The sequence below is a fragment of the Lacerta agilis genome, chromosome 1 (genome assembly GCF_009819535.1).
Source record: "Lacerta agilis isolate rLacAgi1 chromosome 1, rLacAgi1.pri, whole genome shotgun sequence".
Taxonomy (NCBI): Eukaryota; Metazoa; Chordata; class Lepidosauria; order Squamata; family Lacertidae; genus Lacerta; species Lacerta agilis.
In genome coordinates this window covers 106,381,593-106,501,064 of record NC_046312.1, presented here as the reverse complement: position 1 = coordinate 106,501,064, position 119,472 = coordinate 106,381,593, and the positions used below count along the sequence as shown (strand labels likewise).

At 41.7% G+C, this 119,472-nt stretch overlaps 1 protein-coding gene across 3 annotated transcripts; it reads left to right on the top strand.

Moving 5' to 3' along the window:
- The first annotated feature begins 36,151 nt into the window (after nt 1–36,151).
- On the top strand, nt 36,152–117,300 carry COBLL1 (cordon-bleu WH2 repeat protein like 1). 3 transcript variants are annotated; one of them, XM_033166188.1, is made up of 15 exons: nt 36,152–36,227; nt 90,617–90,802; nt 94,236–94,437; nt 95,385–95,613; nt 97,655–97,693; nt 98,872–98,969; nt 99,742–99,981; nt 105,351–105,501; nt 105,866–105,940; nt 107,075–107,233; nt 108,463–108,703; nt 109,802–109,887; nt 110,424–111,988; nt 112,177–112,356; nt 115,261–117,300. In XM_033166188.1, exons 1-15 carry the CDS (start codon nt 36,181–36,183, stop codon nt 115,348–115,350), a joined length of 3,588 nt encoding a protein of 1,195 aa, XP_033022079.1. In that variant the 5' UTR covers nt 36,152–36,180; the 3' UTR covers nt 115,351–117,300. The 3 variants fall into 3 exon arrangements, with proteins under 3 accessions (XP_033022079.1, XP_033022099.1, XP_033022088.1); XM_033166197.1 differs by lacking the exon at nt 36,152–36,227 and adding an exon at nt 76,871–77,042; XM_033166208.1 differs by lacking the exon at nt 107,075–107,233.
- Nucleotides 117,301–119,472: the final 2,172 nt, after the last annotated feature.

Sequence of the window (119,472 nt, the reverse complement as noted above, 5' to 3'; positions counted from 1 at the left end):
TTAAGGGTTGATTGAGTAAAAATCTGGGAAACTGAGGAGATCTCTTAGCAGATCAAAGGAACTTTCAATCCTTCATACTCAAATGGCTTTGGGTTCCCATCTTTAATTTGATTGATTCTCCTCAAATTCTCCAAAAGATATTGAGACCTTTCATTTTTATGTTATAAAACAAGTAATTATTGTATTATGTCCAGGAGGCTAACAAGTAAATAACAGTGCAATAAAATAAGTACGATTATTTAGGACTCAATGGGAGTTCTGAGCAGAAATAGATAGGATTGCACAGTAAGTGTATTTATCTGTAATTCACTTTTTATCCTCACAAACTTGGGACACTGAGCTCTGTTTTTATTGAAATCATTTCTCCTTGTATAGCTTTAGTTTGAAGCACAACCCCCCCCCCCCTGAGCTGGTACCATAGATGGTAATGTGGAGCATTTCAGATATCATGGACTTCAGTTCCCATCAGCCCCAGCAAGCATGGCTGGTGGCCAGGAATTATGGGAGTTTTAGTCCAGCAATGTCAGGAAGGCACCAGGTTGGGTATCCTTACTGTATCATGTGAGAGTCAAAACTTTTTAAAAACAAAAACAAAAGCCTATTGCCTGTCTCCAGCATATGCTGACTTCAAAGTAAGCCCCAATTATTTCAAAGCAAGTGATATCAAAGCAAGTATGCAGAGGGTAGCAGCTCTTCTCTGATTTGTTTTTCTCTTCAGAATACTAAAGAGGACCGGGGGGGGGAAGGGGGGGAGAGAAAATGTGGCAGGAGGGGATCTAAAATGCAGGATATAGCCTAAAGTAATATATTCAGGTTCATTTAATACAGAAGCAAAGGCTGGCAGTGAAACACAAAGAAAACCGAAACACAGGAAATTTTGTCTGAAACACTGTCAATGTTTCTAATCAGCCTCCAAACTCAAGCCAAATGTTAACCATTTATGGGAACAGCTTCCATATTGTAAATTGGAATCAGGCACGGACTCCGGCAGCGTTTAGTGAATGTCTAAAGCAAAGAGTTTCGGGGGAGTGGGGTTTCTCCCTCCTCTTTTGCCTAGTGGAATTGTACTGCAAAAAAAAAATTAGATTAGTTTGTGGACCACTTTTCCATTTATGACAAGTGGTTACCTCCACCACACTGACAAGGCAATTCAATAATATAAAAAAAACCCTGCGAGGCAGCTTCCTTATACCACAAAGATCTGTTAAGGGAATTTAGAACACATTTCTGTTGCGTTTAATAGGATTTAACTGGTGGAAACATGGTAGAGAAGCCAAGATGAAATGGCAAGAGCTGTCCTTGGAGAACCATTGGCAAATGAGCTGGAGACTGTTGACGGTCCATGGAATACGAATTGCAAACCCCTCAGGAAGCAACATTTTGCCAAGTTACGAATAGCTGTGCTTCCCATTACAAATACATTCCCTTTATTTGCATTTTGGAAAAGTCACATCCAATTTAATATGTTAACGGAGAAGGCATGCTTCCCTATAGTTTGGTCTTAGTTCAAGGGTAGAGAGCCTTAAGCCTAGTCCCAGGCTCGGGATTCTCCCCAGGCTGCAGACCTCCTTTCTCCAGGTGACATCCCCATCCGATTCCAATCTGCGTCCACCTCAAGTGCTGTTACCTGGCTGGAATGTGATAATGCCTCTTGCTTGGGAGTTGTAGTTCAACAACATCTGTAGGCCCAAAGGGTTCTCCACACACGCACTAGGCCAGAATTTCCCAAACTTGGGTCTCCAGCTGTTTTTGGGAACTACAGCTCCTATCATCCCTAGCTAGCAGGACCAGTGGTCAGGGATGATGGGGATTGTCGTCCAAAAACAGATGGAGACCCCAGTTTGGGAAACCCTGTACTAGGCCGTTTCAGTAGTGTCTGAATTATATAGTTTCAAAATAAGCAAGAACATAACAAGGGCCATTGCAGAACATAAATATTGAGGCCGAGCTTTGCTCAAATTTAGTAGGGCACATGGCTTCTACAAACATCAGAAGCCTCCTGCTGCTTTTTGGACCAGTGTACAGACCAATATAATGTTGCATGCCACCCCAATCTCCGAGCAGGGCAAGATTCCAGGCGCTTACCCAAGGTTTGGTTTCCTTCAGAATGAGGCACAGTGAAGACTCTGGTGTCTTTATGATATATGGTTTATTTTACACCTATATACAACCTAAGCCTAAGATGGAGAGGCTCACAGCATTAACACCCCAAGAGGGTCTTCTCCCATAGCTCCAGTCAACAGGTTTTCCACACCTATCAGCCAATCACCCATTCCCGCTACCCTTCTGAGTAATACCCCTCCCCACTCTCTCACTATATATAAGGGTCTGGTGGCTTCTGTTTCAGTGTATCTGAAGAAGTGTGCATGCACACGAAAGCTCATACCTAGAGCAAACTTAGTTGGTCTCTAAGGTGCTACTGGAAGGAATTTTTTAAAATTTTTGTTTCTCCCATATCCACAGCCTTGGATCCCAACAGAAATCGGGCATAGCATGTGTCCCTTGGCCGCTTCTAGCTTGCACACACAACTCCCAACTCTGGCCTTTGTCTTTCTCACTACCAGGGGGGTGCACCCATTTGCTGGCACAGAGGCACTTCGTTCGTTACCTTAATGTCCCATACTTTAGAGGACCATTACCTCACCAGGCAGGAAGCTAGCCTGGCCGTTCCAGGAATGGAATCCACACTGGATCCAGGACTTTGAAAGGTCTCAGACATGCAGCCTACACCTGCCCCACTCCTAACAATGTTATATTTAGGGCTGTAAAGTAGACATCACTTGCCTTCCAGCCTTTTACAATTGCGGCTCACTAAAATGCACCACACCGTTGTATGAAAGCTTGTAAAATGACTATAGCGGCTTAGAGCACATTTTTAAAACAACCACCATGGTTGAAATGTTTTAGTGCAGAGCAGATGTGGGGAACCTGACCTCCCCCCGCCCCACCACCCTGGATTCTTAATCTAGCCATACATACCCTCCCCACTATTTCACATGCTGCTCCTCTGTTCCATAGAAATATAGCCATGTAGTCAGGATCAACTGTGTCTTTGATTTGTGTGTTCAGGGCGTGTAAATGTTTGGACTTGTCCACTGCCAATATGCAGACCCCAGCCACATTCCCCCTAGGCAGGCATGGCCAAACTTGGCCCTCCAGATGTTTTGGGACTACAATTCCCATCATCATTGACCACGGGTCCTGTTAGCTAGGGGTGATGGGAGTTGTAGTCCCAAAACAATCTAAAGGGCCATGTTTGGCCATGCCTGCCCTAGGGCCTTTGGTCTTCAGGCAGCCTAATATGAGAAATGTCGCCACAGACCTTACTGAAGTGTGCTCATGGTGAGTGACAAAACGTATTTAAAATATCTTTTCCTTCAGCTCTAAATTGGCAGCCCATTACTATTAATAATGTGGGTTCTGTGTGGGGGTGCTAATAATGGGATCTATCCACTGTCGGCTGAAACGAGTGAAAAAAATAGTATTTCCCCTCCCCCCAAAAATGACACTCTGAAGAAAACCAGGCACCCAAATTTCAACACCAGCCTCTACCTAATCTTCAGCTCCAGGGGACAGAATTGCACGTAAACATGAAGCCAGCAGACGAGTCCTGCAAGGGCCCAGCAGCGGTAACCATGGCTACAAACTCACATATAGACATTGGAGCGGTTGTGGCACAGGCCCCAGGCTCCTTAGAATGATGTACATCAAAGAGTCAGCCAAAGCTCCCTCTTCTCTTCTCTTTCCCACTTCCTTGGCAGGCTACCAGCACCAGAGAGAACCTCACATAGAACATTAAATGCTGCGTCCAAGCTCCAGCAAAAGGAGGTGTCTGGAAGGGCTCAGAGGCCAGGAGGAAAGGGATACACAAACATTCATAAACACACACACACACAATCATATACATACACACACAGACACCCTTTCACAAAACGTTGTTTAGTCATTTAGTCGTGTCCGACTCTTTGTGACCCCATGGACCAGAGCACGCCAGGCACTCCTGTCTTCCACTGCCTCCTGCAGTTTGGTCAGACTCATGTTGGTAGCTTCGAGATCACTGTCAACATAAAAACATTTGAACACAAAACAAACAAGCATACCCAGAGGCGTAGGAAGGTCAGGTGGTACCCGGTGCGGAAAATTTCTTGTCCCCCCCCATTGATTTCCCCCCCCCTGCAAAAATGGTTTTACGTTATTTCATATTTTCTTACAAAGAAATAATAAGTAACAATAATATAAAACTTTTATTTATATCCCGCCCTCCCTGGCCAAAGTCGGGCTCAGGGTGGCTAACATCAGATACATAACATTGGTATAAAATCAAAACTTCTCAAAATCAAATTAAAGTAATTAGATGGCTTTCCACAGGGTTAGGGTTGGGAACAGTAAGTGTTCCACTGAACTGAAATTTCAGCCTTCACGACATAGGAAAACAGCCAAGTAAACAGCTATTTTGGTGGAGGAGGGTCAAGATAACCAATATGCATGAAATTTCATATATAGCTATATAATCCCTAGTATAGTAAGATAAGACCTTTGGAGCAGGCATTTTTTTAAAAAAGTTTTTTTTATGAACCACCCTAGTAGGGCAGTAATTGTTCCTTGATAATTTGTCACCCCCTCCATTATGGAACATGGGGCGGATCGTCCCCTATGCCCCCCCTTGCTACGCCCCTGAGCATACCTACATTAAAACCAGCATTTTATTTTATTTTTTAAAAAGAACAACATTAAAACATCCCACCCATGCCAAAAGGCCACAGATAATTAAAAGCCCAAGGCCTCATGAAAAAGGCTTCGTTTTGGTAGTCTTGACATGAGGACTAGGGTCTTTGCACCAGCCTTTGCATTTAAGCCCATGGGCATGCCTCTGCAATTTGTCGTTGCTTTCTTTAAAACCATGTGACTGGAGCTATTGGTACACATTTGTATTTATAAGACAGCCACAGGCATGCTGAAAAGCAGGAACTGCCTGAGCATACCAGAGTCCTTTTTTGTGAGCAGCTGTGAAGAAGAAGAAAAGCAACCCCTTTTCTTCCCATGTTACAATCTCCACCCATGCTGCTATTTTAGACACAGGTGTACCCAACCTGGGAGAGAGAACCCAAAAATACTGCATATCTGGTGTTCTCTGCCAACTCACCCCCCTCTTACTTGCTGTATTAATATATTACATTTCTAAAAGTTTTTTTTTAATTAGCTCTTAGTAGATTTGGAGGATTAACCCTGTTTGAAACTAACCTACTTAGTCTGTGAGAAATGTTCAAAAAAAAGTAATTAATATAGATTAACTGGGCATAATAACCAAATACTTTTACAGAGAGGAAGAGAGGGAAAAACATGCATAGATAATTCTGTATTTGTAATATTATTTTAATGCTTTGGAATGATTTGAGGCCAAGGAAAGTACACAGAAAGAGCAATTCAGAGCCTAAGAAGGTACGAACTGCCTTGCTAGATTAGGGTCTCATCCACTCCTTACATTTAAAGAACATGGCCTCATCCAAATAACCCTGGGAACTATAATTTGTTATGGGTCCTAGGAGTTGTGAGGGGTAAGCCAGAGCCAGTATCACATACTTTCCCAACATTCCTCAGGTGAAAATAGGGACATTTCTCACTCCCCCCCCTCAACTGATCCTCCTCGACTCCCCCCCCCCCATTTTGTGTCCCTCTGCAGAGCATTTCCTATCAGAAGATGGACGAGTGTCACCACAACCACACCAATGGGACACAGTACATATGCCCTCCTCTTTCCTGAGAAAAACCATTAATCCCAATTTTATTTTAATTTTTCTTTGGTAGATTTACAAAATAACAACAACACACCAATAAATAAATTTTCGAAAGAGGCAAGATTAGATGCAAACGCACAAAGCAATTTTTTAAAAAAATTAAAAAACACCACAAGAATCCTGCGCTTCCCCCTTTCTTCCCGCCCAGGGAGGCCCTGCCCTCTGCCTGCCCCTCAGAGCCGGAGTGTCACGCAAGGCTGGGCCTCAGTGGTGGTGGCTCCTCCTCGCCTGCTTTCCAGCAGCCACTACGAGCTGCCCAAGGGAGGAGGCTGGCAGCAGCAGCCATGGAGAAGCAACAGGATGCTTTCTCACTGCTGCTGCCGCCGCTAGGAACAAACACCGGCTCCCCCCCCCCCAAGATAGACAGTGGCAGCAGCGGCAGGGGAAATAGGGACATACCTTGATCAAATCAGAAGCCAGGATGAGTTTCGTAATTCCAGGACTGGCCCTCGAAAATTGGGACACTTGGAGGGTATGGTATCAGCCAGTGGGCTGGTGGTGTTCACCTGGCTTCCCAACTCTCTGTGTCTCTTGCTGGTTACCCAGAGCGGTGAGCAAGATGTGGACACAGCAGCAGAGCCAATCCGTTGTCCCCACCACTGTGCCTGCATTGTGCTGAGCTATCTGCTACCCATCCCCTCATGGTGACCAGCACAATGTTGGGAAGCTAGATGAGCAACACTGCCCTGCTTATTGCCACCCTGCTGGCTACAGTTCCCAAGATTCTTTGAGGGGAGCAATTTGCTTTAAATGCATGCGTGGATGTGACCTAGAACAAAGCCACATCCGATCCAGAGATGCATCTCCTGCATCAGTTAGCCAGGTGTCATGGAAAGGATGCTCCTAGCAAAGGCATGATGGCCCTAGGCTTTCAATTTTGCTTGTTCATTACCAACAACTTGCAATGATTTTGTTTGTCTGCTGGGGTATCACCTTAAGGAAAATGGGGGCCGCCAGCTTTCCTGTTGCATTCCAAACCACATGAATGTAGAGGAGCGGGTGGCTGAAACTGGGAATATCACCGATCGAATGGAGGGAAGAAAGAGGCAGAATTAGGGTGGCAAAAGAGAACAGGGCTCGTGCACCTTTAATAGTCCTGTAAAAGAGGGATTTTCAGCAGGGGTTGCTTGATTAAAAGTGCAGGAGTGCTTTTTGCACATTATCTCCTGGGATTGGGAATTCTGGTATAAGGATTGCCTGTGGAAATAGGACTTCACCAAAAGGACTTGCAGGTAACATATGCCTTCAGCCTCTGAGGAGACAAGTTGAAACAAACTTTGCTACTAAAACCATTTCCTTTTGTGGTCTTAGAGTAGTTGTGATGCTGCTGCTGCTGCTGCTGTATCGGGTGTGTTCAAATGCTGCGTTGACTGTAATGAGCTTCAGGGATACCTAATTAGTTAATTTAAAGGGGCATGTTTGCAGATTATATGGTGCTGGATGAAAAGCAGACTGTCTAGTTTCTGGCCTTTTTTCTTTTTGCTCATCACACACCATTTCACTCAAAACTATAATTTCCCCTGACAAACTGGCAAAAGGCTTCAGTCATAATGAGCTGAAGCTTACAGGCTGGATGAGATTAGGAAAATGTAGAAATGGCTTCAGCAAGAGTGTGGGGCACCTGAAATAGTCAGCAAATGACAGATTAGAAACATTTTCTTTGTTGTGCATTATATCACTATGGGTTAGTGGGGGAACAGGGATCCCCCAGATCCCTGGGTGCCAGATTTCCCCCTTCTTAAGTTCATGGGTGCTGGGGTTTAATCAGAGCTGACAGGAAGTGGCGGAGCTTCATGCTCTGGCACTTGGCGGGGCTGGCACGCATCCCAGGGGCATGGCGCGCATCCTGGGGGTGTGGCACACCACCTACATGGGTGTGGCACCCAGCGCAGGTGGGGGGACAGCCACAATGGCACCCCACCAGGATCGTGCTACCAGGGGCGAGGCGCTCCTCCCGCATTCCTCTTCCTCCGCCAGTGCTGACAGGCCGAGCATCTAGAGGGCTCTTCATAAAGATATACAGTAGATGCTTAAATTCATGTTCCTCTTCTCCTCTGCCATGAAACCCAAGGCAGCATACATGCGGTTCCCATGTGGTCATTGACCCAGGCACTGACCACCAGCCCCAGATCTGCTTAGTGTCAGCAAAGTGGTGCTTTCAGACTACACCCTGGTAAATGGTGTGCAGTCATAATCCTGACCTGCTTTAAGCTGCTCCTGGTCTGTCTGCATCACCATCCGTAGACATCGTTCTTCACATTCTTCTTTGTTCGGCGATGCCTTTCTGTATCTTGGAGTGCTCCTTTTAATGACTTCCTGTACAGATGCACTTCCTCCTCCCAAGGTTATCAGGACTTCCTGCCAGGGGCTTCCCAGAAACATCTGTCTGTCCATTGTTTTGGAACAGGATGGTGTGTTTTACTCTCGGACTGATCCAGTGAGGTTGTCTTCTTGAGACCTGCACTTTGGGGTAGTGTAAGCACTGCCTCTGTTACTGGTGGAAGACTGTAGTTCAGTGGGAGAGAGTTCTGTGTATGTGTGGAAATTCCCAGGTTCAACCTGCAGCATCTCTAGGTAGGGCTGGGAATGTCCCTTTCCTGGGACCCTGGAGAACCACTGCTAATCAGTGTATACAAAAACGAGCTAGACAGACCAGTGGTTCTGTGTATGTTCCTATGAGAAACTGAGTGACCTTGGAGCATAATCAAAACAAAATAAAAAATAAAAAATTCCTTCCAGTAGCACCTTAGAGACCAACTAAGTTTGTTCTTAGTATGAGGTTTCGTGTGCATTGACACTTCTTCAGATACACTGAAACAGAAGTCACCAGACCCTTATATATAGTGAGTGCATGCACACACATGAAAGCTCATACCAAGAACAAACTTAGTTGGTCTCTAAGGTGCTACTGGAAGGATTTTTTATTATTATTTTTTTTTTTTACTATGGCAGACCAACACGGCTACCTACCTGTAACTTGGAGCATAAATTAGAGAATAGGACAAGGTAGGAGAGGTAGGGGCTTCCTTCCCTTGCATAAAAGTATGAGAGATTTGGAAACAGACTTTGCCTTCTGGGAACTGTAGCTTACCCCTCGCAGAGCTATAATTCCCAGCACCCTTAATAAACTGCAGTTACTAGGATGCTTTGGGGAAAGCTATGTGCTTTAAATATAAACTTCTCTCCTCCTTAAGCTCTTTAGCTCAGGGGGGCACAGCAGCTAAGCCACGCCTTGGTTTAGAGCAGTGTTTCCCAAACTTGGTCCTCCAGCTGTTTTTGGACTACAGTTCCCATCACCCCTGACCACTGGCCCTGCTAGCTAGGGATGATGGGAGTTGTAGTCCAACAACAGCTGGAGACCCAAGTTTGGGAAACGCTGGTTTAGAGTGTCATCCAAACCTGGGATCATGGCTAAGGTCTCTCTCCTTCACCATGATCTGCAGTCAAAGCTTTTCATATGGTTACAGCTCATAGTTAAGGAAATACCTTAATCAGGATTCTGAATTCAGATGATATGCCAAGCCAAACCTTGGCTTACTTGTTATGCACTGATAAGGAAAACAGCCACAAACTCCTCTCCAGGGGCCAGCATATTCACTCGGTCCTGATAAACCATACTTTGGTTTTCATGAGATGCGAACCAGGTCAATACTGAACAACTAGAAAAAATCCCATCACGCGTCACATTGGAGCAATTTAAGAGATAAGGAGACCCAATGTGGAATGGTTTAATCCTAAAAACAGGTCATGTAGAACAGTTGTAATAATCACACTTACACTATTGTTATCATTACTGTTAAATTCTTCTAAAGAAGCTCGCATTTGTTGGTATATGAGTGGTTCTGCAGTGTGTAAGGACATGTGCAATACACGTTGCCAGATCTTTGTAACTTTCTGCAGCGAACAGTGGTCTTCACCCTGGAAGACACTGTCTGCAGCTTTCTCAATTATCGCCCATTGAAACCATTTCATTTAACAAACATTCTTAGTAACTCTGGGTTAGATCATCAAAATGCCTCTGTTGGATAGACTCCCAGGTTCGGAGTGTTTGTCTAATTTACTCACCACAATAAGAGTGATGTCAAATAATAATAATTGTGCCTTGGCAGGGTGATGTAATGGCCCTGTAAATACATTTCGGAGCAAACTTTTCCAAGTTAATTGGAGATTTCTGCCAGGGCCATTGTAACTAAAAACATGGTGGTCAATGCCACGGGACACTTGACAATATTATTTAATGGTGGTTTCCCGTCACTTGTGATCTCATCTGTCCTGAGGAACCACAATCCACCCAGCTGCCAATGTGGATCTGATCATTTGGATTCAGGTGCTACAAGCTGTGTTGAAGTTCTAGGTTTTTATCTCTCTCCCACCCCCCTCATGCACACATGCATGCGACTCTAATTTAGACAAGACAGGATTAAGGTGACATGAGTTTCCAGTCAGCCAAGGAAACGTTCATTGTATCAAGGCATAACCGGCCATATGTTGTTTCATCAGCAAACTGTATTGTGGGCCCATTTCTCAAAGAGGCTAGGGATAAGCTCTGGGATAAGCGGATTCCGGAGCTTATGAAATCAAATAAACTTGGACGCTGGGCAGCTTTTAAAAGATGAGGCAGAGGTGAGAGAGGGTTGTGAAAATCGCATTGTGGGGGGGAAAGGAGAAGAATGAAGTAGTGCAGTAGGCTGTTTTCGTTTGATCTCATTAACCCTCTCTGGCCCACCTAGGGATTAAGGCAGGCATAGCCAACATGGTGCCGTCTGGAAGTTTAGATCCCATCACTCCCATCCATCATGACCAACTGTCAAGGACGATGGGAGTTGTAGTGTGATAACATCTAGAGGGCAACTGCATGGACTACCGTTACCCGAAAGCCGAGGTTCTCAACTTTTCTCAGTCCACATGTCATGGGACTGGATGGATGCAGAGGTGGGGTGGGAGGCACCAGCTGGAGAACCCGCTAGGGAACCCCCAGGAGAAGAAGGCTCCTAGCCAGGGAACTGGCGGTGGGACGACAATGAGTGGTCCGAGGGAGAAGGTGGAGCAGACCGGGAGGTGGAGGTGTCAGCAGAAGTGGTGACAGGGTTTAGTGAGCAGGAAGAGGCTGTGGCAGAGAGCAGTTCAGACTCTGGAGTCTGAAGGGGAGGCTGGCCAAGAGGCAGAGCGAAGGTAGTCTTTCTGAAGAATCCAGGGAACCCGACCCCCTCCTGCTGCGATCAGATCTCCCCGTCCCCTGGTCTCCTAGAACTTGCAGATAAATGAAAAGGGCACTGCAGATGGAAGTTGGCCACAGACACAGCCTGAGACTGCACAAGAAAGACCCTGGAGAGGAGGATTCCTAGTGGGCGCTGGGAAGGCGGGGGCCTTCAGTCCTCTCAACTGCTTCATCAGGGCATGAAAGAGTTGCTGAGACCACTAGGCCAAGAGCTGTGGTTTGTTTCCTTGAATAAAGAGTTGATTTCCCTAACTTCGGTTGATTTATTGTTGCTGACCTATGCCTGACCCCAGCCCTGACACCACAGCAAACTTGACCCAAGCAGGCAGCTATGCATGTGGAAAGGGCATTGATAATCATTGATAATCATCAGAGGAGGGAGGAAGAGAGGGAGATGTGTGCCCCCACCCACAGCCCCCCTGATTATTGTTCAAGGCACCCCAGCAGCCGCCGCTCACCAGTTGAGAACTACTGCCCTAAAGAATCTGTAAGATAACTTTTGAAGCAGTTACAAGAGAGAAGTGAAAGCCAGATTTTGACTGTGGTGGTAACTTACTAATTTTTAAGGAATTATATTGGATAAAATATGCTTACTTGAGATTTCACTTGAAAGCAATACATTAGTGGGGAATATGTTTCAGAGATCCAGCATGTTAGAGGTTTTGGTATGTTATAATTAGGCCTTGAGGGGCTGTATATTTAATTTCTGTAATAGCTTGGTATTGAATTGATGAAACATTGAGCTAAATCTGTAAATGTGGCAAATGTCGACTGTCTCGGATGGACGGGCAGATGCACCCAAGTGGTGACACTTTTAACTTTGAATCACCTTGTGAAATTAGCAGCAGTTCTGGCTGCTATTGGGACAGAAACTAACCACCAGGTGGCGCTCTGTACTTAAACACAGAGCAAATGGGTTGCTACCAACAATTTGGTATCCACACTTGAAAACAGACTTTTCGGTTTGCAAGGCTGCTATCTACCACATTGGGCCATTGCTACATAGATATCACGAATGTCGTCAAACAAATCCAATATTAATGTAATCAGGAATCAAACATTTTAAGACAGAAATATTAAAACCCTCACTCAAAGAATGAATGAACACACACACATATATATATTGCAAGCTGCTTAAAATTCACCCAATATTGTATATAAAACACCACCAAGTAAGCAAAGAAATTTGTTTCCAGGTAGAAGTCGTAAGGTTACAGCCTGACTTGGGTTGTGTATAGACATGTACAGGGTTGGGGTGCATGTCTCGCCTCTGGTCCCAACGCAGAGAGAATTAGCTGCACTTCTTATTCTTGTGGTTCTGGCAGCAGCCTGTGTTTATGCCCTTGGGTTGCATCTGTGTGCTCAGTTCTGTTGAAATAACCAAGATGATTTCTTTTTCCTGGTTTAATGTATTCCAGAGCCAGAGTGCCTTAGACAGGCTTGGTGGGGGCAGTTTAGCTTCTGTTAAGTGTTGAATGTCCTGGGTCAGATTTTTTAAATATATATATTTTGAGCTTTATCTTGTGGGAGGGTGTTGTGCAGAGAGGTGTGTTGCCCAGCATATGCCTCTGGGCAAATAAAGATGGTGGGTGAATGAGTCCAAACAACACACTGCTTTGTGGTGCCCAAATATTAGCAAAGTTTCCTGAAAACAAAAAGTAAGTTTGCAATGGCAGCAGGGCAGAGAGATCTGGCACCTGGCACAAAAGTTACAGGTAGTAACGTGACAACTGATAATGTGATGTTCGCCCAAGCTTCTGTCCACATCTAATTCTTAGGATTTGAATTTATTATCAGTCATAAGCTTCTTGCTCCTGTTTCTGCATTAGTTTCATTGCAATGTTCCAAAAATTTGTTTCTATACTCTTCTGTTGTTTCCAATAAATAGCTGCAATCTGCTTTGGGGACCAGTTTGCTGTGGAAGTGAGATACAAATACCGTATTTCACTGCATGCCGGTTGCCACCACTTAATAGTCACACACCCCTTTTTCTCATCCTAAAATCGGTCCCAGAGCATTCCCCACCTAACAGTTGCAGAAGTAATTCTGAGGTGAGCTGGGGGTCGGCATGGGGGCTCCTGGCAGCTCCTGAGGCAGTGAGAGCTCATTGGCTTGCCAGCCCAAGCGGACGTACAGTAGGTGGAGGAGGCAAGGCAAAGCCAGGCCCATTGGGCTCATTGGCTTGCCAGCCCAAGCGGACGTACAATAGGTAGAGGAGGCAAGTACGGTATCTCATAGAATCATAGAGTTGGAAGAGACCCCGAGGGTCACCCAGTCCAACCTCCTGCAATGCAGGAGTCTCAGCTAAAGCACCCATGACAGATGGCCATCCAATCTCTACTTAAAAACCTCTCCAATGAAGGAGAGACCACAACCTCCCAAGGAAGTCCTCTCCCCTTAATCTAGAACAGGCTTCCTCAACCTCACCCTCCAGATGTTTTGAGACTACAATTCCCACCATCCCTGAACACTGGTCCTGCTAGCTAGGGATCATGGGAGTTGTAGGCCAAAAACATCTGGAGGGCCGAGTTTGAAGAAGCCTGATCTAGAATGTAAATTGATACTGGACATTGTGTTCCCCTTAGTAAATGTACAGTTCAAGCTCCCTTCCATCCAAGCAGCTATTTTGTTTTTGCAATAAGCATGTTTTTTTAATGTCTGGAAAAAACAGTTGTTTCCTAATTTTCTTTGCAAGTATGGGTGAGATCCGTTGACCTCTGCACATTGTGAGCAGCTACCAAGAGTCCTTTTCCCTTTAAAAACAGGGCAGTTGCTCAAAATAAAACTATTACAGCATTAGACTTTAAAAACAATTTGTCCTTATCTCACCCTTGTGGTTACAACACTGCTATCACAGAGCTTGATGTAGTGCAGTGCAGGATGGCTAGCACAATAGAAGAATGTCAGTCGCCAATAGGTAGGCCACACACACACACACACACAAAGGAGCCGGATTGTCAGGATTATTTTATTTTTATTTTTACTCCTTGCTTTCAAATAAAAATTATCCATGGTGGCTTCCACAAGATTCATCAAAAGAAATAGATATAGGAATGTAAGCTAAAGCAGGCTGAGAGAGACTTGTTCTGACATCCTTTACCTTTTCTGACAGAAGTGTCTCTCTGGGAGTTTTTCTCCTCCTCAGGCAACAGTCCACAAACTTCACAAATAGTGTTGCCACTGTTGCTTTTATGTTGGTTGACAGCAGGGCTTCTTCTTTCTTCAGCTGGAACTCGGTTCTAGAACTTCTCAGGTGGGCGCCTGAGGTTGTTCATGGTGAGTTCCGACACCTCTTTTTCTAGAAAAATAGCACTGGTTGACAGTACATGCAGCCTGAGCTGTGAACCAAGAAGGAATGGGGATAGCCCTAGCCATTTTGCTGCCCTCCCTTCCCAGATCAAGGCTCATTGTACCCATGACTGGCCAAGTTATTTTGACACCTGAGGCAGTATATCCCGCAAATGCCTCTTCCCTTCTGTGGCAGTCAAAATATAATAATAATAATAATAATAATAATAATAATAATAATAATAATAATAATTTAAGCAGCAATTTTCTGCCGTTTAGGGCATCCTAAATCAGCTGCCTGAGGCAACTGCTTTGCTCTGTCTAATGGTAGGGCCTGCCCTAAGAGGAATACGTTTCAGTTGGTCTGATAGCCTTAAGAGCTGGAGGCACATTATTGTCTTCTGTCAAAAAGTCATCTACCTTTAGCATGTAACAATCTCACCCTCTGATTTTACAAGTTCTGACATTGTTTTTATAATCTATTGTTATTGTGTGTGGCATGTTTGTATTTTAGTATTGTTATTCGCCGCCACTGTGGAAAGGCAGAATATAATTCTGAATGACGTAGAAATAAGCCAGTAAATCTTGCCAGCTGCCTTTTGAAAAAGTTCACCAAAGTTCTCCGGCACATCGGATTTGAGCATGTCAGAGGGAAGGGAGGGGAAGAGGTGAAACGTAAGAGTCAACCATCTGTTACATTCTTGTGCATATAATAATCAGGCATATCATGGGAGTGGCACATTTCTGCATTCCACCTACAGAATGTCTCACAGCTTCTCCACTGCAGATACATTTCTGGAATCTATTCTTTCAGAGCTGTTGCTAAATTGCTTGAACAACAGTCTTCCCTTCAGTTGCCTCACAAAAAGTTATCGATGGCTTCTCGGTTGGGAAACTGAACGTCGTAAATGTTTGGAGGCAATTCCTGAAGATCATTCTCTTTGATGTCATTCAGGGGACCTGCTAATTATTCACCCTTCCAAAAAAGAAATGCTGCTGTTAGGCAGCGAGACCCTGGAAAGGGTGTCCAGGGTGGGGGTGAGGGAGGAGAAATTTCACCCCGTTCATATTTTAAAGGGAGCTTACCCAATTTGCTCCCCCCCAAAAAACAAGATGCAAAATGAAACACAGCCCTCTGCTGAAATTCGCATTTATCCAATTTTTGCAATTCTTCAGCCAAGTAATGGGTACAAAATTGCACATATTATGCATATATACTGACAGGGCTGGGGCTCGGCAGCCACAGTCTCCTCCTTCTCACCCACCCTCCAGCAGCCACTACAAGCTGCCCAAGGGAGGAAGCCAGCAGTGGCGGCCATGGAGAGGTAATGTGATGTTCCCTTGCAGCAACTGCAGCTGCATCCACCGTTGCTCAGGACAGGCGCTGCCTCCTCCTCCTCCTCCTCCCTGAGCTTGGCAGCGGCGTCACTGGTGAGGGAAAGGTGACATTCCATTTTCAAAACAGAAGATGGGATGACTTTTGTAATTCTGGGACGGTCCCTGGAAAATTGCCGCACTTGAAGGGAATGTAATATATGTGTAGGGGGGGACACACCTTAATTTCTTACGCTCACCACTCGTTCTAACTGGAGCATGCATTTATGAAAGTCTAGCTGCTTGGACACAAAACACCTTTCACCCAGCATGTTATAACTGAGGGGTTTTTCTTTCTATCTTTGGAATGCAACTTCCCCACCAACAGCACATGAAAAGATAGGAGTTTTACCACATCCTGTAGAACTGCTGTTTTAATGATGCTCTGGTCTCCATATATCTCCACGGACAAGTGGCTGTGTTATCTCTAATGTCACCGCTTAATGGAAGTGGTTTCAAACAGTTAATTCGGAGAAAGGGAGTTGGGGAGATAGATGGAAATAGCTCTGGGTTGTTTTCTGTAACTTCATTTGAAAGGAGTTACAGCTGCTTGGTGTGATTTAGGATACGGCTGTTTTAAGCATCTGGCTCCTGTCTCTGCTTGGGGCTTCAAGTCTAGGAAGAAGCAGAAGCTGGTCTGATTCATCATATCTTCTGTTTCTCCCATGTTTGATGCTGGCTGTGAGTCAGGCTTTCTAAGAAGTGCCTCTCAGACAGATGATCATAGCATCTTTTACTGCCTTATGGGAGATGCCTGGTATTCTGATGCCATGCCTGGGTAGAGTTAGCTTTGTCTGCCCCAGGCACCTGAAACATAGAAGGATCGGTGCAGACATAGAGATGTTTATAAATCCACATACGCAGCATTAAACGAAAGCAATTGGGGGTGCAGAAATAAAGAAAGAAAGAAAGGCAGGCACTGGGTGTGGAATGAACTGCAGACCCTCCAAGTGTCCCTCTTTTCCAGGAACAGTCTCAGATTTACAGAAGCCTTCCTGATTTCTGATTTCAACCTGCTTTCCCTTAGGATGTCCCTGTTTTCATATGAGAAATGTTGGAGTTATCCAACCGCTGAGCCATCTGAAGGTAGCCCTGTATAGGGAAGTCTTAAAATGTTTAATGCTTTATTCTGTTTTTAAATATGTTGTAAGCTGCCCAGAGTGGCTGGAGCAACCCAGTCAGATGAGTGGAGTATAAACAGTAAATTTACTGTTATTATTATTATCATGGAATAGGAAGTCCCTATTTTCACTGGAGAAATGTTGGCGGGTATGGGGCTGCACTGTTAAGAATCTTTCACCAGTGCTGAACTGAATTAATAATTACAACAGGCCTAATTTATGACCTACTATGTTGAACACAGGCCACCAGACAACAATCCCCCAGGCACTAAAACTAAGAGGCTCCTTTTCAGTCTTTAGTGGGCTGCCATAGATGGCTGATGGACTGCTTTTCACTTGTCAAATGACAAGTCATGCAGGCCTTGGTCAGAATGCAAAACCAGTTGCCAAAGCAGCAATGAATCCCAAATGAATCTGACTCTCAACTTTAGTGTGATGAATTCAGGAAAAAGATGCAGTGTAAATTCTGACTATCTTTGTATAACAGCTAAGGTTAAGCACCTGATGCATGAGTCCCTATGTTTTTGTTGTTGTTGATGATGATGTGTATGTATATGTATATATATATTTCAGCATCTCAATTCAATACAAATTGAATTAGTGCGCATTTTCTAATTGGAGATAAATAACTGAATTCACTAGCAGCAAGAACAATGTAGACTTTGTTTCTAGAGAGAGAAAACAGTACAATTAGCATATGAATACTTTTTTTTCTTACTCCATAATAAACAGAGCAAAAAGTAGGATTTATTTATCATGTTCCTCCCCCTCCCCCAATAATTTATGACAAGGATAAAATCACTTGCTTCTGAACACTTTTACATAATAGGAGGATATTTTATTATGCTGTTAATGTCATAATTTGGATAGCTACTAACAAGTGACAATTTGGATGTCAAGATGGGTGCCTGGGGCTGCGGTTTACTGGCACAACCTGTTGCTGAATAAATGGAAATCAGAAGATCTATAAGTAATGCTCTTTCACTTTTGCAAACTTTGTCAACAATATAGGCATTTGAATTAGGTTCACAAATACGAACAAGCTAGACTGGACTGAAGCACCCTAATCCGGCAATTTGTTATGGAAATGGTGCCTTCAGGGGAAGGAACGAAGGTTGGAAATTAAACATTTTTTTAAAAAGTAATATTTGTTTAAATTATTATTTTAAAAATGTTGTGCATGATTTATAGAAATTGCAATTGATAGCTCAGGGAGTCCAGCATGAGATTCTTAATATCAGGGTCATGGGTTTGTGCCCCACCTTGGGCAAAAGGCTGCTGCATTGCAGGCAGTTGGACTAGAAAAGGCACTAGGAAAAAAGGGTGCCGGTACACTTGCGCTCCTTATGGAGAAGGACTCATGTGCTCCAGACAGCCCTGGGGTGTGGTGACAGCAGCGGCCAACCCCAGAGGGGCTTTCCTCATGCTATGGCTCCCCATAAGGCTGAGCGTCTCTGGGCGGGACAGGGGGAGGAAGGTGCCAGTATTGCGTACCAGTGAGTACCACCAGAAAAAAGCACTGGGTAAGACAATGTTGCGTTAAGAGAGTGTCACGCGTATTTTGCAGTGCATTCTCTCATCACTTTCCTTAACACAGAAAGTCTGACCTTTGAGGGAGAAGCAGGTTTGTTGTATAAGAGCACCAAATCAATTTTAATTCTGCAACCTGAATTTCCCAAAATAAAAAAATAAAAAAATTCCTTCCAGTAGCACCTTAGAGACCAACTAAGATTGTTCTTGGTATGAGCTTCCGTGTGCATGCACACGTCTTCAGATACGTATCTGAAGACGTGTGCATGCACACGGAAGCTCATACCAAGAACAAACTTAGTTGGTCTCTAAGGTGCTACTGGAAGGAATTTTTTTATTTTGTTTTGACTATGGCAGACCAACACGGCTACCTACCTGTAACTGAATTTCCCAGTTTGTGACCTCCGAAAATAGTAATAATCTGGAGGCACCCTAGTACTTTTCCTGTGGAATTGGCGTCTTCTATACATTATCTATTTGTGGTGCTGTGGTCTAAACCACTGAGCCTAGGGTTTGCCGATCAGAAAGGCGGCGGCTCGAATCCCCATGACGGGGTGAGCTCCTGTTCTTCAGTTCCAGCTCCTGTCCACCTAGTAGTTCGAAACCATGTCAAAGTGCAAGTAGGTAAATAGGTAACACTGTGGTGGGAAGGTAAACGGTGTTTCCGTTCTCTGCTCTGGTTCGCCAGAAACGGCTTAGTCATGCTGGCCACATGACCTGGAAGCTGTCTGCAGACAAACGCCAGCTCCCTCGGCCTATAGAGCGAGATGAGCGCCTCAGCCCCAGAGTCATCCGCGACTGGACCTAACGGTCAGGGGTACCTTTACCTTTATACATTATCTTATTTTAGAGAATCCAGACGACATCTTTTTGAAACTGGATAAGACTTATTTCTGAGTAGACATGTTTAGACAATTCACTTTGACTTGCAAGCAAGAAGCTTTTTGGTAAGACTGGAAGAGACTTTTGCTGAATGGGGCCTCTCAGCCACGTGGAAGACAATGCTGGATAATTTTATTCTACTCCAGCTGTTCTGGTGTGGAAGCAACTGTGTTTTCCCTTTCAGAGTCATTTAGTGGTGTGAGACATTGTTTTTGCACAATTAGCTGGAATACAAAAGATTAATTGAAATAATGTATCTTGAGAACAGAGGAGTTAATCTCCACTATACCAACTAGTGTGGTTCAGTGGTTAGAGTGGGGAGACCCGAGTTCAAATCCTCATGCCACCACAAAGCTTAATTGGACAACATGGGACTGATTACTATTTCTCAGCCTAATTTACCTTGCATAATTGTTGTGAAGGGCATAAAGGCAGGGACAGTGTACACTGCCCTGAGCAACTTTAGTGAAGGATAATAATTACTAGTCTTGGTATAGCTCAGCAGAACAAGTGAGTTTTGTGGAGCAATTTACATGTGGCAGAAGCTGTTCCCGGGATAGGGTGTGACATCTGAGTAGGAATGATGACAGTGGGGGAAAGGGAGCAAAGCTTATGTGTAATAACAATCATTGCCCAATAGACTTGGGCATTGTGTAGTCCAGTGGGAACCCACTGGTAGTTTTCCCCCTCAAACATTTTGATTTGAAATCAACAATTTATGTCCAAATTTGAAAATAGCAGAGGAGAGTTAATGTGGGTATTTGTGTCTGGGTTCATGGCAGTTACCCAGAATGGTGAATTCAGTATAGCTCTGTTTATAGAACTGAGGTCACAAAGGATTATCTGTCATATAGGACGTGGCTGCCTTTGACATACAAGTGGTTGCGACAATCTGCTATCCTTATTTCACTTCTGAAGCACATACAAAACGTTTACAGAAACAATTATCGTTGTAGTTGGTTACTCCAGGGCATAGCCTTTCCTGATTTGCAAATCACTCACCACTTTTTTTACAACTCACCAAAGCTTTTTTTTTTTATGTTCCTCAGCAAAGGCCTTTCTCTAATATCTCCGCAACTGTTTTTTCAACTTACACTTAAGCCTACAGGTAATCTGCAGTGGTAGCAATTATAATTTAATGGTTAACAAAAGCCCCATTAATCATCATGGCATTCATTGCACTGATCCTGACCGTGTCTCAACAAGATAACAGGCAAAACATATAAACGTCTCCAATGTTTCTGAGTCGATTTGTTCACTGTTGACTTCTTAGGAAGACGGAATAACAAAAAGACATTACTAAGCATGTTTACTTAAAGCAACTGCACATGCTACCTTGCTACTAGGATGCTGCAGAAAATTGTATTATCGTGGGAGCTTCACACCCCCTGCTGAGACCTTAACAAATCTTTACGTTTTAGAGTGTCTTCATCATGTTGCAAGTTGTCAAGCCACTAGTTCTATACTCTTAGGGATTGAAGGCAGCACCAGGGTGACTCAGAGTGTGATAAAGTTGATCAGCAGAATAAGGTTGATTAATTTTTACTGGGGTGTGTGTGTGTAACTCAGCACAGGGATGCTGGGAAAACTTGAGTGCAGTCGGACATGCACTCTGGACTTTAAGAAAGCTGATTTCAAAAGGGTGAGCAACTATAAGGAACTACTGGGTGAAATCCCATGATCAGAAATACTCAAAGAGAAGGGAGTTCATGATGGACGGGAGTTTCTTAAAGGTCACAATCACAAATAGTTCCAACATGAAAGAAAATTTGTTGGCATCTGTCCATCTCGGGAGACCATGGAGGAGTGCACATTTGAAGGCATCTAAAGAAACTGGCATGGCTGCATAAGGAGCTTTCAAATGAGCTGAGATTTAAAAGGGACATGTTTAAGAAATGGAAAAAGTGGGAAATCATGAAGGAACAATATAAAGGGGTAGCTAGAGAGAGAGAGAAGGTCAGGTGGGCTAATGTTCAGAATGAATACAGGCTTGCAAGAGAAGTTAAAAATAATAAAAAGGGGATTTTCGGGAGGCTATGTTCAAAGATGAGGAAGAACAAGGAATTTGTAGGTCATCTTTGTGAAGAAGACAGAGCACTGCTATCGGGTGACAGAGAGAAGTCAGAACTGCTCAACACCTATTTTGCCTCTGTTTTCTCCCAAAAGGAAAACAGTGCCCAACCTGTTGATAATAGAATAATACAAAGAGGGAACTGCAGCTCAAGATAGGAAAGGAGGTGGTAAGGGAACACATAGCTACTTCAAATGAATTCAGATCTCCAGGGCTGGGTAAACTGCATCCAAGGGTACTAAAGAAACTTGCAGATGTAATCTCAGAGGCTCTGTCTATAATTTTTGAGATTTTTGGGGGAACAGGTGAGGTCCCTATGGACTGGAGGCAGGAAAAAGTTGACATTTCTTCAAAGCGGGGGGCGGGGGAGGATCCAGGTAACTACCGACTGGTCAACTTGTCTTTGATACCAGGAAAGGTCCTGGAATAGGAAGTGCCTGTGAGCAATTAGAAAAGGATGCCTTGTTTACTAAGAGTTAGCATGGGTTTCTCAAAAACAAGTCATGGCCGTCAAATCATACTTCTTACTTTTTATGGAGTTACAAGCTTGGTAGATGGAGATAATGTCATGGATGTAGCATATCTTGGTTTCAGGAAGGCTTTCAATGACATTCTTGTGGAGAAACTTGTAAAATGCAAGACAGACCATAGTGGAATCTGCACACACACACACACACACACACACACACACATAAAACCACTGTGAAAATGCTTTTTTAAAAAACATTTTGAAAAAAGCATTGAATTTTGCATAGCTCAGTCTCGCCATCTAGTGTCACATTTGTATATTGCACTTTACAACACATTTGGAATGTTTTAATTGCAGCTGTATAGCTGAGTCCTGTTACGGTTTACATGGATTTGTAACTGGTTGATGGACCAAACCCAGGGTGCTCACCAAGGGTTCTTTGTCATCCTAGAAAAAAGTGGGAAGTGGGGTGCTACAGGGTTTTGTCCCTGTCTTCCTGTAGAAGTAGTTTTCTCTACGCTTTGAGCTGTTTTGCAGTGGTTTGTCGCATGGAAAAGCCTCGCTAGTGAAATGGAATATATAGATATATAATTCCAAGGTGAGGTGAGTAAAAGGAAGAGCTCACCACACAGGTTAGCTGCCGCCATGGGGAGCAATTTGGGAGTCCTTGGTCCTGCTTATTCTCTTTCATCGCTTTTTCCTTTGCAAAGTGCACCTTGAGTAAGAGTACATGAAGTAATAAGGAGGAGCGTCCCACCGCCACAAAGTACTTTTGAGGCTTAATTAAATGGGTAGATTGCAAATGGGTGAATGATTAAAATGAAGAAACAACTATTGGCTCATAGCAATACTTCATGTGGCGTGTACCTGCCCCTACTTGTTCCCTGAGAGAGATACTTGGAGGCTAACATGATGGAACACACTGATTGAACCGAATGCTACAAAAACTATCTGAAAATAATAATAACAATAATGCAAAGCTATTTGGGAGAGGAAGATCCTAGAAGATCTCGATTCATTGTCCTGTGTTTCATCATTGCGCTGCAACAGCAAAATTGTAATGCTTTCTATCTGTACTTTATTAATAGAATAAGGCACCTCTATTTTCCACCTAATTAGCTGAGTGAGTCATAATATGAATCTAACAAGGAAAACACCCTTCTCTTTTATAATCCACACCCAGCTTGCACAATGCTATTCCAAAGTCCATTGTACTAAATTTTAAAACATAGAATGTGTTTTAAAGACAACGTTGCAAATGATGCATGCAAACACATGCAGACAGACAGACAGACAGACAGACACACACACACAACTGTTCATCTTTAAGAGACCGTGGGACTTATGGCTGGGTTTGCTCGAAAAGACTAATATGGCAACTCTTCTGGGGTTTGATTAATATAAATTGTAACACGCTGTCCCTGGTACCTGCAAGTTATGCTAACATAGGATAGAATTTGATAAACCTTAAGCGTTCTGCACCACTCACCACAGTGAAATTTGAAGGTGGCAATGAGTACATTAACTCAATAAAGTGGGCCAAGATACAAGCTGTGGGTAAGTACTTTGGGTAAATGATTGACTACATCACCGTTGAGAGTGCTGCAGAAGATAGCACAACTATTAGGTTATGCCTGGTGTTATGTTGAAGCCTGATTTCTTTTCTCAGGAACAAAACAACTTCCAGATCATTTTTGAAAACCTGAGAGGAAACTTGCCATTTTATCCCTCTTCTCCCAACACACTGGTCCTCTAAGATTTTTTCATTAGAACTGAAGATCCACCTGCTGTTCCTAAAAAACACAGCACCTTAACTGCCCCAACATCCAGTTCCAAAAATTAAGCCCCCTCTGCAACATCTGGGATGCAATCATCATTTAGGAACGGTGGCTTTTTTACTGGAAGGAAATGAAAAATTCACAGTACTTTAGGATAAGTGGCATGAACAACCCCAGAGTTGCAGTGCTTAAAACGTAATATGACAACACAAATTTGTGGACAGGGGAGCTCTTTATCAAATGGCTTGTGTAGATTTATTGTGCACACACATTTCTGGGATGAACCCAGCTGAAGTGTCCTGTCTGTTTGTAATAACAACTCTGGAAAGACAGGAAATCCCACCCCATCTCTGCTAAACCTATGGAGTAGTTTGTGCTGCCTCCACAATTCCTGCTCATCCTTCAATACAATTGTTGCCTCACATTTCAACATGGCTTCCTGTTCTCCCACTCAAAGCTTAGGCCACAAATGGGTAACCCTGTGGCCCTCCAGATCATGCTCATTTCCAACTCCCATCAGCCCCAGTCAACATGGCGAGTGATGATGGGATTTGTAGTCCAGCAATATCTGGAGGCTCTCCTTAATAGAAGGCAGTTCTCCTTCTGACATGTTTGTATACATGGGACAAATCAGCCAAAGTGAAGAGTACAGACCCATAACATCTCAGACCCTCCAACTATCCCTGTTTTCCAGGGATGTCCCTGATTTAGAGAAGCCGTCCCGGTTTCTTATTTGATCCCAGAATTTCCCACTTTTCCTTAGGACGTCCCTATTTTCATTGGAGAATTGTTGGCGGGTATGGAGTTATCTGACCCCCAAGCCGCATGAAGTCAATCCTGTATAAGGAAGGTTTTTTATATTTAATGTTTTATTATGTTTTTATATATGTTGGAAGCTGCCCAGAGTGGCTGGGGCAACCCAGTAAGATGTATGGGGTATAAATAGTAAAATTATCATTATGGAATGGGACGTCCCTATTTTAATCGGAGAGATGTTGGAGGGTATGACACCTGCAACGAATGAATTCTGGGCAGAGGTACAGAATTCAACTCCTTTCTTTTCCTGAATGTGCTAGTTAGTTACCCAAAGAAGACACAGAACACCTTCTGCACAATCTGATCAGTAAATGGCTCAATAGTTGGTGTCTTATTCAACTCTGAAATAGCCTGTAGCAGAGCCCTAGCATAGTGCTACGGGAAGCAAGCCATCCCTTTGGAAACATGAACAAGAGAGGGGGCCTCTGTTCTCTACAAATCCTGTGACTTTTTGCCATTGGAAAGATCATGGGAGGAACTTTTATAACACCAGAGATGTTAGAAATTCCCTTCAAAGCATTTGCTTTAAATTAATATGCATTTGGAATAAAACACTTGCCATCATACTCTACACTGTATTTCTAAAATACGTACCTCTCACCAGCAAATTAAATCCTGAAAGAACTATGCAGTACATTTGGCTTCTACTCAAGAAGTGGCAACTGAATGACCAAATAATGTTGTATGTGGAGATGCCATCAGGGGATAACTGAAATATGGCCCCTGTATTTCAGACCACACATGACTATTCCTCAGGAGCAGGGATTACATATCAGATTATTGTGAGGCATAAAAATGAACTGATTGCAACAAATGGTCTGAAATTCACTGATTTTTTGGGTGGTCAATGTAATCCTGAGATCAAAACAAACACTGAGGAGGCAATACAGGCATTGAAGAAAGTGATGTATTATCAGAAGAAGCAATTTTGTAGAATCAAGTGACAGGCTAAAGAGGACCTATTTAGAGCCGAAAATAACTGAACATTTCCTAATAGGCACAAGTATGTGTACACATGCACACTGCACACACAGAAAGACAAATGCAAAGGATTTAAGGAGTAATTTCATGGGAAATTACTTTCACTCTGCACTTGAAATCTGCCACAGCACAAAGGGTGTGATAATTCAGCTGTTCATTGTCAGCATCCTATAAACATTTCCCCAGCAATGCTCAAGGTATTAAAAACAAAAAAACAAAAACCAGATGGCCTATGCCTATTGAACATAAAATTTTAAATGACTTGAATTGGGCACTCAGTTTAGGATTCACTTTTTCCCCCATTGCTACCCTGCATTAGAGAATTGGTCATATGCGCCCCCACAAACAACATGAAAAACCACTAATCCTTTTTACGAAAATTGAATTAATAGAATATTAGTGGAATAAAAGTTGATTTAATAGAAATGGTCTCTGCCTGCAGCCCCAAACTGCAAGTGGATGGGGCTTGGGAAAACAAGCACACAAAGACTTTTCACTTGCGTATAGCTGACACAGTTGTACTCTCCTGGTTGCAGCTGTGGCTGATGTGTGTTTTGCATTTCCTCACAGCTGGGAATATGGGCACTGCTCCATTAACATGTGATAAAGGAATAATGCCAATGTGTCCCATGCTTCAGGGAACTGTAGCTTAGAGAGCAGTCTAAGTTCATTCACAGTAGTGGAAATTTCCCACTAGTCCCTCCTCTGTCTTCATTTTCCCCTGAGAAAGAGGCGCCCAGGCAGGCACAGGTAGTATAATTCCACTCAGTGTCAAGTCCTTTTGATTTCAATACAGCCAGTGTTCATCAATATAGCCACCAGTCAGGTCCAGGACTGTTCACCTTACATGGACTTAACAGAGACTGTTTTCTTTTTAGGAGCTCAGGCGACAGAGCACCACTGGAAATTCAGCTGATTCTCTAGCAGTTTTTGTCTTGGGCTGGGAACTAGGACACCTTAGCAGGGTGTTTTCAGAAACAACATGTGATCAGGATGTAGATACCTGGTAAGCAAGCAAGGAGCAAAATGGAGCATCCATGCCAAAAAAAAAAAAGCTCATTCAGTCTTTGAATAATCTGAAAATTCCAGAGAAAGCACATTCATTTCATAAGGGGAAGCACGACATGTCAATTTTTCTTATGCCATCGTTACTTTAAGCTATTCTGCACAGCAGTAGATTCCGGTGCGTTTGTGTTTTACCAAAGGAGCAGGCTGAAAAATCAACAAAAGATATAAAAACCATTGTTTGCCCGTTTCCTTTTATTATGCAACTTGCATTATGTGGTACGCACTGTAAACGTAACGAGAACAAAGGCTTACTTATCCATATATGTAATGTGCTGTGCTTTTGATGTGAGATTAGGTACTGTTAAGATCTCTTGAAAGGACAGTTATGTAATACGTAGACAACCAGTCACATTTATGATCTTCTTGCCAGCTTTAAGGAGACCAAAAAACAAGTCCAACACTAAGCCAGTTTTGGTTATCTGCATTTGTCAGATAAACAGCAATCATATGATGCCAACTGAACATATGAAAAGCCCAGCTGGATCTCAAAAAATGCCCATCTATCCCCCCCCCCCAGTATCCTGTTCTCACAGTGGGCAACCAGATGTCTAACAGAAGCCCACAAGAAGGAAGTTTATTTACAAATGTGCAGAGGGCCTGGCTTCTCCATAGGATTGGGGCGCCCTGATGTCACACGATGTCCTGATGTCCTGAGGAGCCAGGGGGCAGAGTCAAACGCCCTCTGAAAATTTAGGGAGCCTGGCCCCCTAAAAAATACATTTGGGGCATCTGAAACTGTCTTGGCCCCTCAGAGTCAGTGTCAGGTGCAAATATGTAAGCCATGCTTTCATTATAAAGCACTTGTTGTTGTTCAGTCGTTCAGTCGTGTCCAACTCTTCGTGACCCCATGGACCAGAGCACGCCAGGCACCCCTATCCTCCACTGCCTCCCGCAGTTTGGCCAAACTCATGTTAGTAGCTTCGAGAACACTGTCCAACCATCTCATCCTCTGTCGTCCCCTTCTCCTTGTGTCCTCCATCTTTCCCAACATCAGGGTCTTTTCTAGGGAGTCTTCTCTTCTCATGAGGTGGCCAAAGTACTGGAGCCTCAACTTCAGGATCTGAAGTTATAAAGCACACCCACAATATAAAAAGGCAGAATGCAACACATAAAAACAAAAGCAACAAAGATCCATAAAAGCGTAATTAAAAACATTGTTAGATACTGACTGGATTAAAAAGAGAATTCATGTTGCAAAGGCCTGTCAAACAAGAAAGTCTTCAAGAGGCATTGGAATGAAGGAATGGTTCCTACTGAATCACTACAGTATGGAGTTGCACAGGGCTTGGCCTGCCACATGAAAAAAAGCTCAGATTCTGGTGATGGCCCCAGGGGCTTGGGGAACCAACAGATGTGCCCCATCAGAGGATCTCTGTGATCGAGGTGGAACATAAGGAATCAGGTAGTCTTTGTGGCATGAGCACAACAGCAATCTCCCCATCTGTGTTCCCCACAACTGGTATTAGGAGGCATGTCACTTCCAATACATCTTCAAATCCCTGCATAGTCAGAAAGCTCACTGAATGACCCTGGGCTAGTTCTCAGCCTAAGCTTCCTCACTGGGTTGTTGTGAGGACAAGGGGAGGAAAATCAATGTATCCATTTTAAGGAAAGGTGGAACATAATGTTGTTGTTGTTGTTCAGTCGTTCAGTCATGTCCGACTCTTCGTGACCCCATGGACCAGAGCACGCCAGGCACGCCTATCCTTCACTGCCTATTATTACATAATATAAATGTAATAATAACTAAATGCCACTTCCGGTTAGGTGCCGGGTAATGGCGGACGGGAGTTGAGAAGCTCCGGTTCCCCGGTGGGCTATAGGGGTTCCCGTGCCTGCGCCACGGACCCCTTAAAACCACGGGAAGAGCGTCCCGTGGACTCCGGACTCGTGGGTCCCAGACGTGTCATCTCCGCTCCCGATCGACCCTCGTAAGGGGGGAGAACGGGTGAACGGAGCGCTGACACGGGACTGAAGAGTCGGCTGCCCCTGAGGAACGAAGCAGCGATTTCGCCTTTCCTGAGCATCTGGCACTTCCTAACTTGGACTACAGTAGAGACTCTGTAAGTAAACTTGCTTTTCTTGCTGGAATTAAGACTCTTGAAAACTTACAGAGAAACTTCAAAAGGAAGCCCGCTCCCTTTGAACTGCTGATAGAGCGAGGTAGCGGCAAGAGCGCTAAGCCGCGGCTAACGGGAAAAAGTTTTGCTAACTCTGCTGAACTTCGTAAAAGTGATTTTAAAGTTGTTTAAATTGTTTATAAAGACTTAAAACTGAGAATGGTAACTGAAGAAGACACTGCTTCACCCTCTGGATAGGATTCCGGGTCAGTAAGCAGGCAGCGTAATTTAGTTGCCATTTCCTACCCTTGGATTGTTATTTTTTGCAACTGTTTCCAGAGAGAGACTGAATAAACTTTTTTGTGGCTGTCTGCAGCCCAGGAAACATTGTGGACTTGGTGGATACACTATATAAAATTTTATTGTTGCCTTGGACTGTTGGAAATTAACTTCTTCTTGACTTTTGAGAGACTTTAGAACTTTAAACTTTAAGGATCTTTGCCTATTTTTTTTGGAGGGTTAGAACTGGTTGAAACTGCCTGGGTTGCCTGGGACTTTTGGCTTTGCTCTGTTGCCTCTTTGTTATCTGGATAGAAGTGCTGGCCACCTGGTGTTGACTTTTGGGACTGTTGGCTTTCTACTGTGAATGTCTGGGACAATTACTAAAACTGGTGTGACCTTGAGATTGCAGCTGCAAAGTGAACAAGATATGCAAGAAAGCACAAGAGCTAAAACACAACAAAGAAAGAGCTCCTTTTCTTTAACTACACAAGAACAAATGGCCCAGGCTATTGAGAAACTAACTTCAAGTATTGCAGAAATTACAGAAGGACTGAAAAAAGTTTCTGAGGATGTGAAACAGACACAATCCTCAGTAAACTCTGTTAATTCAACAGTAAACTCTGCAACGGAGAAACTACAAGCAGAAATAAAAGAATCCTCTCAAAGACTTGAAGCATCTATTGGTCAAATTGAGCAAAACGTGAGGAAAAACAGAGAAGAAATTAATAAAGTTGCTCAGGAAGTAACTGTCTTAAAAAAGGAGACAGAGGAAATTAAGGTAGTAAAAGAGAAAATTCGGACAGTGGAGCAGAAGTTAGATAATATTGACCTGGAGAATATAGAAAAAATTGGATCCAGGCAGAGAAGTGTGGAAGAGTCTCTCGCGTTTCTGCAACTACAACAGAGGGAAGGAAACATCCGTCTCAGGGCCTTACCAGAATTGGAGGAAGGAAGCCTAAAGGACTATATCGTAACTCAATTCTCAACATTTTGGCATCTGAAAGAAGAAGACGTCTCAGCACTCATAGTGAAGGCCTTCAGATTTGGCACAAAAGGAAAGAAAAGCTCCAAGACGGTGAGCGACTGTCTTATTGTGTTGAACAACAGATACCAAAGAGATTACATCTTGGACCTGCACTACAAGAACAATCTAGTGGTACAGCAGAACAGAGTTGTGCTTTTTAAAGACATCCCCAAATTTTTCCTGGATAAAAGAGCATCCTACAACGACCTAACAACTGAGCTAAGAAGAAGGAATATCTCCTTTAGCTGGGAATTTCCAGAAGGACTGACTTTTATGTTCAAAGAAAAAAGAATCAGGATAAGATCTCCGGCTGATAAGCAAAAGTTTCTAGACAAACATTTGGAAGATTTCAAGGGCTCTGCTTTGGACCCAGCGTATATGTACCGACTACCTGGGGTGTTTCCACCTCCAGGGATACCAGGAGAGCTTCCACCACCAGGAACAGGAGACCCAAGAGATTCAGAAAAAGATAAGAAAGACCTAGCTACAGGAGGATCAGATTAAAGACTCAAAATGGCTCTAAAATTGATGACATGGAATGTTCGGGGATTAAACCAGAGACCAAAGAGACACAGAGTGTTTCATAGTTTGGAAAAAAAGAATCTAGACATAATATGTCTACAGGAGACCCATGTGGTTCGACGACATAGAAGAATTCTACAAAACAAAAAACTAGGCCAAGAATTTATATCATCGGATAAAGTCAAGAAGAGAGGAGTGGTAATATACGTAAAAGAGAAATACAGCCCAAGACAGCTATTTAAAGATGAAGAAGGGAGGTACATTGCAATTGAAATTAAAGTACAAGGCGAAAAATTCCTGATTCTGGGACTTTATGCACCCAATGATAGTAAGTCAATTTTTTATAAAAAGATCCATGATCTGCTGTTGGAATATTTGGACTACAAAATAATATGCCTTGGAGATTTTAATGGGGCAGTTTCCACATTAATGGATAGATCCCAGAGGACTAAATTAACAAACGAAGGGAAACTGCCAAAGACTTTTTTCGAAATGGTTGATAATTTAAATTTGGTGGATGCTTGGAGGCTAAGAAACCCTATGGAAACAGAGGCAACTTTTTTTAGTGAACCTCAGCAGTCATGGTCGAGAATAGATTACATTTGGATATCGAATGAATTGACACCGAAATTATGTAAAGCAGAAATTGGCCCTAAAACATATTCAGACCATAACCCTGTACAAGCAAATCTAAAACTAATTTCCAAGGACTCTTTTAGATGGAGAATGGATGATACCTTGATGAGAGATACCAAGCTAGTAGAAAGGGCAGAAAAAAAGATGAAGGAGTATTTCCAATTTAATTTAAATTCGGAGGTGGAAAAGAGGACTGTTTGGGATGCAAGCAAGGCAGTAATGAGAGGGTTCCTGATAAGTGAAAAGGCAAAAAAGAAGAGACAACAAAACGCAGAAATGGAAAGACTTTTGAAATTAATTCAAGGGAAAGAGAAAGAACTAAGAGGACACCCTAAGAGCCAAAAAATACAAAAAGAAATAAAATACTTGCAATCCCAATATGCTAAAATCATAAATCAAGATATCGAATGGAAGATTAAAATGATGAAACAGAGATCCTTCGAGTCAGCAAATAAATGTGGAAAACTACTAGCTTGGCAACTAAAGAAAAGACAAAAAGCAAATATCATCAACAATTTGGTAGTAAATGGAAAGATGGTGGAGAATCCAGAGGAAATTAGATGGCATTTTCAAAGGTTTTACAAACAACTGTACAAGGAGGAGAAGATAGATGAAATAGAGATTGACCAATTCCTGGAGAAAAATGGATTGCAAAAAGTCCCAGAAGATAAATCAAGAATACTCAACCACCCTATTTCGACACAAGAGATTGAAGAAGCAATTAATAATATGCAGATAGGAAAGGCCCCAGGACCAGATGGTCTGACTGCAAAATACTACAAATGTTTGAAAGATTGGCTATCACAGCCTTTAAAAGAAGTTTGCAATAAAATACTAGAAGGAGATAGGGCACCAGAGACATGGAAAGAGGCCTTTATCACACTGATTCCGAAACCAGATACAGATAAGTCTAATATGAAAAATTACCGTCCAATTTCTCTGTTAAACGTGGACTATAAGATTTTTGCGAATGTCATGGCTACAAGATTAAAAAGAGTGCTTAAGGAATATATACATAAAGATCAAGCAGGTTTTTTACCAGGTAGACAACTAAATAACAATACTAGAATTGTCGTGGACATCTTAGAGAAGCTGGAAAAAAACATAAATATAGATGCAGCACTGATGTTTATAGATGCAGAAAAAGCCTTTGACAATATTTCTTGGACATTTATGAAGAAAAATCTGGAAAGAATGGCAGTTGGACAACGATTTTTGAATGGCATCAACGCTATTTACACAGAACAAAAAGCAAAAATTATAATCAACAGTGTGATATCGGAGGAGATTAGAGTGGAAAAAGGAACAAGACAAGGGTGCCCTATCTCCCCTTTATTATTCATTACGGTCCTGGAGGTTCTTCTAAATATGTTACGAAAAGAGAACCAGATTAAAGGAATAAGGGTGGGAGAGAAGGAATACAAGGTACGTGCCTTTGCAGATGACTTAATGTTATCCCTACAAGACCCTGAAAGTAGTGTCCCCAAAGCATTGGAATTAATTGAGAAGTATGGGCAGGTAGCCGGCTTCAAACTTAACAAACAGAAGACCAAAGTGTTGACTAAAAATATGAAAACAGAACAAATACAAGAGCTACAAGAATCTACTGGCCTCAATTTTGCTAAGAAAGTAAAATATCTAGGGATCAATCTCACTGCAAAAAACCTGAACCTGTATAAGGACAATTATGAGAAGCTGTGGACCGACATAAAAAAGGATTTAGAGATATGGACAAGACTGAAACTCTCACTGATGGGCAGAATAGCTGCGGTGAAGATGAATGTCTTACCAAGGATGCTGTTTTTATTTCAAGCCATTCCAATTTTAGATAAGCTGGACTGCTTTAAAACATGGCAAAAGGACCTATCAAAATTTATATGGCAGGGAAAAAAGCCTAGAATTAAATTTAAGATCTTAACGGACTCTAAAGAGAGAGGAGGCTTTGCTCTGCCGGACTTAAGGATTTACTTCGAAGCGGCGGCCTTTTGCTGGTTGAAAGATTGGTTTAAATTGGAAAATACAGACGTTTTAGATTTGGAAGGCTTTGATAACATGTTTGGCTGGCACGCATATCTTTGGTATGACAAGGCTAAGGTCCACAAGACTTTTAAAAATCATATTGTTAGAAAAGCCTTGTACCAGGTTTGGGTGAGATATAAAGACTTGTTAGAGAGAAAGACTCCTAGATGGATTTCACCGGTGGAGGCCAAGGCTTATAAGAGACCTAATATGTCTGCAAGATGGTTAAGATATGCAGATATATTGCAGCAAGAAGGTGAATCGTTTAAATTGAAAGGTTATGATCAGGTAAAAAGCGAGGTCACCGACTGGCTGCAATATCATCAAATTTATGAGATTTTTAAAGCAGACAAGAAGATTGGTTTTCAAGTCGAAAAATCAAAACTGGAAACAGAGCTAATAGAATCGAACTCAAAAAATCTTTCCAAAATGTATAATTTGTTGCTAGAGTGGCATACGAAGGATGAAATGGTTAAATCAACAATGATAGACTGGGCAAAGGATGTGGGACATAATATCATGTTAGAGGACTGGGAAAGACTGTGGAAGGAAGGTATCAAATTTACAGCTTGTAATAACTTAAGAGAAAATATTATGAAAATGTTGTATAGATGGTACTTAACACCAGTTAAGATTGCTAAGATGAACCCGTCAATGACCAATTTGTGTTGGAAGTGCAAATCAGTGGAAGGTACCTTTTATCATATGTGGTGGACATGCCCAAGGGTCAAAGTCTTCTGGGATAAGATTTACAATGAACTCAAAAAGGTAATGAAAATTACCTTTAGTAAGAAACCAGAGGCTTTCCTTTTGAGCATGACCAACGAACAGATACCCAGTCGAGACAGAGTATTTTTTATGTATGCCACAACAGCAGCTAGAATTTTACTGGCAAGAAATTGGAAGGGTGAAGAGATTCCAACGGTGGAAGAATGGCAGATGAAGTTAATGGACTTTATGGAGCTTGCTGAACTGACCGCGAGAATCCGAGACCAGAGGGAGGAGAAGGTGTCGAAGGATTGGAAGAAATTTAAGGATTATTTAGTTAATGGTGTAAAACTGAATATCTGAGCAGAATTAGCTATCGAACAGGCTTTAGCTAGATAAATTCAAGTTGAAGATCTGGTAAGAATTTTATAATATAAGATATAAATAAGAATGTCTGAAGATTTGGAGAATGGATTAAGAACTATGTTTTTTAGTAAAGGAATCTAAGGACAAATAAGATGGTTAATAGTTATGAAAGTAGATATATAGCTACCTAAAGTATATTGGAATAACAATGCAGTGGAGGGGGTGGGGGAAGTCCCACCTATGCTTAGAAGATAAAATAAGAATGAGATAAAGATTAGTGTTTAGACAGGTTTGTATGTGTTTTTCTTATGTTTATTGTGTTATTGTTTGATTTGTTTATTGTTTATTGTATTTTGTATTTTTAGTGTATTGGTGTATGTTTAGTCTTTTTTATATATGCATATGGAAAAATAATAAAATCTTTAAAAAAAAAAAAAAGTAATAATAACTAAATGCCGCCTGGGCTTTTATGGGCTGGAGCAGCAGTTCTCAAAGGTGCGGCAGGAAAAGATGGCAAGTGTGAAGATTGAAGGACGGTCAAAGAAACATTTAAACATTTCAGTGTAGTATAGTATAGTATCAAATGATTATTATTTATTTGCAGAATATAGGTATTTAGGAGCATCGGCTATTCTACCGTTCTCCACTACATATTGTTGTGAATGGGGATTTTCAACTCCCAACAAATGTGAAAGATCAGAAAAGAGAAAAGCTTTTTTGTGTCTATGAGATGAGAATCTGTATCAAATTGAACCTAAATAAATAAGATTTCCTGGCAATAGCAAGCTCACACCTCTCATCAAGTTTTTAATATTTGGTTGGAAGCCGCCCAAAGTGGCTGGGGAAACCCTGACAGATGAACGGGGTATAAAAGATAAAGAGTAATAATAATAATTATTATTATTTAGACATTCTTAAGGTACATATGTAAGTGGCTCACTTATCATATTTTGGGAATGATTCATGCATTGTAGCTGCATTGTTTTATACTTTCTGCACATTCCATGATCACATTATAAAAGTGTTGTGTTCTGCGTTCGAAATCAAGCACTGCTGAGAGTTCTTCTTTTCGTTTCTCAGCGTATTTCTTATCAATAACAAATTGGTCAGTGGCGCGAGCAATTTCTTATTCCCAAAGTGTGGCGCAGAGAAAAAAAAAGTTCGAGAACCGCTGGTTCATCGGGCTGCTCGAAGCGCGTTCTCCTCCAGCAGAAGAGGCGGGAAAAGAGCAGGAGAGGTCCGAACGAGGAGCGCAGGGCGAGACGCTGCAGGATCAGTCCCTCCCACTCTCCCACACCTGCAAGGGGCTCTCGGCCCGCTTGGCTTTCCCGCCCTAGCGGCCGGAATGGGGGACGGCAGCTTGGAGCAGCCCGTTAACGGGAACAGCTGCTGCTGCTCCGGCACTCGGCAGTTCGCTGGGCGAAGAGAGAGGGGGGAATTCCAGCGCCGAGGCTGAGCCCGGGAAAACGCGCGGAGGGACGGCGGCGCGCGCGCGCGCGCGGCTGCTGGTGAGGCCAGTGCGCGCCAAGGCGGGAAGCCGCGGCGAGGGCTGCCGAAGCGGGGGGAGGAGAAGGAGGAGGAGACGGCGGCCACAGCCAGCAGCAGCAGCAGCAGCAGCAGCGCGGAGGAACAGGGAAGCTCTGTTTCCCTCTGGCGTTTGCGTCCGGGAAGGCTCCTCGCTGCCAGTTCCCCGCTCCCTGGCGAAGTTTTCCAAGGTGTGGTTTCAAAGGGCAGCCTCCCATCCCTCTGGCGCTCCGTGCCGGGCTCCCGCTGAGCCCCAGGGGAAGCAGCAGGAGGAGGAGGAGGAGGGAAGGAAGGAAGGAAGGAAGGAAGGAGAGAGAGAGAGAGAGGAAGGGAGGTTCAGAGCGGACTGTCTGGGCGCGCGCGGGCAGCCGGAGAAGGAGGCGAAGAATGCGGGGCTGCTGCCTCCTAGGGCGGCGGGACGGCGCGCTCCGTCAGCAGGGGGACGACAGCCCTTGCCGCCTCCTCTGAGCGCGCTCTGCACTGCCCCTCCGCCGCCGCCGCCGCCGCCACAGGTGAGACGGGCGGGCGGCTGCCTTTGCCTGCGTGCCTCGGCGGGGGCGCTTTCCTTTACGCGCCGCCGGAAAAGACCTCTAATCATCTCCTCCACCTGGAGCCTGCAGCCTCCAGCCTCAGCCGCCTCGGAGTGGAATGGACGGCCAGACGTGCGCGGTACCGGCTCGCCTCCCTCCTTCCGGGTAAGCAGCACCCGCAGCCTTTGCCGTGTGCTTCAACGCGCGCGGAAGCAACGCACCCCCCCCCCGCAAGCCTCTGCACATTGATCGAGCAACTTGGCTAAGTTGCAACAAGTTGCCTTTCTGGCGCGCTCCGCCTCCTTTTCTTCTTCCCTGGCCAAGAGGTCGAGAGTTTCGATAGAGGTGGAGGGGGGTGGGTTAGGTGGGGCGTTTGTGTTTAGGGGTGGTGGTTTTGACTCAGCAGAGACCTCAACACATGAAGAACGTGGTCTGTAGAGTTGCTGTGATCGTAGAATCAATGAAATGTAGAGTTGGGAGGGATCCCCAGGGTCATCTAGTCCAACCCCGTGTAATGCAAGAATCTCAGCCGAAGAATCCCCGACAGGTGGTCATCCGATCTCCAAGGAAGGAGAGACCGCCATGTCCCAAGGGAAACCCGTTCGGCTGTCGAACAGCTCTTAGTCGAACAGGGCATTTCCTCTTTGGATTTAGTTTCTGATTCTTCCTGACAGTTGTTGGTGTTCTGTTTGTGGATTGCAGTTAAGACTCGCCGGAGTACTTCTGAGTAAGCATGCTTGCTTAGACTCGCACTGTAAGAAACACGTATTTCATACTCATGTTATGTATCTGTCTTATCTATCTGGATGTGTGTGTGTATCTCTTAAGCTGTGTATAGTATAAACACTTGCTTGGGACTGGGAGCAAGCTGCCTTGCAGGCTGTGGGGCATTTACTTTGGAGTAAACAGATAAATAGATTTGGGCTTAAGGAGTCAATGAAAATGCATAAAATCCGAATACCCATGGTGCACATTTCCACATAAGTGTGCACAGGATTGCAGCCTGTTGTTTTTTTGCGAGAGGGGTTCTATGATATAATGGATAGCCAGTCTGCTATAAAATGCTGAGTTTTTTTCCTGTTACTGTATATTTATAAAAAGTTTGTGTGTGGGAGAAACCCATCCTTAGAAGTAAAATACACAGTGGAAACACTTGGAGAGGGAAAAGGGAGGGGATGTGGACAGAGTGTTCTGGTGAAGAAATAATGCACCTTACAAGTCACCCTGTTCAGATTCAGTAAATACACCCATGGAGGTCAGGTCAACTTGGCTTCATAAAAGGCAATTGTTGGGCTCAAGCGTTTGAAAGGCAATACTGTACCTGGGAATGCTTAGGAATCTGCACAGAGTTTGAAAATCTCCTTGGGCTATGTAGCAAACCATCTTTAGCATGTATGTGACTGTGATGTAGAGTTGAAGGGAAATCTCTCTCTCCGAACAGAAAAGTACGGTATGTGGGGTGTTAGTGGAGGGAACAGCTGTGCTTCTAATAAAGAAAACCTTAAAACAAAAACAAAAATGCAGTTTCTGGCTTGTTATAATCCAGTAGTGCAGGGAAGGCACCACGTGAATAAGTGTGCTTATCATCCTTTGGTTACTGAAAAGAAAAAGCCACTAAACTGAAAAGTTGAAAGTTGCCTCCAGTCCATCGGAATGGTTCGGTTCAGTCATGCTTCCAAGGGGAATTAAGAGTGAATGTTACTCCTGTGTCTCCAGTTCTTTTCACTTCCTTCCTCCTCAGGGGCTGCATCTGAAGAGTTAACAAGTGTGCTGACTGTACTTAGCGTTTGTGTACACAAAATAAAAGAACAGGTAGTTCAGCACATGGCAGCTAGACAATCTGAAAATATTGTTGGACGAACTCAGGTGCTGGCCTTGTCCAAAGAAATTAGGAGTAACGTAGCCAGGCTAAGTAACACTCTGGTCTCTTCCCCAAGGCATTTCATTGTTCGTTTTGTGCAGGTATAAACGAGGGTGTGTGAAATAAGAGTACGCCGCTCTGAAAATAATCTAATCTGTCTTTTGTGTCGGGTTTGTGTGCAAGTATAGTGGAAGCACAAAAGTGCAGATTTCATTTTTCCCTGTAGATTATGATAGGAATTTACTTTAGCGACAGGCCAGAACCTGTTCTTTCATATCATTGTACGTTAATATGTCTTGGTTATAGGCAGGAAATCTGTTGGGACACCAAGCCTATTTTAAAAGCTTAATTATGTGGAAGAAATATTTCTTAGTAGTCTGGATTAGCTGACAGTGTTGCAGGGAGTACTCGCCATGTCTGCGAGCCAGAAAGAGAAGTTGGAAAGAGAAGAATGGGTCTGCTTCTTGTCTGTTGTCCATGCTGAAGCATAGCAAGTAGGGAAACTGTAACGGAAGAAGAACTAATCAGACCTCAAGTGCTGCTTGTTTTAATAATGCGAACAAAGGCTGTTAAATAAAAATAAGATAATAATGCAAAACGCATGTGCTGTGGTTTTGGGATCAGGGCCAAAGGATGTAATGAACACTCCGAAGGGACATGAAGTGGTTCCACAAAGTGAAAAGGCATCTGCCCCAGAACGGTTCCTGGTTGGTAGGCCACCTGCGAACCATATGTAAGGCTGCTCTGAGCTCCATGGAGGGAAGACTAGGGTATAAATAGTACAGATAAGTGGCTGATGGGGTGTTTTTTTTTGTTTCAGGGCACCTGGTGCCTCCTAGCAAATTTCATTTAGGTTGAAGGCCCTCTGCTTTGTCTGTGCCCCTTACTTTGATTCAGAATGGTGGGATATCCTTTGGCTTTTCATAGGACTCTTAAATTTATACCTCTGGGGTTATGGTTTAGGCTGCCTACAGTCTGAATTGTTTTGAATTGTTTTTAATATGTTTGTATTTTTTATTGTTTTATTTTTTATGTTTGCTGTCCTGGGAGGAAGGCCAGGATAGAAATTTAATAGAATAAATACAGTACACAGAAAAGTCAGCTATAAACCAAGTGACCTTTGTTATGCCCCAGTTCATATATTTCACTTAAAACATACGTGCATTTCTACTCCACTTACTCATAAAATGTCTTAGACATGTCATTTTTTTGGGGAAGTGCAAACAGATTGTTATTCCATTTAGGATATGACCAAGTAGCACTCTTCCAGGTTTTGTTTTGCACACTGAAGGTCTCAAATTCATTTACCAGCTTCTCAGGGTAGGGCTGCGTGAGATGCCTGTCTAAAACTTGGGGGAAAGCTGTTTCCAGCCAGAGTGCAATCCTATACAAGTTTCCTCAGAAGCAAGTCCCACTTTGTTCAGTTAAGCTTCCTTCTAGGTAAGTGTGAATAGGATTATATTGTCAAAGGCGTTTCAGGAACAATACCAAAGAAAATACCAAAGAAAACACCATTGTCTCTCTTCCTTGCACGTGGGAGAGTTGTGGGAGAGTTGTAGAGACCTTGCAGAGAAGTTTGCTTATAAAGGCCACGTGCACAGAAGCAAAACCAAGGTAGCTTTGCTTTAGGGAAGGGCTGTCACACAACATAGAGCATAGGTTCTGCGTGAAGAAGGTCCCATTCAGGTTGGGGCTGGGAAGGATTGCTGGCTGAAACCCTGGGAAACTCCTGTCAGGTTAATGAGCTAGATGGACCCATGTATAAGGTGGACTTGGTATAAGGTAGTTTTTTATATGTTCAGACGTAGTATACAAACAGGTACTGTATTGAACTCAGAGGAAATGGTGCACAAGAATGTACTAGGATCTCTGGACTGTGCAACTCTCTCTTGTCCCTTGCCAGTGGATGTCAGCTGTGGGGACTAGGGAGGAAATGATGTGAGCTGAAGCACCCTCGAGTTAGGAATGTCCTTTAGCTGCAGTACATTTAGTCCCCTAAATTAGTGTTTTCTCAGATGTGCTGTTAGGGAGGTATGCTTTGAACAAGATGAGAAAACCATTGTTGAGGTCACCTATAGCCTTCCGGTGACTATATGTGTTTTTAAGATTTCCGCCTCCCCTCCTTCCATTCTCTAAAATGTGGTGTTGAAAAGGAAATATTTGCTAACTTTCATATCCACGTGGTCCTCAACTCAGTGTTGTGTTTTCATTTGTTTGGGGCTGCCATAGTGACTATAGGAAATACTGTAGATATGGCGGCGGGGGGAAGAGACCCATCCGTATACAAGATCAAGTGACTCAGCTAAGTTCCTTTGCTGAGTCATAAATGAGTAACATGCTGTGTATTTCTGGTGTAAGGTTCAGTCCTGGTTTGTAGTAGCTTGGTATCCACTAATCTTTATTTCCCATAATTCTTATTTTTTTAACTGATGGAATTTAACTGGTAAACACGATCCACTGAAACATTTCATTGCAGCACAGCCGTTCCCACGCCTCCGTATCTGAACGAGGTTACTGGAAAGATTGTGTAATCCCCCGAAGGGGACAGTGTTTGTAATAGTAATTTCCTATGAATGAATGAATGAGTGAATGAACAACACAGTTAAGGCAGTCTCTTCCATGAACTGATGTTCATATGTTCTTAGAATGGATGTGGCAGTTAAACCCCACGCTAGCTGAAAGCAATTGATTTTTGAATGAAATATGCATGTGCATTCCTTTATTGTAACATCAAAATGCAGATGCTCCGGCTGTAAACATCATCTGGAGGCTGGAATGAGAAACAGTAGAGATCATATGACTGCTGACAGGAGCAGCAGCTGAAATGCATGATGCGATGCCATTACATTTCTCATATCCACTTTTTTAGCTTCTGTTTCTGGGGGTGGGGGAAATTCATGGTGTGATGAAGTCCTATCGCACGGTTTAGTTTCTTGGATATTATTGGGGAGAGAAGGGGAGGAAAGAGATACGGGGAAGCTGCTTTAGAGGTGGCCACATGACTTCTGTTGCATTCGTTTTTTGTGATTAAGTTGCAGAAGTACACTCCCCACATAGCCCAAGTAACTTCATGTTTCTTAGCAGCTTGTTCATCCTACCAGAAGGCTTTTTTAAACTGAAGCAGCAACTCTCCTGGAGTTGGAGAGAACATAGGGAACAAATACGTGTTGCACTTAAATCATCCTAGTTTCTCTAAGTAGCGAAAAATAAAACAGTTTTAAGGGCAGTGTGTTAAGGTCAGTGTTGCGTGTAGAGGTCCTCAAGCCCACCCCAAGTGATTCACACCGGACACAGAAATTTTGTTAAGGTTAAGACCCTCCCTCTCCCTTAATGTTCCCAGGGGCCCTAGCGTGGCCCTAACCCATGACCAAGGGACGGACAAGCATGGAGAGCCCCTGGATTCCTTTAACGGAATTCCCTGCGCAGCAGCAGCATTGGAGAGGCAGGCACGGCCAACCACTTCCCCTCCACCATCCAAATTAAATAACCAATGCCTAACCGCCAACCTTACAGTTGTGACTAATTGCTACGCAGTAGGCAAAACCCAATGGCCACAGCCAATCTGCCAATTGGGAAAATTCCTACCAGGCCCCTGCCACAAAGCAGACGACCCCATGACAGGCATAGCAAGGTCAAAGCACACACCTATACCGAGGGGGGGACGGGTGGGAGATCCGATGCACGCAGCAAAGAGGGGCAGTTGCTGCGAACGCCCCAAAATATATAACCCCTGAGCTGTCTATCAAACTTTGCAACATGCTATTCTCCCCAACAACCCCAACAGCCCCTATCAGCATCCTAGCTAGCTAATTAAAACCCGCCCCACAACTCCAGCAGGGTGTCTTGCTAGGCCCCAACCGCAACACGTGCTCTCTAGGAAGGAGAACACGCTTTCTAATCACCTCTTCCTCCTTTAGCTCATCCTTGACTCCCTCGCCATCTCAAGGTACGGTTACCCCCCTAGTTCGTTTGCTGCTTCTAGCGTTTGAAGGTTTATTATTATGATTGCTGTGTTGGTCTTTTTAGTAGTGTTGTATCACTTTTTAGTAGCGATAGGCTCCTCTCTTTTTTTTGTATCTCTTATTATCTGTGTGCATTTCTTTCCCCAAAGTTTCTGTTCTTTGCAAAAAGCCGTATCTTTATGATGAAAACAATATTGTATAGATAACTACAAATCGATTCAAAGCTGAATAAAATGCACAGAAAAGCACACTTAGGTAAATATGTGATCTGTTTTGCAAGAGAAGTCGGGATAAGATCAGTATAATTGCTTGGGAAGATTGGCATTTCTCAAGAGAAGTGGGAGGTTGGACAGAGGATCGCATGGCTCTTGCTTACACATTTTACCATACTGTATTGGAATTCCATTCTGCTTTCATTAAGGTTCAGGTTTTGTTATTTTGCTCATGTTACCCACCCTGAGCCTTTCAGATGGGACAGGTTATAAATGATAATTAAGCAGGAACGCTATTGGCTTAACCCCGGCTACAAAAACCCCAGTCCAAAGGAAAATGTGCTAAAATGGCTTGAGCTTTGGCCTGCCCCCATGAGGACGGGAAGTGAACAGTCTGTGAGGCAGACACTAGTCATCTTTTTTTTTTTTTTTTTAGGGAAACCCTGCTCTGAAAAACATATACAAAGAGAAGATATTGGGGTGTATGACGTCAGCTGCCCTTGTAGCATAGTGGTGAGGCAGGGTTTCCCCAAAGTTGTTGGGAGGACTACAATTCCCATCATCCCTAGTTAGCAGGACCAGAGGTCAGGGATGATGGCAGTTGTAGTCCAGAAACAGCTGGAGACCCAAGTTTGGGGAAACGCTGGGTAAGAGTGTCAGACTTGGACCCAGACCCCCAGGTTCAAAAATCCTGTAAGTCGTGAACTCCATTGGAAGCCCTTTGGTGATTTACTCTCTTTCAGCCTACCATACAAGGTTGCAGTGTGGGTAAAAAAGGAGGGCGATAACCTTTTATACTACTTTGGAATTTATCGAAGAAGGAACAAGATAAAAATGTAGTAGTAATAACTATAACAAGGGTTAGAGAAGTTTGTGTGACAAACATTGAGAATGGAGAGGAAGAATGATCAATGAAATTCTGTAAACCGGTCCTTTCTGCTGCAGCTAAATAATATACAAAAATATATGTATATACATAAAATACAATAAATACTTTTGCCTTTAAGCCACTTAATGCTCATCCCCACTTCACCCCCCCCCAAATTTCACTATTTATTTACCTGAAGAGAGGCTAGCGAACATCACATTGCAAAATAAAAAAAACCATCAGTCCGACCTGAAAGCATACAATTACCTATACATTTACCGGTAAGTTGGCTGCTCAGAATCAGGTTTAAGCACTTCCCTTTCTCCTGCAAACTTGTTATGCACTGCAGCCAGTTGAAATTTGGAAGATGACGGTAAGCTGCAGTGTGTGAACGTTTCCTTTGAAAATATCTGTAGACATACCGGTAATTCCAAGCAGGCAGTTTCAAAACCCAGTGTTTAATTTTCTTTTATTGCTTTATTATGGAAGGTGCTAAGATGACCTTGTGGCAAGGAGTGTGGAAAGTGATTCTGGTAGTTGTAGTACCTCTTCTCTGTTCTGAAACGAAGCTGGCGCCAAGTAGGCCTATGACGCAGGGCTGTAGTGTTTTTAATCCTGCTGTGTCCAGGAATTGGTGTGGTTCCTAGTATAGCTTGCCAGAAATCCTCATTGCGTGTTTGAAATATCTTCAGTGCTGATGTTGTAGTCTTTCACCACTGGAGAGTGTTGCTGTGGGAAGCAGATCAAGGGAGCTTTTGGGGGTTGGGGAATGTAGCTACCAGGGTGGGGAAAAAAAGATGTGTGGGAAGATAATGTGCACATATGGAGCAGAAGCAATGGTGTGCAAGCAGAATTTAGCTCAAGATGAATGCTGTCCTGTCAGAAGTCTATAAACAAATGATAGGGCTTATGGATGACTGTGTTGAAGGTATATTTTAAGAGAGAAAAGAGAAAAGAACTTGAGAATATTACTGAATATGTTATTGTGTATATGTGTGTTCTGCAGGAAAATATACCGTATTTTCTGGCGTATAAGACAACTGGGCGTATAAGACGACCCCCAACTTTCCCAGTTAAAATATAGAGTTTGAGATATACTCGACCGCAGATTCTCCACCCGGCGTATAAGACGACCCCTGACTTTTGAGAAGATTTTCCTGGATTAAAAAGTAGTCTTATACACCAGAATATACAGTAAATGCATTTGGGTGCTTTCTATAATAGTATGGTGCTTTTATTCTTAAGTTTGAAAACAGCTCTTATTGCTAAGCATTTTCATACTTGGAAAAACTGTTTTGACAATTCCGTGTTGTGATTTTGTTTTAGGTGTGAAAACAGTTAGGAAATGGAATCGGTAAAGAGCAAGAACACCATACTATTACAGAAGGCATATTAAATGCATAAATATACAATAAAGCAGTTAGCAATATGTAAATCTGGTGTGCTAGTATGGCACCCATAGGCAAAACAATGCCCCTGAACAGCACAGTGCTCTTAGACACCCTCAGTCTCAATATTTTGACCCTTACCCAGCCTACCACTGCATCCAGTCACCGGCTTAAAACAGTCTTTAGGTTTGATACAGCAAGGTTCTTCTTATTCTGAGTTCGAAACCATACCGGACCTTGCTAACAGCTTTATTGCTAGGAGGCAGTCCGCCTCAAAACAATATTTCCAGTGAAAACTAAGCCTGTTGAGGCCTAAACAACATTTTGGATAAAGCCGGCGGCCATTTTGCGTGGGGGTTCCGTTCCCGGCCACCATATGCGTTGGTGCAACGTGTATAAACGGGCCCCCCTGCCTTGTTCTGCTCTTCTCCTGTTCTACTGTACCTTCTTCCAGATCCAAAAGGACCTGTTCATTGGCGATCACACGTCAGTGGGACACGTCTAAAATGGTCGCCGCCTGTACCTACTTGTAGCATAAATCTGCATCTTGAAGGCCTATGTCTTGCATGGCAAAATATATGCCAGCTTTTAAAAGAAAAAGGAACAACTGCTACACTAATGCATGAGGAAGCATGCCTGGTAGGCGTTGCGGGTTAAAGTATTTAGCGCATAAGTAGTTTTATGTCATATAGATAACAGTGGCTATATGCCAGTTGTTTATATATAAACACTGTTATATTGTGTTTTTTTCTTTAAGAATGATCTGAGGGTTCTGCGGTGATTAAGGGAAGAATCTTCATCTATCTGGGAGGTGTTGCCCTAGGGAGCCTGAATGTTTGTCAGCTGCTGAATATGATGAAAAATTGTTTTCTTTTGTTGATTTGGCTGAGTGCAGCAGGACTCTCATGAACTCTTAAAAAAATATATATACTGAGAACTATGAGAGAGAGAACGCCTTCTTCAGCAAATTCTTAAGACTTGTAGAAGATTGCTGAGTAATATCTGCATTATTCTTTCTTATTCATAAACACAATTAAAATGCAGTGGACAAGAGTTTGCAAATAACACTGGGGCATGTTTGGCATTTGTGGAAAGATTTGTGGCATCGCGAAGGAGGTTGAAACCTGGCAGAAGGCGAGGCCTTTGACAGGGACTTTTGCATCCCACAGCAGTTTCAATCCAACTCTAGTCCCTGTAACCTCACTTCTTGCAGTGAGGAAACTGCCAGGAGGTCCTCAGAGCTGGATCTGTTTCCAGAATGAATGATGGGCTGAAGCAGTTTAGGGCTTTAAAGGTCAGCACTTTGAATTGCACTTGGAAATTTACTGGGAGCCAATGTAGATCTTTTAGGACCGGTGTTATATATGGTCCGGTGGCCGCTCCCAGTCACCAGTCTGGCAGCCGCATTCTGGATTAGTTGTAGTTTCCAAGACACCTTCAAAGGGTAGCCCCATGTAGAGCGCATCGCAGTAGTCCAAGGAGGAGATAACGAGAGCATGTACCATTATGGCGAGACAGTGTGCAGGTGTACCAGAAGAGCCTGCTGGATCAGGCCCGTGGTCAACCCAGTCCCAACATTGTGTTCTCACAGTGGCCAATCAAGAAGCCCAAAAGCAGGACCTGAGCACAACAGAACTCTTCCCTCCTGTGGTTTCTAGCAACTGGTATATTCAGAGGCATAGTACCTTTGACAGTGGAGGTAGTATAGAGAAATCAGAAAAGTCTCTATAGTATCTCATTATGTAGAATATAAATCGCAATAAGGCAGGGATTAAATATCAAAGTAATGGATAAAAACAATACATGAAACAATCCAACCACAGAAAAGACAAATCACCAAATGTCAATTCATAATTGCACAATAACAAGGGCAGTTCAAAACAACCCAGAAGCCTAAAATAAAACAGTATCTTCCAACAGGCTGTACAAGAAACACCCAATTAATTCATATTGCAATAAAACCCAAGAACCATTAGTATTATCCATAAGCTTAAAAACTGCTCGATTTAACAGCCTGTAAGACAAGAGGTGGTGGCAAATCTTTGGAAGCCCAAAATGTGCTGGATGTTAAGTAATCTACTTTGTTAGTATGGGAAACGTGGCTCAGTCTTATTTAAAAGGCGTCTTGGAACAGCCCACAGAGCAGTGTGAACAATGCTTGTTCTGTGTTAGTCTAACAGAAGCCGTGCTCTGACATTCCTTAAAATACCAGTGGCCGAAAGAATTTCTGATGTGGCCTGATGACTTTCCCAAATTCTGCCTCGATTAAATTAGAAACCTAAACAGTGTTGCTTTAAGATGCAGTGCCGTTTTGTTTGTGTGCTTCTGAGGAAGACTTTGTGACTTTTCCTTTTCTGTTAATAGTAGTTCATCTGAAGAACACTTGGAATTGTAACAAGAGGGCACTGAAGGGTCTGGAACTCTCAACTCTCTTAGCCATTTCAGTCCTGAGTTTCGCCTTTTAAGTACAAAGAGATTTTGATTTCCGATGTCTTTCTCTCTCACTCTCTGTTAAATGAAACATTAACTCATCCTATAGAATAAGGCAGCTTCTCCCAACCTGGTTTGATCCAGGCGTTTTGAACTACAATTCCCATCACCCCCAGACCATTAGCCATGTCTGGCTGGAGCTGATTATAGTCCAAAGCACTTGGGAAAGTTTAGAAAGACTAGAAGAAGGCAGCTGAAGCTGAATTTAGTTAATGCATGCATGCCTTTTGCTTGGTAACCTATGTGACCAAAGAAACCAGTGCAGATCACCCAAACTGTTGGAGTTTCTATACCACATCATCTCCAGTACATCCCCCTACTCCCAATAGAGATAGTTCACATGTTCAGCATTCACATGAGTCCCTGAGTGGTGTAGGATAAACCATGTACATGCACATCTGAATTAGCACATAGACCAAAAAGAAATCAGAAGATGAACGTAGAAGTGGATCACAAGAGTTTCCATGGTTTCAGTCTAAATAGCTGTATTGCTTAGTTTCAAATATTCCCTGCAAATAGTCTTGTGTCATCTGTCCCTTTCTAACTTTTTAAAATCAGAGTACTTTCCCTAACTTTCGAACATAAAAATTGCATCCCTTTTGGAAAATAATCATATGCTCCTCACAAAACCTATTAGAAATATACTTCCTGTTTGTGTGCCCATTGAGTAAGTAAGCAAAACATTAAGCAAGCTTTGGGAATCGTTTGCCATAATAGGTTCAGGTTCAGCCACTAATCTTACCAGAAATGTGGTGGGAAGCTTGCAACAGGCTCTTCCTGTTGTACAGATAACAATGAATATTGTTTTCTTTGTTGTCATTGCACTGACTTTCACATGCTTCCAATTTAAATTGTTTGCAGCTGTTTTTCAATCAGAGTTAAATCAGACAATTAAAGAAGGGAGAGGAATACCTGAGTACCTCCCTATTGTTTAGCAAAGCGTTGCAAGTTTACCAACTTTTCCAAAAGCCACTTAATATGTTTAATGTTTAGGTAGACAGGCAGAACAGATCTGATATTGCAGAATGATGCAGATTGTGTCTTCGCTTAGCTATGTTGTGTAATAATAGGAGGTGTGTGGGTGCTTTTTATTTTTAAAGTATTAGGTGGGTTAACATTTGCGGCCTAGGGAACATACAAAAGTTAAGTGTGTAGTATCTCGGCCAATTCAGGAAAGTGATTTTAAAATATCCCTTGCTCCCTTGGTTTGCTGCAGACTTACGTGCTTTCCTTGCTCCAACCCCTGTGTGGCTGAGAGAAGATTGAGAATCTTCTGCTTCCACTTCATATTGGCTGCAGTTTAGTGTGTTGTCTGAAATGCAAACAGTAGTTAATCTTAACTGGATGGGTTTTTTTTAAACTAGCCAACTTCATATCCTACAGTTTGAAATTGGTTTGTTTTGACAAACCACAGTTGTGATTAACCTCAGTTTGTCTGGGTGTGGCTATGAAGAACAAACCATGGCTACTCTAAAATGGAAGCCAGAGCTTCTAAACCTCCTCCTCTTGGAGAAGAACAAGGCAGGTAGGGTGCATGAGTCTCATTCTTGCTGTGACTTGTCCTCATAACACTAAACTATGGTTCAAATTTCAGCTTTATGTGTGAATGAGACCACTGAGTTAGACCATTGACTGTTTAGCTGTGTACTGACTACAGTGCCTGGGTTTGAGACAAAGAGTGCTATTAGGAGATGGCAGGGATTGTACCTTGGACCTCTTGCTTTTAAAGCATATACTGTACCACTGATGAAATCATTGTTGTGAATTCATTGACAATTGTCGACATTGGTGTCACACATCTAGGCCGCATCAGCTCACCATCATACGTATTGATTTACTCATGAGAATTGGTGATCGTTATAAAAGATGAGTCAAAATGTGTGTTACAGAGGACCAGACTTGTGGTTCTTCTGTTTCTCTCGTTTCCAAGTGGTATTGGAATGGAAATAGTTGCCGCCACGGTAACTAAGATGTGTCTTTTGTCTGTCCAGCTTTAGTTCAAATGGATTGATATGCAAAATTGTAAAAAGAGGTGGACATGAGATTTGGAGATCAAATGCTGCAGCTTTATTAAAATAACTGAAATTAGAAATAAACAGTAGGGTGAGCAAAGATGGGAGTAATTAAGCCACCTGCACCTGCCAGGGGAACTGGTATGACTGTGCAGCCACAAACAGCCAGGGCTCAAGCCTGAGCCACCTAAATAGCATCCGTGGGCTAATCTGTAAGGAGGTGAGTAGCAGATAAACACATAGAAGCTGGCTGGCTCTGCTGTGTAATGCCTGCCCAGACCCTAGCCCAGAGCCACAGAGCACCATGTAATCCTTACAGTAGTTACAGAAGCAGGAGTTGCCACCACGATAATATATCTAGAATACAGAAATCAGACAACCAAGTTCCTAACAGTATACTGTTTTTATTTCCTAGACCTGGACAGTAGCACAAATATGGTGCTGATAACTATCCTTGACTGCAAGTAAATACAAAAGCAGGATCCTATTCCTGTCCCAAGAGAGTTGTCTCTTAGAATTAATTAGAAACACAAAGACTATGCTTTCTAAGTTTACTTGTGTTTCTAAATTCTGCTCTCTCTTTATCAGAATGGCCAAACACTATGAAGGCGAGGTTTTTATTGGAATATTAAGAAACCTTAACGTTCTCTTCCCTTCTGGTTGTGCAAGTATTAAAAATCATTCTCCTGATACTGCTCTTCCAGTCCTTAATAGTGCAGATGCCTTACTGTGCCTGTGAATAAATATTGCAAATCACAGGAACATTGCAAGCTTGAGAAATACTCTTCTTTTTCTTGGGATGAAAAGGAACACACCCAAAAATTACCTGGCATAAAAAACCCACTCTGGTCTGTCTCTCTATTTATAGTGGTGTAGTCCTTGGTTTTAATTCTTTTCCATCCTCCAAACAGCCAGCTCTTCATTCTGCAGTTCCTTACGCTGAAAAGCAGCCAAAAAAAGCACAGAAGAGGGAGGTGGTTGTGGTTGTGGAAGGATTTCCAGCTTGCCAAAACTCAACCCAGAGCAAATTTGTTTATGGCATAGTTGTGTAAACCTTTGGGAATCACGTTCATGGAACAGCTGAAAGAATCACCCTTTGCAGTATTGCCGGCTGGTAAAGGATAGGCTTTGTGTAGTGTACAGGCAGGGCTTGAATAGTTTACTCAACACCAACAGGTTGGGTTCCCAGAAGAAAGTGCACTTTTGTCATGACAGCTCGGAGGCTTCCCTCCTCCCTCCTTCTCATTATACAAGTAGTCATTACTCTGATGCAGTCATAGAAACTCTGCTTGCTTTCAGAAGGTAAGTAGCTGGGATTTTGTTGGTGTAGTCAGTGCTATCCTTTCAGAGTGAAGACTACAATAACAATTATACTTTTAATTTATGCCCTGTCCCCTGATGAAGTTTTGTTGCATATTCATCAAAGATGCCACTTTGAGTTGCAGTTTGGTGTATAATTCCTTTTTTCTTAAAGTTAGCTTTTATCAACAAGTTTCAAATATAAAAAAGCAAAGTAACTATAATAACAAACATTATCTAACTCAGACCTTGAATTTCAAACAGAGTTAAGTTCTCTGTAACATGCTGGCATCCCTTGCCCCCATTTTTACTCTCAGCAGATTTTAATTATGGAATTAAAGGAGAGATTTTGATGACAGAATATTGCAGTACTAGTTCTGGTGAGCAAGAAGTGGCAAATGTGAACCGAATTTGCCACGGCATTTCCCCTCCGGAATATTGAGGTTTCTTCTCTTTCTCTAGTACAGGTTTATAAAGTCTCAGATCAGAAGAAACCATTCATTCAGTGTTCATGTCGCCATCATAATTTTGAAATTCACAAAGGTGAATCAATAGGTTGTCCATACTTAGACATTTAGGTATTCACATCTAACTAATAAATGAACTTGGGGTGTGGGAATCTGGGTAAGCATATATTTAAAATGAATATTAATATATATTAAAATCTATATTGCAAAGCATATATCAAAAATAATTTTTCAAATATTTTATATTAATTGATGAATCGGGAACCTAAAGAATAATAGCTTCATGAGCCATCAGTTTGATTACCAGATCTTTAAAACGTGTAAATTGCCTTATATTGATCATTCCCAAAGCATCTTGAGAGTTTGCATTTTTCTTCCTGCTTTTAGGAAACGGAGATATTACTTCAGTGGGCACAAATTTAATACAGTAATGTACATTTGGGTATGCACTGTATTTAAATATTTTATACTGTACCTGATTGGCTGCTTCAGTTCAATTGTGGCCTTTTGTTTAAGATATTGCTTGCCTCTGATTTGGTGATTGAAAACTGATGTGGAAACATGTGAAATACTTGCTGTTGGGTAAGCAAAGGTTAATGTAGTCCTGAAATTACCGGTATTTCCTAGAATCATAGAATGGTAGAATTGAAGGTGCCACAAGAGTCATCTAGTCCCAACAACCCGCAGTGCAGGAATTTTTTGCTCAATGTGGGGCTCGAACCCACAACCCTCAGATTAAGAGTATCGTGCTCTACCAACTTATTGGACTTTCTCTGCATACTGATTTAACAGTGAGCTTCTTCAGCCAGTGAAAATGAAAGTAGTTGTTAAACAAACATTTAAAATGCATCGGTAAAATTAGTAGCTGACGTATTCTGTAAACAGCCTTAGGGGTCAATATACTGGCACCGCGTCAGATACTGGTTTGCTAATTGCGCTTTTGGTGTTAGTTACGCAGCTAACACCATTCGTTGTAACCTGGTTTCTGGTATGTCAAAAGTTCGCATTCTGGAAAATTTTACACTCATGTATGAGTTTTTAAATATTTAATTTGGATAAAGCCCTTTTACATTTTTTAAACCAGACATCTGAACTTATGATGCGAAACAGATGGCTTTATTTCAACATTTTGTTGTCACATTGCATCCACTTAGATTGTTTAGCTATGTCCTGATTTCTTTCTTTCCTTTTTTTTTTTTGCAAAAGATTGAAGATAAAATCCAGATGCTTCTCAGATAATGCCAATGGATGTTTCTTTCACTGGTATTTTAGAGCAGCCCATCTTTTAGGGTTTGGTGTATTGAAAACAGTGCAGCAGACTGGCGTGATCCAGAGATTGTGAAGAAGCCAAAACATTAGCTAAAATATTTGCATTAACAAGCCACTCATTTGGATGACATATCAAATTATTCCCATGGATACAAATGCAAATGTCTAATTATTGAAACATGTTTAGAAATGGTCCTGTTTGCTGAATTTGATTTTTTTTAAGAAAGAAAATTGACTTGACTTATGGGATTGTACAGTATTTGGAAACAGTGGCATGGATTTACTTGCTCCAACAAAACGTATTTGTTCACATGAATCAATCCTGTGTCAGTAATCAATCGCCATACTGTTCTTTGCTGCTGTCAACAGGATGATGTGGGTCAAACTAGAACCTGGTTTAGAAAAAAAACCACCCCTGTCACAGTTAGGTAAAGATTGTGTTTCATTGAACCTGTATATCAGTGACAACTGTGGAATGTTACTAAGAGTTTAGGAGTGGTTTTTGTTGGGTAAGCTAACATGCCCTGCTCGCCTGATTGCCAAATCATTGGCATTGCTACAGTTGCTGCTTATCATAGCTGGCTCTCAGAACAGAGATTAAAATCATGACCCAGTTTCAGTCTGTGGTCTGAGAGCAAACTATGGTCTGTTTTGCATGTCTCGTTAAATAATAGTTAACAACAAACCATGGTTAAATGTTGAATGCACAGGCTGTTGGTGCATACTGTTAAAAGGTTTCTTACTCCAAGTGGCCCCTCTTTATGCTGTGGGCAAGTTGCCAGGAAACAAACTAGAGTCTCGCTTGCTGCGATGTCTCTCTAAAGAAACCATGTCAACCATGCACCAGCACATTGCTTGTTCATACGAAACAATAGTTTGTTTTTTAACTGTGGCCTAATGCCATTTGGAAACTGAGTTGGTGTGGGCTGTCAGCAGTTATTCCATATCTGGAGTGGATGGATAGAAGAATACTTTGTGGATTTTTCTTTTTCTTTTTTTTCTTTTCTTTTTTTCCAAGCACGGATTTTTCTTTTTCTTAAAACAGGACAGCATAAGAATGGTATGCGTCCATAAATGGCTGTACAGTGACACACATAATACTTCGGTTCCATGTGTATAATATGACCCACTCTTTGGCTTTGCGTTTTGCAGCGGGGGAGTAGCCGAGATGCAGAAATAGCAGAGAACCATTTTTTAAAAGTGGAATTATTGGTGGACTGAGCCAAGAGAGAGGGTGATGTTGGGACACATGTGTGTCATGTCTTCTTTCCAGAAAATAGTTGGAAGAGAGTTGCATAGGTCCTTCTCACTGTCTAGCATTTTAATAAAAAAAGAAAGAAACTCTCTTATTAGTGAAATGGCAACTCGTTATATTTTTTACAAAATAGTATATTGGTTGCTTTATATGTAATGAAATTAATACTACCTACATGCACACAAATGCAGACATACATTATTTTTAACTCTGGTTAGACAGCGTCTTTGGGGGGCAAAATGTTCATAAATATAGTCATACCTCTGGATTCGTTAGCTGCGGGTTGCGTTCGTCACAGGATACGAATGCGCCAAACCAGGAAGTACTGGAATGGGTTACTTCTGGGTTCAGCGATTCATGCATGCGCAGAAGTGCCAAATTGCACTGCACACATGTGCAGACGCAACGCTTCATGATGCGTTCTTCTCCTTTTGCGAACGGGGCTCCGGAACGGATCCCGTTTGCAACCTGAGGTACCAGTGTAAATTTATTCATCCTAATTCTTAACTATGTGAGATAGGCAAAGCTGCTGACATGCCTAAAGCATGTACATTCTGAGCAGGCTGTCAAACTACACTGTCCATTGTGCACACTGCCCCCTTCTTCGTTCCATTAATGTTTTTACCTGTTCGTTTCATTTCAGCTTATCCTTTGTTACCTTAGTGCTGATACCTTCTACGCACATGTATTGCTTTCTTGCAAGACTTTAGGTTTGGCTTCTTCTTCTTCTTCTTTTTGCCTTGAAGGATGGATGTTTCAGTGTTAAGATGAGGTTGTTGTTTAGTCGTTTAGTCATGTCCGACTCTTCATGACCCCATGGACCAGAGCACACCAAGCACTCCTGTCTTCCACTGCCTCCTGCAGTTTGGTCAAACTCAAGTTAGTCGCTTTGAGAACACTGTCCAACCATCTCATCCTCTGTCGTCCCCTTCTCCTTGTGCCCTCAGTCTTTCCCAGCATCAGGATCTTTTTCAGGGAGTCCTCTCTTCTCATGAGGTGGCCAAAGTATTGGAGCCTCAGCTTCAGGATCTGTCCTTCTAGTGAGCACTCAGGCCTGATTTCCTTAAGAATGGATAGGTTTGATCTTGCAGTCCATGGGACTCTCAAGAGTCTCCTCCAGCACCATAATTCAAAAGCATCCATCAATTCTTCGGCGATCAGCCTTCTTTATGGTCCAGCTCTCACTTCTATACATCACTACTGGGAAAACCATAGCTTTAACTATACGGACCTTTTGTCGGCAAGGTGATGTCTCTGCTTTTTAAGATGCTGTCTATGTTTGTTGTTGCTTTTCTCCCAAGAAGCAGGCGCTTTTTAATTTCGTGACTGCTGTCACCATCTGCAGTGATCATGGAGCCCAAGAAAGTAAAATATCTCACTGCCTCCATTTCTTCCCCTTCTATTTGCCAGGAGGTGATGGGACCAGTGGCCATGATCTTAGTTTTTTTGATGTTGAAAGATGAGGTTATGAAGCGATAAAATTTGTGCAAGGTCAGCAACACTGTCTTCTTTCCTCCCAAAATAAATTAGGATAATGAATTACTGAGATATATGTAGTGGATGGAAGTGCACTTCAATCTCTCATTCACCACCCAGGCCTAATCAGAGGGTTTTGTTTTGTTTTGTTTTGTTTAATGGCAAAACATAGGAGAAGGGGAGCAGATTAGATGGTGTGGTGTGGACTTCCCTACCTCCACAGATCTTGTGATTTTTAGAAGGTATGGACATACCATCACATTAAAAGGGGGGGGGAATTGTGTGTTTAGGGGCGGCGGGGTGGGGGGAGTACATTCCACATAAGTAAAACTGGAATTAGCAGCTCAGCAACTAACACTCCCCAAAATAAAATACTTGCCATGTTGGAGGGTGAAGACTGGAAAGGATTTGTGGAAACAGTGATACACAAAGCATGCATACTAATTACATAGCTGCATTTACAGGAGGAAAACAGGATGCTGGTTCTTTTTTTTTTTTTTTAAATAAACCCTTACAGTATAAATGAAAGGATGTGTTTCTATTTATAGAAGGAAGTGTTAGACCTTTTAGTCAACTGTATTGCATTGAGTAATAGTAAGTCACCATATTTATTGAGGACATGTTCCTCCTTAGGTTTTTTTTTAAGTGTGGTCTGCTGAGTTTTTCCATAGTATCTTACTTTCCCACCTTTTAAAAGGTGACTTGCTCCTGTAATTCCTTATAACTGAAAAGATTTGTCTAATAATGTATGTATAGGAGTTTGCTATATACATAGTCTTAAGACTTAAAATCTCACCGAGAATGATTTTAAAACTTCGCTGTATTTTCTTTTAAAATGTTTTCAGCAGGCTTTCTATTATAAAAGACACAAAAAAGATTTACAATTATTAGTATCATATTTAAAAGTCACAATGGTAAAAAGCAAAAAACACACTCCAACCCTGTGATATTGAGGATTAGGGATTGGGGAGAAATTAGGTTCAGTTTACATTTAAAAGTACCCCCCCCCCAAATTCTCCCTTCCTAAAATGATATGCAAACACAGCCATCCTTTGACATTCCATTCACACTCCTCCGGATTTTGCAATGAAATTCTCCAACCAAATCATGTGTACACAAATGCTTATACCAGGGGGGAGTGTGCACAAATGTGTATACTTGAAAAATGAGTGTACTGTGGGAAGTAGCATATACTGTAATAATGTATCGGGAGACATATGCACTGAAGGGTTGATGATTTTTGCACACCAGAACTTTTTTTTATTAAAAAAAAAAACCCAACACACCTCAGACTGGTGTGCAAATGTGGGGAACTGAATTTAAGATTGGAATAATGAGAAATCGTGGGAATCTGAAATTACTATATTAAGGACAACCTGTAGAATATTTACCGTATTTTCCAGCGTATAAGACGACCCCCAACTTTTCCAGTTAAAATACAGAGTTTGAGGTATACTCGACCGCAGATTCTCCACCCGGCGTATATGACGACCCCCGACTTTTGAGAAGATTTTCCTGATTAAAAAGTAGTCTTATACGCCAGAATATACATATGTAGAGGGAACAAACTCCCATTACTTTCAGAACAATAAAAAGTGCTGGTTATTTAATCATCTCCCCTACCAGCTACAATTCTTTTCTTTTTTTAAAAAAAAGAGAACTTTGTCATAATGTTTAGTCTGGTCCTTATACTAGATCAATACATGCAGCAAAAGATGGACAAGTACGCACATATTCATTGTTCCTTTTTTTTTTAACTCCTTGCAGGTAGAAAAGAGCACAGTCAAGTGTAGTGATGGTGGAATTTGTACTACTACCTGTTTCTTTTCTGTACTAGTTTTTTGCTTGCAAAGTTTTTTTATTATTATTAAATGGGGGAATATCACATCATGAGGTTCTTCCTCCTCCAGTTTGAAGTGGGGGTGTCCATTTTGTATTAGGGTTGCTAACCAACCAGGGGAGGGGGGAAATCCCCGTCCAGCAGGTTTTGTTAGCCTCTAGGCTAGTTGCCAACATTTTTACTGCATAATAAGGCAGAATTTTGGGCTTCTTTCCATAATTCTTTGAGTGCTCTGTGTGTGTTTTGAGTGGAAGACAGCTGCAGGATTTCCATTTTAATTTGCTCCAATCTCTGCTCATTATTTCTTTTCTTTTTTTTTACATGTTTCTCCATGACAGACTGCAGAACACGTCTGTCTGGGGCATCGGAAGCTGCCTTATACTGCCCCATACCATTGGTCCATCTAGCTCAGCAGAGTCTGTACTGACCACCAGCAGCTCACCAGGGTTCCAGAAAGGGAACATTCCCAGCCCTGCCTGGAGATGCCTAGGATTTTACCTGGTCCCTTCTGCATGCAAGACACGTGGTCTATCATTGAACTGTGGTCTTTCCCGTCAAGGCTGTGGGCTTCCTCCATAACTTTTCCTCCCTTGCCAATCTGTGCTAGGCAAAGTAGTTCATGTAACACTGCGGGGAGCTGAGGTACCTCTGTGGTAGCTCGCATGCTGTCCATGCAGAAGACCCCATGTTTAATCCAGCGAACAAAGGGCTTGGTTTGCAGGCGATGTGGAAGAACCTCTTGCAGTTAGAGTAGACCCAGGTTTCCCAAACTTGGGTCTCCAGCTGTTGTCGGACTACAACTCCATCATCCCTAGCTAGCAGGGCTGGTGGTCAGGGAGGATGGGAATTGTAGTCCAAAAGCAACTCAAGTCTGGGAAACCCTAGAGAAGACAATGCTAAGCTAGATGAACAAACAGTCCGACCTGGTACAAAAGCAGCTTCCTATGTTCCCAACACAGTAATGCAACTAGGAACAGCACAGTTTGCTCTTGTTATTTAACCCTTGGCATCTTCAGTGGCAAGGATCAGGTGGCGAGCGGTGAGAAGGCTCTCTGCCTAAGAACTTGAAGTGCGCCTAACAGTTAGAATGGATAATACAGGACTAGGTGGACCAACACTTTCTGTGTGCACATATGTACATGGAAATAGCCCATTGCATTCTGCCAAAAAGCACCGTCGTTTTGGTTCTCGAGACTCCCTGATTGATAACTGCACTTGTGCAGACTGTCCAGTGGTGGTGACGATGGGGGCATTGCCATATTTTCCGCTGTGGCCTGAGATGGGTCTTCATCCTGTTGGATCAGGAAATCAGGATGCTAAGGATGCTGATCAGGAACTGTAGCTACTCTAGGAGAACACACTTGTGTTCATATTTCCTTCCTGTCAGGGGAGGAAGTCCTAGGATGGTCCTTGGCCACCACTTCCCTTTGCTAAAGTTGCTCATGTCACCTCTGCCCAGAGCCGTACACCAACCACAAGATTGGATTTGGGCCCCAGTCTAGTGCTACAAAAAACACGTTTTCTTGGTCTCAAGCCCTTTGTAGCCTGACCAGTTTGGCTCATGGCTCATCTGAGTCTGCTTCATAAACCTGCCCTCCTCGCCCTCCATTGCTATTGGGAATTTTAAAAAATGGTTATAACTTTCTTTAGAGATGAAAGTAGATGAAATCTTCAAAGTACAATAGTCCTTGTGGATAAAACCTGCCACATTATAGATATCTGGGGCATTTGTGCTGGACACATTATTAATAATATTAATATTAATTATTATTTTAAGGAAACATATAACTTTTAAAAAACATTTTTTGAGGCAGACATGAAAATTGCAGGCAGGATCACATAGTTTACATCACTTACAGATTTCAAAAATGCTAAGTGATTTAGAAATGCTTTTAAGCAAATAAGCAAGCTATTCTAAATGTTTATTTTAAGGGTAGTTCACTCAGGCCATGCAATAACTTTAACCAAACCAAACAAAAACAAAAAACAACCACGTGCAACTGAACCACGTTGTTAACAAGGCCAATCTTGTGATTGCAAAATTATAATGATTTTAACTTAATATCTGCCTGTCACTTTGTGGGCTCAGGTGGGTTACAACAATTCAGAATTCAGCATTGAAAACAGTTTTCAAAACTTAACAATTACAAAAAAATTCAATGATTAAAAATAGGCTTGGTCCTGAAAATATGCATCTCTGTTTTCAAAGATCAGGGTAAAGAGCCTTGCAGTTGGAAACCGTGGTTGGCAATTTAATTAATTTCCCTATTAATTTTCAAAATCTAAAACTGTATGTGCTATGGGCAAATAATCTGTGGGAAACACCCTTTTGGCATGGACATTCAGTGGACAGAGTTTTCCACTTGAAACATCTGTGTGAGTCAGCTTTAAATAGGCATTAGGAAGAATCCTTATTCCTTTTATGATCACGCTATATTTGCATAATTTGAAGCTGCTCCTTGTCAGACATTTGGTTTGCATTTATCTGCTGTTCATCTTCAAAAACAGCATCTGCTTTAGAATACAACAGCATACCGCATATTTAGCTTCTGGATAATGTGGCCTGAATAGCCTTTCACCATGGTGTTTAAAAATAAAAGAAAACCATATGTCCATTTAAAGTGCCATTAAAAATAAGATTTTACATTTTTTTCTTTCTGTGACAGAAAATTAATGCTCATGATTTTCTGCATATAAAATGCCACCTCCTGGCTCAAATCTTGCTCTTGAACAGCTTACCAATCATTAGTTCTGCATAAAATTTATCTTAGTTCTGGTTACAGAATAAGTGTTGTGTGTTCTTCAAAAGAACACAAGAGTTTACAACTGGGTTCAGTCTGTTATTTCTGTTCCTTCTCACCCATTTGTTATTTGCTGCAACATTTGCCAGCCTCTCCATAGGCTATGTCACCAGGGAAATGAGAGGGGCCACTATATTCTTAACTTGGTAAAATGGCTGCGGATGAGCATAGAGCTCGGTAGGGATAGCTCTTTGTGTGTGAGATTGCAGGTGTAATTCCTGATAATTTGCCTGTTAAATAGGGTCAGGTAACATGGCTGAAAGAGACCCTGGAGAGCTTGGGCCAACCTGAATAGAACTGGGACAGGCGTCCTATGGCTGTCCAAAAGTTATTGAACTCCATTTCCCATCAGCCTCAGCCAGTATAGCCAATGGACAAGGATAATGGTGGTTGTAGTGTAACAACATCTGGAGGGTCACAGGTTTCCCATCTTGGAATAGACAATACTAATGGTCTATCTCAAAACAAGTAAGTAGTTATTTCTTGTTTCTTTGATGTTTAAGAAGTTCTGGGAATATCCATAGGTATTTGTATACAGAGGGTGGGGTTTGAATGAGTTTGTTTTCGGATTATAGATGTTCCCCAGGATATCAGCAGAACTCTGGGCAAATATTTAGTGAAACATTATCTGTTGTGTATAATTTCTTTAATTCCTCAGGGTTAAAGTGGAAAGAGGACTTAATCAGTGAGAAACAAAAGGAATTGCACAAGATCCCAAACAATGGCTGTATTTACATATTATGTTAAGCCATAAGTTTCGGTTGTTTGTTTGAAGGATTTACTTGCTGTCCATCAGCACAGATACCAACCTGGGTGGGACCCAGCATAAAACAAAATATAGATACACAACTGTAGAACCAGCTAATCAAAAACAGGCAGCTAAAAACAACGTCAAGCTTACGAACATGTAAAATTCACAGGCAAACAAGTTTGGTTGCATCTGACTAAGCCATTCTCTGAGTTGGGCCCATTGACTTTTTGTTAGTCAAGTCACTGGTTTCAGTACGTCTACCCCGAGTGTAACTTAATTAACACAACCAACAAATTTTGACTTGGTGCTGAAATGATAACAATGTTGGCACTTATTGTGCTTGTAAGGAGAGGGCATTCTGCAAGTGGGGCACCACCATGGAGAAAGCTCCATCCCTTATCGCAGTGTTTTTCAACCTTTTTTGGGCAAAGGCACACTTGTTTCATGAAAAAAATCACGAGGCACACCACCATTAGAAAATGTTAAAAAAATTAACTATGTGCCTATATTGACTATATATAAAGTAATTCTCTTGAATTTTTCCATTTTTCCCACGGCACACCAGGCAACACCTCGCGGCACACTAGTGTGCCGCGGAACAGTGGTTGAAAAACACTGCCTTATCGCTACCTAACAACATTCCCCTAATAGTGCAGTGTAGAAGAGATTTTCATATGTTCACTACGATGTACACAAGCAGGAATGAGCCACTTTGAACCTTCGGCTCACATTCCTTTGTCCATTTCTAGTGCAGTCAAGAGGATGAGTTTTGTTCTGTGAACCGCCCTGAGACCTCCGGGTATAGGACAGTATATAAGTTCATTAAATACAGTAAATAAAACAAATTTGGAAGCTTCTATTTCTGCTTCATCACAGCTTGCTGTGTTGTCTGTACAAGGGGTTGTGTTGAATCTTTAAGACAGCATTAGTACCTAGATTTAGAAGCTGGCTTGTTTGAAACTTGCTGTAGTGAAACTGTGGGGTTGTTTAAAATTGTTTTTGAATGTTATACGTTACTTTGTAGTTTGTATTTGTGGGCTGGGGTGGTATTGTTTAGGGACTTGTCGGAGAATGTATTTTTTATTAGTTTGTGTTCATTTGTGTTGTTAACCGTTTTTATTATTTTTTGTTATGCAATTTGTGCTTTTTATATTGTAGCTTTTTGTTGTAACCTACCCGGTATACAAATTTAATAAATAAATAAAATAAAACAAATATGAGAATTTATCACCTGACAAACTACTGTGAGGGAGCTTTCATCTGTGTTGCTTTTTGCGGTTTTGTTTGCCATGTCACAAAGCCCAGAAGCAGTTTAGTGGTGATAATTTTGGGAGCAATCATTAGTTAGTCTTTAAGATGTCCTGGGTTCCCCTTCTCATGGGAATCCCCTTCCAAACCAGGCAGGAAAAAATTCTATGTGATGCACCCACACAGAGTATTAATGCCTACTGGAAATTCCACATTATTGCCAAGGGAATATGACACACACTTAACTGTTAAAACTTTCTATTGCATGTTTTTAGTTTCTGAGCTTTCTTTCATAGGAAAGTAGTCAAACTTACAGTTTGAAAGGAGGGTAACACAGATCCCGGAGAAAATAAGTATTCCTTTAAGGAAACATTTAACGACAGCTATAGAACAAAATCATGAATTGGTGGGCTTGGTATACTTATAGTTGTCATGCAGGAATCTGATGCAATTGTCATGCAGGAAGCTCTATTTTTAGTAAGAGTCAATGTGCTTCTGCCAAAAATAGAAATAATGCCTCAAGATTGTCCAGCATCTGGGATGGTCTTAATTGAAACAAATGGTACTCTAAAAGTGGCAAATGGCAACGAGTCACTGACAACTTCGCCTGGTGTGTCTCAAGTCAAAATATCAAGTGAACCTACAGCCTTTTTCTGCATTGCTTGCTTGCTTGTTTTTACAATGGGAAGAATGGGAGCATGATAAAGGAGATTTGCCAGTAATGGTGTGATACAGGTAGGTAGCCGTGTTGGCCTGCCATAGTCAAAACAAATTTTTAAAAAATCCTTCCAGTAGCACCTTAGAGACCAACTAAGTTTGTTATTTGTGTGAGCTTTCGTGTGCATGCACACTTCTTCAGAAAGCTCATACCAATAACAAACTTAGTTGGTCTCTAAGGTGCTACTGGAAGGAATTTTTTTATGGTGTGATACGGTTAGTCTTGTAACACTACTTCTGAAGATTTTCACTGTACTGATTTATCAAATGCTATTAACAATGCAAATGAGCACAGGTTGGTTGCTAGGGGTGGAATTGCTGTTGCTTGTTGGCATCTTGGGAGACAATGTGCACCTTTGGGGGAGAGGGCAAGCTGTTGGAAGGTTGCACCGCTTGCTGTGGCTGTAGAGACAGATGCAGGAGAGACATATTTTGTTGCAGCTGGGGCAGATGAAGTTATCCAGTTGCACTGATGCAGATGTGCAATAGTGTTTCTTATCCCAGCGGCCATCCCTCCTCTGGTCACTGCTATGGATACACAACTTGACTGCTTGTCTCCAGGTACTGGAGTCATCTGCAAGGGATGCCTACATGGCAGAGTTGATGTTGCCAGGCTTCATGTCATGCTTGCAGCCATCTTGGTAACACAGAGTTGGTCTGCCACCAACGGGCCTGGTGCCTGAAACTAGCTCCCCATACAGCTATTGATTACAAATTCAAGTACAGTACTGAATTGTTTATAAATCCCATATAGTAGTTGAAGCTGGGGAGAATGCTGTGTTGCTCTTTTGGTTTGAAAACAATTCCTAGAGTAGCACATAAAAGATTATTCCTTCACCCCTGTGTTTGCCTCTTTTCTGGGTGGTTTGTTTTGAGAATATTCCTCACAGTCTGGGAATATATAATACATTCTATTGTTTTCAGGTTCTGTGTATACTGGAGACTAATTTTCCTCTTTAGGAGATATGCAGATGCGTGTGGGCAACTGTATTTCAGAGGTACCAAGTACTCATTCATTAATAGCATTCCAAATATTTCTTTTCGTCCTTTTTGTATTTATCTGATCTTGTGCAAATAAAAAGCATTTTATTTTAAAAGGAAGATGTTTCTGTTCTAGAAACAATAAACAGAGAGCAGATGTACAGCTAAGCTCCCAAGTTCCCATGATTGTTTGTGTGCCTGCATGTGATGGAGATCAAAATTTGTGTACTGTCCAGTATTTCAGTTGGGCATGACGCAAGTAAAAATATGCGGTGGGTATTTAGTTTTATGGTCTCCAGGGGATGTGAGAACAAGTCTTTCAGGTTCTGTCTTCTGTTATAATAGGAAAGCTTTTTTAATCTTTGGGGACGGATGGACACATAACCACATTGTTCATTAAAACAGCTTCGTAATATCCTAGATGTTATATTTGATAATTGTAGGCATGAACAAGATGCTAAGTTAAACACAAAACAAAATGTGGCTTTGCAGAGAATAGTATACTGTGTGAAGAGATTCTGTGATGTGTGTATTCTGATTTCCTAATATCCTAGCAAAATATAGAAGCTGTTATGTAGAAGACTTTGTATGCTCTAAGAAGCAGCAACAAAGAGAAGCCTTGGGCAGCCCTTGGACTTAACTGGTCAGCAGTTCCACTTCTGAACTATTCACTGAAGGTGAAAGCTGACTTTGTACCTCACCCCCGTTTCATGTGTGTGAAGAATTCTTGGTTAATAGTCTTTAGAGAACAAGGATATGGGAAAGTTGGGGAACCAGCATTGCCCCAGGTGTTGTGGCCACGTTTGAAAAATAAAAAACAATAAGTCATGTAAAGGTGCCATATGTAAGTTAGTTTCTGTGCTGCAAGTCCCTTCGACGGGTCTTTTTACAAAAGAAGCACCACCCATGTTAGGCAGTTTGGCAAAATAGGACTGATCATCTTTAGGGAAGTTGTCAAATACAGCAATCTGTTAGCTTCTTCAGCAGGCGAAGGGATATTCATATTCTCTCTCTCTCTCTCTCTCTCTCTCTCTCTCTCACACACACACACACACACACACACACACATTTTCCCATATTCCAATTCTATGAAATAAATATTAGGGCCGGTGCAAAATCTTTGCCCAGTTTGGAATTGTCTATGAGTAGCTATCTGCCACTCCTTGGGATAGAAATTCCCACCCTGATAGAAATTCCATACATAAATAAAATGACATTGTTTGCCTCGTGGCCCTACCTTTTGAATTTCCCTCTACTGTATGTTCTCTACCTGAGTTTGGTAGGACACCCCTAAAACCCACTGGTTAATTTCAGCTCATTCAGCCTAGGTTTAGAAGCATATCCATATTAATTTTATCCTAGGGTGGTGATAGGAACACAGAACACCATAATACAGTAGTTGAAGGAATTTTCAGGAAAACTTGAGGGCACAGCAAGAGGACATGGGCACATGAATGCACCTGGAATTTCAGTTTAGTGCAATTTTTAAGGTCAGTCCTTGTAAGTTTTTCTTTCGTTTTCCTGTGCTATGTTTACAGTATTTAAAAATACATTTCGTAAGATTGTCCAGCCCCATTTCATTGAGTTACCCTGGAAAATAATATTTTCTTTAGCATATGTATAAATGGAATTAGATCTGATATAGCATCCCTGAAGTTAGCTGGTTTTCCCCTTGACTTCACTTAGATTTGAATCAGGCCTTTAAAATCCTGGCACCAGTGATTAGGAGCTCCTGTTATTAATTTACCAGCTGATCATTGCTTTCTTAAGATGTTCTTTCCAAAAGACCTCAATTAGTAGCTGGCTGTGCAGTTTAGTCATAATGTAATCTTATAGGGTGTGTGTGTGTGTGTGTGTGTGTTTGGGTTTGGGGTTGTTTTTGTTTTGTTGTTTTTTTTGCCCAAGCTTTTTATTTCAACAACCTTTTTACTGGAGAGACTGAAGTTTAGTTGTGAGTTGGCAAGGCAGTACAGTTAACACTGAGCTTTGGAATTTTTTGTTTGACAAAGTAGATTCTGCTTCTCAGAACGACTGCCCCCCTGGGGTAGGAAAAACTAGAAATAGTTTGCAGCTTGGTTGATGCCCTGACACATTTTAGCTCAATTACCTCATTTTTATGAAGCTTTAACAGTTTAAGTAATATGCTAAAGCAAGTGTGCTCTGGTTTGTATGTGTGTGTTGGGAGCAGTTGCATTCCTCTATAATTTGGAAATATTTTGGCAAGGCAAAGTGCAAAGAGTACTAAAAAACAAAACAAAAAAACCTCCAAACCTAAGTTAAAAGTATGCTGTTACATTTTCAGGTGACTCTTTAAAAGAGTTATGAGTATATAATAACGTGGGGGTTTGGAATAACTCCATGAGGTTTATTTTACTTCTTTTTTTGCCTTTAAAAAATACTCCTTTTCAAGTGAGTGTGGTGATTGCATCTTTTTGTGAAGCCAGTGCAAAGGAACTATTGCTGTAATATTTATGGTGTTACCCATATTGTGGCCCATTTGAAAGCAAGTTTGGTGTAGTGGTGTCTGGCTAGGACTGAGAAGACCCAGGTTCAAATGTGTGCTTAGCCACAAAGCTGCTTGGGTGATCTTGAACAAGTCAATTACTTTTAACTTAACGTAACTGACAGAGCTGTTCTGGGAATAAAATAGGCACAGGGGAGCATGTGCACTACCTTGGAGCTCTCCAATGAAAACAGGGACATCCTTATTATTATTATTATTATTATTGATATTGATATTGATACCCCAACCATCTGACTGGGTTGGCCCAGTCACTGGGCAGCTACACACACAAAAACACAAAAAATCCCTATTCAGGGCTGCCTTCAGATATCTTCTAAAGGTTGTATAATTACTTGGCTCGGGCTTCGGTTAACTCCTTACCCTCCAACATGAAAATAGGGATGTCCAAAGGAAAAGCAGGATATTCCGGGATCAAATAATAAACCAGGGCAGCTTCTATAAATCTGGGACTGGCTCTGAAAAATAGGGGCAGTTGGAGGGCCTTATATAAGTGTGAAAAACCTGCAGCTTAGAAAGAGGAAAGAAAGTTAAGGCCTGAGGTAGGCCAGGGACAGCCCTCTTAGGATTAGCTCCTGCGAAAGTGCTTGGAGTTGCATAGGTAAAGACAATTTCTCCAGCTGTGGCTTTTCTGACCACAATGTGTCAGAAGGCAGAAACAACTCCTGGTGGGAGTTATCCTTCTTGAAACAACAGAAGTCAGAAGTGACAACTCTGGTCACAGTTATACATGCCTAGGCATTATTATTTGCTTATGAATCACTTTCCACGTGAGTGAAACAGGGTATTATTATCCATAACCCACTAGGTGGCAGCATAGCTAGATGCTGGTTTGAATATACCGGTATTTGTTTCTTTTTTTAAACAAATCTGTATTAAGTTTCTGTATACTGTAGTTTTATTTGGCCAGCAAGATGTATTGTATGCAGGTTTAATTTTGTGGTTCTAGGTGTTCCGAGCCACCTTTGGGGTTATTTTAGCCAATTGAAATATTAACTAACATGGAGGGTGTGTATGGAATCCCTAAAATTGGCCTAAATTAAATTTAAACCTTGTTGATACATTTCTTTGAAAGCTTGATAAACTCAGGAGTTTCGGTCAGTTATTTGTGATCTCACATAAGCCCACTATATAAAGAATCTAGCTCGTCCTCTTTTTCAGGGGTCCTTATGGAGGGATTCTTTGGTTTAATTGTGAGCTCTCACGTTAAACAAGAGATTTTGTACCAGAATCTCAAGAAATAAATATGCCCAATTAGGTAAAGGCACTGAGTTAGTTTACTGATATGTAACATGTAGTCTGTGACTTTGGATGTGGTTTGCTTTGTTGTTGTTCTGTTAAAATTTTAATAATAGTTGCTATAATAAGAATAATATCTGATGATGATGTCTAGCTTGTGGTCACCATATACACCAAAACTGAAGGTCCAACACCTCATTTAGTCATGAAGCTAAGTCACTCCTCTATATAAGCTACCTCACAGGGTCGTTGTGAGGAACAAATGAGGTTGAAAGTGGGAACCATGCATACAGCTTGCAGGGTGAGGGAAAAGTAGGATAAAAATGTATACTAGAAATACTAATTGATAGACTTTCTACCCATCAGAAATATATGGATTAGGAGCAACTGAGCAACCTCTAAATGCCTGTCCTCAGGGGGACAACAGCAGGAGAGTGCTGTTATGCTCATGCCCACAGGATGAGCTGTGAAAACAGGATGCTTTGACGAGACAGACCTTTGGTCTGATTCAGCAGAGCTCCTCTTATGGGGTGCAGAGACAGAATTGACAAAAACCTTGTTTGCTGATGTGTGTGAATATGCTCACAACTGAATACAAAGTCATAACTGTGTATCTTTCGGGCTTGTGGTGAAAATTCTTCAGGCATCTAAAGATGATTTTTGGTCTACAAGAATCTGGGCCACGAGACACCCGGGAGCAAGGAAGCGGCATTCACCAGAGCTTGCTTGCCCTTCAGTGTTTAATTTGTCTCTTTGCCATGCCACTAGGAGGCCAAACGAGATGAAAGAAGCAAGACGGTGCCTTACCCATACCTGAGGCAGTTTAATGAGGCAAAGAAAAGGTGTTTGTCCAAAATACCTTTTGGTTGCTGAGTATCATAATCTCAGTGGATTGCTCCGAACTTCCAAAAACCAGGCATTTGTGTAATGAAAAACATTAGGCGGCGTCTAAGATTACCAAGCTGTCAACTATACTAACTCTTCCTGTAATGGGCAGCAATTGTTAAAACAATTTTGCTGAGGTTTTGCTGAGTTCTGGGATTTTTAAGTTGGTATGGCCTCACTTGTAATGTTAGTACAGTGGTACCTTGGGTTACGGACGCTTCAGGTTACAGACACTTCAGGTTACAGACTCTGCTAACCCAGAAATATTACCTCGGGTTAAGAACTTTGCTTCAGGATGAGAACAGAAATCGTGTGGCGGCATTGGGGTGCCCCATTAGCTAAAGTGGTACCTCAGGTTAAGAACAGTTTCAGGTTAAGAACAGATCTCCAGAACAAATTAAGTTCTTAACCCGTGGTACCACTGTATTTTGAAAAAGACTGTATGAGCATGCCAGTGAATTCAGGCTGTCAGTTAATGTGGGTCTCTAGCAATATCAACCAATCAAACACCAACCTGTCAATTATTGTCCCTCCTTTCTTACACAGCTACTGCTGCTGCTCTCCTCCAACTGGGAAACAAAACACCACAATTGGATGCCTGAGGTTGCTTGCCTTCTGTCCCAGGCACCTATCTGTGGGGTGCTTTGTTTCTCAGCCGAAGGAGATGGATGCTGGGCAGGCAAGCTGCCAAGTCAAGAGAAGAATTAGGAAGATTTTTGGGAGTCCAACTTGCCACATGTCCTTTCTGTGTTTAAACTCTTTCATTTCCTTCTGGTCATCTGTGCTGTGACGCTGGGGGGTCCAGAAACAAATCTTTTGCAGTGCTTTCCCATCCCCCCCTTCGAAAGGTTTAAATTTTACACTTGCCCTTCTGCATTTCACAATATCCTGCTTGGAGCCAACTCTTTCTGCTAAGGCTCTGGTACCTTTTCAAAGGACTATGTCAGGTCGCGCAGAGAACCCCTCTTCCACATAGGAAATGCACAGTGTACTATGTGATAGTTAAGGATGTTATTTTTTCCCCTCCATAAAAATTCTAGCACCTTGAGCTGAGTGCCTTTTGAGCATGTGCTGTTGGCTCTGTTTTGTGGCACTAATGTAGTGTGTACAGTACTGTACTGTACACTAGCGGGAGCTGAGTAACCCTCCTGGAGTATTCCTGGTAAGCTGTCTTTTGGTTACCAAGAGTTAGTGATGATATCTTCTGTATCTTTCCTTACAATGCATACTGAGCTGAGACCTGGAAACTTGCATGAGTGAAATTTCCTTACACAATCAGAGCTAAAATAAAGATTTCATTCAATTCCAAATTGTCCAAGTGACATCCAATTCAATAAACTCCAAGCTTTCTGCTAAATTTTAGAGAAGTAACAAACGTGGATTAGTATACACACAGGTCCCGCTTTTACCAGGAAATTGTTCGTTAGACGAGCATTCATATAACAAGCTGCAGATTTCCATTATTTCCTACAGGAATATTTCTGATCTGCAGTCGCAGTATAGTTTCTTCCTAAAATGGCATTGGCCCAACCAGCAAAAGAGAAATGGGGGGGGGGGGGAGGAACTGATTTGTCTAATCTCTCTCCACAGTTCCTTCCTGAAAGTGACTGCTGTTGACCAGCAAACCACAAAAAAGTAAGGAAGTGGGCAATCTCTGGCTGTTAGGATATCAGAATCAGCTGTGTAGTGAGGTTTGGTCATAATTCTTTGTTTGGATAACTGAATTTGTGGATAACAAGTGTCTTATTATGAAAACTTTTTATATCAGTTGTTCACTAACTGCAGCCACTGGCATTGGCTCAGCCCCTTCCTGTGTGAATGCATTCTACACCTTGATCTTGGTGTTTCAAAATGAATGTTGCCCATTATTCTGGTTTTGATCTTCTGTTGACTTTGAGAGTAAGGCAGCAGGCAATGGAGGTTGGTTGATTAGGACAAATGGGGCACTGCCACCTCAACCTTGGTCTGCCGTCAGCCAGCCCTTACATGTCTGCCTTCTTGTTTACACCCAGTCCCAGGGCTGGTACTGGCTGTGAGCTTCCTCCTCCTTAGTCTCACTGTTGCCCTTAGTAGAGAGAGAAGGAGGGGGACAGAACAAGAACTGGTCAGCTCTGCTTTGTCAGTGACTCTGGTGCCACCTGCTGTTAGCTTTCCTGCCTTCTGCCCCACCAGTTCCAATGGGCACCAGATGGCAGGTGATCTTTCTCCTGATTTGTTGCCCGTTGATGGCCTTTTGGTTGACCTTGCTGAGCTTGCTCTACTCTCTCCTTTCTATGCTAAGTCTGTTGTGCTCCGCCATCTTAATTACTCTGGTTGGACTGGCTTTCCACCTTCTTTCCCTATTCAAATAAAAATTCCTGTGCCGAGAATATATTTCTTTTTGCTGTAAAGGTGTCTTCCTCCTCCTAAGCATGTCTCTTGCTATCCTTGTCTGTTTGCTGCTTTACGTCTACTTTTAAAGCCAACACTTAAGGGCTTTCATCCTTCCACCCTTGACTTTTTCTTGCCCTCATTTCCTGCCTTGTGCTCTCTGCGCAGGCTCATATGCTTGCAGTCGCCTTGGTCCTCTACTCTCACTCTTGATTTCCAGTATTTTGTTCTGTAAGCTTGGAACAGCATCCATCTCCATGTCCATCAAGCCAAGCGTTAACCCTGGTTGAGATGCTGAACTCTTTTAGGGGCAGTATTCCTGTTTGCAAATCATATCCCTCTTTCGAGGTGGCAAATTTCACCCAGCTCCTAATGAGTGGGATTTTCTCATGGGAGAACTTTTTAATAAACAGCTCCCCAAAATGGAAACATCTGAGATGGTTCCGAGTTAAGTTTGAAACAAAAGGTGGTGACTTTTAACAATGCTGCAAATATTTGAAATTGCTTTATGATTCCAGGCCTTTATTTCATTTCACCTTTTTTAATGCCTACCCCCTCCTGTTCGTTCTTTTAATAGAGGTACCCAGAATTGAAATTGGGAACATCTGCATCCACATGCATAAGTTCTGTCCCCTCCACAGTTTACTCGCCCGAGTAAAGGGATGGTTGAATGCATTTGTTTCCCAAAGCCTTTCCTGGGCTGCTATCTCTTTGGTATTTTGTGCCTCCAGCCTGCTCAATACACCTTTGTTCACGATGCTTCTTTTTGCATCCAGCGCCTGTTGGTTCCAAGAAAAATCTCCAACAGTAGAAGCAGTTGATTGAACACTCAGATTCCTTCAGCACAGGGATACATGGGCTACTTCAATGCTATTGTCAAAGTATTTAGATGCATACTTAATCTCATGCAAGTAGAGGTTTCCGTAGCAGAAAGTAGATCTTTCCATTACTAGCAGTTCCCAATGTTTTAAACTTTCAATTGCAACCCATCAGGTTGCTCTGATTTGTTTTATTCTGTATGAGCTACCATGAAATATGTAGGCTGCTTAATGCAGTTTCTGGAATTAGCTGAAGCAGACATGTCAGGATTACTGACCGTCCAAATCTGTAAATGTGCTATCTAGGTTGTTTTGGTCCAGCAGTGGGATTATAAATAGGAAGGCTTAATGATGTAATTAGCTGAAGAGCAATGGATGAGGCGAGATGGTCAGTTCGTCTATATGTATGTTTTAGGGATTTATATTGTGGTGGTGTTGAAGAATCAACATGTGTCGAGTTTGGGGTAAGCTGAACATTCAATGCATTGTGATAAATATATTTAACTGCATTAAGAAGATTGGGTACACTAAAATTCCAGTGTTTTAAAGCTGGTGTTGATAATGCAGACTGATTTATGTGAATATACTGTATATCCTAGTAGCTGGACAGGTCTGTTATCACAGGTTATGAAGTTTATATAGTCAGTATCAATAGTTGTCAGTATCTCTGTTTAATCTATTCTTTGTTATGGCTTAATGCTATCTTGTAACCATACTTAAGGTGAGTTTATGTTTACATGACAAAAGAAACTTGATATTCAAAGTGTTGGCTGCTTTTTGTATTATTTATTTTGCAACTTTTGAAGCTCTGCTTTAAAAACACAAAACCTTAGTCATTCTTTATTGGTTGTGGATATTTTAAATGTATCATGTTGCAAGACATCTCAGCTGTGGGCTGCAGTCCATGATTCATCTGTTGGATTTAGAGGTTCATAACTGCCTGTCTGGATTATAGCCGTGAACTACAAATAATTTTCTTCTAATATTCCCCAATGCTGAAGTCTGATTTGCTCGTTTTATATTTGGATTAATTTAACTTGCTGAGACTGCTTTTAAAAATGCTACTGGCTGCTTCTATGTGATGTTTCTTAGTTTTTCAATAATACAAATTGAGCTTTATGTATCTTTTACACTTTTAAAGGAACATTAAGAACAGCTGGAAAACTGCATGTGTGCTTACTTAAAAATAAGTTCCTCTTAAATCAGTGGTATTTACTCTTAGGCATCTATGTGTAGGATTGCAGACTTATTTAAAGTGCTTCCACACTAGGTGTTTAGAATTGCAATTCTTTGTTTACTCTTTTTTATGGAGTACCCAGACAACCGCAGCCTCATTGTATTAAAAATGTATCAAAATGACCTTAACAGATTAGAGAACTGGGCCAAAGCAAACAAGATGAATTTTAACAGGGAGAAATGTAAAGTACTACACTTGGGCAAAAAAATTGAAAGGCACAAGTACAGGATGGGTGACACCTGGCTTGAGAGCAGTACATGTGAAAAGGATCTAGGAGTCTTGGTAGACCACAAACTTGACATGAGTCAACAGTGTGATGCAGCAGCTAAAAAAACCAATGCAATTCTGGGCTGCATCAATAGGAGTATAGCGTCTAGATCAAGGGAAGTAATAGCACCACTGTATTCCACTCTGGTCAGACCTCACCTGGAATACTGTGTCCAGTTCTGGGCACCACAGTTCAAGAAGGATACTGACAAGCTGGAATGTGTCCAGAAGAGGGCAACCAAAATGGTCAAAGGCCTGGAAACGATGCCTTATGAGGAACGACTTAGGGAGCTGGGTATGTTTAGCTTGGAGAAGAGAAGGTTAAGGGGTGACATGATAGCCATGTTCAAATATATAAAAGGATATAAAAGGATGTCATATAGAGGAGGGAGAAAGGTTGTTTTCTGCTGCTTCAGAGAAGCGGACACGGAGCAATGGATTCAATCTACAAGAAAGAAGATTCCACCTAAACATTAGGAAGAACTTCCTGACAGTAAGAGCTGTTCGACAGTGGAATTTGCTGCCAAGGAGTGTGGTGGAGTCTCCTTCTTTGGAGATCTTTAAGCAGAGGCTTGACAGCCATCTGTCAGGAATGCTTTGATGGTGTTTCCTGCTTGGCAGGGGGTTGGACTAGGTGGCCCTTGTGGTCTCTTCCAACTCTATGATTCTATGATTCTATTTTCCCTGCGGTTATTTTGTCTTTCCTTAGACTACAGAAACGTGGACCACTTTCCAGAACAGAAGAATAGTGCATATCTACACGTTTAGGTACCTTTAGTGCTAATCATTTGGCATTTTAAAAGGATGGGGTTTTGACATGGTCAGTGACACATTAGAAAAGTGAACATACAATGACTTAGCACACATTCATTATAACCTCTTGCAGGTGATGTCGTTTCACGACCCTGTTTTTGGTTACTAGAACACTTTGCTGGCTGTTTTAATGAAAGACCTGCAGTGCTATGCCACCATAATGCTATGATATTTTTTTAAATGCTTTTAAAAAATCATTTCTGGTTGCTCTCGTTTGAGCAGTGACCAGAAAGTTTCTAAATTCATTTTCAAAAATTAACAGTATTGTATGATCATGCAGTTAGCATTATGGTGTGGTATGCCTTGTTTTCATTTTAAAGAAGCATGCAGTTAACACAATAGCAGTATAATGCATTTTTTTCTTATTATGCTATCATATTCCTGTAATAAAAAACACAGTAATCCTGATTGCGTGAAAAGTCAGTTGTAATTCTGCTTGCAGTGGATGAACAAGTTTTGGGTAGCACTAGGAGCCCCCCATTTGGAAGCAACTTTAGTCCAGGGATTTTAGTTCTATATTCAGTCAAGCCGTAATGAATAAATACTGAACGTGGCTGGTAGTTAAATTAGTTTAATTTTAACGAATTCATTATACAGTGGTACCTCACTTTTCGAAAGTAATCCATTCTGGAAGACTGTTTCAGTTCCAAAACGCTCAAAAATGGAAAACTCAGTACGGAAGCCTCAAAACGTAAAACTCAATATGGAATCCGCGTTTCATGTTTGACTTCCGAGGCACATTCAAAAACCAAAGCATTTACTTCCAGGTTACAGCGTTTGAAAACCGAAATGTTCGTCAACGGAGACGTTCGAAAACCGAGGTACCACTGTATTCTAAAAACATTTAAGCAAATAATACAAATGAATGCTGGGCTAAACTTTACTGAGTGTTCCCCCCCCCCCGTCTAAATATAGATGTTCAGTCTTCAAATGCTATGATTTTTAAACACACTGATGTCATAATTTATCAAGAATCTCAACATATCTGAAAATGACTTTGCCAGAGAAACACCCAAGTTGCAACCATTTTTTAACAAAGACCGATTCTTAAAATAACTTGGGTGTAGAGTTCTGTACAATTAGACTACTTTTGTATCAGGCGTGTGTCTTTGTTTCAGAGTCAATACATTCCCCATGGGTAGGTCTTACTAAGTCTGTACTGTATATTTTCAAGCCTCTCCCTTCTTTTGATGAAAAGGGGTGGGAGCGGGGAGACAAAATATGATAAATTGAAGCTGCTAATTTTGTACTACATCCCCAAACTTCAACATTACTTTTTTCCTCAATTAATTTACATATTACATTGCTGAAACTTTGAATATACCGGTAACTTTCTGTTGAATTATTTGTGTTTGTTTCAAGAAGACATGTTTAAAAGATGACAAGTTGAAGAGTTGTTTCTTCCTTTACTGCTTATATTGGCTGTTGCTCATACCACGATGATGACAGAGTTTGTTACTTAAGAACAAGGATGATTGAGTAAAGGTGCCGTCTCAGCAGCTGGCAGTGAGTCACAGCAGATTTGGGCTGGTTGACAGGAAAGGAAAGACTAGCCAGGCTAAGCTAGCCAGACTAGAAGCAGTGGCCCAAGTTCTAGTCTGGGGAAGGCTGTAATAGAACTGGAGTTGTCCCAATGGGTTGGCATTCCCACCCACCAAGCTTTGATAGGCAAGACAAGCTTACTCATGAGACTCCTATGCTTTGCACCAAGTTAGAGAGATGAAAGTCCAATAGTGTTTTTGGAGCTCTCCTTATCCTTGATGTGCAGATGATCAGTGACAGTAGACGGGGGACTCTGTGACTCTGTCTCTGGGTTAACGATCTATGCCTGAAACACAGGGTGCGCTGTGATCTGCGCATCCTGCTCCACATCATCAAAGATGTTTTGTGTATGTGATATGATGGGAGGTGCAATATGGAATTTCCTTTCAACTCATGCATTGCTCATGGCTGGATCTGGTACTCGAGTACCCCAGCATGCTGCTCTTCTGAAGTTGCTGGACTCTCAACAAGCATCAGCCCCAGCCAGCATGGCCAGTGGTCAGAGATGATGAGAGTTGCAGCCCAACATTTAGGGAGGAACAAGTTGTTTAGTCATGATCTAGTATATTCTTTCCTAATCTTTGGCAATGAAAATTTCAAAGAACTTTCCTCAATCAAATAAATTGTTCCACACCACAAAGCGACAAAAAATTCCAAAGGGAAACTTTTTTTTTTTACTGATGGCAGCAGAGAAATTGTGTGCAGGCTCAGTATTTCCTTCCTCTTCCTATCTTATAGCACTGTATAGTTGCAGGAACATTTTAGGGGTCCAGAAAAGGAAATGGTGTCCCCTTTCTCTGCTGAAACTTTGCCTACTCCACAAGCCCTAAATAGTATTATAAAACTTTCATTTCCTGGTAGACGGAGTCCTGAGCAGAAATATTTCGGTTTGGGGTTGGGATGCAGTAATATTTTATTGGGGATCCCCACTTCCTATCATTGTAATTTTGAACTTAAAATCTGTCTTAGACTTGCATTTTGTATATACAGGTATTTTATTGTGGGTTTTAACTGATAATTTTATATTTTTGAAACAAAATAAAAAATTCTTTCCAGTAGCACCTTAGAGACCAACTAGGTTTGTTCTTGGTATGAGCTTTCGTGTGCATGCACACTTCTTCAGATACCTTCAGATTCAGCGTATTTATATTTTTGGTGTATCTTCTGCATATCACCTTGAATGCTAGTTGACTTAGCAATTAGTAATTGACAGGAATAAAATTGATAGGAGAAGGGGACGACAGAGGATGAGATGGTTGGACAGTGTTCTCAAAGCGACTAGCATGAGTTTGGCCAAACTGCGGGAGGCAGTGGAAGATAGGGGTGCCTGGCGTGCTCTGGTCCATGGGGTCATGAAGAGTCGGACATGACTGAACGACTGAACAACAACAACAAAGGAATAAACAATCATTCCACTTCATATTCCTCTTCTGTAAAATGTTCTGCATCATTTGAGGATATGTTCCCCCCCCCCACTTTTGTGTTTTAGATGGTTTATTAAAACGTTGTTTGTTTTATTTATGCTTAACTTTACTTCAAAAGTTCTCATATTGGTGTACTAAAGTGTGAATAAACTATTCACATAGCAATAAACACAACTTTAAACCGACAAATAAACACACTGAAATGCAACACAATCTCCAGAACTAAAAAGAAAACCCCAAACAGAATAGGGCACAATTCCAAAATCACCTAAGATATTTCCATTTTGATTGAGAAATGAATGAGACACAGGATAATAAACCAACCCTTTTGATAGCAGCTTGCCATTAAATGTCTTCAGATGCAGCACACACTATTTAATCTATCACCTTCCTTGCCTGGAGACTAAGTTTAGAAACAGGTGAGTCTCTACTCTGAGGGGGATAGGCTTTCCAACACCTTGCATAGCTTTCAGCTGCTTCAAAGGTGCCGGCTTGTTGAATTGAAGGAACTTTCCCCCTCTTTTTGCCTTCCTCTTTTTCTACAGGAATTTTAGAGGCAAGTGGGCGTGGTTTATTCGTGCCTCCTTAGAAGGCAGGGAATAAATGCTGGCAACTTCCATGCACAATTTCTGTTATTGGGGAAGCATTCTTTCTCTTCTCCAGAAAGGAAGAGAAAACAGAATTTGGGAGGAGATTGTGTCCCTTTCTGAGGCATTTACATGGGTTGTTCCACAGGTGTAGCTGAAAACATGGGGAGGAGAACTGGGATAAGAGCTACCAGCAACTTAGGAAGCTGCTTGTAATGTTCTGTTTAAATAGGACTTTGCACCGTGTTTTCCCTCCCACCCCTTCCATGTACTAAGAGGAGAGTAAAAGTGCTCTTTGTATTCCATGCTTGGAGCTGACTTTAGAGCCATACACCAGAACGGCTGCTGGTGAGGCATCTACTGTTGGAAAAATACCTGAGGTAAGTCTAGTTATGTGGCTTACCTGTGGCATGCAGCTAGAGACATTAAGAGTATAGAGGGGTCTGAGGGCGGGAGTGTGTGTGTGGGGGGGGGGGGGGCTTTTTACCATTGGCTGGTTAATTCAGTTTCTGTATTTCCAAACTTTAAAATCCTTAAAAGTAGAAGAGTAAATATGTAAGGGTTTGGAAGATAGACCAGCACTTTCTGCCTTTGAGACCTGTAACAGAGCAGAAAAACACTGCACAGATTTTGCATAGTTTTGCGGCATTAAGAGTTCAGCCCTGCACATACGCCCCTAGAAATAACTCCCACGGAGTATAGTGAGACTTAGATTTTGAATGAAAAATGCATAGGAAATAGGCTGTAAGTGCATTCTTTTGAGCTTCTTCAACCTGAATACTGATTTTGCTTGTCACCTTTGCTAGATTAACACGTGTTTGTTGGTTTTTTAACGTATGAATAAAAATCCATTAGCAAAAGCTTTCAGGGAGCATACTGCAATTTCTTAAGTCAGTCTCAGGATTTTAATATTTGCTTATTTTCAGAGATATTACAGTGGTCCTTCCTTTATTATTGAGCCTGTTGAAATCAGTACAGAACAATCAATAGCTAATATTGGCTAAAAAGACCTCTTATTTGACCCAATTTGTAGTAGCAATAAGGTATGGCCAAGAAAAGGGTGCATAAGCCAACTTTTTCAGCACATTTTTAATGCTGAAAAAGCCCCCCTCGGCTTATACTTTCTGCTACATTTCAGAAATTATTATTAGGCAACATGCATTATTATATGAGGGCAAGCTGAAGGTTGATTGGAATCTTCCAGTGGAATTTAGTAGCTTGGGTAGGGATTTTTGACTCTCAGCTGTTTTAGCAACATCAAAATGTGACCCTTCCCTTATTATTTCATACAAAATAATCGAGGTTGCTGATAAGACTAAACGTTTTTTTCTGGGATGGGTGAGAACGAAGAGAAAGGACCTTAGTATGTATGAGTGCTGAAAATTCCTACTGAGCTTGTTCTCAGAGGCACCCTGTAAATAGCTGGCTTCCCGAGGCACAATTTGACCCCCGACTCTGATAGTTAGACCTCTTGGCACCCAATAAGATTTCATTTATAAGCCAGCAATTCACAAAGTATTTCTGGAAAAGATGTAGCAGAACTGTTGGTGGGGCTGTACTGGACGAGGATACTTGCACTTTACAACGTATTTACTTATCTTTGCAATAATAGCCTTGTTGAGGGTTTTTCTTTTCACATGAAGGAGCATTTACTTATGCGAGACCATGGCTAAAATGGTGCTGTCCAGACACAGCTTTACCACTTCAGTGAGAACAAGATAGCTTGGTTGGTAGAGCATGAGACTCCTTAATTTCTGGGTTGTGGGTTCCAGCCCCACATTGGGCAAAAGATTCCTGCATTACCGGGGATTGGACTAGACAACCCTCTTGACCCCTTCCAATTCTACTTTTCTACTTTCGAAAAGTAGAAAGTAGAGAGCGTATCAGATTTTCTCCAAAAGGGGTGTCCTTTTCCACATTCTTAATGGAGGCATTACACCCCCCAAAAACACACACACACACATATTTGCATGGGATGCTGGCCTCCTTTAGTCACCAAGAGTCGCATGAGACAGCCTTTACTCTGGAACATGTTGCCTGTCAGGTTCCTTGCAGAATGGTGATTCTCTGTCTTCTGTGTGTCAGGCCGGCAAGGATGCCAGGTAGATGTCTTGTTTGGGAGAGTTGATCACTTCAGGTGGAGAAGCTTAGCATTCTCCTTTCTCCATTGTCTGGTTTGTAGCCATGTAGTAAGTACAGTTGTGCACATCTTGGGCAAACCAGCTCTTTCTTGCAAGTTGCTGGCCTGCTTGTGACAGGGCTGTTGAAGCAAAGGTAGTGTTCTTTCTAACATGTTGAGCAATAATTTCAACACAGAGATGGGCACTGTATTGTGTTGCATTCCTAGTGGTGTCTGCAAACCAAAGATAATCCCGAATAACTCTTAAAGCAATATAATAATTATGATGAATTGCGGCAGCAGGTGGTTGCTAGACATGTGAAATTAAACACACAAACACACAAAGCCAGGAAAGCAAACACCCCTCCCAACAGTCCATGCCTTGATTCCTACATTTAACTGCTTTGTTTGTTTATCGCAAGCACTAGTTCACCATCATATAGAGTTCTCTCTCTGTCTCTTTCTCTCCCCACTCCCTCCCAGTTACTGGAACAAAAGTCCAAAACGCTGTCCCTCTTAGCCAAATGACAAGGGGCAATGGGTGGAGAAGTAAAAAAGATAAAGATAAAAAGAGGTTTATTTCAAAGCTGCAGCTGTGAGTCTCGGTTTGGATATCTCCAAAAGAACCAGTGTCTTATGCCTGCGATCCAGCTACTCTTGGAGGCTGAGGCTGGCAGATCGCTTGAGCTCAGGAGTTCAGGGCTGCTGAGAGCTCTGCTGATCGGGTGTCTGCACTAAGTTCAGCATCACCTCAACATGTACAGCCTCACATTTATGGTTCCAGTTACAGGTAGGTAGCCGTGTTGGTCTGCCATAGTCAAAACAAAATAATAAATAAATAAAAATTCCTTCCAGTAGCACCTTAGAGACCAACTAAGTTTGTTCTTGGTATGAGCTTATCTGAAGAAGTGTGCATACACACGAAAGCTCATACCAAGAACAAACTTAGTTGGTCTCTAAGGTGCTACTGGAAGGAATTTTTATTTATTTATTATTTTGTTTTAATTTATGGTTTTTCACTTCCCAACTTGGGCCAGTCATCAGGTATCAGTAGAATCTATCTCACACGACTTTTGTGAAGATATAGGAGGTATAAAATGGCTGCAAACGGGGCTTAGTTCTTGTATTTTAGACATCGCGTTCCGCTTCCTTTCACCAAAGCAATGTATCTTCGTAAATGTACATGTTTTGTTCGTCTCCCCATCCTCCACCAGAAAATTTTTAAAGCCAAAAATTTAAAAGTCACATTTTGCACACAATCTGAACACATTAAAAGGTATTTGCTGTGTTGTGCGTAATTTCAGGTTCTGCTCATGCAAATAAATCCAAATGGCATGTTTGCAAACAGTGGGGAGCAACCTCAGGCACACACACAAATATATATATTTAACCAACTGCTGTAAGCAAAGTTGTTCTCTCTGCCAGTCTTCTGTCAGTTTTGTAAATGTGACGGTTATATGTTACAGCAGTGGTCTGGAAGCTGGTTTTCCATGGCTTTACTGTCCTGCCGCAAAGTTTTAAAGGCACAACCCGATGCAGGCCAGGCAAATCATTATGGGTCTTCCTGTACAATGGTTTTCCCTCCAGGTGGTTCTGTTTCCTTAGCCCTTAAACATCACATCAGTACCATGGGATAAAGCCACAAAAAGTGTTTACTCTGCCACTGCTGTAATGTATAAACTGAGCAGCAAAGCCACCACAGATGCATTGGCATTTATGGGTACATTCGGAACCAAATTGGATGCGGGTGGCGCTGTGGTCTAAACCACTGAGCCTCTTGGGCTTGCCGAAGGCCAGCAGTTCGAATCCACGCAACGGGGTGAGCTTGCGTCGCTCTGTCCCAGCTTCTGCCAACCTTGCAGTTTGAAAACATACCAGTGCAATTAGATAAATAGGTACTTCTGTGGTGGGAAGGTAAATGGCGTTTGCATGCACTCTGGAACTTGTCACAGTCCTCTGTGCACCAGAAGTGGTTTAGTCATGCTGGCCACATGACCTGAAAAGCTGTCAGTGGACAAACACCGGCTCCCTCAGCCTGAAAAGTGAGATGAGCGCCGCACCCCATAGTTACCTTTGACTGGACTTAACCGTCCAGGGGTCTTTTACCTTTACTTTACATGTGGAACCAGTGGTAACCCTGAAACCACTTTTCCTGCTACCTCTGTCCAACCCACTGGCCCATTTCCCTTGCTTGGATTTCCATTTATTCTGTTAAAACAGGTAGGAGAGGTAGAGATGAAGAAGGTAATCAAGTTCTGGTTGAAAACTGTGGCCATCAAATTGCAACACAGATTCCTAGTTCACCTTCGTTATCTTCCTCAGGTGAGAAGGAACACAATGAATCACATTTCTAAATGGCCACATAGCTGAAAAGACATGGGTGTAAATCCAAGACAAAACCTGTATCTGTAAATATCATGCCACAGTACTTGCATTGGTTGTGGTGTACATTCCTTTGGCTGGGCAATATGTTAATCACTGATTAGTCACATGATTTTGGCTTGGACTGCAAAAAAAACAAAAACAAAATACAACAATGTGCGCACGTAATCCCTTATTCATTACTAGCAGAGATGTCGTCTCAACATTTGGCTACTTTTCTGATTTTGCCACTGAGACCATTACTGCTCTCCTGCTTTTTCTGATCCTAACAAAACACAACATTTATCATCATATAAGATACATGTCTGTCCGGCTAGATGTAGATATGATGTAATTAATACAACAGTAATAACCCCAAACACAAACTAACCTCACCACGAAAACGAAGAGAACAGTGCAATTGCTACATAAAGAGAAGCACATATAATTAACAGGTTTGAAATCCAGGAGGCTTATTTATTTAAATTCTAGTATGTATGAACCACTTGCTGTAAATGCATCAAAGCCTATGAGGGTCTTACCATCAGCCTAGGCTAAATTAGACTGTACCCTACAGTACGTTGCTTGCAAAAATTAGCATTGGTGAGTGAGCTCTCCTTTGAAGGGCATTTTTTTTGGCCATTATTAGTCATCTAATAAAACAGGTCTTAGTAGCTGGGGAACCCCTGATAAGTTTCTTTGGAACACAGAATCAGATTTTTAAGGGTTGATATAGTATAGTTCATTTTATTTTATTTAATAAGGTAGGTAATGCTGCTCTAGTAATTTGTTACAAGGTCAGAGCATTGTTTGCTGTTTGTCAGGGATGTGTTGGATAAGATCAAAGGGTGCTTGCCCTGCTAGGTAGTAGTTAACACAGTGGCAGCTTGTGGGATGTAATAACTTTTACTGCTTAGGGAGCCCGAGGAAAGGGAACTCATTTCCCACATCTGCAGAGACGAGTGCTCCATTTGATTTGTATTATGCACACTCCTTGGTTTGTGATGGAAACAGGTGCATGGTTTATACTTGTGCAATTTTTTGCTACTCTGCAAAATTACAAAAGCCACCTAGAGGAGGCTTTTTCAACATGATTGGCATAAAACTTGTAAACAAAAAACAAAAAACCCACCTTTCTCTTGACACTTTGCAACCGCAGTTGGCTCCACCCCATCCTCTGCCCACGTCCCACGATAACTCTTGTTCTCACTGTCAGCTCTCCTCCCACTGAACCCACCGTCTCCCGTGCAGTTTTGAAGAAGAGGAGCTTGAATACGTGAAAAAGGCATCCCATTTGACGTCTATACAGGACAATGGGACACTGTTCTCCAAGAAAAGAAAAAGAAAAGAAAAAGGACAATCATGTTTTTCTAGGGATGGATGGCGACCCTACCTGGATAGCATCTCTTTCTTCACCTGCTACCCAGTATATTTGCTACCCTCCTATCTGTCTCTGCGCCTTATCCTTTTAATTTCCAAGGAAGTAGAAAACACACACACAGCCCAATCCTATACATGTTTAATCAGAAGAAAGTCTGATCCCACACATGTGAAGGATTCTCTTCTGTTTCATTTAATGGTTGGTCAGATTTTGTGGCACGTAGTTTGTAAAATGGGCCCCACCCCCTCCCTTGACTTGAGTTAGAAATGGATGCTAGCAGCTGTACCATCATTCTATATGGTACCACAAATTGAGTGGTTGGTTGCTTGCTTTCTAAAATAGATTGAAATCTTTGATAAAGTAACTTCGTTTAGACATGTGCAAAATCGTCTATTTCCTGCAGCAGTGCTTAGTGAGATAAGTGTCTTTTAAAGCAATGTTATCTGAAGGTATCTGCAAAATGGTTTTGCATTCTGAAGTTTTGGTTTAAATGAATGACAGAGGATACCGTGCCATAGATTATGATGCCCATAGCTAGACTTATCAGCATTGGGGAGGAAATGGTAGTTGTACTTGCCTTTATAAGTTTAAGATCTACAGTGGAAGCCTTTCTATTGGTACCCTGTCAATGGTTGGTTTGATGTCTGACTGCTTGGGGGAAGGAACTTCATTTCTTGTGGTACTAGACTGTAGAATACTCTCTTTAGGAAATTTCACCAGGTGCCTATTAATATTTCATTGTCAGGCAAGAACCTTTTAAATCAAATTCCAGACATTTTAATCTGATATGGGCTTTTAAATATATATTTGTCCTGCTGTTGTGCTGCTCTTCTAAACTGTGTAATTTTAATACTCTCATTTTCATTGTATTTTACATTGTACTGGGGCCTTATTGAAGTGTAGGATGTAAATCCTTGAAATAAAATATGTGCACTAAAAATTTCAGGCTGTGGCAGAAGTCTTGGGCACAGTCTAGTAAAAGTTGAGTACCCTGGATTACTATTGATTTTAACAGGAAAAAACCCACGTATGTGCTGAAATAAATGGGGTTTAAAAGTGCTTAACTTTTCCTGAACCCATGCCCCTGGCATTGCAGGTTATATAATTAATTTATCATCTCCCCACCTCCCCAGAATATGTTCCTTTTGTCTCTTTAAGGCCGCAGCACAGCTTAAATCTACTGCAAGCTTCTGTGCACCACACATTAAATTTCAGTAGAGCACTGCTAGTGTATTTCAAGGGCTATTGCTAAATAAACTGGGTCTGTTAAACACCGTCAAATATAAACATTGCCGGTTTTCTTCTCTCGAACCCTCCTGCAGTTGAAACTGTGTGTGCACGCCAATTGTCTTTGTTCATAAACTTTTGTAAGTCAAGTTTCCTGCATTCTCTGCTAAGTGCTGTCTCACTCAGAGTGAGTATAATATTGCAGATGACAGGCAGATGACTTGTTCATCCCACACTGGTGCTGGTGCCACTCACTTCCTGTTTGCCTTGTCGGGGTGTTTCTTGAAGCAGCCAGCATGTCTGCCATGCAGGAAGCAGAAGAGCTAAAATAGCACAGACATTCCCAAATGTATTGCTACCTGGATGCATTGCTTGTGAGGGTGTACATTCCTCTGTCTCTGATTCCCCCCCCCCTTGTGTCTTCAGCCTTACACCTCAGCTGATTCCATAATCTTTCCAGCTTACTCAGCTGACTGCAAAGGGGCCAGGCAGTCGGTTAAATTGCAAAGCTTCCCATATTGCTGGCATGCAATTCCCTTCAAACGACACTCATTATTTTTCACTTATTATCCCGTAATGTTAATAAAACAGAAATTTATGCATGGAATCACGGCATTTTTTTATTGTTGCCATGTTTATTTCTGCTTTATCTTGAAAGTGCAAGAAAGAGAACCTTGTAATTCTGAACTCCTGCTTACACCAAATAAATCCGTCTGTACTTATTTGTTTGGATAATGCCGCTGATTCAACAAAGCAAGATCTAACAAACTGATTTAAAAGATTAAAAGTATTTTGTATAGAAAAGAAATTCCTACTGCCTTTTAGCTTTTTTCCTTTCCTTGCTTTTCTGGTGGCAGTCTAATTTCATTCCTTGTTTTCCTTAGTGAAAAGTACATTTAGGGTCAAACTAGAATTGATGCCAGTAGATACAATTTTGAATGCTATGATTGGGACCCCCCCCCCCCTTCTCATATCTATATAACACCCCTGGCAACTGCTGGGCTGTGGTGTCAGTCCAGAATGGGGATGCCACAGGCAGGATTCATTTAACCCAGTGTTTTCTTAGTTCTCTCCTGGGATTGACTGTGCCTTTTTTTCTTTGCTGGGCTACACTTGGGGCTTGCAAGAAAACGTTGCAGCACGAAAATGCTCCTGTTCAGAGTGCTTGCCTGCCTGACAGCTATCTATGCCCTTTTCGAGGATATTCCATTCCATCAATGCTTTAGTTGAGATTCCTGCATTGCCAGGAGTTGGACTAGATGACCCTCAAGGTCCCTTCCAGCTCAACAATTCTGTGATTCTGTGATTCCTCCTTCCTGAGTCTGCTGGATCCCCATTGGGTTATCTTTCAGGGGTCCTGCCCGTTAAGCCCCCCCCCCTTCCAAGTTTTTCTATTTCTGCAAATGCTTTGCTTCCAAGAAACCTGCTGATAACCTCCCTCTTGTGCGTGGATCGTGCTATTTTAGCTGCATAATGATAGCTAGTTGGAGAACGCGTTTGCTGTTAGTATAATATGTTGATTGATCTGCAGTCATGCAACACTGCAGAAGTTCAAGTGTGTTTTAAAAACTGCAGGAGCCTTTTAATTAAATGGTCGAGATGCTAACAGTCGGAGCCTCACTGTTAGTAGCTCACTTCAGCAATGGAACCGGGCAACAAAGGCTTACACAGTGGATTTTTTTTCTTCAAGTTATTGCAGGGTCTGACACACTTTCCTTAGGTGCCATAATGACCCTGGCTGAAAGCATGAATATCTGTGACAGATTTGGCTTTAACCTGCTGCTCAAAGTATGCTTTTTTGGCCTTTTGAAGTAAGAAAATGTCATTTGGACTTGGAGCCAGCTGAAAAGCGTTTCTGTTTCCAGGACTGCTGCTGTCCAAAGGTCATATTATCAGATCTACAGAGGGGTCAGTGCCAATTGCTTGGAAAGAAGCAGAGAGCAACCGGGAGAGCTGGCTTCTGGTTTCAGCGTGGTACAAAAAAAAAGGGTTTTCCAGCATTCTGTTTAATTTTCAGCTTAATTATCATGCTTTACGGGGCCAATCACTCTTCCCTTCAAATGTATAAAAGCTATTTAAGGGAAATACTTGATGCATAGCTGCATAGGAAACTCCTCTATACAGAGTTAGACCAGTGCTCCATCTACCTCTCTGCTGTCTGCACTGACTGGCAGGGGCTTCCCAGTGTTTCAGACCTTCTTTTACAGACCTTCCTGGAGAGTCCAGGGGTTCCTTCAGGATCAGAGAGAAATGTTTTCTTTGGCTGGAAGTAAAAAATAAAAAAGGGCACACACTATCCCATAATCAATTGAACTTGTTAGTCATTTACAAGAGAGGAATAACACAGTCCTTTACTGCGGTTTACTTTATTACTTACTCATAATACTAGAACCTGGAGCAATCCAGTGAAGCTGAACATTGGAAGATTCGGGACAGAAAAAACGAAGTGCTTCTTTACAAAATGCATGGTTGGACTATGAAATGTGCTTCTGATATGAAAGATTTGAATTTCATAGAAAGTGGTGTGTGTGTGCGCGCGCGCATGCACACCTATTTCTAAATTTTATTTATGAATCCTTAAATACTCAGTTTAGGTTTTATTTTATCGCACAGAATAGGTTGGAATTGGTAGATAGCAAGGGCGGGGGAGGAAATTGCAGGATTTGTATGTCGGTAATCAATAGGGGCAGGAGATTGCTTTCCTATCCCAAGACTACAGGTATCCATTTGTCGTGCAGCATTCACCAGATCCTGCCCACACAGAAATTCATTGGGTGACCAGAAACACCCCACACCGTATCAGAGATGGGAGGAAAGTGCTTGGCTGAATGTGAGAGGAGGGTGAGAAACAGTAGAGGCGGGAAATAGCTGATTTCCCAGTCCCTTCATCCAGTGTCTTGTGGCTTTACCCCAATCCACCCATTCTACAAGGTTGGGGAAAGTTGCAACTTCCTTTTAAGGCAAAAAACCCCCTTTTGTTGTTGTTCAGTCGTGTCCGACTCTTCGTGACCCCATGGACCAGAGCACACAAGGCACACCTATCTTTCACTGCCTCCCGCAGTTTGGCCAAACCCCTACTATTCTTTTAAATCAAAGGTCTAATCTCAGGGATTAGAACTCCCCCAATGCTTCCTAAATTATACATACACATACATACAAGTCTATAGTTCTGATGTTTACATTGTTTACATTGAAGTTCTAAAGAGAGAAATTCCCATGGGGCACTCCAGGCTGTGGTTGTGCATCTTTAATATTATGCACTTATATTTATTTTAGCTTTATGCCCTTCTCTGTCCTCAAGGCTCTGGGAACTTTACATAAATATTTATAATTTTTGCCTTTCTAAAAATAGTTTCTGGAGAAAGAACAAAGAAATGGCATCCCTCCCTCCAAATATTCAGTAAATTCTTTCAAAATAGCCAATGACAAACCATTGTGAGAAAGAAGATGATGAACTAGATGAACCTTTGGTCTGATCCAGTGGGCCTCTTATGCGCCTTTTCCTAATGGAGCTCATGGTATAGTGTTAAGATCACAAAAAACTCGCTGTCTTTTGTGACAGCATACGTACATAATTTTACTTTCGTACGCTGCCTTTCCACAGTTAAAACCATGCTCAAGGCGGCTTGCGATTACAAATACAGCAAAAGTAGCCATAAACAATAAATTACAAAGCAGCAAAAAGTACACAACCAAATAAAATCATAATAAGATCTAAAATAAAGATACAAAAAAAATAAGTATCGAAAACAGCAATAACCACGCTCCCAACAAAAACCCCTAGCAATACCCCAACCCAAGAGTCTGTTCAGCAGCCTCAGCTTTTGTAGCTGGAGTCAGTCAGGGCCCAGCCCTCCCAGGCCAGGTGGGGGAAAGACTTGCAAGGCAGGGAGCAAGTCTTCCAGGACTCGCAGCCAAGATGTAGGTGGATGATGATCAGAGCACATACCATGTTGACAGTTGTGTGATAATGATTCATTATTTTCATAAATTGGCATTTTTTAAAATTTAAGAAATAAACTTAAGGACTGAAGTTGGAAAAACCATCTTCAGAAAGCTATGAATTGCCCGGTTGGTTGGTTGGTTTTTTTCTTCTTCTCCCATGCATTATTCACTTGTTTTCCCACACTCCTTTTAGAATTGCGTTTCTAAATATAAACACTGAAGTTTCACATAACTCAGTACTGTATTCTGTTTGTGGTTTGAAAGTTTTCTTTTCAGAGCTTCCTGAACCAAGATGAGCTTTGTGTTGCATGTCAATTATGCAGTCTGTGCGAGGCACAACTCTTTGACAGTCAGATTAGCCTCTAGGTTGGGGGCGGACAACACAGACTGAAGAAACACCACACATCCATACAGTCTTGCTCTCACTTGTTTCCTTTCAGTTCACTCTCTTTCTCGCACCTAGTTCCAGAAGCAAGATAAATATTATTGACATCTTCATTCAGTAAAGCAGAGGAGGCTAACCCATGGCTCTCTAGAGGCTAGTAGATTCTGTCGGTCATCCTTGACCATTGGCCATGCTGGCTGGGACTGAAGGTACTTGGGATTGTATCCGAAGTAGCGTGGAGTAACGTGTTTCATTTGTGCAGTGGAACTTCTCCCCCTGTGCTCCCTCCCATGTGCCCCCTAAATCTGTTCTAGGGGTTCCACCAACTTTCGGGAGCAAATTTGAGGTGATGGGGGAAAGAGGGATTGACATTCTGTTGCTCAGGTAGAAATCCTTGTGTTGAGATGTGTTAGTTGGTACTGCCCTTGGAACCCCATCAACATCTGGGGGGGGGGTCCACTGGATCCCCATCCCTGTTATAAAATATGTGCAGCAGCGTACTTGTTTTCCCTGCTGTTCTGCCACCTTCTTTCCATGAATTTGAAAATTCTAGTAGTAGGTAAGTAGTCAGACTGCCATAAGGGTACTGGAATGCTCTGTGCACACAGGGGTACATACTAATCAGGTGGCACTGTATTCTAAACCACTGAGCCTTTCAGGCTTGCTGATCGGAAGGTTGGCAGTTCGAGTTTGCGTGACGGGGTGAGTTCCCGTTGCTCTGTCCCAGCTTCTGCCAACCTAGCAGTTCAAAAGAACACCAGTGCAAGTAGACAGATAGGTATTGCTGCGGCAGGAAGGTAAATGGCTGTGGAACTCGTCACGGTTCTCCATGCGCCAGTAGCGGTTTAGCCATGCTGGCCACATGACCCAGAAAGCTGTCTGTGGACAAACGTCGGCTCCCTCGGCCTGAAAAGCGAGATAAACACCACAAACCCATAGTCACTTTTGAATGGACATAACCATCCAGGGGTCCTTTTCCTTTTACATACTATGCTCATATGGACTGGGACAATCATCATTTTCTCCCATTGAATTATTTGCAGTTACAATATGGGGTTGGGAATAATGAGAGGGGAAGGGTAATGTTTTTTAAAAAGGAATAGATGAACGCAAGAGTGCCCTCTACCCTCGACATGAGTCTGGAGGGGCACTGGATGAGATAATTTAATTATCTTCTTGAACCCCCCCCCCCTCCCCGCAATCCAAGCTGCCTCAGAATTGCAGCCTTAACCCAGTCTTGCTTTTCAAAACAGATGACACATGATTTCCTGCTGCATTCATATATTTACCTGGTCATTCCTGCTACGTGCATCGTGCTGTTCAATTTCAAGGCTATATTGCTTAATAGTTGTGTTCTCTGAGAACAATTTCCCCTCCCTCCCCCACAGGTGTTTACTTAACTTTTTGTTTGCTCTAACATTCTGCTAAGTGAGGTTGCATGAAAATGAAGCAGACTGCACAGATCAGACACAAATATAATCTTGCATTGCCTCAGATCCAATGTTTAGTACTGTGTGTGTGTGTGTATGTGTGTTTTGGGGCTGGTAATAACACATGTTCAGCTGAAAGTTATCAAATTACTGTATACTGAATGGAGCACATGCATGTGTTAACTATCCCTAAGTTGTGTCTTACCACCATCATGTCCCTCCCCCCCCCCCAATCATTGCCCTTGCAGAGCTGTTCCCATCCCCATGGCTTATTGCGAGATGGAAGGGGTATAGCCTGAGCAAAACTAAGTTGTGTATTGCCCATGTTCCTTTACCAGATTTTATAGTTCAACATACTTTAAAGATACCTGGCAGTGTTTTTAAGTAAATGTTATAATGTCTGTGTCCAGTGATGTACATTTTCAAATATGTGATGCAGAGCTGATTTAAATATGATTGTAGTATATTTCTGTAATGTTCAGCTTACCATCTTCATGTGAAATGTTGGGAAAAGCAAATATTAAAGGAGTAGAGGGAAATTTAAAAATACTGCATTGTTTGATTTTGCACTTTGGAGAAGGTTAAATATATCTGTCTCATATATATAATAATCTCAAGCATCACAATCACAGCTGTGGGAAGTTTGCAAAGGGATGTCCAAAATCAGACTGGCGAAACTCAAAGGACCAATATCTGTTCCAATCTTATCACAGTCCTGTGCATTCAGATGTGAATTCCCAAGTACAATAAGTAAGGATCTGGACTCTTAGATAAACTTGACTTCTTAAAGTGCAGCTTTGCAAAGAAAAGGCAATTGTGTGAACCAGGAGGGGGAAAGAGCTTAATGGGGGGGGGGGGGAGAGGAACAATTCCAGCATAGTTGTTCAGGAAACCTTGGGGTGCTTTGCATAACAATCCTTGAATTGCTTGATCACAGTACTGGTAATTCAGTTTCCCTCAGATTTAACAGACAACTCAGGAACTGCACAGCTCACTTGCATCCAGGACTCCAGCACTGAAGCCTTTGCCCACTTCCTTGCCGTGTTCAGTACTTGTTCTGCTGATACGCTTTTTCCTAATTGCGTTAAATTTATGTTCTGTTTCAGACGGAAAGCCAAGCCAAAAGCTCCTCGTCCTCCATCTGAGACAAGGATCACTGACGGTTCTTCTTTTGATGACTCAGAACTAACTAACTTCACCATGGAGCAAAAGGAAAATATAATCGACAGAGACATTGAGCTGTCTGTGGTTCTCCCAGGTGATGTGATCAAGTCTACTACTGTTAATGGCAGGTACGTTTAAGAAAGAATTCATGCTGTTTTGCAGCAGAAGTGCTTTAGCATGTAGTAATTTCAACCTGGAAATCCAGTTAATGTCTATTTTGTGATCCAAAAACCCAACAAGCTGTTGGTGCCCACATGATTTTGTTCTCTTGCGCCAATGTACATTTTTTTGTTTTGTTTAAATGAACCTTGTTCCTTTCGCTTTTTGTCCTAGATAACTTAATTGCAGTTCAGCTAGAGCTCTGCAAAGGTCCCCAAAGACATATTTTTAAGACTTCGGAGAAAAGTGAAGGCCTTCAGCTATCCAGTGGGGCACAGCTGAGGGAAATGCCAAAGCAAAGGGGTGCTAAGCTTATCTGGCAAAACTCTAGGAAGCACTCTCTGGCTGGATTGAGTGAAAATGTAATACCTTCCTTCCACGTGACTAGGAAAGACTGAGAGTGGGGTTGAAGCACAGTCACACGGCCCAAAGAGAAGGCTTACAGAGAGTAAGGCAACTTTGCCCTAAACTTTAGCTCAGATTGATACACAGCTCTGATGCTCCCAAGTCTTGGTCAAGAGCTTCCTTAAGCTGTGTGTTCATGTGAGCTAGGCCAAAGTTTGCACAGGTCCCCGGAGCCTTTAAAAAACAGCATTTGGGGGCTTATGCACATTTCGTTCTAGTGTGTGGAAATTGGCCAAAATGATAAAATTGAAAGCACAGCAAAAAAAGAGAGAGTGGAGGCAGTTCTCAGTAATAATTAACAATAAGCAACAAAAGTGAAAGAAACATTTTCTTGCCTTTAAATCTGCCCAGGGAATTTCCTTTTTGGAGTGTTGCCTTTCAAGGACCCCTAAATTACTCTTTGGATCCTAAAATCTGCAGCAAAACCTGTGAAGATTTGTGTAAAACATGATGGCTGTTTAAGTTATTGGCTATGTAAGAAAAGCATGTTGAATAAAGCTCTTGGAAGGTGGGCTGGGTATTCTCTCATTTGTGTAGTGTGTGGAGAAAGGAAGGCTTAGTGAGAGTCATTCTTGCTGTTTCTTACCTGCTGCAAAACATTAGTGGAAATTGGATCTTTCAGTAATGATCTGTGTGGTGCCAGATATTCTATTTGTCACATATCCCTGGCCAGTGTATTTGCAGATGTCACTGCTTTAGTTAGGTTTGGCTGTCTGTGTTTCTTCCTCAGAATTTTACTTAGGAATAGGACCCAGTAAGTAATTTTCCGGTTAAACCACAGAGCCTAGGGCTTGCCGATCAGAAGGTCGACGGTTTGAATCCCCGTGACGGGGTGAGCTCCCGTTGCTCGGTCCCTGCTCCTGCCAACCTAGCAGTTCGAAAGCACGTCAAAGTACAAGTAAATAAATAGGTACTGCTCCAGTGGGAAGGTAAACGGTGTTTCCGTGTGCTGCTCTGGTTTCCCAGAAGCGGCTTAGTCATGCTGGCCACATGACCTGGAAGCTGTACGCTGGCTCCCTCGGCCAGTAAAGCGAGATGAGCGCCGCAACCCCAGAGTCGTCCGCGACTGGACCTAATGGTCAGGGGTCCCTTTACCTTTAAGTAATTTTCCAAAATGTGGCCTAATTTGAAATACTGGAACCCCCTTGAAAATCTGTACAAACATGATGAGCAGGTTGCTACAATTCAGGTGGAACATTGCTTTCAGTTAACAGTTTTAAATTTATATTTACTGCAGAATAGATGCTGAAATAGAAAAAGGGTTGGTCCAAAATACAGGATTTGGTGACTTTGATGTTTTTACGCTTGAATTTTAGACTGATGGAACAATTACTTAATTGAATTGAATGTTTACTTGAAATGAAATTTCACTCAAGCAGTTGAAATAAAAATATAATCTGAATCATAGCTTTTTGGGAGAAAAAAAATATTGTTTGCAAATTTTTTGCAAATTTAGCTTTTTTAAAGAATTGTGATTTGGGAGCCTATCGAAGGTCATTTTAAGTTCAGCGTGGTAAGACTTACAAGAATTGATACGTGGTTTATGGTAGTAAAAGTACTATTCAGATTGTAAAACAGGAAAGAAATGCTCCATGTGTATTTGCTAGTCTTTAGTTATATTTGGGTGGTCCTTGTTCATGAGCCACCAGGAATTAGGTATGTGTCCTAGCATTTTAAATAAGTAACCATCAGTCAGTGCTGAACTATTTAATGGGCTGTGTCTCTGCATCCCTACCCTTCTTGAAGCTGTTTTAGGAGGGAATTGTTTCATTTTATAATATGTTTTGCTCTTTTGTATACTTGCGTGCAAGGCCAAATGGGCCACAAACTCCATAAACCTTCAGAAATGTAGTCAAGAGACCTGCTATTCCCACTACGCAGGGGTCAGCAACCTTTTTCAGCTGTGGGCCGGTCCACTGTCCCTCAGACCATGTGGTGGGGCAGGACTATATTTTTTTTGGGGGGGGGGGGGAGATGAACAAATTCCTATGCCCCACAAATAACCCAGAGATGCATTTTAAATAAAAGCACACATTCTACTCATGTAAAAACACCAAGCAGGCCCCACAAATAACCCAGAGATGCATTTTAAATAAAAGGATACATTCTACTCATGTAAAAACACGCTGATTCCAGGACTGTCTGTGGACCGGATTGAGAAGGCGATTGGGCCGCATCTGGCCCATGGGCCTTAGGTTGCCTACCCCAGCACTACAGCAACCAGTCACAGGGGAAGAAGCGGTGTGGAAGGCATATATATATTTTTTTAAGTTACTCTTGGTTCTTAGGCTGTTTGGTAGTCTTTTGGTGAAATGTTTTGTTGAGCCTTGCATTCAACAAGGCCCTTTTTTATAATTCAGGGAGGCGTTGTGTAAGCTGATCCAATTAGGAGGTGGAAAAATTATTTCATCATAATCTCTGTTATTCATTATCAGGTTTGACCCAAGAGCAACTTTAAAGCTTCTATGCTGAATGTTACTGTGCGGTAGATTAAACTTGAGTAGGAATGTGTTTCTTTTTTTGTGTGTTTTTTTTACAGTCGCTGAGACATTCTGCAGGGTTTTAATCTTACGAAAGTGTTCAGATATCACTGTGCCACAGTATTTCTTGACAGTGTTGAAGGTGGTTTTTGTCTTACAAACGCTTCTGAATCCCAATGAAATAAATTAGTCTTGAGAGTGCCTACATCTTCTGAAATGTACTGTACAGGGAATGATAATTTTTGCACACAACAAAGGCATGTGCGACCACCGACGCATGCACCGTTTTTGTCCCGCAAGGGGGGCAGGGTGGGGGTGGGGTGGGCTGACACCCGCAATGACATGGATTGCATACCCCATGCAAATGGGGAGCTGCCTGTACATAATTGTCTTCGGGTCTGCAAGCAAGGCAAGAGTGTCCTCAAGAGCCAGACCTCCACCACAACCAAGTCTTTCTTAATTACCTTTGGGGAATTATATTATAACCATTTATAGTCATGTTAACATTTTATTCCAGCAAACCAATGATGGACTTACTGGTATACCTTTGTGCACAATACCGTTTGAATCCTGCCAGCCATACCATAGACCTGATGACGGTCGAGAAAAAGCTGATCAAATTCAAACCAAATACACCCATTGGAATGCTGGAAGTCGACAAAGTGATTTTAAAGCCAAAACAGATGGATAAAAAGAAGCCTACTCCTGTCATCCCAGAGGTGAGATATTTTACATAAACGTTTTCCACCTCCTAAATACTTTCCATTTAAATTCCAAAGCTTTTAGATGGGGTAGCGTCATTCAGAATTTGTTCATAAAATTGCATATGAAAGTCATTGGAAATGAATCTATAATTGTCTTTGGTAGTGCATGCCTTGTGACTGCTCTGGGTTCAGAGATGAATTGCTGAGTGGTTAGTTCTTGGTTGCCTAGGGAGGGAGATAGGTTTTCATTCCATGGGCTTCTACCTGCTGTGATCTGCTTTAAGGAGGGGTGTGCATGGGTTTTGCCTTAAGCAAATGTGAAAAGTCCTTTCTCTTATTCTCAGTTCTCTGTCTCGCATTCCCTGTGAGTTCCATGAAGAAGCATGAAGAGCAGAGAAAGTGTTGACAACCAGGGGCAAGATATCACTACAGTGGTACCTCGGGTTAAGAACTTAATTCGTTACGGCGGTCCGTTCTTCACCTGAAACTGTTCTTAACTTGAGTTACCACTTTAGCTAATGGAGCCTCCCACTGCTGCCGCCACGTGATTTCTGTTCTCATCCTGAAGCAAAGTTCTTAACCCGAGGTACTATTTCTGGGTTAGCGGAGTCTGTAACCTGAAGCATCTGTAACCTGAGGTACCACTGTACCACATGAGCCATATTCAGTTCATGAGTTCAAATCCTTGGGATATTTGAATTTGGGGAGGCCTTGTTCATATCCGCTTCTAAGTCTTGAATCTTAATGGGGGTGGCCTAAGCCAAATCTTCATTTCACACTGAGAAGAGCTGGAAGAATATGGGGTATAAATTAGAATTCTGTAGCATTCCCCCCCCCAACTGAAATGTTTTGCAAAAGTTATTAGTAGCAATGAACTCAATGCACTTGATGGATTGAGTGTCTTTCAGAAAGCAAAAAGACTATAATTTTGAAAATTGGTTTTAAAAAATTCCCTGTTTCAGCAAACTGTGAGAGTCGTTGTAAACTACAAGAAGACACAGAAGACTATTGTCAGAGTTAATCCTCATGCACCACTGCAAGATATCATGCAAATCATCTGCAGCAAATGTGACTTCGACCCTTTACACACTCTGTTACTGAAGACTTACCAATCTCAGGAAACTCTTGACTTGACCAAATCCCTCAATGAGCTTGGGCTCAGAGAATTATATGCTATGGATGTCAGCAGAGGTAAGATTTAGAAACTGGTCTTTTACCAATGCTGTTCCTGAAAGTTAATGCTGCAAATACCTTAGAAGCAGTACAACCTCTACACGCACTAACTTGTTCTGCATTCATTCAGTTTGCATCGATGTGAGAAACCGATGACTTGGTATCTTGTTTTATTCATTTAAAAATATGTCGGCCACAAGGATGAATTGGCTCAGTCGGAGCAACCTGGCCGAGGAAGAGATTGTCAACTCTCTTTTTTTCTCCTTGCACTGTTTTCTCAATCAGAATTGCCCACCCAAAGTTGCTACATAGGGTGAAGGCCTGGGGAGACAGTAAGCAGAACCGGAGCCAGTGACAGGCCGGGCCAACTAATTCTACTTTTGTCCCCAGACTTACTGACTTCGACAGGGGCTGTGCTGAAAATAAGGAGGAGGAAACTGACAGCCAATATTAGATCCTAAATTGGTTGTAAAAAGGCAGGGAGGTAGTGGCTCGCTATGGGTGGGTTGAAGTAGTTGGGGCCATGCCCCATTTATCCCAATGGACAAGCTTCCACTGCTACTTGTCCTGTAGTGGGGAGTGGCGTGCACCAATTTTGGGTTGTTCAGATAAATAGGTTGACAGATAAACGGGTTTCCTGCCCCCACTCTGGATAGGCCACACGTACAGAAACTGGGTAGGTCTGCTCTGTCTTACATACCTCCTCAATATATGGGTGTGTCACTTTTTTGTGTTTTTGTTTCAGTTAAGTGTTCTGGGCTGCTTAGATCAGCGATTTTTGGGTCCCTTATTGGACATTCAGTAAAATAAGTTACTGAAGCCTTTCATCATGGAAGCTATTAATTTGAAGGATAAGCACCCATTTTCATTTTGTTTACTGCCCTTGGACAAGGGAGACGTTTAATTTATCTTGTTAAGTTCGTCCTTTTAAAGTTCTTTTGATCATGGTGTGAGTTCTAGACTAGTTTATTGGATAATTCTAGATGGAGCCAAATACACACCGAAATAAGAGCTTACATTAGTTTACCTTCAGGCAACATGAACAAGTTAGCAGTTAGAGATGATGTATCCATTTCCAAAACAAAGTGTTCATTATAATCTTAGTTATAGATTGCCCTCTTCATTCCATTGTCACATACTGCTGTTCAAAAAATTTTAATGCAATAGATTTTTTTAAAAAAATAAGTTAATAAACCAAATGTTAGAAGCCCATTTTATATTAATATTGTGCAGCTATCTTCATAATACCAGTGTAGTTTTTTTTAAATAACTTTCTAGTCTCAGTTTTGAGTCCATGTTTGAAATAAAAAAAATGACAGAATTGCCTCTGAAATCCATCTTCCAAATACTGACATACTTAGAACTGAATGGTACTGTATTTTTTTAAAAACTATGAATGTTTGTTTTACTAATAAAAATTGTTAATTACTTTTACAGCTGAGGAGGAAACAGTAAAAAACAGCTCTCAAAAGCATGGTTTTGTTATATCCTGCAAGAGATTTGTGCATGGTAGAAACTTTTAGGAGGGGCATTTTATACAATAACAAGCAAGTATTAAATTTACAAATTTAGTACGCCAGCGTCTGAAATGGTGGTTAATACCACCTGCATGTTCCTTGCTTTTGTACTTAGAATTCTAGCTTTTATTCTTAAAAAGTTTACAGCTAATCAGCCCTTCGTTTCATGATTTATTTCCTATGAAGCATTTGGGTCTGATATTTTGGTCTGGTCGTATGCCAAAGGATACCACTATTTTTAGATGGATAGATTTGGTGAATTTCATTTGTTTTTAATACTTCCAAATTAGAGACTTCCAAATTTAGAGGTGCCTATGGGGGCAGAACCAGGTGCCTTCTCTGCCCAGTTGGCCGTCCTTGCTTAAATTACAATGTTTTCTTTCTTTCCGGGTGAAATTTGATAGAAGGGGATCACTTCACACACTTCTGCATTTTGAGAACTTGCCTTCGGTTCCTTTGCTTGAGACTGATGAAGGGAGTTATTTGGGAAGCATTGTCGCTATAATTAAGTTTTCATCTTCCTCCCCTCTCCATCTCTCTAGTCACACCGACTGCTGAATTCAGCTTTTCATCTTTACAAGGTGAGTTGTACTTACCTCAGAGTGAATGATGTAGCATTCTTAAACACAGGCATTCCCAGTTAAAAACACGTATCAGGGCAAACAAGTACCTTATAATATGAATGAGATTTGTCTGAATTATTGTTAGAAGAGTAAACAACACAGATTTTGGTATGGCATGCAAGTTCTCCTAACTTAGAATAGCCCATGAATACTCACTGAACAGCACCAGAGGAGTTAAAAAATTTTTTTTTAAGGGAATTAAAATGGGTTATTTCTTTTGTCGTGAATGGCAGCATTGCAAGAGTCTTCATTCTCAAGAAGCAGAAAATTGCACTCTTTCCTGCTTTCTGACCAGTAAGACCACTTAGCAATGGCTACAGAGGAAGAGGAGACACCCAAATGTTTCTGGAGGCAGGAAAGGAGTCTAGTTTGATTGAGATGGGCTAGATTTGGCCTGTGGGTTTGCCATCTTTGAATTACATCATGACCTGTTTTATGCAAGTTAACATTATATAGTAGTTTTTGAACCATTTGTTTCAATTAGGTGGGGTTTATCTGTATTACATCCACTTGGGCTTATCTGTAAAACCTCTAAAGATGCATGTGACAAACTTTTGGAAACACTTTAAAGCTTATCCACTACCACATTTGGATGGAAAATGAATTTTCCTCAACTAGATTACTAATTACCTGGTTAATTAAAATATTTATGGGTTGCTTTCCTACACACAGGTACCTGAGGTGCTTGCAACTTTTCTTTTCTTTTTAATAAAAAGCAAACTCCAAACTAAACAATATTGCAAACAAAAAAGATCAATTTTAAGAATTGTTTTGTTTTCAGTCAGGGTTGTGGAGTTTTGCATTATTACTTTTGTCTTTTTAATTGCTGGGGAAAGATATGTAGATCACATCTTTTGGTATAGATAAAATGACTTTTCTTTAAAGAAAGAAAAATTACTACTGAAATCAGACTAAATGTGCTTTGCAGTTTTTATGTTTTTTTTTACCTTGCATAATGAAATGTTTTCCAGTAGTTATGATCATTGAAAGGGAAGCATGTAAAGGAGAGAACATAGTATTCTATAAATTATGTCCTTTTTGAAAGAAATATATTGTAAACTAAATAGAGACGGAGGAAAGAAAAGAAACAGCACAGTCTAGAAATGATGGCATCAAGTAATGTATTTTATTTTTAGACTCTTGCCAAAACTCGCAAAATTCAGATATTTTGAAGGAAAAAGAAAATAAAGGATTCTTCAGCTTTTTTCAGAGAAGCAAGAAGAAACGAGAACAAGTAAGACAACATAAGTTACAAATATTAATGTATGGTAGAAATCCCCTACAATTGGATCCACTACAGTTCACTCTTGATCCAGACAGTTGCTAGGAGAAGGCAGACTCCAACATCTTTTCTGCTTTCTTTAATGGACTGGCCATTAAAAAAGTGTTGTTAAACTAGCTGCCCCGTTACTTTTTTCCAGTTTCTGTCATGAAACTGTGCCCTCTTTTTCTGGATTGATCATATTTCACTCAATATATTTCATGAGGTTTCTTGGTTCCAGGAAGTATTTCCTTAGATGATTGAACAGTGCAATCATACGCATGCCCACTCAGAAATAAGCGCCATTGTTTTAAATGGCACTTACTACAGAGTAAGTGTTTCTAGGATTGCAGCCTAAATATATTGTCATCCTGCATGGTCTAAAGGCCCTATTCTCACTTCGATCTGCTTCATCCTTAGATACTTGTAGGTTACAGTTGTGGAGGCTTGACATTTTCCCTGAATAAAGAAAACTGTATTCTCAAGGCTGGCTGATGACTGAGTGGCAACAACTCACAGACACAGACACACACACACACACACAACCCCATCCAAATGGTACCTGTACTCCGATTACTGTAGTAACCCTAGGATCTTCCCTCAGAGAAACAACTTCTGTGCTGGTAATGGTGAATTTGAATTAAGTCCTATAATGAAGGTTGAGAACCCCTGGTTTAGAGAAGTACGTTGGCTAAAATCTGTTCAGATTATTTTTAATTGTTGACCTCTTTCCCGTTCTCAAAAGACCGCCAGCGCTCCTGCAACTCCATTAATGAATAAGCCAAGACCAACCTTTGGCATGAGAGCTAATACAGTCTCCAAGCAGTATGACTCAAATACCCTTCCCTCTGAAATGCCGAAGAAGCGACGAGCGCCCTTGCCTCCAATGCCTGCTTCCCAGAGTGTGCCCCAGGATCTTGCACAAACCCAGGGCAGACCCGTGACATGTGTGGTGAAATCCAGCAGTGTGGATGAAACTGATAAGGTTGGTTGTCAAAAGTCTCATCCTTCCTTTAAACTTTCACTGTGAGAATAATATCAGAGCAACTTCTGCTTAGCTACGGAACAGATAAGCAAGAGCATTTATTGCTTTATACATTCTGAATAAATATGTAGCGGACCACAATTTTGGGCCTAATTTATAGGCTACCTCTGGAATCGCCGCGGCCTCAAAACCAGTTTCCCTTGTGGTCACATTCCATGCCACATCACATGTAAAAAAAGGGACGCGGGTGGCGCTGTGGTCTAAACCACAGCCTCTTGGGCTTGCCGATCAGAAGGTCGGTGGTTCAAATACCCGTGACGGCGTGAGCTCCCGTTGCTCTGCCCCAGCATCTGCCAACCTAGCAGTTCGAAAGCATGCCAGTGCAAGTAGATAAATAGGTACCGCTGTGGCGAGAGGGGAAACGGCATTTCCGTGCGCTCTGGTTTCCGTCACACATATTCCATTGCTCCAGAAGTGGTTTAGTCATGCTGACCACATGAACCGGAAAGTTGTCTGTGGGCAAACGCCAGTTCCCTCAGCCTGAAAGTGAGAGGAGCGCCGCACCCCATAGTTGCCATTGACTGGATTTAACCGTCCAGGGGTCTTTTACCTTTTACCTTTACCCACCAGCTGAGCACTTTGCCAGTATGACAAGAGATCGCTTGGGAAAGCAGTTGCTGCACTGGGAAAGTGTAAATGAAACCTAACTCAGCCATGCTTTGGAACAGGTTGAATTGAAATAGGTAGGATGTCTGTCTACACCATGCTTAGGGAGGGGCATGTTACATTAAGTGAAAAAGCTAGTCAGTTATTATCAAAGGGGTCCTTTTAAAGTTGAGTTTGGAAATTCAAATTAATATTTTGCTGGAAGTCCGACATTGTTCAGTAATACTAAATCCTGCTATTGAGATAATTTGAAGCAAGTTTAAGCATCAGTGCTTTTAAGTGCAGCCACTCTTTCTATTTTTTTAAATAAAAAATTCTTCAGGGAAAAAAGCTTCTTTTAAAACATGTTAATAACAAATTGGAATTGGAACCCTCCGTTCTCCACTGAACTGATAGTCTTTAAACTTGCATTAAATATGGGGAAATTATGATTCGCATTAACATATTCAGTAACTGGAGAAGGATTTGACATTTTATGTCACTACCAAATTGCCTTTCTTAGCCCTTTATTTTAAAAATGCAGTTAAATCTGTTACTGAGAAAAGGTTTCCTTAACAGTTCAAATCTTTGTGTTATGATGAACAAGTTAGAGCCTTAAGGAAATTTAAATTTTACTTACTGAAAGAACATGGATGTTCAAAACTCATGTTTTTATCTTAATAAAATTGCCTGCTTGTGTAATAATGCATTTTAATGAAGTTGTGAAGCAGGCTGCCAGGTCAAATCTATCTATAAATCCCAATATGTGTTGAACTTACTCTAGCACAGTTTTGGGGAAAATTAATGCAGTGGGTAATATCTTGGTAAAGCACAGATTGTCAGTTGTGAATTCCAATTAAAGTTCAAAGCTAAATGTGGCAGTGCGAATTGGAGCACTGCATATTTGTGTTTCAGACATGACTTTGAATCGAGAATGAAAGCCATCGTTTCTAATACGCTAGGCTATGAGCATGCTAGGAAGATGAAGAACAGAACGGGCCCAAGAGATGAATTGGATGCAAGGCCCTTCAGTTAATATTGTTTTTACTAAAATCAAGAATAACACAGAAATTTATTTAAGTAGTAGCCACCAGAGTGTGCTGTTCAACAGAAGTTTGGAATTTTGTGTCCTGGTGAGAAGATCCTCATTCTGAGAAAGTTACTGGTCCAGATATAACGTGCTCCAAATATAAAATAAGAAGACAAGGTCTTTTTTTCTCTTCTTTTCAGTGTTTGGCAAATTTGGGCCCAAGTAAAAAAACACACACACAGCAGCAACAGCAACAAAAGTAAAAATTCAGGGCATATAAGCCTATTGAGATTAGTCATGCTAGAGCAGTTTCCATTTTTCTCCCTACTTTGTAGACCAGGGAAACAAACCATAGAGCAGCTGGCTTAGCATTGCACGTGAACCAATAGGTATGGTTTTTTGGGAGGCATCATCTTGGAAGATAGCATACCTGAAACAATTAAAGTCGTACCTCAGAAGTCGAACGGAATCCGTTCCGGAAGTCTGTTCAACTTCCAGAACATCCGGGAACCAAGGCGCGGCTTCCGATTAGCTGCAGGAAGCTCCTGCAGCCAATCGGAAGCTGCAACGGACATTTGAGTTCCAAAGAACGTTCACAAACCAGAACACTCAATTCCGGGTTTGCGGCGTTCGGGAGCCAAAACGTTGAACTCGCAAGCCATTTGACTTCCAAGGTACGACTGTATTAGACAGCAAAAGCATGGAAAGTCTCACTCCATGAGTGCAAGTTAGGACCCAGGCCAATAACCTCCTGCTTCTTAAAGGGTTTCCCCATAAATCTCATTATAGCAGTAAATTACTGTTTCGTGTTTCTTGTGCTGTGGTTTTTAAACTTCTTGCTAGCTTTTCTTTTTCTTTTTTCTAATCCGCTATCAATAATGTTATTTTAGAGCACAGATGGGGAACCCTTTTTTTGTGCCTAGGAACCTCATTCCTTTGTGGACAACCTTCCAGGGTGGGGGGCAAATGCCCGTAATGGTCAGAGCCAGAGGCAAAGTTGGTGAAGCAATTGAATGACTTCTACCTTTGTACAATATTCCAGCTACACACAAGCCAGAAGCTTTTAAATGCCAACCCACACCTCCAAGCAAGAAAGAGTTGTAACACAAATTCCAGGCAGACAGGAGGAATTCAGGAGTAGGATTGGGAAGGGCTGTAACATGGGAAGGGGTGAGGCCTGAGGGTCAGATAGAGAGGTTGAGAAGGCCACGTTCATCCAGTGGGCCTGAGGTTTCCTGCCCGTCTTGGAACATGTAAGAACAGATGATGAAGAATGGGGGGGGGGGGCAAAATCGACAGCACAATCACGTCTGAGTGTATCTGTCAGAGGACGGGGGAAGCAGGCTTGCCCTGAGAAAGAAAGAATCCCACAGTAATTTATTGGTTTGTTGTGCACATTGGTAAACTTCCCATTGTTTCGCATTTTCATTAGACTCAACATGGAATATACAGGTGAAACTGGAAAAATTAGAATATCGTGGAAAAGTCCATTTATGTAAGCAATTGTTTTCATTAGCTACTTGAGTTTAATATATGAGATAGACTCGTGACATGCAAAGCGAGATATGTCAAGCCTTTGTTTGTTATAATTATGATTATGGCATACAGCTGATGAAAACCCCAAAGTTGAAATTGTTAATTTGGGGTTCTCATCAGCTGTATGCCATAATCATCACAATTATAACAAATAAAGGCTTGACATAGACTCATGACATGCAAAGTGAGATATCTCATATATTAGTTTCACCTTTTAAATTGAATTTCTGAAAGAAACCAACCTTTCCACCATGTTCTACAGAGTTTCACCTGTAGTTCCAGCCACAGCCACAATAGAATTTCTTAGTTTTGGTACGAAAACAACCCGGGAATCAAACTCATCCTTAGTTGGCTACGTCTTCTTCCTCTACCTGCTGCCTCAAGTGGGTTTTGAAGAAGGCATTCTAGGAATTGTGATTTGGAAAATGTCCATGCTGCTGTGACAGCTAGAAATGCCTTTTGAATGTAGTTTTTTTTTTTAAGCTAGTATAAAGATGTATTTCTAGTTGTTGCAACAAACCATTGTGGTGGCAGAGGCATTTTCCTTAGCAACTTAGACCAGAGTGGCTGGCTCTTCCTTGGCTCTTCCTTGGGACAAGGGTGATGAAGAGGAAAGAGGAGGATGGTAGCACTATAGGGATCCAGGGGGATCCAGTGGCTCGTGGGGGAATTGGTTTTCGGGGAGCCAGTTGACTGGATTTTGCTGAGGGCTTCCTGAAGTCTGGCAATAGCCCTGCCTACATCCCTGTTGTTTGGAATGAAGCCTTTTCACAAAGTTTTGACAGCGCACTAACAATCTGTTGTTGGATAGGAGAAAGCGAACAAAACGTCTCTTGCTGCATTGCCTTTATAGTAGATAACTGAAGCGTCCTTGTCCAAACTGAACAATTTGCTTAGTTCTGATAAAAGTGCGGCTGTTTATCCATGCCAGAATGGTAATATCAGACAACAGCTAGGGAAAAAACCCAGCCAAAAACTAACACTGACTCTACTGTGTCATTTATTGCAGTCCTAACTATTTTTAAATGGAAAATATAAGACTTCGGTTACCTTCTTAGTTTCTCCAACGTACTGGACTGGGCAGTAGCAGAAAATAAAAATAACTGAAAGTTGCTTTGTAACATTCAGGGCTGCTGACATTTTGAGTGTTTGTTCTAAATTTCGGAGCCACAAAGAATCTTAGTGCAAGCCTTGGTGCTTGTTTCCAAGTAACAAATGGGCGCAGCTGTCACAAACTGCAAATGAGGGGGTAACCGTGCCTGAACTCTTCTTCTTCTTCACATTGGAAAAAAATGGGGGAAGAGAGTTTACATGTTTAAATGCTCATCTTATCAACCCATCTACCTATCTCACATAGAGGCAATTCAGAGAGAAAGGGGAAACGACACTTCTCACTGACACGAGTTTTCTATATGCAGGGACTTTTTTTTTATTAATTTTTGGATGGTGGACGGTGATGGAGAATTCTGTCCAGGCAGAAGTTGCTTGTGAGAAGTTAAGCCTCCGATAACTGAGTGTTTGGTTCATAAGGACGCTTGCTGCATCACACTGGAAACTGCTAACTCTCATTGGTATTGCAACAGGAGATTACTTTATTGTGGCATTTTCTTTTTTTGCTTCCTAAGTTAGCTCTCCAGTTAAAAGTCATGAAAAGAACATTTTTTAAAGGAGCAATATAATAATAATAATAATAATAATAATAATAATAATAATAATAATAATAATAATAATAATATTACTTATACCTCACCCACCTGGCCAGGCCTCCCCAGCCACTCTGGGCGGCTTCCAACAGGATATTAAGAACACAATAAAACATCAAACATTAAAAATTTGCCTAAAGGCTCGCCACATCTGACTCTCATAATGCTAAGGCTTCCTTCCCCAATAGAGTACCACGTGGTATATTGGACTGCTTTTCCCATAGTCCCTGACCACTTGCTAGGGAAGGCTGTGCTAAACCATCGTTCAGCCTCCAATTTTTAGCATTACGTCTGAACTGGATTTCTGATTCGCTTATGAGAAATGTTAAGTGTCTGTTATGGGGCTGCTGAATTGTTCATTACATTCACATTTTTGCTTTTGCAAATTACTAATCTATTTGCTGCATTGTTGACGTTTGTTTGTTTGTTTTTCCTATCCACCCCCAATTCCCCAGGGACTTTCGGGAATAGGAATAGTGAGAACAGGTTCTCTTCAGCTCAGTGGCACATCTTCCGTCAATTCTTCTCTGAGGCGAGCAAAACGCAAAGCCCCAACGCCACCTCCCAGAAAATTGCAAGGCCAAAGTGACAACAGCATTGAGACAGGTAATCTTTACAACACAAATTAGGTTGGGTTATATTATTTCTGAATTCACAGCTTAATCTTGAGGCGGTTTTGCTCTGTTGGGGAGTAATGGCGTCTAGGTTAAACACATACACACACGAGAGAGAGTGAGTGTCAGAAGAGACTCATCATATAATGTGTTTAGGAAAGAAAAGTAGGAATGTCCCACAAGAGAAATAGAAAACTGACAATTTTTAATGCCAGTTCATCTTTGACAAAATGTATTCATGTTATTTCCCCCACTCTATAAATTTCAGACCATGTCTATGTATATAGGTTTGTATTTAAAGTACATTAGAATAGGAAATGTTTCCTCTAGTATTCTAAACTGCATGAACATTTCAGGATCGGAGTCTGCAGAATCAATTCATGCAGAAGGCACCATCAAAGGAAGTTACTCGGAAGCACCATCTCCAACAGGTAATTTTTTCATGTGGCATTTAGTGAAAAACAGGCATAGGTCTAGCCACTAGCATGGCCACAGAATTCCATTCCCATTGCTGCTGCTGAGAGTCACTTCCACACATATGGTTTATAAGAGATGACAAGGGGGTTAAGAAAAACAGCTAATGGTGGTTTTTGCTTCAGCAGTCTGTTGAAGGATCATTTCTTTGCGAACGTTGACAGAAGTAACTTAGAACAGCTTTGCATGTAGCGCCCCCTACAGCCACATTTGGGCTGGATCTAGACACACTGTATGCATGTTTGAACTTGAGTTTAAAGCGTTGTTAATTTGAACAGGGAAAACAGCTAGAGAAAAACAGGACTCCACGTTTACCATTTGGTGGCACAATGTTTTATGTGGCACATACAACACATACAAATCTCTTTTTCTTTACCAGTCTTAACTGAGTCCCTAGTGTCTGCAATGCATCCAGTTTGAATGGTTTTTTTAAAAAAACTACTACTACTAGTAGTAGTACTACTACTACTATTTAATACTGTTATTTCATTCTGCAGTAGGGAAGAAGGCTCATTCCCATGCTGGTGGTAATTCTGAGTAGTAAGATCAAAATATAGTCACAAATCAAGTTCAAACATGCATGCAATCTAATACCTGTAGGTCTGCCATGCAATTAAATAAACCGTAGTCAATTAATAAATTAAATGTGAATCTGTCTATGAATTTTTTTAAAAAAAAATTGAAGGAAAGGGGGATTCTTTGTGTTTAGATGATTCGTTCACCTCCTGCAGCAGGCACGATTTTGGAAAAGGCATTGCTGCCCATGTGAAAGGGATGGAGGTTTTGCCTCTTTCAAGATGCCAACTTCCTCTATTTTCTTTTGTATTAAAAGTGAATTGTGTTGTTGTTGTTGTTTTAAAAAAAACACACTTCTTGATTACATCTGTAATCAATCAACTTCTTTCAATTTGATTAATCGACTAAATGCTTCAGCCCTATTAACACGATGTAATGCAAGCTCCTTTAATGTAACTAACTTGCTAGGGCTGCACTTCCGCTGCATTTACTTTCCCTTCCTCATATTTTCTTGTGTTTAGTGATCAGATTAATGCGAGCTAATTCATTGTATTGTTTCCTAACCTGCTTCTTAGGCAATGTAATTGATCTAACTGGGACCACAGTGTCAACAACAAATGCATCGTGCAGCTTGGAGCCATCCAATCATGACCAAAACAATACCCTGAAAGTCCCAGATGAAACTAATCTGGCTAATGCTGATAATCCCGATGAATCTGAAGTGTCTCTTAAATGTAGGTGGTTGTCATGTTTTGCCTTTAGGAGTGGTTTATTTAGATTACTTGTGCAAAAAGTTATCACTATAATGCAGTCGGGAAAGCAATTGGGTATCTTTTCTGGGCCAGCCTTCAGGAAACCTGGTGCATTCCAGATGTTTTGGATTCCAATTCCCCCAGCAACCTCAGCGGTCAGGGATGGCGGGAGTTGTAATATGACAACATCTGGAGGACACCAGGTTGGAGGAGCCGGTTCTAGAGCAGCCTGTGGGTGGCGCTCTGAGACTGCAGCTCCACCAGGGTTTTCCATTCAGTTTCATTTCAAGCGTCATGTGTAGGTCGCCACAACAATGGGCCCCGGTGGTACAATTCCATTTAACTCTTCTCTCACTGATGATTTCAGAGATTTAAGTTAATTGTCCTGCTTTCCAACTACCATGTTTAAAACGTAGCAGATCACCTTTATGCTTAGCTTGTTGGTTTATTAAGAGGGTTCAGAGGAAGCTGATTTCTCCCCAGAATTATGGTCAGGCTGTTAGGCAGTTTTCATAGTCTATGAAACCTATGCCATAATACGTTTTGTTAGACTTTAAGGTGCCACATGATTTGTTGTTGCTTTGCTGTAAGAGGTTCGTGCAAGCAGCCCCCACCCCCGGAATCTAAATAAATCTGAAATATTAAATGAAATAATAATACAAAGGGGACTGTTAACGCGTTGGGAGGCACCGCAGTTTAGTGGTAGAGGTAATGTTTTGCCTGTGGAAGAAACCATCGCTAGCATTGCCAGGTAGGGCTGGGAAAGAGTTCTGCCTGAACCCTGAAGCATTGCGGCCAGTCAGTGTAGAGAATCAATGGGCTAGATAAGCCAACGAACTGACTCCTGGTATATATGTCACTTTCCTATGAGTTCGTTATCTTCTGAATGTGGAGACATTATGGTAGGAATGCTTTCAAGTGGTTGCCAGTCTTTCTCTGCTCACACAAGAATCCAAACACACCCTTGTACTTTTACTCCGTAAGAGCAAAACCTACCACCCTGCCCTTCTGATCTATACTCACATTTATCAGAATTTTAAACTATTTGAGCCACAGGGACAAGCATTCCCCTCACCCCACACACCCCGAACTCCTTAGTAAGCATACTTTGACATTCCATTTGGGATGGTGTTTATTTAGTTTTTAACAATGCAATGCGATATATTTATCTTGGCTTATTATTGCTCTTTATGCTTTCCTTGGGAGCGTAGCCGACATAGGCTCCGAATATAGTCTAGAGGAGATAGATGAGAAGGAAGAAATGCATGAAGAAAGTGCAGGGGCTCCTCTCACTATGCCAGAGGCCCCCATCTCCTTCAGCACTCCTGAAATTCCACGGGGCGTTCAGAAAAACGAGCCTCCTTCATTGGCTTCAGATCCTAGCACTGGGCGTGACGATACTCTGCAAGACTCAAATGAAGAAGAAGTAGAAAATAAGGCTGCACGTGAGAAGTGAGTGCATCAGGCTTCTTTCTGTAAATGGTGGTGAGCCCCCTTTATATCCTAGAAGGAGAGCAATTGATCGCTGAGCCCATGTTTGTGGTTGCAAGGGTGCCCTGCCCACTGTTACGGTATCTTTGTACATCAATACTTTTATCTATGATAAGGGGTTGAGAAAAGTGGTGCATTGGTGCTCTGAAGTACAGAGCAATGCGCCCAGTGTTTATGCAAAGTTCTGTAGCAGTATTTCTTATTTGAGTTACTTATGATTAAACAAGTTGTTCACCCTCTTGTTCTAATGCCGAACAAAATAACTCCAAAAGAAGACTCCAGTGTGACACCACTGCGTACCTTGAACTGATAGACTTTAACTTGTTCATTTCCATCACACTTATGGTCCAATCAAGATAGTGGTTTTTTTTTTTAACTCGCTGCATGTGATAATTAACTTTGCCAGTGCCATAATGTTTGTGTTTATCATCAATAGTGCTTTGTGAATGGTCACTAAAATTATTTTACATAATTCAAATTATAACTATACACACACACACACACACACACACACACACAATTTCATTTCCCTCTGAGCTCACTACTTTTTCTTTGCTACTTATGTGTATCATCAGTACCTGCCAACTTAGGATAACATTTCATGCATCTGAAAATGGACTCGAGCCCATGAACGTTTATACTGAGACTTGGAAACTCAGTGCCCTTGTTTACATTTAATGCTATGGCAGACCATGGCTTAGCCCAAGCAAGCAAATGTGTAGGCTCCAGGGAAAGAGATTGCACCCAATTTGTTCCTTCATGGTTTGTTTTGCTGAGTTAAGCCATGGTTTAGTTTGTTGTGTCATCCAAACCCCAGTTCATGGTTTAGCTTTCACTACCAACCCACAGTCCGTAAGCCATGGGATACCTTGGTTTCGGCTCATGGTTTGTCTGGAGTCCTTAACACCTGGTGGGGGTACAGAAGTGGTGGCAGTAATGCATGGGATGGGGCCAGGGTGTAATCACATGAGGAGAAGAATGCCTGAATAGAATTTGAGTGTTCTTCTCAATACGTTACTGATGCCAGCCTGTCTATTGTTGTGGTGTGATGTTTTGCAGAGCTCAACATAGTCAAGTGTTCATTGCAAATATCACACTTGGCAGCGCTAAGCCACTTGGAGCATTGCAGCCAAATGCAAGCAATGGTGAGTAAATTTATATTGTTATTTGTGCAAGATGTATTTTCAGTTTTAGCGGAATCCTGGCAATGTTTTTGGTGTCTGTTCAAACATACTGGGCAGCATCCAACTACAGTGGTCCCATCAGCACAAAAGATTTCGGCTTGCACAATGGGAATTCACCCCGGAGGTACACTAGGGGAGGCAGAAATCCTTGCACTGAAGGAACATTCATGTAGTGTTACATTGGATGCAGCCCATTATGTGAATGGCAAATGTGAAGGAGTCTTCCACAATTTTTTTTCCTAAGTGGTATTGATGGGTCCTTGCAGTTGCTCAGAGAAACCTGAATATGAAGCAGACATATATTTTTAATATTTAAAGAAGCTCTCATGTCTGTCATATACTTATAGACTGCATAAACTATGTACCAAAAAGCTGTACTCGGGGAAGGTTTAGCTCCATTTTAATACAAATTTGAATGAACAAGATTGATTCATGATTCAAACAACTTGATCCTAATGCTAATTTCAAATTTTTGTTTGCCTTTTTTTTTTATAAAGGTCACAGTGACACAAAATTTCTTCCTCCAACAGAAGAAAGTAATATTGATGTGAGAGAAAGTAACAAGCTTGAACCATTGAACTGCCAAGCATATCAAAACGACATAGCTGTAAATCAGGAATGCAGCCCTCAAGCAAGTCTAGGGGTGCAAGATAAAAAATGGGATCAGTCCAGTGTGGAGACAGTAAAGACTCAGGATGTTGCAATTCAGGCAACCCCACCCGACGGTAATTTGGGTCAGACTGAATTAAGGGAGAGTACTGGTCCTCAAGGCTGCCAACTGGTCACACACAAAGATTCAACTCACCTGCACAAATCGGCTCAGGAGAACCAACCCTCAGGGTTCCTCAGCAAGGTACATGAGACTGTAGGAACTATGACAGAGTTCAACCAACAGAGGGAACAGTCGGCACATGACAGAGCAAATTCTAACAACAACCAATATAACACAGTTGAAAAGGATAGCCCCATTTTACCACAGAAAGTCATCAAAAGCCCTGCTAGTTCTCCTCCAAGAGGCTACCCACCTCACTGGCAAGACTCTAAACCTAAACCTAAACCTTCCAATGAAATTACAAGAGACTACATACCCAAAGTTGGAATGACTACCTATAAAATAGTGCCTCCGAAATCTCTGGAGATAGTGAAGAATTGGGAGTCCGACACTGCAGAGGGTCGGGAAGCGGCCCACTTGCACATGTCTCCCAAGGAGAATTCCCAGGAATTTGGTACGCAAACAGAAATGCTTAATAACTCCAAAAGCCTGAGCCCAACAGGACCTGTTTTTAGACATGAAGTTACGTTGCTAGGGAACGATTCGCTGCATAAAACATACAGTGCTGATAATGCCACAGTTCCTCTCCCTAATGCTGAAGGCAGGAAAATGGAAGTGGAGCATTACAGACCTGGTCTGCAACATGTTGCAGCTCCATTTGTGCTAAGCACGGAAAAGAAAAGTCCACCCCCACCGGTGCAAGAAAAACCAAGGATCTTAAGTCCTACAGCAAAACCAAGCAACTTCTATTTACAGATGCAAAAGAGGGCTTCTTCTCATTATGTAACGTCTGCAATTGCAAGAAGCAATTCCATTAGTAGCCCTACGCAAAACGAAGCTAAGAGTATGGAGCCAGAAAAAAAGTTGGCCTCGCCAGATCATACTTCTTTTCCATTTCCTAGAACAGTTACTGCTCCTTCTCAATTCGTAGAGGAAAAGACTGAAAACGGACATGGCGAGGAAAAGGCAGAAGTCACCACTCCTCCTGTAACAATGCCCAAACCTCTGAATTCCCCCTGCTCCCAGCCTCCTCCATTAAATCTGAAAACCCTGAGGACTTTCGTTTTGCCACAACCGTATTCCAGCTCCAGGCCGTCACCTTTTGCTCTTGCTGTATCTTCGGCAGTTAGGAGGTCGCAGTCATTCAGCAAAACATGTGCCAGTGCACCCAGGCCACTGAAAGAGCAATTGTCCCTTGACCTTTCCTCATCAGTGTCCAACACGGAGATAAAGAACCATTCTCCTCTACAGAGCCCAGCTGGACAGCTGCAACAGAATGTTGCAGACAAGGTAAAACCCGACAGTAACATTTGTCCTCAACTTCCACGCGGTGCTTTCTTACATGCATATATCTTGGCATTTTGCAAAATAAAAGAGAACTGTTCTGTTGCTCACTAAAAGTGTGCATTGCATTGTGTGTTGCTATCTAAGGTAGCGTGAGCTCACTCGGGGCAATGGTTTTCTTCTTCTCCCAACAGAAAAATAATTGTGCAACCAATGAGCAAAATAGGCAGGTGCCCTCTTTATCTGGCCACCCAACAACTGCCGTCTGTCAGAGAGGGATTGCTGCGACTCTCCAACGCCCTGACCCGGAACAGATCCACCAGAGCTTGCTGGCTGCAATCCGCTCGGGAGAAGCTGCTGCCAAATTGAGAAGGGTGAGGTGGTTGGGGTTTTTCTTCCCCCTCTCCCCTTTCCTTTTTCTTCTCATCATTAAAATAAATAACAATGGATTTACAGTGCTTACTTTCAAAATCACCATAGCAATCGGTGCTGGCATTAATCTTGTTGAAGGAATCTCACGGGTGTGATTTCTGAATAGTGCCAATAAGGGAGATGTACGGACTGGTTGCAAAATGTTCTTGCTGGCCTTGAGTAAAGGAAAGAGTGTATACAGCTTTTCCCTTAAACATACATTTGGCATAAAGTGTATGGGGTGATTCCCTCTGCCAAATCCCCCATTGAAACAGCTGTTAGGAAGAAGCTTTAAAGGTCAAGGTCAAAAGGAACGTGCCTCTCCTACCTGTCTTCAGAATTTGAAAATTCTTTGCTAATGCTCTGCTTTCCTGTCTCAGATTTCAGAAAGGTATTTAATCAGTTAGGGGACAGAAGGCATCCATATAGAGCTGGAAATTGAATATCCTGGGGTCTTTTTTTTTTTAAAGAGTGCTTTGTTTGGTTTGTGGCAAGATGAACATTTTTTTCTATTCTGACAGTGCCCCCTCAATGATATTATCCTATTATGAATCGTCCATGACTAGAGTATGGTCATGAGAGATGCCTTTTTAAAGCTCTCCAACCCAAACTTCATATATAGTTAGGTATCTCCTTCCTTCTCTGCTTTTGTTATTCCTGTGCTATGCAAAATTTAATCCCACTTTGTCTCTCTCTCACTGGTCACCTCCTATGTCATCCCACAATTGTTTAATTAATGAATTTATGATCCGCTTCCCAGGAAGCCTCATAAGGAGAGCAAGTACCAAAGAATGCAGACAGTATTGACATAATCAAGTATAAGTCATTTTTTTCAAGAGTTTCAAGTTTCCCTCAGTTATATTCTGTTTAAGAGAACTTTTTTTCTTGTCTTTCAAAGTAGCATGGTAATGTCTGTGCTAACTCACTATCTTACAGTATGAAGAAGCGAAGCTGGGGTGAGAAAAGTGTGGTATCAAATTTATTTTTAAGCCTCTTGTGAAGATGAAGTCAGACAGTGTCTGTAAAAAACGTTGCTTCAACTTTTAAAACAAGGCGTATTGCACAGGGAAAGAATTAAACACTTAAGTCAGCAGACCCAACGTTACTGCATTCACTTGTGTGTGAAGAACAAGTGAAAGAACATATAACTCCTATTTAAATGGCAGAGTTCGGCTAATGCTTTGTGCTATTAAATTGGGTAAAAGGTCTGTCAGGTGCTCTCAGCATCCGCCAAGCATTCAAGAAACAAGGCAAAAATTGCCACTGCATTCAGCCAAGCCTCCCCCCCCTTGCTTTAATAACTCGTTAGGGTACAGAGCCAAACTCTGTGGTCTTTTGTGCTGCAGTTTTATTCCTGCTGAATAAAGCTTGCAGTAATTGCTAACCAAATGGGTCAAGTGAGGTTGGGGTTTGAAACTATTTCTCTCTCTCCAGAATATTTCCATCATATGACTGAACTCTCCCTGTTAGTTTCCCTTGGGCTCACACATCTTAAGGCATTACTTTCAGTTTAATAATCAAATGAATGCATGGGCCCATTGTATTGTCTTCAGCAGTCATCTGCAAACTTCAGGCTTGCTTTGAACTATGTTTATATATATATATATATATATATATATATATATATATATATATATATACTAGAACCTGGAGATTCCAGAACCAATTTGAGCCAATTGGAAAACAGTGGCTTGGTGAAGAACAAAGCCAGACGCAAAATGGTGGGTCAATGGCCAGAGCCCAGTTACCTGTGCCCCACCCGACCCCACAAAACATTCACTGGGATGGCTGCCATATACAATGACAAAATTTACATCTGAGTAAATTCTAACTAGCCAGATCCAAATCTACTGCACGTCATCCAATGATCTGTCAGCGGGTCCAAATTAACCTTCCACCCAGCCCTAGTCTACAGTGCACAGTAAAATTAGTGATGTGGCAAGAAATAAATGTTCTCCAGATGAATAATCAAATCGTGTGGTTTGGAAACATGGGTTTTATATGTTTTTCATGCGGCTGAGTGCATATTGAAACCTATGTTTGATCAGACTGTTTCAACTAGCTAGCTTTTACTTAGTGATGTTGAAAATCAGTTGAGCTTTAGCAGACAGGAGCGAGGCAAGTGTGTGGTGACATCATTAAAGTAATCAGCTTTGTGGAGAATATGAAACCACAAATTGGAGCAAGAATTAAAAGAGAAACAAGTAAGAAATTCCTATTGCTTGGTGTCCAAACAACTCACAGCTCTGGCTACACACACACACACACACACACACACACACACACACACACACACATATATATATATATATATATATATATATATATATATATGAAAGCTCAGTGTCTGAGTCTCTTTCCTAGGCTGGTTACCATATGAATCCTTACCACACAAACATAACCAATATTACACAGGCTTTGTGAAACTGAGCCACAGGGGTGTAGCTCTTCAGTGGCTATCACTCTAGCTCAACAAAGGCAGGCCATGCATTTTTGGGGAACAACCATGCACCCCTCTTAAATTTCTTATGTGCCACAAATATCTCTAGTAATATGGCAATTGGACCTAAGGCAGAGCAACATCTGTTGATGTACCTAGATGGTGAATTGAGTTTCCCAGCATTTTGACTTAAATTAGTGTAAGGTACAGCAGACCTTTCTGAAGAGGAGGGTGTAAATAGATCTATTCATGTAGCTGCATTTTATCCCGCCCTTCCTAAGGAACTCTAATTGACTGATGCATACACCCAGTTTATTTACTCTCAGTGACAGCATTCGAAACAGTTGCAATTATAAATTAACTGGTGGGTGACTTCCATTTTGCATCAGGTCTTCCATCTACCTGATTACCTTGTTTTCTCCCTCAGGTTGCGCCTCCGTCAAATACTGTTGCCGTTAACGGAAGATCCAGTCTCAATTCCTCAGTGTCCGTAGAAGCAAGATACAACAATCACTAGGACTTCATACCAAATATTTTGCACTTTATCCACTACTGCATAAAACTACGGTTAATTTCATATTGCTGAGGACTGTGTGTAAATGCAAGGTTGCGTTGGTATATATTGTCAAATGAAGCACAGAAACTTCATGGAAGTCCTGAAAGAGTTATTAGAATAGATATAATTTATAGCAATATTTTTTTCCGCCCTTTTAAAGCTGAAACTGCTGCTTCAGAACACATAACATGGCATAAAAATTTCATTCTTTTGCTGCTGTGATCTGATAACGTTGATTTCCACTTTAACCTTAATTAATGATGTTTAGCAATATGCTGTATGATGCTAATGTATGAAGCTCTTAAATGCCTAATAATAACGTTCACAAATGTATGGATTTAAATGCATAGTTCTGACACCTGTTGCCTTGGATCATTTGTATTGGAAATTTATTGCTGTACTCTCAGTTGGGCAAGTTTCCTTTCCTTCTGCTAAAAATGCAGGGCAAGATCCATCCAAAGTCATGCTGCTTCAGAATCCCATTGATTGCTTAAGTTCCGTGCTCAAATCAGTAGGGTTTAAAAGTGCTTAACTCCGGCTGGATCATGTCTTTTTAGGATTAGCATTATTGGTCTTTGTATATTTTCCAGTACCAAAGTAAAGAAATAAAATAGAAGGCGAGTTTTCTTATAAATACTAGCATTGTTATACAGTATCTTCATGCACACTAGAAAGTGCCTTAACTGCTGTAACAATGCTGCAGTTAGCAGCACTGATGAAATTGCAGTTGTTTTCCAAAGGCAGCAATTTGGTCAGCATCCCAGGCCTCTATAGAAGAATCTGAGCAGCATGTCAAGAGCACTTTTTAGCAACCTTTCCTCTAGGGTGGGGAAACTGAGGCCAGATGTGGTTCGATTCCAGCTCCCTTCAGCCCCAACCAGCATCGCCGATGGTCAGGGATGGCGGGCGTTGCATCTGGAAGGCCACAGGTTCTCTGGCCCTGCTCCATGAGCTGAATCGTTGAGGGCAGATTTGCGCAATCTGAAATGTAACAGGTAGTAGGTTTGAATAGGAATCAGCGTTTTATTTTCTTACTGTACTGTGCTGACCTCTAGCATACCCCATGCTCTCAGCGTACTGCAAGTGTGACAACTGAGCAAAAATAGTGAGGGGGATGTGCTGGCATGGGCAGGGACGCACAGTTTAGGATCTGCAGATGAAGCATATGGGAAATTTTGTTAGCTGACATGCAGAGCTCTCTCTCGAGAGGTAATACAGCTCCGAACTGCAGTGAGGACTCCAGAACCTTATTTGGCAGTTGACACAAATTTATGGGTAAGGATAGAGAGCTGTGGCTCAGGTACAGCTTGGGGCATTCTCAAGGGCATTGGCCCAGAGCTACCAAGTTTAATTTGAACTTGGCTGAAAACAGGTATAAAAGTTGATTGCAGGAGTTCAGTTCACAGGTATTCTTGTTCTCAGAGAGAAAAAAGCAGTATCTTATTTCACATTTGGGTAACTTTTAAAATATTTATTTTAAGTTCAAAAAATTAAAGCTAGGGGATGCAAAACAAAATAAAAACCCAAACTCCTCTTTTTGTAAGTAGGAGAAGAGGCGGTGGTGATTTCTGCATTATAAAAGCTTCTTTAATGACACTTTAAACAACACAATGTCAACGAAGTAGTTTTACGAGTCTAATAAATTCTACAGTTGTGAAATTTAAAAATTGCTACTGAAATAGACATGTTAGGTTGAGCAGCTATGTGCAAGACAGTAAAATGCTCAGCGGCGCTTTTTCTGTTCATCTTTCCCTGTCCAATTAATGTTGCATTTGTGTGACAAGATCTGTTTGTGATCCTAGTTCTGATCAAGCAACTGAATTTGTAGATATATGCTGCAAATACTGGGATATTTTCTAAATAATTACGGTTTTGTTAAATAAAAGTAATTGTATTTAGTTTCATTCTTAATTGATTATGTTGAACGACTTAATGTTTTGGAACATTCTTGTTATCCCCCCCCCCCAAAAAAAAATCAAGTAAGCTCCTACGCTTCCACCCCCACCCCACCCCCTGGACTTCCAGAACGAAGGAAGGTGTGCAATACACAGTTGGTAACTAAAGGTATGCTTTGTTACATACCTGACCTTCGGTTGGCTGCATCACTGCTCGTTACTGGCAGTAGGTGGGGTGGCTTGATGGAAATGCACCAGCAGCAATGCTGTATCGCAGGCATAGGCAAACTCAGCCCTCCAGATGTTTTGGGACTACAACTCCTATCATCCCTGACCACTGTTAGCTAGGGATGATGGGAGTTGTAGTCCCAAAACATCTGGAGCGCCGAGTTTGCCTATGCCTGCTGTATCAGTTCAACCTGTATGGTTGCACCCTCTGACCACACCATTTCCCCTTGTACTTCCTGGGTAAGCAGCATCAGTTGAGCGGTGGCATGCCACCACCCTGTCCTCTGCTGCCTGCTTCTGAATTTGCTTTCTCAGTAGTTTGCTTATATATAATGATTTATGCCTGTCTGTGATTTGGCTTTTCTTTAAATAACATTTATTTATTTATTTATTTATTTATTTATTTATTTATTTATTTAAAATACAAGTTTATAAACCATGCAAACATTGCCTTGCCCCTTGGAGAAATGTATCACTTCTGCCACATAATTGAACCACATTTACAGAAATCTCCACACATATTCGCCCTGCGATGGGAACAGTCTTGGATGATTCAGAGCTTTGTGGTGGCTGTGACAGCACAGGGAAGCAGTCTGCAGCCAATTACATTATGGTTTAGCCCAGTGGTGTCCCCAGTTCCATGATGATGTCTGTGTCTGTCAGTGTTGAAAAGACTCGGCTAGACGAACCAGTGATTTGACTTCATGCAAGACAGCTTCCTGCGGTGACCAAGAAAATAGGAAGCAATGGAGTAGCAGCAGAAAGAATACAGCAAAGTTTAAGAATGTGTGCTTAATGCATTTATAATATTTATGTGCTGCCCTGTATTGGTTAAACTCTGCGAACCACCATGTGATCTTCAGATGAAGGGCAGTATAAAAATTTAATAATAACAACTTCAGGGCTACTGGCATAAGAATAGCAGATAAAATAAGTAGAGTAAGCTAATACATTGTCGGCTAAGATAATTTTTTAAAGGATGATTTAAAAGGGTTTCATTGTGAAGGATAACACTGTCAGTGCTGGGTGAGTCTCCATTGAGAGGGAATTTCATAACAAGGGGACTTCAGAAAAAAAATAGAATTATTGCACTGAAAAACCAAAACAAAAGTAGAAAATTTCTAGACATTCTGGTCTACGATCCTGTCTCTGTTTACTCAAAAGTAAGTCCTATTGTGTTTGTGTGTCTTCCTTCCAAGTCTTCCTTCCTTAACATAGGTTTGCTGCCTGAGTCACTAATGCAATGGAGCTATAAATTAGATGAACATTTTGGATGTCTCATGTGGCATTTCCAGTAGCGAGATGGAAGTATAAAAATGTTATTCAAGGCATTTTTTCCAGATCAGTATCCCATTTTAGTCACTTGCAAGCAGAGAAAGATAAAGTGAAACAAGTTCAATGAAGCAGCAAGAACAATCACAGATAGAATAGAGGAGAGGTGGAAAAGGACTACGCCTCATTTGCGTAGTAAAAAGAAGAGTGTAGTTGTAGCTGCATACTATGTTGACATAAAACATCACAGTCGGGAAAGGTTGGTAATGATGAAAGATAAAGAAAATGAAATTAAATATACCAGTGCCTCTCACATTGACAAGACTTTTTGAAGCTGCAAAGCTCCACCTCCCCGTGGTTTCAAAGGATCCCCCAACACTGAAGACGGGGGTATAGAATCAGGACAAGAGGAAATCGCCTAAGAGCACATCAATCCCTTCACTGGTGGAAGTTTCCATGGGGCTTTCCGTCAGTGCCAGAACATGTCTGTTTCACTTCAGACAGAGCACACTGACACAACACTGTCCTCAGTAGTAGCCTGAGAAGCCTCTCGGCAGCCATTCTCTTTCTCTTTCATGCACCACACAAAACAGAAAGCGTTTAAAAAACAACATTTACTGGAATAACAGTCACAACAAAAATGGGATGCCTCATGTGATTCACAGTCAGCCAATCACATGAGAGCTAC

Bases quoted from the DNA above. Each gene is read 5' to 3' on its own strand.
- COBLL1 (XM_033166188.1), top strand. From the start codon at position 36,181: ATGGACGGCCAGACGTGCGCGGTACCGGCTCGCCTCCCTCCTTCCGG. The intron at 90,803-94,235 runs GTACGTTTAAGA...ATTTTATTCCAG, and splicing joins TCTACTACTGTTAATGGCAG to CAAACCAATGATGGACTTAC. The intron at 105,941-107,074 runs GTAATTTTTTCA...CCTGCTTCTTAG, and splicing joins GGAAGCACCATCTCCAACAG to GCAATGTAATTGATCTAACT.